The sequence below is a fragment of the Podarcis bocagei genome, assembly GCF_964188305.1.
Source record: "Podarcis bocagei genome assembly, chromosome: 4".
In the NCBI taxonomy this organism is placed as follows: domain Eukaryota; kingdom Metazoa; phylum Chordata; class Lepidosauria; order Squamata; family Lacertidae; genus Podarcis; species Podarcis bocagei.
In genome coordinates, this window is record NC_138128.1 from 16849081 (window position 1) to 16991242 (window position 142162).

At 42.7% G+C, this 142162-nt stretch overlaps 7 protein-coding genes across 21 annotated transcripts; 3 read left to right on the top strand and 4 right to left on the bottom strand.

Annotated features, from left to right (window-relative positions):
• Positions 1-5059: 5059 nt before the first annotated feature.
• On the bottom strand, positions 5060-29998 carry SEC62 (SEC62 homolog, preprotein translocation factor). Of its 2 annotated transcripts, none has more exons than XM_081190493.1 (8): positions 29824-29998; positions 21197-21305; positions 19107-19212; positions 18001-18217; positions 11098-11190; positions 9204-9264; positions 8765-8884; positions 5060-7035 (listed from the first exon to the last, which is right to left on the bottom strand). In XM_081190493.1, the coding sequence occupies exons 1-8, from the start codon at positions 29857-29859 to the stop codon at positions 6563-6565; spliced, it is 1215 nt and encodes a 404-aa protein (XP_081046619.1). In that variant the 5' UTR covers positions 29860-29998; the 3' UTR covers positions 5060-6562. The 2 variants fall into 2 exon arrangements, with proteins under 2 accessions (XP_081046619.1, XP_081046618.1); XM_081190492.1 differs by lacking the exon at positions 29824-29998 and adding an exon at positions 24383-24571.
• Positions 29999-30167: 169 nt separating this feature from the next.
• Positions 30168-84001, top strand: LRRC31 (leucine rich repeat containing 31; the record flags this gene model as incomplete). Of its 8 annotated transcripts, none has more annotated exons than XM_081190268.1 (12): positions 35083-35177; positions 47558-47646; positions 64227-64390; positions 69439-69678; positions 70170-70289; positions 71086-71253; positions 71914-72081; positions 75730-75897; positions 77853-78020; positions 79331-79498; positions 82068-82235; positions 83670-84001. In XM_081190268.1, the coding sequence occupies exons 3-12, from the start codon at positions 64228-64230 to the stop codon at positions 83999-84001; spliced, it is 1863 nt and encodes a 620-aa protein (XP_081046394.1). In that variant the 5' UTR covers positions 35083-35177; positions 47558-47646; position 64227. The 8 variants fall into 8 exon arrangements, 5 of the variants coding, with proteins under 5 accessions (XP_081046394.1, XP_081046393.1, XP_081046392.1 ...); XM_081190267.1 differs by lacking the exon at positions 35083-35177 and adding an exon at positions 43646-43738; XM_081190266.1 differs by lacking the exon at positions 35083-35177 and adding an exon at positions 46292-46386.
• SAMD7 (sterile alpha motif domain containing 7) lies at positions 34153-46338 on the bottom strand (the record flags this gene model as incomplete). The annotated part of the gene is made up of 8 exons (XM_081190738.1): positions 34153-35154; positions 36979-37089; positions 38541-38662; positions 40054-40736; positions 41788-41866; positions 43835-43971; positions 44976-45102; positions 46236-46338. The coding sequence occupies 8 exons, from the start codon at positions 46336-46338 to the stop codon at positions 34882-34884; spliced, it is 1635 nt and encodes a 544-aa protein (XP_081046864.1). The 3' UTR covers positions 34153-34881.
• A 348-nt stretch (positions 84002-84349) lies between the features above and the next one.
• On the bottom strand, positions 84350-95223 carry LRRIQ4 (leucine rich repeats and IQ motif containing 4). Its single transcript, XM_081190270.1, has 6 exons — positions 95123-95223; positions 92142-93310; positions 90435-90608; positions 88172-88310; positions 85805-86001; positions 84350-84542 (listed from the first exon to the last, which is right to left on the bottom strand). The coding sequence occupies exons 2-6, from the start codon at positions 93291-93293 to the stop codon at positions 84351-84353; spliced, it is 1854 nt and encodes a 617-aa protein (XP_081046396.1). The 5' UTR covers positions 93294-93310; positions 95123-95223; the 3' UTR covers position 84350.
• LRRC34 (leucine rich repeat containing 34) lies at positions 88530-112712 on the top strand. 4 transcript variants are annotated; one of them, XM_081190473.1, is made up of 11 exons: positions 88530-88551; positions 101747-101871; positions 103403-103524; positions 106630-106694; positions 107179-107262; positions 107692-107820; positions 108002-108097; positions 109439-109593; positions 110781-110936; positions 111719-111845; positions 112078-112712. In XM_081190473.1, exons 2-11 carry the CDS (start codon positions 101756-101758, stop codon positions 112279-112281), a joined length of 1254 nt encoding a protein of 417 aa, XP_081046599.1. In that variant the 5' UTR covers positions 88530-88551; positions 101747-101755; the 3' UTR covers positions 112282-112712. The 4 variants fall into 4 exon arrangements, with proteins under 4 accessions (XP_081046599.1, XP_081046596.1, XP_081046598.1 ...); XM_081190470.1 differs by lacking the exon at positions 88530-88551 and adding an exon at positions 95173-95314; XM_081190471.1 differs by lacking the exon at positions 88530-88551 and adding an exon at positions 99775-99876.
• A 1511-nt stretch (positions 112713-114223) lies between these two features.
• MYNN (myoneurin) lies at positions 114224-129324 on the bottom strand. 3 transcript variants are annotated; one of them, XM_081190271.1, is made up of 8 exons: positions 129226-129324; positions 126759-127058; positions 124238-125040; positions 122155-122314; positions 121470-121648; positions 120753-120836; positions 119973-120059; positions 114224-119311 (listed from the first exon to the last, which is right to left on the bottom strand). In XM_081190271.1, exons 2-8 carry the CDS (start codon positions 127022-127024, stop codon positions 119049-119051), a joined length of 1842 nt encoding a protein of 613 aa, XP_081046397.1. In that variant the 5' UTR covers positions 127025-127058; positions 129226-129324; the 3' UTR covers positions 114224-119048. The 3 variants fall into 3 exon arrangements, with proteins under 3 accessions (XP_081046397.1, XP_081046398.1, XP_081046399.1); XM_081190272.1 differs by having other exon boundaries at positions 129172-129251; XM_081190273.1 differs by having other exon boundaries at positions 126968-127058; positions 129226-129244.
• A 3299-nt stretch (positions 129325-132623) lies between these two features.
• ACTRT3 (actin related protein T3) lies at positions 132624-137043 on the top strand. Of its 2 annotated transcripts, none has more exons than XM_081190559.1 (2): positions 132624-132968; positions 135997-137043. In XM_081190559.1, the coding sequence occupies exons 1-2, from the start codon at positions 132766-132768 to the stop codon at positions 136913-136915; spliced, it is 1122 nt and encodes a 373-aa protein (XP_081046685.1). In that variant the 5' UTR covers positions 132624-132765; the 3' UTR covers positions 136916-137043. The 2 variants fall into 2 exon arrangements, with proteins under 2 accessions (XP_081046685.1, XP_081046686.1); XM_081190560.1 differs by having other exon boundaries at positions 132630-132769.
• Positions 137044-142162: the final 5119 nt, after the last annotated feature.

The window sequence follows — 142162 nt, forward strand, 5'->3', positions numbered from 1 at the left end:
GGACAGGGGTCAGCAAGGTTTACCTTGCCTGGGCCGGTTCACTCCAGCGGAGATCCCTCCATGGGCCGGATCAGGCATGCGTCTGCAATTTCCAACATCTGCGCAGACACGATTTCCGGTGCTGCGGAAGCGAGTCCCCGTGCCACACTGCGTCGGTTTAGCACAGCAGGCCCAGCAGGCAGCTTGGTTTGGGGGCAGCTCGTGAGTTGGTTAAACGACCCCCATGGGCCACTCGTGGCCCATGGGCCTTAGATTGCTGACCTCTGGCATAGGATAACAATCAAGCGGTGTGTGAATTTTATGAAATAAATAAATAAAATAATAAAGCTGTTATACTACCTAAAAGTGGCATACAAAAGAGGCAGTTAAAATGTTGATGAAAATCCCTCAAGAAAATAAAATACAACAAATGTCAAAAGACCAGCAGAAAACAGGAGCAAAACCCTCAAGGAAGGATGAGATTAGCTCCCTTAGGGAGGGACTTCCACAGCTTGGGGGCTAAAACCAGTAACGCCTTGTCCTGCATTCCTAACAACTGCACTCCTGACAGTGTTGAGATGTGAAGCAGGACAGTTCTATAGGTATCTACAGTGAGGCAGGGTGATGTAGAAGCAGACAGCCATTTAATAAATACCCTAGTCCCAAACCATTTAGGGCACAGTGGCTAGCCTGTGGTTGGGCAGAGGTGACTCAACCAGCACAGATTATCTGAGCATACAGTAACATATCACCACTAAGCTACAGTCCAGGTTAGCCACCCCTGGTTTAGGGCTTAAAAACTGACAAGTAGCACTTTGATTTGGACTATGGAACAAACCAAGAACCAACAGATATCAAATAATAGCAGGATAACACACTCTGATAAAGAGTCAGCTGTTATTCTGGCCATATCATTCTGCACCAGTTGCACTTTCACTTCAAAAGCAGTACTTTGATTTTTAAAAAATCTTTTGCAGATAATGTTGGTGTTAAGTTGCAATGATAACCATACTCATTAAGGTATCCTTTTTCAGCATTAGGCCCCCAGATGTTAAGCCTGCAAGAATGGCTTTGCAACAGTGTGAAGCTGGGGTGTGAAATGACAGAGAGACTGGAATGGAGTATCTTGAAATAAGGCATTGACTAGCTTGCAGACACACCAAACGGAAGCACCTCATCTGGCAACAGTATGTTTCTGTACCACCTTTCTGTTTTATGAATTATTTGTAAATATTATGTGCAACAAAATGAGTCATATACTAACAGCATTGCAAATCTATCCTGAAGGGTTGCTAAACCTTTGGGTGTAGGCTGTGTTGGAATGAAAAACTGTTAAAATACAAGGTAAAAGTTACCCCCAAAAAAATATGTGACTTGCTTTATGACACTATTTGAGCCAGCACCCTCTGCTGTCATCTGACACATTATACCTGTTTCATACAAAGGTGTCGTAGTAATTAGAATGCAGGAAATTGTTTTTCCCATGAGTGAAGTCTCTCAACAAAATCACGGCTTGTTGGCTGTATTCTCATGCATTTCATCTTCTCCTCTACAGTACGGTATTGTAAGTTGTGGAAGCTTTGCAGCCACTTTGCAAACCCTTTTAAAAATGCTAATAAACACATTTATCTCCTTTTGAGGCTAGTGCATTTAGCCTGTGCTTCAATTTTACTGCCCACCCCACTTCTGTTGCTGGAGAGTTATTTCCCTCAGCCACAGTCCAGCTTTGGAGGCAATTACCGGAGGGTACCTTCAGGGGTGGCCCAAGACATTCTGCTGCTAGAGACAAAGGCACTGGAGCTGCCCTCCAGCCCGTCACCGCCTGGCGGCCACTAAAGGTAAAGCAACCCCTGACCATTAGGTCCAGTCGTGACCAACTCTGGGGTTGCAGCGCTCATCTCGCTTTACTGGCCGAGGGAGCTGGCATACAGCTTCCGGGTCATGTGGCCAGCATGACTAAGCCGCTTCTGACGAACCAGAGCAGCACACGGAAATGCTGTTTACCTTCCCGCCGGAGCGGTATCTATTTATCTACTTGCACTTTGATGTGCTTTTGAACTGCTAGGTTGGCAGGAGCAGGGACCGAGCAACAGGAGCTCACCCCGTCGTGGGGATTCAAACCGCCGACCTTCTGATCGGCAAGTCCTCTACCAAGCATTTGCTGCTGCCTGATGCTCTGCTCCTCCACTGCTACAGCCACACACCCACCCACCCATGGCTATGTGCCCTTGACGCCAGCACACCAGGGCTTCCCCAAGCAACCTTCATGCGTCGAGGAAGCAATGCAGTGGAGGAGCAGCACCTGGCAGTGGAAAAGCAGGGGTGCACAGCAGTGATCAGCAGTTGGTGGCATGCGGCAGCAGCAATGCCACCCCTGGGAGCCTGCTTTCTTGAGGCCACAGCCTTACCGTGCCTCATGGACGAGCTGACCCCGGGTGCCTTCACACTTTGTCTCAGGTGCAAAGTTATAAGGCACCAGTGTGCCTGCAGCCTTTTTAGCAAATTGGGCTGGGGAGCTGTTTTGGGTAGGATATTTTGGGGAGTGTAATTGGCCATTTAGAGGTTTGTTTGTTTGTTTGTTTGTTTGTTTGTTTGTTTGTTTGTTTAAGGCTTTTTGCTCCCCCCTTTCCTCCTTTTGGTACTTTGGGAGTTTGGCAATTTTGGTAGCAGTTAGCTTGATAGGGTTTTTTGGACTTCTTGTTAGGCGGAATTTTTTTGTCATCAGGCACTTTTTGTTGTTGCTGGGCAGATATTTAGCATCTTCTGCCCTCTAGGTACTTTTACCTAGGTACTTTTACAGTTTGTTTCGGGCCTGTGGGTTTTCAGGTTTTCGACATCTGCTTTGTCATTGTGATCTTAACTGCCAGTTCATTTCCTCTGCAATTTTGAGTTTGGTCCTGCCATTCTTTTTATATTGTCTTAATGTTAATTTTTCTTTGCAGTTGTAATTGACCTTTTGCTTTGGCTCCTCAGACAAGAGGGCCAGCTCGAGTACAAGCAGCCTCATTTCCCTTTTGACTTTATCGTGGGCTCTATTAATCCCCAAAGGGTCAAAACTGTGACAGAATTTCTGACCAATTTTAACATCAGTCCAAATGAGCCTGAGTCTGGGTGGACAAACATACTATTGGGCACCAACATCTTTTAAAAGTAGTATTGAATACTAGCACTTACGTGTAGTCAAACTAGGCTCGTACACAGCCGATTCCACACAGTTCTTCCCACCCTTGTGGTACAACCACTCTCTGCCTAAGCCTGGTTGAACTGCTACAATTTTCAGAGTAAAACCAGCCCCCTTAGAAGTGCTACACATTAATCATGCGCCTTGCAGCAATCTGGATTCTAGAGGAATGCACAAGGTTGCTGAATGCTTTGCAAAGAATTGTAGGCACACCCATTTTCTTCTTAGTAATCATCCTGGTGTTTCTTTGAGTTTTCAACAAGATGATGATTTCAAATACGCCTTCTCCCCTCAACTAGATGAAATAATTTTTAGTGTTAGCAGTTAAACTGCAAGTAATTAGCTTTGTCATCTGTACTACTTCTTGTAGTTTTGTAATTACAATTCAACTACATGAAAAATTAAGTTTCACTGCTGCCCATCACTGGATAATCACTGCAAATTCATTTTTCCTTAGTTTTGATGACTGCACATATACAGCACTATGATGACTGATACAGCACTTCAAAAATAAAGGGCTTTCATCGTTGCTGTTCTTCCAATGCTATTTAAAATGTAGATACAACTTAAGAATCTAGTTTTACTTCCTTTTTCAGATATCCTAAACCAGAGGTGGGGAACCTATTCTGCTCCTGACATTACTGGACTGCAACTCACATCAGTTCTAACCATTAACCATGTTGGCTAGGACCAATGGGAGTTGGTTCACCAATGTCTGAGGGCCACAGGTCCCCTGCCTCTGCCCTAATTGACCAGAGATTGGCTGGCAACACTGGCTGGATGAACCCCAAACTGCACTACCACTGCTAACCTGCACTCCAAATCCAGCTGCAATAATATACCTTCATTGAACTCTGCATGACATTGTTGTTGAATGTTGTAGCACCATGCAGATAGAACATTAACTGGCTGGAAGAACCCAGCCAGATGGGTGGGGTATAAATAATAATAATTATTATTAATCAGAGACCTGCAGAAATCTGGACTGTATTCACCTAAATGCAGCATCATTGGTACTTAGTGAGGTGGTAAAGAAGAGTCCTCAAAGAAGGCCTAGTGAAACTACCATCTAAGCACATAGCAGCCACATTTCCCCCCACCAGGGATGCAATGGACTGAATTGTCTGTTAACAAAATATATTACACTAAGCAATGGTCAGGAGCTGGTATCCAACTGTCACAACTGAGTAGATTTGATTGATACTCAAAACACAAATAACCAACAAACGCAGTCCAAGTTAATACTGTCATAAGTTAGCATGAATAGATAGGGAAAGTGCAGCTGCTATGGGCTCAAATGGTCATCAGATTACATCCAGGTAAACTGGCTAAAGTAGTTGTGATTTACTCCACTGATGTGAAAAATCTGCCATCAACCTCCAAGAGCTCAGCCTAATTGTCTTATTGCACTAAACTGAAGAGCAGTCTTTCCAAGGCAGCATTCACTACTCAGAATTGAATACTTGGCAAGCTGCAAGTGATTCAGATGCCATTTCAGTTACTGTTCTCTACTGTAGTTCCACATCAAGCCTTGGTCACTGCACTGCCCATGAATGGCTCAGTGTAAAAAAAGGGTGTGCTGGCAGAGAGAAAGAAATTGTTTTAGCAAATCCATATTTAAACTGTGTTGTAAGACTCTAACACCTTTTGAATGAACACCATGAATTACTGAGAATTACTGCACAGCTGAATAAGAAGATTCTGAGCAAGTGCAGTGAGAAATAAAACACACACATTTAAAGCAATAGATGGTGGCGACAGGGCTCTTGAAAAGAGAAATAATTGAATGCTGCTAACTCAAAACTGCTATCAAGATGAACAGAAAAATGGAAACAACATACCATTTTACTTTCCCAGCTGTTAAATGAGAGGAACAGGTAATAAGCAAGTCAGACCACATTTGTGAATGGTTTTTATCAATGCACACATAAAATGCATATATTTGCACAATCAGAAAAAATTAACATCTTCAGTCAAAACACTGGTGATGGAAAAAGCAGTTCAAGGAAAAAAGGAGAGATCTGTTACGTCAGCTATCGAAAATGCAAGCAAGTAACTAGCATTATCTCTTCACAGTCACTTTGCTAAGAAAGAACTGAATCTGTATTCATAATTTCAGTTTTAGGCTGAAATTCAATGATTCAGAGGAATGATGTAAAGTCTTAACTTTAAAAATGTTTATAGAACTAAACACACAATGGTCTTCCAAGTCAGTCAAATGAGGGATGCATAAGAGAGAAAGTGAACAATCAGAACTCCTTCAAGATTTCAAGAAATTATTTGGTCTTGGTAATCTTTTTTTTATGAGCTTCTTTTAATGTTCAAGCCAAGCCTATCCTCTCTCATGGCAGTGTCTACTCATCAAATACAGTACTCCACTTTCTGAAGACAGAAAGAAATAAAAGACTAACATTAAGGCATACACAGAGCTACGCTGTCTGCTTTTGTTGAATTAGAATCAGTTTACTTGGACTTGAATACGTGGAATGTTGGCACAAAACTAAAGCAGTAGTGAACACAGCTGCCAATCTCACTGATTCGGTTAGGTCCTTGTGACTTGCATTTCCCTTACACACACACATTCTGAAATGGCTTTTAATTATACAAATTGAAAACTGGATAAATCCTCCAAATAATAAGTAACAGGTAAAATAAGGGGGTTGCTTTATTTGTATGTTATGTACAGAATACACTTCTTGTAGTATGATGGGGCAAGTCAAGACAAGAGCTATAACCTCCAAATTATGCTCTCCCCCCCCCCGCCACCTGTTGACGATGACTTTTTGCTCTGAACCAGATGGACAGAACAGTCTGGATTTCCTAAGTTGGTCACACACGGTTAAAAAGTTTAAAACCCTACAGCCAAGTCAGCATTAACTTATATGTCTTAAGAAAAAAAATATTCTTAAACAAAAAGTTCTAAGAAAAGTCTTACAGTTTTATGAAGATTAATAACAATATAAATAGAATGAACCGAAAAGTTCAGTTGTTGTAAGTATCAATCAAATTAAGCTATTAGGAATAAATGCAACAAGTGCCATTTTAAATTACTATTCTGGAAAAGTGTAGTTACTGAAAACATGCAATTTCCCAAAATATTATTAAAAGAACTACATTCCTCCGTATATTTGATGACTTAAGCAGACCAAAATATCTGACTGACAAGTTGTGAAACAGGTGGCTTTTGTAAGTGTATATTAGATTACTTACAACAACTATCGAGTTAAGTGGTTTTCTTCTGTTTGTAAAACAAATTAAGAACTATGTTATAAAGCTGTTTGGCTAAGCGGCATCTGTATATTTCAGCAAATAAGGAAGAAATGAATGCTGTCAAGATGGTATAGCAGCCAACATAGAAAATCCAACTGTCTGCACAAAATTTAGTCCCAAACTACAGCTGAATTAAGATTGTTCATGTAAAGGCCTAGTATCTTGCTCCTCCTCTTCCTCTTCCTCCTCTTCACAATCCTCTTCATCCGTTTGCTGGTCAAGTTCCTCTTTTGTGATCATTTCAAAATCATTTCCATTGCCACTACTGTGCTGGGACCGGTCATCCTCCCGCCTATCACTGTCTGTGTCCGAATTCCGCTCTCCGCCAGAAGCTTCTGATCCCAAACCTCCCAGTGGATCAGCTTTGCCGTCCTCATCTTCTTTTTTCTCACTATCAGATTTCTCCTCACTGTCGAATTTTGGTTGCTTTTTGGATTCGGACTTCTCATCTTTCTTTGAATCAGCTTTTGGTCCTTTGTACTCATGTGTATACAGGGGCCTGAAGGAGTCAATGAAGCCAACGTCAGCAGTCAGGTTTGGCAAGAACCAGAAGTGATGTCTTCCGCCAGTTATCAGCCAGATGATAAGGAAGAGGATGCAGCGGGCTACAAGAAGAAAACGTCCAAATGTGTTAAACAGAATATTTACAGAACACAGAGCTACATTTATGTTTGCAAATGACAAAATGCCTAAACTGGCAAAGCAGAAAATTCTGAGTGAGAGAAATTAGGTAAGCCACTGCAACCTTGGGGCCCACACTTAAGAGGCAGCTCAGGAATTTAAAGGGCTCCGGGTTTCCCCACCTCCAATTCTTTTCCAGAAATTGCTTTCCATATCTATTAATTACATTAAGATCAAGGGTTAAAATGCAAACTCAACTGCTGAGTTCCAATTAAGGCCCTAACATTCTTAAACTGCTTCACCACTTGTTGAAAATCTGTATGGTGTACATTCTCTACTGCCAGTTAATGACCAACTTTGGTTGCTGGCTAATAGTTCAAACTACAAGGTAAAGGTTGAAAACATTAAAATATAATAATATTGAGTAAGCATTCCCTTTCAATTCCACCAACAAGGAATACCTAAATGGTTAAGATGCTCATTTGTTTTTTGTTTACTTACATTTCTAGACCACACTAAACCTCACAGGGCAGATAACAAAACATGCATTACACATATACCATATAACAAAACATTTAAAATCAAATTGCATCATTACCAAACAATTTTAAGCCCTATTTTTGCTTGGCTGCGGATACTGCAATCTAGCTCCAATGATGTGGCTTAAGCACATTCAAAAGGAGACTGATTGGCAAGTCTCTAGAAGAATGAAATGTGTAAGCCCACAACCACTCTACATGCCCTTGAGGAATAGACATATGCAGCAGAACCAAGAGGGAATTCTGAACAATCACAATCAACACAACTGGAAATATAATAGTAATAATAATATATTAAGGTAAGCAGGGACCAAGACATTTTTAAAGTTTTAGAATCTGAGAGACCTCTATCTGAGAGACTGTAGGTATCTGGAGCAGATGCAGGAATATCTGGAATAAAACCTGATTCTAAAGAACCATTTCAGTTAATTGTATTTACTGCCCTGTCTATGCTCAGTAATTTAATTAATTTGCACACTACAATCTCAAGAATGTTAAAGGGATCTCATTCTGTCTCTTAACCTTTTCCCCTGCCTCGTTATACATATATATGTTTCCTTCTAGCTTCCTTTTACTACCAAAAATAGTTTCAGCAGTGAATGCTTTCACGTAAGTAAATGAACTACTTGTAGCCAGTGGCAGATAGTTAAGCATAAAGCTGTACAACCAGGTGCCGCCCCATATAAAACATGGTTCCATGAAGTGATCATATGTGCAGTAAAGCACAGAATACCGTTTTTATGCTGTAAATCAAGTCTCACAGCAAAGCATCACAGAATACCCCTCCTGTAGGTTTAGCACTTCTAATTGTCAGTAAGGAGACAAAAAGTCTCATTGAAGCAGTAAAGCTAGAGGGAAATGGTAAGCACAGTCCTAAAACAAGTTATTGCTGCAAGAGCAGTCAGAGGAAATGTAAGCAAGACTACTGTACAGGGACTGGTGCACTTAGCTTCTCCCATGAGACAGAAATGGCAACACAAACATCAGAACTGCTCCCACTGCGTGAAAGCAACCAGAATGAATGCACACTTGCAGTCAGCTTTATTACAAATGGCACAATGGTGACATATGGTGGCCACCTGGGAAACATTCACATGGTGCAAGGCAAGTCTATGAGATGCTTAAATCTGAACTGTGAGAGATGGAGAGGAAGAGAAGAGAAACACACACTTACCAACAGCCAGGAGGAGAATACTAGCCACAAAACACCCTGCACCTACGCTCAAATAATAAACGCCTACTCGCATCTCTGCAGGCCAGAGTGGGAAGAGAGTTGCAGCTATAACAGCAGTCACTGTTAAAAGAAAGACAGCACAAGCATAAGAAATACTGGGAGCTTTAGGACTGAAATAAATACAACAGCACCACTTTAATTGGGGGGGAATGTTTTGAGCCCTCACAATTGCCTTGTAAAAGTGGATGCTGTGTCTGTAATGCACTGCAGTGTTTGTCCTGCCCAAAACCAATTAACATCTATTGGAACTTAACAAGCCCCATTTATTTCAATGGGAAGGCGGGGGGGATTTGCCCCCGTGAAAGCCACAGATGTGCTAAGAGGCAGACCGTTTGTTGGGTGGGTTGCCAGTTTCACCCAACAGTGCTCACTTACTTACCAAGTATGAGTCCCATGGCAAATGTTTTAAAATGAACTGGGTCATAAATCCACACATATACCTGGAAGGAGAATGATTACGTAAAAATTAAACCAGGTTCAGAAAGCAAAGGTTTATGAGGAAGCTGATTGGAAATAATATATTCTGCTTGCAATAGTTCATCACTGTAGCATGTAAAGAAGTCTAAACATTTTCTCCGTGACCTGAGGCAGCTTATTAATGGGCTGAGCTAAAGTCTTGTTCTCTGTGCAACAATAAATCTATGTATTTTATCTAAGCATTGCAGGGGGTTGGAACAGATGAGCCTCAGGTCCCTTCCAACTCTACAATTCTATGATTCTATGTCTGGGGCTGTGTCACTTCAGACTGGAGATGGAAGTTTATATCCTTTAATGTTCCTCCATAGAAAAAGTTGCTGGCATGTAGAAAACTGTGCATCAGGAAGAAAACTGCAACCTTTCTCCATGACAGCTAGTGCTCTCCCTCCCTCCCTTCTCCTGTACTAGAGTACTGCAGTGTGAGGGAATGAAGCTCAGACACAGGTCTAGTTCCTCAAGGAGAACTAGGTCTAAGTATTTATGGTTATTATCATAGATCTGGGAACCTGATAAGCACTTCTCTGCAAAGTAGGCTGGGGATGGACGTATAGGGGAAAAGCAGGGCTGGGTGAGGATGCTTCTCCTCCCTGCCCATCACTGTTTCTGCACAACACCCATCTACCATTGCTTTCTGCAACAAGAGCAGCAAACATACATCTAGGATCAAAATGGAGGGGGGGGTAGCGTGTAGGGTAGAGAGGTGTCACGTGAAGAGCTACATCTCCCCTGCAAACTGCCTTTCCCTTTGCAGCAGAAAAACAGTGGTGTGGTTCCACCACCAAATGCTCAATTAGCCTTATAACAACATCTGAGATCCCATAAACCCACAATGCACCCGCAATTTGAAGGGCAGGCCTAGAGATGCAATCTATTGAATCCAGCCACAACAGGTAATTCTTGTCATGGCTATGAAGAACAATTGGAAAGTGCTGTTCCTTATTTCAAGCAAGACTAATGGTCCGTCTATGGCAGCAGCTTTTCAGGACTTTAAGGCAGAAGTAAACCTGTGCTTTTGAATAAGCGTACACATTTTGGGGAGCAATAACCAACAGTACCAGGACATAAGAATTGTCCTGTTAAATCAGACCAATCTAGCCTTGGTATGAAATTTATGCATGTTGTGATTATGTGATAAGTAAACTAAATATGAAATCTTAACAGAAAAAAGCCCTTAGATTATGACTCCTATTTTATTTAAAAGATTTATATCCTGTTCTTCACCTAATGGTCTCAGAGGAAATTACACTCAAGTAAACTACATCACTACAGTGTCTCCCAACTTAGTACTCTCTAGATGTTTTGGACTACAATTACCATCCGCCTCAGCCAGCATAGCCAATGGTCAGGGATTTTATTTATTTATTGCATTATTGCACCTTTCCTCCAAGAAGTTCAAGGTGACATATTGTAGTCTGAAACAGTTGGGGGCACCAGGTTAGAGAAGACTGCAGTAAAACAACAGAACAGAAAAATATATATTTTAAAAATAAAAAATCAAAACCAAGAATTCCCCTATTTTTATTTATTTAAAAGAATGTATAAGCTACGTGATTGTAAGAAAATCCCTAAGCAGTTTACAAAAATATATTTTTTAAAAATTACTGATAAAAACAGCTAAAACAGGTATTTTAAAACATTACCAAACATTCATAAAACCAGAGCCAGATGTCTCCAATTCTGACCAACTACATCAAGAAAAATCTAGTCAGACTAGTGGATTTCTCCACATTTTTATTACTGGTAAACATTATAGACAGGAAAACATTTCAGCAACAGAGATTATTCAGATACTGTACCTCATTTCCATCCAGAAAAACCTGATCTTCATGAGGCTCAAGTTTGAATTTTCTCTTTGTCTCCTTCTTCTTAGGTGTGCCAGGAGTCTCATCCTAATGACATATATTGGAAACAATTGCCAGTAAAATTGTGCTCATGAGAACACCTCATGTAGCTGGGATACAAGAGAGCCTTCCCTTCTGCCTTTGTTCCCACATACTGATTCGAAAGCAGCATTGAGGATAAAGACATGGTTCTACTTCAGACCATGGTCTTTGGACTGAGATATAAAGGTTTAACTAGGCATTTCCTTTTGGGGAACCTCCAGTCTGTGGGCCTTTCTGGCAGCATCATTTGCCCCACGGGGCCATGTTGGACAAGCTATGCCAACCTGCCGTTCAACCTGATGTCATATATGACATCAGATGGAGAGGCAGGTAAAGGTGGGGTTTGGCCAAATGAGGCTTTGCAGGCACCACCAATCCAAGGTGCCTGCAAAACCCTTTCTGCAGTAGCTCCTAAGCACCTGACAACCAGGAGGTTGTCAGACACTTTGCAAGCAGAGTTTGGAATGCCCCTTGTGCTACATTTCCCAAGCACTGGGCGCCGAGTACCTGGACAAAGGGGGCTATGAAACCTCCCCTAAAAGAAAGAAAAATTGTCCCATAAAGAATTACAACATGTTGACACTTACTCTCCTAGAGATAAATTTGACAGGTGGGTAGGCCTGCCAGGACTGGAGATACAAAGATCTTATCCACTGAACTGAACAGGTACCCCATACCCGCCTTAAGCCCATTAAAATTCTCCCACTGATTTCAGTTACATGCAAATCAAGGAATACAACATTGACAAAAAGCTAAACATTTTGTTAAAATTTACTATTTAGTATTACTGAGAACTCAGAAAGATACAGACACCAATTGTTCTGACTAATTCTCTTTTCTTCCTTAGAACACAAAGTTCTAGAACAGGCTATTTATACTTTAACCTCCTCTTTATTAGACCAATTCCTCCCAAAAATCTTAACTCAAACATGCCTCTATAATATAGGTTATTTAATGTGCATCTTTTCAAATAAATTCTTAAAACTTTCTTCCCTGCATGTCTGCCTAGCTTCTTACTCTCCCCCTTCTCACAGTCCTTGCCCTGGCACACCCCTCTGTGATTCCCCAGTAATGTTCCATCACTATGGACTGAAAAGACTGCCGGGGTGCCATGAATTCTTACCTGTGCTATGGAATCTCTCAAGTATGTGTGTTACAAAAATAAGTGCACAATGCAGCCAAAATTAAGCCCTTTTTATTTTCACCAATTTCAAAAGGAAAGATTTAAGCACCTGTTAAAGTATTTTATTAAAATCAAGGGACTTTTTATATGCTTAGCTATAGCTGAATGCTGTTAATTATAATTTACAGTTGGTAATCGCAGACAAAAAAAATGAAGAATGCTCAAAATAACGACAGTTAACTCACAACTTGCACTCATTTAACTTGTGCGCATTCAACTTTACGCGCTTGGCAAATTTTTAAAAATATAAATAAAAAGGGGCTGGAAGTGGGTGGGTTGCCTGGGGAAAAATTATTTTAGGCAATACCACCTGCCATTCCACCCAATGCATTTTGACTACACACAAGTTTGGCTTTATATGCTATCCCCAGAACATAACCCCCACATAAGTTGAACCTTGCTTGTACAGTATTACAATCTGGTTTCCAGCCTAGCTATAGCCCTGAAACTATCTTGATCATTCTAGCTAATGACCTTCATCAGGAGGGACAGGAGGAGCACAACCCTGTTGATTCTTGATTCTCCAATGTCTTCGATACTGCAGACCATGGCATCCCTCTGAACTGCCTTGTCTGAATGGGGCTTGGAGACACAATGTTACAGTGGCTCTGGTTCTTTCCGGAAGAGTGAGTCTAGAACATGGTGTTGGGAGACTAATCACTGGATGAGCTCTGCCAGAGTTTTGGGCTGGTGTGTCACCAAGATGCAGAGAACACACAGTTCTGCTTCTCGTTTCTGCTTCTCAGAAAGGCAGTAGAAACCTTTATCAGGTATCTTGGGGCAGCTATGGAACAAATGAGGTCAAACAAATGGAAACTTAATCATGATAAAATGGATATACAGTTTGGGCTCTGCATAGAGGTTTGCAAACAATTTTAGACAGGCTTACCCTGTCTCTAAAGAATCAGGTATGCAGTTTGAAAGTACTCATGGATCCAGTATTACCTATGAAAGTATAGATGGTAGACATGGAGGGGATGGGAGGAGAGGAGAGGGGGTTATTGGTTTATGGGTTGGTTTGTGGTTTTTTTGTTCTTGTTTTTATTATGCATTTGCTATGTTTATCTTGTATTTTTATGTTGAGAACTACCTTGAGATCAATTGATGAAGGGTGGTATACAAATTTAATATACAGTAATAATAATAATGCTTTTTACCAGCTGCAATGCTGTCTAGAGAAAGCGTCAGCTACACACACAACATACAGACTACACTACTGTAACTACATAGGGCTGCCTCTGGAGACAGTCCAGAAACTTCAGCTAGTGAAAAATTCAACCACCAGAATACTTGCCAAGGTGTGGGGTGGAGTAGGCAGCACGGCCACACCACACAAACTTTGCATCAGTTGCATTGGTCAGCCATTCGTTTCCTGGGTCAATTTAATGTGCTGCCATTAACATTCAAAGCATCAAAAGGGTTGGTACCAGATTATTTGACAAATACCCAAACTCACAGAAAGCTGCTCAGGCCCTAAAATCAACCTTAGAGGACCTGTTCTTGCCATTGAAGACAATCAGATTAGTCAGGAACAGGACCCTTTCAGGAATGATCCTACATCTGTGAAATATCCTGCCCTGAAAAGTCTGCTTTGGGGCCCTTTTGTATTAAATGGCCCCTAAAAGTGTCCTTATCCTGTCAAGTTTTCTATTGATTTTCCCGTGACACTCCTACCCCAGATACGATTTTATCTGTTGCTAGTTTATTATACTATTTGTTAGTTGGTTTTTTACACATTTTTATTGTAAGGGGCTGTATAACAATCTGCCCTAAAAGGGGTGGGGGGAATAAATAAGATGATGAAAATTAGGTGAATGGGTAATTATTGTACAGTAATTGTGGTTCTTAGGGACGCGGGTGGCGCTGTGGGTTAAACCACAGAGCCTAGGATTTGCCGATCAGAAGGTCGGCGGTTCAAATCCCTGCGGCGGGGTGAGCTCCCGTTGCTCGGTCTCAGCTCCTGCCCACCTAGCAGTTCGAAAGCACGTCAAAGTGCAAGTAGATAAATAGGTACCGCTCTGGCGGAAAGGTAAACGGCGTTTCCGTGCACTGCTCTGGTTCGCCAGAAGTAGCTTAGTCATGCTGGCCACATGACCTGGAAGCTGTACACTGGCTCCCTCGGCCAATAAAGCGAGATGAGCGCCGCAACCCCAGAGTTGGTCACGACTGGACCTAATGGTCAGGGGTCCCTTTACCTTTACTTAATTGTGGTTCTTATTGGGCCAAACGTTACTCTGGCAGAAGGTTGCTTGATTTCCCGTACCCGCCTCCTTACTGTGCCCCAAAAATGATTCTCTGTAAAATTAGAGAACACTCAAAATAGGGTTCACCCTGGATTGTTGTGCTGGGAGGGAAGACATAGCCAAAAGACAGAGGGAGCTCACAGAAGTGGAACTGCTTTTGTCCAATGTCTGATGATTTCCCCATCTGTAACCTTCCACATAACATCCTAATTCTGAGGGTTCCCTGTCCACAGGAGTAGCTTTTCCAGGACACAGAAAACAGCAGTGAGGAGAAAGGGTATAAAAAAGCTAGGCAGTGCAAAAGGTTTCTTACTCATGAAAATTTGGAGGCTGCTTGTTGTTCTAATACAAGACAAATGGAGTCCAGTTCTCTAAACCTATCTATCATGTGGTATACCTCTCTGGCTCAAATATAGGTTGTGAGATTCATAACTTGTTACTTTTAGTTGAATGGTATAAATCCTAAGATATGTTCTCTGAAAGACATTCACAAAATGACCGTCTCCTCTCCTCTCCCTTCCCTACCTTGCACCCCCTAAAAAGCTTATCTAGAGAGTTGGTGGGCCCTTCTAAACAATGTAGTTTGTGATGTCTGGGGGGGGGGTCTTCTGAGGGAAGGGGAGAATCTGTTGAATGGTCACTTTAAAATGTGAAGGTTCATTATTGTTTCACAAGTTGTGTATGTCTTTAAGGGCCAGGGCAAATAACGAGACCCAGTGTTACAGCTGTGAAACATAGCAGGTGCTGCTGAGTTGTGCTAATCAAGCTGTGTCAGCAATTGGGTATAGTATATAAGGAGCAGCACCTAGCTCTCTCATTACCCTGGGGGATGGGTTGGTGGTTGGGTCTGGTTTGTTGTTGATGTATTTAGTGTATAAGGAGTTTTTGTTTTTGTTATTAAAACCTTGTTTAAGTTATTTTTGAGTCCCTTTTTAATGCATGGTCTCCCCAGCAAGCTCTCTGCAGCGCTACTAAACTGCAAATAGCCAACAGAATTGCCCATAATCCATCTTAGATCCTAGAACAAGTTAACGAAGTTCATGGAAGGAAACCATTTCCAGTAGGATAGCCATGATAGTTGGTTGCAGCAAAAACAACAAAGCCTTAAGGCATTACATCTGCTCTGACCCATCACACAGACTCACAATTTAAGGATTTACATCAGGCATTTCTCAGATTACAATACAAATCCAATGGAGTGAAAGAGCAAATCAGCAAGGTCAGACCAATTTCCAGAAATAATCAACTACAGGACAGATGAGGAAGAGAAAGCAACAGACCACCATTTATAGCCACCTACAGCTCCCAGATATAGCCACTCAAGCATGAATAATCTACAGCCCATCTTGGACAATATTGCTTCCTTCTCACAGGTCTTGGGTAGAAGGACTGTTCTTGCTTACACACAACACCCATAACAACTACTCGCCAACAAGAGCTCATATAACAGAACACAAAAACAGGAACCAGGCCCTGCAACAAACCGAGATGCCAATTCTTTTCCCATACCTTCTCTGGCAACAGTATTACAGGACCTAAAATAACATCAATAGTTCATTCACCTGCTCATCTTCCAATGCATTATGTCATCTGCCAGCAATGCCCTTCTGCATTCTACATAGGACAAACAGGCCCATCCCTACACAAAAGAATCAATGAATACATATCTGACATAAGAAATGGCAATATTCATAGACCAGTAGGAGAATGCTTCAATCCACTAGGGCACTTTGCCAGTGATCTTAAAGTAGCCATACTTGAACAAAGGAATTTCCAAAGGAGGCCACAGCATGAAACAGCTACATTACAATTCGCATGATCCTCCAGACAGCTTGGAGGGGGTCTTCTGCACATAGCAGGATGAGCAACTCTCCTTCCTTCCACAAACCTCTTTAGCTGACTTAAGAGTCATGCTATCGATTTTAGGAGCTGAATTTTTTTTCAGCTGACAGTTGCATCTTTTGCAGAAATACAAAACAAGCAAAAAACTGTAGGGGGAAATTCTCAGGCCCAATAAGGACTAAGCATTCTCAGTTGCTACAGCACATTGTGTTGAGTGGTGGGGTGGTTGGAATGGGCAACTGGGAGTGGGGGGAGAACAGAGGAAGGACTAGATGAAATGTAGTGTCATAGAAAAGGGCATGGCTGACACCTGAACAGGAAAACTCCAGGACAGGAATATGTGTTTCAAACAAATTGTAAACTCAGTTATTTTATGCATCCTACCTGAGTATATTGTACAGTGGTGCCTCGCAAGACGAAATTAATCCGTTCCACGAGTCTCTTCGTCTAGCGGTTTTTTCGTCTTGCGAAGCAACCCTATTAGCGGCTTAGCGCTATTAGCGGTTTAGCGGCTATTAAAGGCTTAGCGGCTATTAAAGGATTAGCGGCTAAAAGGCTATTAGCGACTTAGAAAAAGGGGGGGAAAGCGAAAAAAAATCGGAACACTTGCAAGACGTTTTCGTCTTGCGAAGCAGCTCAAAAACGGAAAACCCTTTCATCTAGCGGGTTTTCCGTCTTGCGAGGCATTCGTCTTGCGGGGCACCACTGTATTTCTAAATAAGAGACCTTGTATTTTTAATGAAACTGATATTCATCTATGGTTAAATTCACCCCAAGGATTTCAGTTTTCCTTAAACTTAAATCTGGAACCAATACTAAAAGAGGTAGTTATCAAAACAGTAATTTTTTTAGAACTTGAAACTGTTTACAGTATGCATATGGTACAATCTTAAGCACATATATTAGTATTTATTCTTGAAATTTTAATATTGAACCTAATGATGAAAAAGAGAAGGAAATTATGTCTAACCATGTCTACTGCCTCTTCCCAAATTAGAGTGCCCCGACAGAAACACATTTATTCATACACAAATTGGGATGAAGATTACTGTACACTGCAGAAAATACTTCTCACAAATCTATTTCAGAAATAAGTAACAGAAAGGGCCACTGAAACCTACTAAACACCTTTTGAGCACCCCGAAAAAGTTCACAGAACTATCTCTGTAATACTAATCTTATTATATGTTTTATTAAGCATGTCTATTAATATGACAGCAAAAATGCTAAAACTCTCTTAAGTGTGTACCTTGCACTATGTATTCTTTAATTTCTTTTAGCTTTTTTCACTTCTTCCTGTAAAAACAAGTCCATACTGTTAATGTCCTCCACTGAACATGTACAGTTTTTCTCATGAGGAACTATATTACAAAGACCCCAAAGTATTATGAGAAAAGCTATGGTAAGTAAAGAAATCCAAACTAGAAGTTAATCTTTAATATTAGTTCTTTGCAGTTTTTAATTTTCTCTCACTCTGAATGGAATGCTATTCAATCCACTGTTTATATTATGGTTTCATCTCTGCTGGACTTGGGGATTAACACTGACCTTTTTGCCTTCTTCTTTCTCACCATCCTTCTTCTTTTCCTTCTCTTTCTCCTTCTTAGCTTTTTCCTCTTTTCCGCCATCTTTTTTGCTCTTTTTCTCATCTTCTTTTCCACTTTCAGTCTTTCCTTTCTCTTTTTCCTTTTCTTTCTTTGCATCCTTGTCTGGCTTCATCTTCATCACTTTTAGAGCTCGGTGGAAAAACTGCTTCTTTAAAAGTCTTAGAAGAAAAATTCAGTTCATGCTTAATCTGGGAGTCCACTGCTAAAGTGGAGTCATATGGTAAAGTAAACTCAAACTACTACTTTGATCAAATAAGCAATCCATTCTACAACTATGACCAAAGCAGGTCTACATCACATTTGGCAGGTTATTAAGAAAGATGGGGGGGGGGGAATCTCTTAAATAAAAATTGTATTTAAAAAATAGTCATCATTAAAATAGTGCCAGAGCTTGATTACTCCTTGAAATTTTTGTAAGCTGCTCAGGAAATAGGATTGAAGAGCAGTATAAAAATACTTGCCATACATAAACTTACTTTCTTATAAGCACGTAAAATATCAATCTTCCCTATCGGTTGCCATTTCACACTTAGATATATGCACATGCTATTAATTAAAAAACTGTGACAAATGGTAAAGGTAATAGATGACAGTGAAAATTAGACCACCATTTTGACAATATACCCTAACCCAAGGGAACTCTTCATAAAATACTGATAATAAAAACCAGCCAACTTTAACAATTATAGGCAGTTTCTTCTATTCCTACAAAGCATAAAACTATAATCTGACAAGATAATAAGGTCTTGTTGCTGAGCTTTTGGAGTTCTGCAACTGCAGAAACAAAGTAATTTTCAACTGAATGTTGTGATTCAACTAGAATAATCCTAGCTACATAGGCTGTTGGGATATGAGGAAAGCCATACAGTAGTAGCAAAGACCAAAGACAACTATGGAGGATCTATGGTTCCATGACTAGTCCCGATATAAAAATAATTTCTGATTACCTGGACATAACACAATGAAAATACATTTTAATTCATTCTGTAACATTATATTTAGGAGTATTCATAGTGTTTACAACAGCATTAAAACAACCAGGCCTACCTGTTGCAATAATCAACTACAGACTCTCGAGTGGTAAACAGGGCTTCTTCTCCTTTCTTGGCTTTTGCCCACTTAGAATCCAGAAGGCAATCCACAGCTTTGGAAGCTAAAAAGAAAAACACACCATACCTCTCACAAGAATGCTACACTGGAAAAATGTGACCAGTCCTAAAGAAAATGGAAATTTTGGAACAGTAATAATTTTGTTCCTCATTTGATGACGTGTCTGTCTAAAAAGCTCACCCACAGTAGAACCCAACAATTTTTGAGTCCAAACAAAACCTAGGAAATGATTTTGATTGATTAAGACATTTTCACTTTTCCTTTTTTCTGGCTTCAGCATGAATAAACCTTGTACACATAAATCCAATGTCTGGAAGTATTTGAAACCTTTTAGGTTTGTCCAAATTTCTATACTCTTGAAGGAATGGGAAGCTGAGGGCCTTTTATTTGAACCACACACTGTTATGTCTACTCAAAAGTAAGTTGCATTGAGTTCAGTGGAGCTTACTCCCAGGTAACGGAGCAAGTAGTGCAGCCCAAAGCTTCCATCTGCTGCAAGTGATTATGAAGATAAACTGCTTAGTGGATTAAGTAGGCCGAGGACATTTTGGCAGAAAGAAGAGTGCCTCCTCCATATCTTTTCTCCTTTTCTAAGATAAAAATGAATTGTTTTACAGACTTGCTGCCCTGTGGTAGTTAGATATTCAGGGTGCTACACAGTGCAGCAGTTCCACAGAAGTACAGCTAGGATATAAATTGTAGTATTAGATACAAGTTGTCACAGTTAATGAGATGGCATCAATGGTTAGTATGGGAGAAGGCAAAACTATCTTGTCAGTTATCACTGCTGTTGTCATAAGAGAACACCAACCATCAGCAATCCATTTTCCACTGGATTATTATGACTAATACCATAGGAATATTATGTTTGTTGTGTTATCATCGCCGTCACTCACTCAGGCTTTCAAATCTGAATAAAAATAAACACAGTCTGAACCAGAAACTTCTACACTCTGCAGAAGATAAAGATTCTACTCCTACCCTGGAATTCACTGAGGTGAAGTGCAGACCATAAAATGCTCTTATTAAAAAACAAAAAAATGGGGGAGGGGAATCAGGTTGTGATTAGTTTTAATCAATCAATCAATTTCTTTATTCGACCGATAGTCAGAATTAAAACATTACACAATAATTATAAACTATAACATCATGGGAGATACATAAGTAAGGTAGGGCCACAGAACTAGACCTCTCACAGATAACCCACATCAAAGCATTCAGTTATACGTTTCCGACACTTGAGTGCCAGGAAAAGAAATTTAGCCACCGACAAGGTTGTTTTCCCAGAAGACTTATTTAGCAGATATGCTGTCTGCTTTCCTCTTTGTCGGGAACTGAGCCGGGGTAAGTATGGAGTTATAAGATACTGTCTTAAATCGTTGTAGAAGGGACAGCTCAATAAAATGTGCTCTGTGGATTCTACCTCACCCAATGCACAGTGGCATAATCTCTGGTCATATGGAACTCCTCCATATCTTCCCTTCAGGACCGCCGAGTCAAGAACATTCAGCCTAGCCGCAGTAAATAGTCTGCGGTATTCCACGTAGTGGATATCCGCCAGGTAGCGAGCTGGAGCAGCCCGATACAACTGCTCCCCCAGAAACAACCCAGGTTTCACACGGGCTATGTCCTCCTGTCTGGCAATATCCCTTAATCTTTGCGCAATCACCGCCTTTGCGTGGCTATACGTCATGGACTCTATATAAAGGGAGGACAACCCACACTTCTGCACTTCCTCCACTATCTCCCCTTCCCATGGAGATTTAAAGTTATCCCTCAGAATCAAGGGGGCCAAACCCACCGGTCTGAAACAGAGCTTGAGCCATAGCCATAGCTTCGCTTTCAGGGCCACATACCTAAAGGCTTGGCAACCGGTTTCCAATCTCATGATCGTGCCTGCTAGTTTTAATCAGATTCTCATCCCCACTTATCTCCCAGGTAAAAGCAAGAATAAAAACATTTTCCTCCAAGTGCTACAAATATTGACAATCAGATTGCCACATGATTTGGATAATATTTAACCTTACCAATGAAGTAATCCACTCTGTGACCCATCATATTGGTAGACTTGGTTGGACAGTTGAAACGCAGGTATTTAGCAACAGCCTTTTCCTCCTTGAATGGCTCACCCACCTCCTTTAAGAGAAAACAGAGCAAATGCAAATTTAAAGCAGAAAGCTACAGTATTTTCATTTGTACTGAAATTTTACAAAGCTCCTCAACTCACTTTCATAGCATGTGAAACATGATGCCTTAGATAGTTACACGCTAATATTTTGTAAATACCTCATTATCAACAAAGACTCTTGTGAAATCTTAAAAGACTAACAAATTTATCATAGCATAATCTTTCATGGACTACAGTCCATCAGATGCATGATATAGGAAATATAGGAAATTTACCTCCCAAGACCAAATATAGTTTTTTTAAAATAAAATTTTTATTGGTTTTTCAGTTTTTATAAACACAAACAATACACAATACAAACAAACAAACAAACACACAAACATGTATAATTTCGTATCCCTTTTTCTTAAACCTTACTTCGCCGACTTCCCCATACCTCCCCTTTCTACATCCCATTTTCCAAAATTATTTCAGCAAATCCTAACAGAATGGGTAACCACATCAGTTGTAATTGGGACACTATTCTAGATTCTTTGCCTCTATCAGCAGGTCAGCATGCTAACACAGAAGCAACCACAAGGTGGGAACAGAGCTGGCAGAATATTTGAACACCACCATGCTTTCTTTTTTTTGACAGTGTTCCATTGTGCCAGAATCGTTTTAGTTATGTTGGCCACATGATCCGGAATGCTATCTGTGGACAAATGCCAGCTCTCTCAGCCTGAACCGAGATGAGGGCCCACCCCATAGTTGCCTTTGACTGGACTTAACTGTCCAGGGGTCCTTTACCTTTACCCTTACTGTTACCTTTTATACTCCCCCTTAATGACAAAGTACATAGTCTGGAAATGATCGTAGACTCTTTGGTATTGAGGGCTTCCCAGGTAGTAGTACTAATAACAGGAGGCCATTTTACCAGTTTAACACAGGAGAGCGTATTGAGGCCACTTCTGTCATATAATGCCAATTACAATGTGTTCTATGTGTTCTGGAAAACAGTTCAGAAGTTGCAGGTGGTTTGCAGTTTACCTGACAGGGACACGTTGCAAAAAGAATGTCACTCCTTTCATTGCTCATCTTTACTGGCTGCATTTTTGCTTTGGGCATGCTGGTGATTGTTTTTAAGGCCTTAATCTGTCTAGGTTAGGTCCTGCATCTCTTTGGGAGCATTTCCTGCCCTGCTTCTCCATGTTCACAGGGAAAGCTCAGTGTCCCCTCCATTTAGAGAACCAAAACTGTGAAGGTGCATAGCTTGATATTCTCTGTGGGGGAACACAACATGAACCGCTATTTGGTCCCTATAATGTTGGTCTTTTAGTAGTAAATGAAAACCCCAGCTCTTACAAAATGCTTCTGGTGTCAGCTAATTGGGTGTTTTAATTGCAGTTGCTTTTAGTCTGGTTATAAATTCTTTATTTTGCTGCACTGGAAACTCAGCCAGATGGGCAGGGTATAAATAATAAATTGTTGTTGTTGTTGTTGTTGTTGTTGTTGTTGTTGTTGTTGTTGTTGTTGTTGTTGTTTCTATTAACTGCTTCATTACTCCAGATGGGTGTTTTATTTAAATTATTTTATTTGATGATTGTAGCTTTAAATTGGTTTCATACTCTGCTTTGGTGTGTGATCTTTTGGAAGTAATGCAAGCCTATAAATGGCTAATAAATAAATAAAAACAGAAAGGGCTGTAGCTAAACATCTGTCAAAAAGTTGTGATTAGGGATTCTTAAAACTAACAAGATTTTAAAACAATGTATTTAGCTCTGTTTTCTACCTTTTAATGTTTCACCTATAACAAGGCAGCTAAGTAGTAAGAAGGAATGGAAAGAACATGCAAGCTGGTTAAAACACATACACACTTGCTAAATAATATAAAAAAGTTATAGTACTGGACAGTTCCTGTTTGGCTGAACAAACTATTAAAATGAAGCAACCACGCTGAAGCTACAGAACATTCTCCACCTGCTACAAGACAGAGAAATCATGTTGAGCCTGTGAAGCAAGTTTATTGATGACACAGGTGTTTCTTCCCTTTTTGCAAACAGGTTGGAGCGTCCAAAAACAGTCCTGCAAAAACTATACAATGTTAAGAGAGATAAATCCTGGAAATTTTTGCTAATCAAACTAATGGGTAAGAGGTGGGAAGGGTTAGTTTCTAAATTGCTTAATGTAATTTTTGGATCCATGGAACCCCTTAAAAAGATATGGCACACAAATTATCCCAAATGATTGGAATAAAACTTGGGAATCATTAACCTCAAAATCTGTTTCCAGTTTTCTTGGGGGAAATGCCTTAAAATTATTACACAGATGGTAATAGCACTCCTTTACAAATGTCTAAAATATTTCCTTCTCGATCACCTAATTGTTGGAAGGGTTGCAATAAACTTGGTACTTATTACCATTCATGGTGGGAATGTTAGTTGGTACTATTTTTGGAATGTAATTTTGACAGAAATGACAATTATTAATAAAAAACCCAACACTATTGCTTCTTGTCCAAAATTAATGTTACTGAATATTTTTGAAGATACCAATGTAACTATATTGTCAGAAGAATTGGTCTTATACAGTATATGATCTTGGCAGCATGAATAGTAACTGCAACTCAATGGAAAACAGTAAAAAATCTTAAACTGGACACTTCATACCAATCATTCTGGAATATAGTTATAATGGGGGGGGGGGGAATAATGCAGAAGTTGAGATTTGGCATTCCTTTGTGACATATACAGCGGAACCTTCATTTTCAAGACAACCCTTGTCACAAGCCTGGCAAATCTAGTACTATACTTGATGAGCTGATGAAGTTGATGGTCTTTACTTGCGCTTTGTTATTTTAACTTATTCTACGTGCCTATTTTATAGTTTTGTTTTTCATATTTTAATTTTTATCTGTTATAATTGTTTTCTCTGTTTTATATAATTATAAAATGAAATAATACAAACATAATAATAATAATAATAATAATAATAATAATAATAATAATAACTATTCTTAAAAGAATGTCTATTGGATAGAATTATATATGAACAGCTGCAGAAAGCCAATCCCTCCCAATCCCCATAAAATTACTAAAACCAGCACCTCAATTCCACATAGATCAGGAGGAAGCTGCGGGTAGAATGGGGCCGTGTCCTCTGGACTCTCATCTTCATATCCCCACATGAAATCTTTGTGCAGAAATGAACCAGTGGAACAAAGTATGTCCAGATGAAACCTTAATCACTACACTGAGCAAAGAAGGCACGTTTGCTCTGAAGTCGTAGCAAAGACAACAGCAGCAGCTGCTAGAAGCTACTTGGGAGCCTATTCTTTTCCCTATGCAAGCCACTGCGGGTAAGGAAGTAATGTTATGCAAATAAGGAAACAATGTCATCATATCTTAAATTCTTACACGTTCACCTTGGTATGTTAAAATCTCTTTTTGCAAGAGGGCTGTTTAGCAATGGTGCAATATGATAGGCTAACTAAAACAATAGTCGTTTCTGTAATTTGCTGTCTCAGACACTTAATTACACGTGCTTGGAAAATACTGTTTGTACGTCAAAGGTAGGCAACTTGTTATGCACAGAGGCTCACATTAGAAAAATACAATTAGCAGTTTTTTCAGCATATTCCAAGTTCGTGTAATTAACATGATAGACTACTAATTACCTACTTAGAGAGCCAGTGCAATGCAGTGCAGTGCAGTGCAGTAATTAGAGTGTCCAACTAGGACCTACAAGACCAGAGTTCAAAGTGGGGGTGGGCTGAAGCTCACTTGAGCATGAAGCTCACTGGGTGTTGGGCCAGTCACTATCTCTCAGCCTAGCCTAACTCACAGGGTTGTTGTGGGAGAAATGAGAAGGCGGAGGACCATGTACAACACCTTGAGCTCCTTAGAAAAAAAGGTAGGATAGAAATGCAATGAATAAACAAAAAATGAACAAACAAAAAAGAAATGGGTGGGATTCCCTGGATTTGGTATGGAATAGGTTCTAGTTAACAAGTTTAAGCTTGAACTGGTTTGGATCAGGCCCAGAGTAGATCACCACTGCTCATTTGAACATATAACCATATGTAATTAAATTTCATCTCTTGCATTACTCACTAAAGCCCCTATGCAAGCAATTTATTAGATTTCTAGGGTCCAATCAACAACCTATAAAGAATCAACAGAATACAATGTCTGTCCTATATATATATTTCCATATATATTGAATCACAAAGTTGCCTACCATACCACTGCACTAAAAACATACCGTATTTTTTGCACCATAACACTCACTTTTTTCCTCCTAAAAAGTAAGGGGAAATGTCTGTGCGTGTTATGGAGGGAATGCCTATGGGTGGCATGCCTACGGATTTTCCTCCTCTAAAAACTACGTGCGTGTTATGGTCGGGTGCGTGTTATAGAATGAAAAATACGGTAGTTCATCTCACAGAAACTGCATAGAAGGCTGCCTGCACATTTTGCTCCACAACTTAAGTCTAGAGACATTTTTTAAAAAATGAAAACTCAGCAACTGGAGGGCCTGCTGACTGAGGGTCCAGTACATCAGTACCTCTGTGCCTGCCTCTCAGCAGCACTGCATATAACAGATTTTGCTTGAATCGGAAAGTGACTTGCACACAAATAGCAGTGCTTATGGTAAGCAGCTGAATGTAGGTGATGGTTACAGGGGACATGGTCAACTGCACCAATGGCACCTGATCACATCTCTAAAAAGGAATGCAGACATAGGAAGAAGAGAATGTAGCTCCCTTCCTTGTCCAAGCAACCACTGCCTACTTTTCCAGGTGACAAGATTTTGGTTCTTTCAGACTAATAAGCACGTGATAACTGCAGAAGTGTTGTGAATTTGAGGCAGAGATCATGTTGCCTTGGCTTCTCCAGTCTCTTATCAACAGAAAATAGCTACCCAATACCAGTGTTGCCTTTGTTTGCCACAGCTGTTTTTACAGTTTCTTCAAAGAAACTTGAAGCAAAGGTCAGTTTAACATAGTTACCCATGCAAGAAGCTGGCACGCACAGTCTGTTCTTAAAGAGCATTTTTTGTACCAACTTCCCCACTTGTGAGATGAACTGCCCTCCAAGAACAAAATTAACTTAAATGACTTGAGATTTGAGTCCATCATGTTTGTAAATCATATATCCTGTTCTTTCAAGACAGAAATGAAAATGTCTGAAGTTTAAATCTTAAGTGAAGGTGCTCAATATATATGACTACAGTGGTACCTCAGGTTAAGTACTTAATTCGTTCCGGAGGTCTGTACTTAACCTGAAACTGTTCTTAACCTGAAGCACCACTTTAGCTAATGGGGCCTCCTGCTGCTGCCGTGCCGCCGGAGCCAGATTTCTGTTCTCATCCTGAAGCAAAGTTCTTAACCTGAAGCACTATTTCTGGGTTAGCAGAGTCTTTAACCTGAAGCGTATGTAACCTGAGGTACCACTGTAATTTTTGATGGGATGGATTTTTCTACTGTAGTATGTCAATTAATGGCAATGTGGCCACAAATGTGATACAGAGGATAACTTCAGTTTTCATTAACCAAGACTATCAGAAGTGTATTACGACACCAGTTTTAGTTATACAAATAATTATACTAATACAGAGATCTGTATTTGTTTTACTCCTATGATTCCAATACAGTACATCTCTCAGTCACTATCCCTCTGGTGCTATTGCTCCAGGTGTAGCTATTAAGAATTTATGATAGTATCATTCATCAGCCTGCTATTCATTATGACACCAAACAAAATATAAAATTGATATATATATATATTACAAACCTTGAACAGAGCAACGTGACAATCGGGGTGTTTAAACTGAAATACTGTATAGAAATATTAGAAAAGTGGCAAAAGGAAATGGCGTAATCAGGGGCAAAACTAGGTAGGCTTTATTTCACCCAGGTCAAAGACCTGGTTTGGAACCCGTCATGTGTATTTGTGTACACACATGCACAAACAGGCTGGGAGCCTCAATGGCACCCCTTGGGGGGAGAAACCCAGCTAGGCCCCCCCCCCATAGTTGTGGCACTGGTCATAATTCAAGAAATAGTGCTACTCTTGAAGAGAAATAATTGCTGTTACTATTTGATATGAACTTATTTGAACTAGTTTTTCCCTCATTAAAGAAATTTTAAACCATCCAGCCCCCAAACAAAATATATTTAGAAAGAGATGACTGCACAATGTATTGCACACTAAACTAGCATATTACTAAGAAAGCATATGCTAAGTATCCAAAGCTGTCAGTAAATGTTTTGCATGAGATCAACGTCCTGGCAATCAAAGATGCAATATACTAATACTGTGACACTCAAAAGCAAAGGTCCATAAACATTTGCAAGAGATTACTCCAGCTTTATCTAGGAACAGTTTGTGAAATGTTATCTCCGCTGGCATGTAAAAACAACAAACAATATTTTAAAGAATCTTTTCCAATACTGAAGAGCTCCTATAACCTAGATAACATACAAGATTATTTTTAGTATTAATTGTGAGTAACTCAGGCTTCAAACTGTCCTACAGTTTAAACCTTCTTTAGACTATATATTAATTGGGGAGGTGTTGAGAGAAGCCTCACATTTTGGAGGCAATGAGGGGGAGGGAATTTCAGAATTTTAAAAAAAAAAACAGGAGGAAGAGAGGTATATAGTGTGTGTCTGCAGCTCATTCACAATCTTTATGGTTTGGTGAATAGTTTTACCAAAGCCACAATGAGACAGGATGGTAGCTGTCAAGTTGGCCATGAATATTTTAGAACACATTTCTCAAATATTTGTTGGCATAATTATTACAATCAAATAAACATTATGCTTAGGCTGCACAAAATTATAACTGCTAATAATATCATATCTTGTTTTTGCCAAGCGTTGTTAACTGTAAAAACAATGGTCCACCTAGTGTTAATATTCTTTACAGACTTTGCATATTCTTACCCTGAACACAACATAAGTTAAACTTTTATCAATATTGTCACTATTTGGCCTTTCCACATTTGAACAAGTTTTGGAAGATATTGAATTAAATAACCTTAACAAACATAGCACAGCTTCATTGACACAGATACTTTTAAAGATGTATTTGTTCACTACAGAGCACATAACTATGTGGCATACCTAACATATGTCATCTATTGCAGAAGACTTTATAGCATAGCTTTGAAGTGAGAAAAACTTCCCTTCCCTTCCTCTCATAATGAGACTACCAAAAATAATTACTGCAGTTGACTGCAGAAAAAGTGACTCATTCATATGCTGTCACTACATCTGGAACATCCAAGAAGAAACACTCTTCTAGGTGTGTGTGAGGATGCCTGTGAACCTAAGGGCATCGCAGAAGATGATAATGAATACAGGTCGTGTAAATGAGCGAGCGTGCTAGAATTAGCAGGATTGAGCAGAAGTGAAAAACTGATATTGCAGTGCAACAGGGTGGCATCCACTAGCATGCAACAAGCAAACTCCACATGATGCAGAGGTGATTAAACAGCATTAAGTATAGTGCTCACCAAATAGGAAATTCTCACAGTTACAGGTTGTATGTGTGACAACCATGCATGCTAAGTCTATATTTTAGATGTATGTGAAGTAGATAGCCTACTATGCTGGTGTAAAGAGAAGACAGTTTATTGGGGAATTCCCTCAGGGTTTCACAGGTACATTCGGCAATGAAGTGGGTTTTTTTGGGGGGGGGTAGTTCCATGCCACAACATGGTGTGGGTGTGTAGATAATTAACAATGGAAAGATGATTGCAAACAGCTGTTGTGATGGTAGAAACGTTTACACTGTTTGTAGGGTGAGACTGGAAAAGAGTGCCGGGCTGCCATTTGGGGGAACACTAGGCTTCGAACCACATAGCCAAGAAGTGCGACGGGATGCCCCTCTGCGGAGGGAAAACCACCCGAACCGCAGAACAGAAATGGGGAAAGGATAAGTCGTGATGGGACTGTAGGTGGGGCACCGTCAAGACGCAACCAAAAAGAGCACGGCGGGGAGGCGCAGATGGGAGAGGGGCTCGCGAGTGATAACTCCCTCGGGGCACAGCGCCTGGAGAAGGAGCAGCTGTGTCCTGGCGTTTGGAGCTGGGGTGCCGCACAGTCCTGTGTCACCATCATAGGGACTGCTCTGTGGGGGGGGGGAGGTGTTTGGTGGGGTGAAAAGGGCAGATAGACATCCTGTGCTGAGGAGAGACATCTGCTCAGTATGGAGCTACTGGAGGGTGGGGTGGGAATGCGGGACTGGAGCGCCCATCGGTCTCCCACTCAGGAAAGAGGCGCGAGTGGAGGGTGGGGAGAGGGAGGGAGAGATGCCCTGAAGAGAAGGGGAGAGCAGTGACGTGGCTGGCCCTGTGGCGAAAGGAAGATGGGGGGGGCGAGAGAAGAGAGGGAATAAAAGAGGCCGAAAAGAAGGAAGGCGAAACTACCACAAGAGGCACTGAGGGGAGGGGGAGTCCGTGTGAAAGGCGGGGGGGACGGAGATAAAAAGGGAAGCGGTTCCCGCCGGCGGTTGGCGAGGAGAGGAGCGAGCGAGGTACCTGAATCCGCTTCCTGTGTCTCCTCCGCTCCGCCATGTTGTCCCCGTCTGGTCTCCCGGTGACGTGGGGCTGAGGCGAGCGCGGGGAGGGGGGCTGGGAGGAAGAGGAGAAGGGGGGGCAGATTTTGTCTGTGTGAGTGAGTGAGAAAGGGAAGCACAGACACAGGGACGGGAGGGAGGGACAGCCGGCCGGCAACCTCGCGAGAGGCCGCGCGAGCTATTATGTAACTCGAGGGGAGGGGAGGATAAAGGAGGGCGGCGAGGCGCGTGGCGTCTGCCGGGCTCTTTCCCGCCCTCTGGTTTTCCTCTCGCGCGGGAAGGGAGGGGCGCTGAGGGCAGGTGAGGGGCAGCGACGGGGTCGCTGAGGGAGAGGCTTGAAAGAAAACACTATGCGGCGCTTCAGAATAAATTGTGTGCGACTTATTTTCCCCTCACGCTTCTTATTTCATGTGCCGGGATGGCGTGGTGTTGAATATGCCTGAAGGTGTGTATGACCAAGAGGGCGTCTGTCCCTGAGGAGAAGCAGCTGCTCCCCACAGCAACTGCCGCTCGGGGACGCTGGGTCATCGCGTCGCCCTTCGCGGCGTTTTTACTTGTTTCGGTTATTAAACCAAATTTATATACCGCTGGCTACTGGAACAAAAGACTTCGAACAGTCAAAACAAATGCCAATCGAAGTGTCCGTAAAAGCAAACGAATTATATTGAAATATTAAAGCATAAGTGCTAAAACTAGGCCTCAGGGTTAAAGTTACCATTTGGTAGGCTTGCTGGTAGAAAAATCCCTGTACACAAGAAGCTGGAATAAAACAGGATGGTGCAATGTACACACCTGGTCCTAACTCCTGAAGGAGAGACTGCTGGTGGCTGAACCTTTAAAATAGCATTTGACTTGAACACCATCCTTTTCGCCAGATCTAAGGCAGGGCCTGCCCACCCATGAGGCAAGGTGAGGCAACCGCCTCGGGCAGCAGGATCCACAGGGACAGCAGATCCTGATGTAGGTGTTCGCTCACCCTTTCTTCCCTTGAAAGGAGGGGATGCCATTTTGTGGTTTGCCTCAGGTGCAAAAAATGTCTTTGGCCGGCCCTTTCAGCAAGATCTTATAGAACTTCTGCGAGATCTCGTCACTGCTGTGGCTTCTCAAGTCTCCCATGGTGCGGGACACTCTGTCCCCTGCTGCCAGAGCCAGGGAGATGTGGCTTCCAGGTTCCTGCAAGATCGCACCGACCTCTCGCAGGATCTCACCAAGAACCCACAAGTTGCAGCCATGTGACCCCAGTAGGCGAGGGGGGGCACCTTCCCATTTCGCCTCGGGAGGCAAATGGTATGTGCTGCCACTGACACCATAGTACCCAGGTCACATGAACTTCCCACTCTCTGTTCCCAGTCCCACTGAACCTCCAGGACACCTTCTTGCAGTGCTTATGGCAGCTTAAAATCAGCCAGGGCTTGACTCATCTGAGATGGGGAAAATATGTCAGTGTATCTCTGGCTGAGCAACAGTTAAGGAATTACACCAGCAGAGCCTGGCTACCCCAGAACCTACCAGCTCAGCCAGAGATCCACTAGATCCTAAACTCTATGTGTTGTAAATCTTCTTGGATTTTTAAAGAAAGGGTGGTAAAGAAAAAGTTACAAATATATTAATATTCATAGAGATGATAGGGTAGTTCTTCTGTTATCCTAGACATCAGGCTTTTGAACAAAAATATTGATTTCTCTGTAGAGGTTCTCTTACAGCAATAGAATATCTGTCCCATGTAAAAGCTTATTCCTAACCATTGCAGTTTATTGTAGGAATGTTCACATTCTAGAGATGTATTGTTGCTGGGCAGGAAGGAATACAATGCGATAAGAATTGCAGGTTTTTAACTGAAGCAACAGTTGTAACGGGAAGTGGTTACAAGAGCTTACTCAAGTAACTGATTAAAACCCAACCACCTTGTTGAAATATCTGTCTAGGTTAGACAGTGGAAATTTACGTTAAAAAGTACTTGCTCTTGGTAATTCCCGAGAGAATAGCAAACAATATATTGATATTTATTGTTCTCGACAAATATTCCACAACTGTTAAAAATGCACAACTGTGGTGTATATAAATAAAGTGTAGTTTGCAGCTTCTGTCTCTTGGTCTTTCTTGACCACTGTATATAATGCTTGCCTTGCTGTTAAAGACGTTAAGGACGGGGCTGTGGTATCTCCTTTAGGGTTATAGCTTTGTGGTAGAGTATCTGCTTTGTATGCAGAAGGTCCCATGTTCAGCCCCCAGCATCTCCAGGTAGGGTTGGGAATGCCCCTAGTCTGAAACGCTGGAGAGCTGCTGCCAGTTAGTGTAAACAAGCCAAGCTAGATGGACCAATAGCCTATCTCAGAATAAGGCAGTTTCCAGTGTTCCTAAGTAAGCCACTTGATGCCCATTCCGTTACTGCAAACTTAATACTTATGACGAATGGAACATGGTTCTTAGCTTTCCTGTATTCTTACTTTTCATGTAGACCTGACGGGCAGAAAATAATTGCATGTCCTTGCACACAACTCCCAAGATTTCTAAATGCAATTCCTCATGAAATGAAAACATTTGAAAAGAAGAATGGAAGATGGGCCTGTTTACACAGGCATTTCTTTGATCTATTGACCTAAGTCACCTGTTTTAATTGATGTATTGTTTCAACTGGATTGTTTTCTTGCATATGTTAAATATGGGTGTTTATATGTGAATGTATGTGTAATTGGCTTTATACTTGTAAACCACTTGAAAGCTATTTCCACATTAAGCAGCATACAAATGTAATAATAATAATCTTAAAACTCTTCTTCAGAGAGAAAGAAAAGGTTGTAAGTCAGAGGTGGGAATCCTGTGGCCCTTCAGATGTTGTTAGACTCTAACTCCCATTGGTTCCAGCCAGTATGGGCAGTGGTGATGAACGTTATAGTCCAAAAACATTTTGAGAGCCACAAGGTGTCTTATCCCTGCTGTAAGTAGATCTGTATTCAACCTCCCTTTCCTCATGATTTCATCATTATTTGGAAATAATGAACCAAAAACCTTTCATGAAGCCTTTCCAGATAAAAAAATGTTACTTCAAAAGCAAAGGCATAGGTACTGTTTTGCTCACTCTTCCATGAGGTCACTCTTCTATGAGCAGCACAATAATCAGGTAGCTTTTGTAGTGCCAATTTCCTTTGAAAGAGAGAGCCCATGTTCTGTTTAAAATCCTTGTAATAAAATCGTTTTGTTTATATCAGTTCAGAGGGGGAAATGATTATAGCAGGCCACAAAACAACATTCTTTGAGACTCTCAAGTCCAGCAAGTACAGAAAAGATAAGCCACTAACTGTAAGTAGCTCAGCCAGAAGCAAAGAAATAGCATGGTCATGATAGACTGGTAGGGGACTAGCAGAGTCTGAATTCACAACTGAATAAGTGTGTCCTGTTCCTGAACAAAAGCCTTGTGGTGAACAACTAAAGAATAATCCTTATTTACAGAGACAGAGATAAAAAAGGATGTACCACTTGAAATAACAGCATACAGTATATCCACAAACTAAATAAAATATTAGAATTGTCTGTTACAGTAACTTATTTACCCATTTTGAGTGAGCAAATGCTCTTACTAATTTGTGTTTAAAACCACAGTGATGTTACTGGCAGATGCAGTGATGTATCTACAAGGTGGTGGTAGACTGGATTGTTTAAAAGAACAAAGTCTTCATATGTTGTAACGTCTTTTGACAACTCTCTTCCAGCAGTTATTCTTAGGCAACAACAATAATAATAATAATAATAATAATAATAATAATAATAATAATAATTGGAAGATTTTTCTTTTTAGGAAAACAAAACATGTCTGGACTGCAGTTTAGCTTGCTTTCTCCTGATGGGTTTCTGTTCATTTTTCCAATGCCCTTATCCTTCTAAAGCTTGTGGGAAATGCTTGTAAAATACATATCATTTTATTGTTTTTATTTTTATCCTAATTTTTTTGCATAGATTCATAGAACTTTTGAATGGCCAGTGACAGGAGGAGGCTGAACCAATTGTTGACACACAGCAACTCTGAACGTGAGTCAAATATCCAGCGTAAAAATTGTGGGTTCACCAGACAGAATGTCAAAATAAAAAAATTCCTTCCTGTAGCACCTTAAAGACCAACTAAGTTAGTTCTTGGTATAAGCTTTCGTGTGCATGCACACTTCTTCAGATACATGGTGCATGCTCACGAAAGCTTATACTAAGAACTAACTTAGTTGGTCTTTAAGGTGCTACAGGAAGGAATTTTTTTATTTTGACTATGGCAGACCAACACGGCTACCTATCTGTAACCAGACAGAATGTGTCCTTGTTTGTATCCTTAGAAGGTCCCTTTTGTTTGTGAAAAAGGATGCAGTGTTGTGTAAGGTCCTGCTAATGGGAAGGAGGGAGGGATTTTTTGTCCATTCTTCTCTCTATATTCTTCCAAGCAATCTCCGGAAGGATTCCACATCCTTCTGGAGCAAACCGTCTATTCATTGCTTCAGATGCCTTGTGAAGACTTTTATTTGCCCAGGCTTTCCCTGACCCAGAAGACTGGATCTATCGCTTCAAAATTCCAGTTTTTACTTGTTCCTGTTTTTATAATGTTTTGTTTTCCCTGTTGGCAGTCCAACAAAATAGCTAGAGGACCGAGAAGAGAACAAGTATAATATCTGCAGAGCCTCCTGTCTTTTACAGTTGTAACCCACTTGATGGACTATCATCCTGGGAGAATCTATACCTCTTCTGACCTGCCTCCCACTTGCCCTTAGCACATACACCCCAGGAATACTAAGGGCAGTAGTGGAGCAGGAGGCCAGCAGTATACAAAGCTTCCCATACAAAGTCCCTATTGGGGACTTAGGAAAACTCCCTTGATGCATTCATGTTTACTAAATAAATTGCGCAGATTTCAGTTCTTTAAAAAAATAAATTTAATAAACTGTAGTGAACACAGGTTACTTCACATTTCCAAAGTTTAAACTTTTTTTTTTTACAAATCCACTGGCTTCATTATACTGCCTGTTCTACTGTGTCACTTGCTTCAAGTTTTCTGGTAGTTGATCAACTGGAAATCAGTCTGAGCTCCAACTACATCAGATGTATTTTCCCTGCTTTCTGCAACTATCTGTTCAACTGTTTTTGAAGTTTCAGGGTCCTGGGAGCAAGGACTGGTCAGAGCATCATGAGGACTGTTGCACTGAAGAGGCAATGGCATATCTGGAGTTGGTTCAGAAGTCTTGCTCGCAGCAGATGGAGTGGGCATGGACAAAGGAAGATTCATCATGTAGAATACATTGCCCAGACGCCGGGACACCTTTAGAGAGATAAGCAATTACAGTAATTACTTTTAAAAATAATGATTACATTTGATGCCCAGCTTAACTTTACACATACATTCTATAGCAAATTGTCCACAGGACTGATAAGGACATGACATTAGGGCCTTCTAGCTCTGGGTGATCCAGCCATTTCATGGCAGCAAATTGGACTAGTAAATTAATCAGGGATTTCTTCTATTGACTCTCCCTCTCCTCCAAATCTAGGCATGGCTGAAGTGCTTTGGCACAATTCATATTGAAAAAGGAAAAGTGGCACTTAATAGCAGCAGCGGAGCAAGCAGAACACTCCGTGGGGCCTCCGAGGAGTCTGCCTGCCTCCTCCCACTCAGCTGTCCTACAGCTGAAGGAGAGGTGGAGGGAAAACTGTTTGGGGCAGTGTGGAGCCTGCGGGTACCCAAGCCACCACGTCACTCCCAGGAGAGACGCGTGGCTCGGGCACTCTGCAGGCCCCATGGTGAGTGCCACCCGCCATTTTGTCACCCCCCTCATTGGTGACACCTGGGGCGGACCGTCCCCACCGCACCCCCTTCCTCTACCCCTGCTTAATAGTTCAGTGTTTTCTTCTCTGCAAGTACTGCCATTTATCATGCTCTGAGCCATCAATAGTGCAAGTAATGGATTTGATCAGATAAGGTTAAAGAGAGGAAGGGAGAGAGAAGCTGAGGAGACAATAAGAGCTGCGCAATGATTAAAATGAAAAACAACAGTATTTCAAGACCAATAAGGTTAATTCAAACTGACAGAAGATAGCTATGTAGGATGGACTTGCACCAAATCTTAATTGTTTGTATAGATAAATGGGAAGTGGATTTTTATTAACCTTTTTTCTTTAAAAGAACAGCCAGAGAATTAAGGCTAAAGTAAGCAATATTTTACTAGTCTGGGGAAGGAAGGAAAGGGGGAAGCTGCTTCTTTTAAAAACATTTACACGTCTCTTTTTTGGTTTTGGAAGTCAGTTTAATCATATGCGGGCTACCAAATGTGTGTGCTGCATAAAAGTTAGAGTGCAGTCTTAACACACATGCACACAGCCAGTGTTGATGACATTGGCATATACTGTACAACATGCACATTGTGTTGTATAGATGGGAGGCATATTGGATTTTCGCTCTAAATCCTGTACATCCTGTACCTTTCCCAGTTGTAATAATCTGTTAAACATAGGTTTTATTGTTAACCATGCTGTAAATGGGATTTTTGGTCAATTTTACTGGACTGGACTAATTTTAACTATTCCAACATTGGCTTTGCAATGCACACTCAGTGATGTTTCAGTCTCTAGGTTAAATGTTTCTAACTATGCTTGCTATTAAAATTCAGGGCAGTTTCAGCCTTATTTTGTGAGTCTTGGAATGCTACTGGATTCTGAACTTCATGTTGTGCTAGTGACTCTCTGGGTCTCTTGTTCCACTTTTGCACTTCCAGTTGGGTGTGGAAACAATGAACCAAGAGCATAGAAGCTGTTCTTTAATCATATCCTGAAAACCTATTGTGGGGATGCATGCATCTCAATGTCTGAGCCAGATGTGGATATCACTAAGATACCCTCTGTATTCTCAGTAATATCCCAGCTTTTTAAAGCAGACCTATCTAGTCTTCTGTCCAGTTACATTTTTAAAGAGCAGAGTATGTTGTGAATTTAAAATGTTACAGAAATAATTTCCTACCTATCATTTGGGGTCAGGCAGAGAGCTCAACACAAGCCACAACAAGAGAGTGAAAATGTTAGACATACACACATTTTCAAGGACACATCTTTTATTCAATATTTTGATTTTCACTATGTCTACTGGCTGTACCTGAGACCGAATCTTTAATGCAGGTCCAAGTTTTAATCCCATTGTTTCCAAAAGATGTTCTTCTGTGAGTAGTGGTAAGGTTTCTCCATCAATGGCATGATCTTTAAATATCTTTAACAAAAAAGGAAAATGTGGTTGGTGAAAACACTTTTCAATTTTTCCACATTGCGGCATTTACCAAAAGTATCAAACACATGCTCTGAGTAGAGGAAAATATATTTGTTTAATGAAAATCACAGTCACCAGGATAAATTTCATCAGTGTGCCAAATCCAGAGTTTTGGTATTGCAGAAAAGTATTCCAAATGCTGTCCCTATACCTACACTCAGAGATTCACCTGCGTAGAAATACTGTAGTGCCAGAACATTTCATTTTGACTGGGTTTTGATAGGTAAAGTTCCACTTTTAGATGTGGAAGATCTTAGACAGACAGCCAAAAAGTAACTTAATTTTACTGATTAGTTTATGTTTTGGATTTAAATTGTAACCTGTCCAAATCTCAACAATTAGTTTTCCTGGAGTGTCACTTTGAGAAGTGAGCGAATGGAGGTGGCTAGGCTATGCCACCACTCACAACATCTATTAGAATTGTAGAGTGGGAAGGGGCCACAAGGGTCCAACCCCCTGCAATACAAGCATCTTATTAGTAGTCAATCAGTACTGTGCATTTTCTTGCCACAGGCATTTCATTCTCTGTGCCTCTTGGTTGGTGTCCATTAGAGGTATCACTCAGAGAGGAATTTAGCCAATGGTTCCCTAGTTACCCCAGAGAGAGCCAATGTAATGCCTTCCAGATATTGTTGTACTGCAACTCCCATGGTCTCTGACCATTGACTATGCTGATGAGAGCCAGAGTCCAACAACATCTGGAGGGTACCAGATTGGCTACCCCAGCCTTTCAATGCTCTTCTTGCATGGAGTTCCCATTAGTCTCCCATCCAAGGTTTTGACCAGGTCTGGACCTGCTTAGCTTTACTAAGGATGCAGCTTCAGGTACTCTTTGACCATTTTCTGTGCCAGTGTAAACAATGCTTTAGCTCTTCTTCACACTATTGGAACATTTATTCCATGGCAAGTATTTCTAAGTATTTTAAGTATTTCTAAGTATTTTTTAAAAAAATATTTTTTAAAATTTAATTTTTAATCAAAATATACAAAAATGTAGGGGCACAACTCCACAAAACCTGGATTAAATTAAGACCCATAAATTTCAGAGGGCAACTTAAACATCTTTGTTTTTGGCTGAACCTTGGCCAACAATTTTATATTTTGAAACCATTGATAGATCCCTTTGTAGAAGATTAAACAAATATTTAATCTTTATGACTACCTGAATTGAACCTATATTATTCCTTTAAGGGGAATGGTTTGGGAAGGGAGAGGCCGAAAGGAAATATCTTTTTGTAACTCCAACTGGATTTTCCTATGCTTTTCTTCCTTTTCCTTACAGTTCTTACACCAAAGTTCTTTTTGTTGTTAGTGAAGTTTGTTGGTTAAATAAAAGAAGTCAAGCCTTCATGAACCATCATTCTCATTAAGAAAACCTCAGCTGTTGCAATAACCTGTGCATAGTCAGAACATCCTGGAAGGCTGATGATAAAACTGTATACGTCTTCAACAGTCCATTTGCGGATATCTTCAATGGCAGAAATGTCTTCTCCATTCAGAATCAGGCTGGAAGTGGCTATGGGAATGGAAGCAAAAAATAGTTTTTGCATTCAGTGAGTGGCAAGCAAATCAAATCTTAACGTGCAGGTTTTGAATTTATGTTGTATGCTAGGGGTTAAATTAGATATTACACTGAAGCTCTGTGTAAAGTAACCACAACAGCCATTTCTCCTCTTCAGAGAAATCCTGGAACAAGATGATTTGCAGCAGAGCATGATGACAGGGAGGGGGTCTCCTGACTTCTGTTTTTGACCCCCTCAGGGTTCCAGGATTCTGCCTCCCCTTTTCTGGTCATGCTTTGAATAAAATGGGTCACTGCACACAGTTTCGATGCAGCTTTTAGTTTATCCATGACAATACTCTGTATCACCATTGTTCCTTATTACGTACCTATGATTCCATGCATATGGATTTCACACACAACCTATATGTAACACAGAATTTAGATTTCCTGAAAAAAATAGATTACTTTTTTAAAAAGAAAGCTTCCTGTAGTTAGTATAAAAAGCTTAGTTCTTGAGGTGGCAGAATTGCACTGCATGTTGCTACCTGTCTTCCTCCTACACCTCCAGTCACGATGCCATTCCCTTCTACATCCCACACTCCAGAGATTATGAGCCTCTGGCCTGGAGGCCAAATGCTGCCCTCCAGGTCTCTCTGTCTGACCCTTGGGCCACCTGTTTCCGCTGCTGCCGCCACTTGCTTCTCCCTAGGTCATTCTCCTTGAGAGTTTATGCCTGGAATATGTCCTTAAATTAAGATAATACCCGCTGCTTGCCTGGAAGTGTGTGGGGGGGGACGACAGAGAGGAATGTGTGAGTGGGTGGGATCTAACCTACTGTAAAAGGTAAAATTTACATTTATTGCTCTGCCTACCTTTTGTCTCTGCTCTCATCCACCACTAGCACCCCCCCCCCATCAAAGTTGTTCAGAAGGGAATGCAGCCTATGGGTGGAAAAATGTTCCCCATCCTTCATTACCCATACTTCTACTGTCACCACTGTCCAAAAAAATAATTTCCTAAGGCTTTCACATTGAGCATAGCCGGGGGGTGGGGGTGGGGTGAGCAGCTGCTATTTGATCAAATAGATAAAAATACTTAACTAAAAGTAGAAATTGTAGAAAGATTTTGACAGGTATTTATGAGCACTTGAGGTCAAAAGAAAATTTAAAACAGCTGTTGTGGAGACATTTCATTCCGAATCTGCAAGACCGAGGAGGATGATAGGTGGGTGATCCTGCCCCGCCCAACTTAAATCCTGACTATGTCCATGGCTTTCAGGTGAGGTTTTGAAAAAGCAGGCCCATGTACAGCTCAGTGCTAAACACAGAAAACGGTTGCATTTTTGCCGTTTCACTTTTTAAAGAAGGTCTCCAAAGTGTGATATGCAGGTAGATTGAACTTACCTGACGGTAGCAGTGGGTTGCTGGGTACAGAGAAGCCATATGGCAGAGCAGAGAATGTGAACGCTGACGGATAAGTGTACTTCTCATCAAAGGCTGTGCAAGAACTGTTGTGATCTTTCTCATTTCCGTTGCTGCACCCATTTGCTTCGCTGGGCATTTCATGGCTGCCAGAGTGTTTTCTCAAGCCATGCTCGTATTCCTTGTCATTTTTGGTGGCTGCAGCAGAAGGCTCTGCTTGGACCTTGTTCTGTTCAGGCTTGCTCAGCATCTCCGCTTCTGTTTCTTTTTTGTCGTCTTTCTCTTCTTCAGCGGTTGCGGAGGAAGGGTCTATGCTCTTGTCCTCTGCTTGGCTCTTGATGCCATTGGTGTTACACTCGGTGGCTTTGTGATTCCCAGCTCTTCTGCCAGGCCGACGGCCTCGCTCTCTTTGCAGAGTGCTGACGGGTGGGTACGGGCTGGTGGCCATCACCATGGTGTTGCCGTGAAGTTCGTCAAGAGTAGTACGATGAACGTACAAGTCGTTAGGAAGATGGCCCTCGGGTACCCTGTGCCTCCCTCGGAAAGCAACTGGGCTAGCCGGCATGCCGTGATAAAGAAAGGGGCCTTCCAGCCCCAACAATCCCTTGCGGTGAGCTTTCTCTATTTCTTTTTGTTGGAAAATGGCATTCATTTCCATCTCCATCCTATGCAATGAACATGGTATAAGCAATGAGGAATGCATAAAAGGAGATGAACTATTTAGCCTTCTCTGCCTGAGGCCTTGAGGGAGCCACTTTATATAATGCAGCTGTTTGTGTGAGCTCAGCATATGGTTAGGCAATCACATGATCACTTCACCAAAGCAGGAAAACAAAGAGTAGCTCTCATGCTTGAACATTGACCCAACTTATATGCCTCCTTCCCAACTGAGCATAGTTCATTTCCCCACGGAGGAAGCTCAGTGTGCATAGGGCCCCCTTCAGATTAATGCAGACTCTGTTGGCCAGGGGGCATGGCTGATATATGCTTCAGCGTCTAGGGGGCAGGCTAGCTCAGTTGTGCCTGAGAGCACCTTCATGGATTCATACTGAATGCCTGAAGAGGAGTCATGTTGAAACTCTTAACCAGTTCCAGCCCACAAACCCAATAATACTGCTTAGCTGACTTCATACTGAGGATAGACTGCCACTACTTTTGTAGGAGGGATACAAGTCCATACTGGAACTTTAGGGTTGTGCAGTTAAAGTGTGCTGTCACTGTAAGAACAACAAATTCACTTAACAAAAAAAGGCCAGGAAAGTGTTGGGGAAATGCTCAGAAATGTGTGGGATGAACAAATGAGTAACAAGAAGGCATGTAAGCACCCAACAAGCAAATCAAGATGAATAACTGCCCCGTGAACAAATCAGAAGAAATATTCAGTAAAGACAAGACATAGACTAAATACCATGTAAACTTTGTGCAAGCAAACCAGGATAAATACTGAACAAACAGGTTACAAGGAGAACATAAGAAAGCCTGCTGGATCAGGCCAATGGCCCATTTAGTCCAGCATCCTGTTCTCACAGCGGCCAACCAGATGACCGTGGGAAACCTGCCAGGAGGCCCCAAGTGTGAAGCATGGGTAAGTGTCAAAATGTTATAGGTGCCCACTATCTTAATTCACTCTAGTAGGACAGTGAAGAAAACTAGCAGAAAAACTAAGAGGCCTGCCTTTCCCCGTTATTATTCCAAGTTCTATTGAAATTACTCTACCTGGCAATATTTTGTTTCTGAACCAATTCCTGCCGTCTGGTTACAGCTTCCATGGATTCTGGTTGGAGGAAACTATAGCCTAAAAAAAATAAATGGGTAGGGGGTTAAATATTATTAGTTGAATAGTTATGTCATGTAGATGCAGATTAATGCACGCAAAACAAACGAAGGGGCAGCTATTGGAGAGAAGAATAGCTACAACATGTAATCATGCAGTGATGTGCATTTTTTTAAAAAAAACCCTCAAGGGTTTCTGCAAAAGAAATAGGGCAAGTGAATTTCAGTTGCAGACTCGTTCACTATCTAGCAAACTTCCTGGCACCTTGCTGCCAAGGGCTGTGTCACACCACAGTTTCCCTAGCATTGCTGTTTAAGCCTGCACCTCATCTCATGCAGTGCCCTAGATGAGGGCTTCATTCCTGGGCTTCGCAATGGGGAAATCTTAAAACTTAAAAAAGTTAAAATTTAAAAAAGCTCTGCTGTCTTCCTTTCAAAGGCCTGACCCAGTCATTGGTGAGGAGCATTTTCCCTGGCCACTAAATACCAGTTGCTGGGAATCACAGGTGGGCAGAATGCTGTTGTGCTCATGTGTGGCTTGCAGGCTTCCCACAGGCATCTGGTTGGCCACTGTGAGAACGGGATGCTGGACTAGGTGTGCCACTAGCCTCACCCAGCAGGGCTCTTCTGATGTTCTTAAGTTCCTCACTTCCTGGAGAACCAGATCGACATTATTAACAGGCACCACAATCTGAAGTATATTTTACTTGTAAAGAAGTCCCACTGATTTCCAATAGAACTTGCTTCCAAGTGAAGTGCTTGTTTGGACTGTAGCATTTAAACACAAAAGTTAAGTGGTTTTCCCCACCCTTACCCCCACTGAATATTGTGAATTTTGCGGTGCATAAAATAATTTAGTGGAGCACACTGGCCACCATACTCCACAGCTGAGGTCTGCATGCATTGCCAGTTTTCAATCCAAATCTTGCAACAGATAACTATTTGAAAAATGTTACATGGCATAGAAATGTTTTGCTAAGAGGAAGAGTGAATGTATATTTTGTATTGCATCGAGGAAAAGTGAAAGATGCATATGTGTTCTGGAATCTGTCTGACAGTTGAAGAATTCCAAGCATGTGAATGGACTGTCTCAATGACCCAGATTCTGATTGCTTGTTAACATGGCACATCCTTTCCCCACAGCCTGTAATAAAGATCATGGTGTATTCAATATCTCTACCCATAGATGGCAGTCTAGCCTTTTCACATGGTCCAACCCCTCATGGTTCCTACCTCTCAGGGTGTATTTCTGGTTGTTAGACAGTGTGTTCTTAATATTTCATCGTATCTGCTAATGTTATTTACAAATGGGATCTGCAGCAAAATGTTGCACTATGGTGTGGTCCTGTTCAGTGTTCCAGCCAGCCTCCGCTATTCCATTCCATTCCTCCTCCCACCTCGGTTTCTGAACCCACCTCTGCAACTGTCAGTCAGTAGTCCATATCCACTGAGGATGCTCAGTCATTGGGCATACTACCTGCAGATGGCTGGACAAGCAACAACTGACTGGAGGGCTAGTGGTTTTTTTCTCTTTAAAAATTGTACTTCTGCAAATTATGGTGCTTTGCTGGGCCCACTGGCACCTCCCACTTGTGCATGGGAAGTACCATGTGGGGTACACAAGCTGATTAACTAACTGATGAGATGTGCATAGCTTTGCGGCTATGTATTAAACAGTAGCTCTGAATCACAGAATCATAGAGTTGAAGCAAGATGTAAGCTGCCTTCATTTTCATTTTTACATGTAGCAATAGCTGGTTTTCCTTACAAGTTTGTTTTTTCAGTCTTGATCCCCCAATGTAGAGGAAGATATGGGCAGGAAGGAACTGTTTCAGGGCTTGTGTCACCTTGCCATAGTCCTTGGATTCACAGCCAGCATGGCCAGTGACCAGAGGTAATTCAGCATCTGGAAGGCCACAAGTTCCCCAGCCAAGCACTATGACAACCGTTATTGATGGGTGAGAATGCTCCAGCCATCATTGTCTCTTACCTGCCCCTTGGTAAACACGGTTGGATAAAAGGTTTGGCATGGTGGCATGCTGTGGAACCGAAGGGCCAAGGTGGGAAGCTACGTGAATCTGCCTGGGATCAGCTGGTGCCAACATCTCAGTTGACGGTAACAAATCTCTAGGATGGTAGAGAAGTATCTGGTTAAGGCAGGGGCATCTTTGCAGCAGTTACTATAGAGGAAAGCTGTTCAGTTGATAAATTTATCTAACATTAATAAAAGTTGAATAAAAACAGGATGGCAAAATATTTTGCGGCCATATAAATGGCACACTAATTGGCAAAATAGACCAGACAGCCTATGGTTACTCATTCGGTATCCAGAGCCCTGGAATACAGCTATAATAAACACTTGGCAGAGCCACTCCCCCTACTGATGAGCAGATTGCCTGCCGATGGACAGAGCATGATAAGAGTAGAAAGAGACAGTGCCACAGCTTGCAAAGTGGGGGGAGTCGGGGGGGGAAGCTTTAAAGCATTTTTAGAACTGCCAATCAAATATATGCTATTTTATGCTTAGACATTATGCAACTAATACAATAACTTGTGGGTATCAAACAAGACTGTTCTTTTACCATCCAGTGCTTATACTCTGTAGAAAACCAATGCATATTTAAAGGCTAATTTATGTTAAGTATGTCAGACTCACATTTCTTACCCACCACCAATAAAGGGCGAGTTCAGTAACAATTACACAAAAACCACCACTAGCACTGAGTTGTTAGAATACCCCTGCTCCCTTCACAGAGCTTCCAATCCCAGCATTTCCTGGGAAGAGGGATTCACTGTTAAACAATTTTGAGAATTGTAGCTTTATAAGAGAAATTGTGGGGAGGAGGTTTCCTGACAACTCTTAGTAACAAACTACAGTTCCCATGATTTCTTGGATAAGTCAATGCTTTTTAAAGTAGTATGATACCACTGTAAATATATGGTGCAGTTTAGTCTTGAGGTCAGCTTTTTCCATCCAGGTGTTCTCCAGATGTTTTGGATGACAGTTCTCATAATCCATAACTAGTATAATCATTCGTTAAGCATTATGATAGCTGCAGGCAGAGGATGTGTTTTTTCCTTCATAATTAATAGTTTAGGCAAAGCCTCTTTAACAGTTGAAAGAGAAATACCTTTCCATGAACCGAGGCTCAAACTGTGCAGGAATGGCTTGGATTCTCTGCTGACCTGCTCCCATTAGTTGTGGATTTACTGCCATCATCTGGTTTCTCATTATAATCTCTTGTCGCTGTCGCAATTCTAACACAAATCAGACCATGTATCTTTGAGTAAATATACATCATAGATGCCAGAAATCAGAGTCCAAACAGAAAATTATCTGAAATAGTATCTTCACCCCCTTATTTCAAGGTTCTAAGAATTCCATTGCTAAATTCAGTTGATAAATTTATCTAACATTAATAAAAGTTGAAGAAAAACAGGAGAACAAAATATTTTGCTGCCATATAAATGGTATTTTATGGGATTAATTGCAATCAGTAAAATAATTTGCAATTTCCCCCGCTTTTCCACTTAGATATTGTTCTTGTGCAACAGATATCAGTGTGATACCACACATAAATTACACATATAATTTAAAAACAAAGTGAATTTATAATGAAATGTGGAGAAACTTTTAATTAGGTAGAGTAGTATGGTAGCCATTGCTCTCAATATCAACCTGCCAAAGTTCTCTCATTATATCACTATCTATTCTATTCTATTCTATTCTATTCTATTCTATTCTATTCTATTCTATCTAATCTCTCTCTCTCTCTCTCCCCCTTCTATTTTTTACCCACTCTTCACCATTAGGTCCCAGGACAATAGTTTGAACTTAAATATTGAAAACTGAAACAAGTCACAGAATTAGAGTGGGTCCTGAAAACATGTATCTCATGTGTTAAAAGCCAGGGTAAAGATGTTTGTCTTCAACATATGATAGCATACCCCTCAACCGTTCTGATTTGAGTGGGACATCCCAGAATTACAGAAGCCATCATCACTTCTGATTGGATCCTGGAATGTTCAGTTTTTTGGTCTCATGCTCTCGTACAAATCACCTGCCTCACACCAGAGTGCTGGACCAAATGGTGCTAATTTTTTGGTCTTCTAATGCGAATCAGCTGGCTCCCACAAGCGTCCCAGTGTTGACCAGTAGGATGTTGGAGGGTATGCAACAGAAATTACATAATGAGGGCACATCTTTGGGGAGGGAATTTCACAACCTAGGAGCTGCCCCTTCCCAGGCCACTGCCTCCCCTCACTTCTAGGGGTGGTAGAACTTCCAAAAGGGGCCCTTCTGCTGATCTTAACACACAAGAGGATTGCTAGAGAAATGGGTGGTCTTTGATATATTTTGGGCCGAAATGTTGGTCAGTATTCCATCTTACCGCCTGCTGCCATACCACTTGCTAACCGGTATAAATGCTTGTCTTCCAAGGTTCCCTGTTCTCCAAGGACTGACATTTTTCTCATGTGATCTCGAGGAGTCATGTTATGGAGGGATACAGATGGCTTTTCCACTAGTTATTGGTGAAACTGGTACGAGCTGAGAGAAAAATAAAGAGCATGATTTATAATAGAACAGATATGTTGTAAATATCAATGATACATGAGAGGAATATAAAACTGTACAGGTCCTGCTTATCTGAAGGATTACCTCCCAGGCCCTGCCAGAATGAAATCAGCTAAGAATACTGGAGGTACCATCTATATATGAAAAGTTATTTTCAGACCCAGTGTGCTTGTCATGGTAAGAGGAAGTATAACAGCTTGAACAAACAAGTAGCCTGGCATTGCACACTGGTCAAATTGCATGTATTAGACTGCTCCTTTTTCCAAAGCTGTGAAGAAACAAATGAGAGGCTGCCTAGTGTTACATGTGAACCAGCGCTTATGGTTTGTTCCTCTCCAAGCTTTGTACTTGCCATAGGCCTCAGGTTGGCAACTGTGGGAAACAGGATGCCGGACTATATGGTGCCAGTCCACTGGGCCATCTAGCCCAAGAGGCAGCAACTACCTAAGGTCTCAGGCATGGGTCTCTTGTAGACCTCCAGTTTTTGGAGGTCCTTTCCGGTACAGATGGTAGGTACTGAAAATGGAACCTTACGCATGCAGATGAGGGGATCTTCCCTGAGCTATGGCCCCTCCAGATAAGGACTGTGAAATAGCTAAGAACCTTGAAGCTGGGTTTGTGTAAAAGAATATGCACCAGCTGTCCAAGACTGCATTTGTGTAGGACTCTCTGCTGATCCTATTCCGTAAATCCGGACTGTACAGCACATTATAGGGATGAAGACAAGTTAATCTCTGCTTTTAGAGTTTTACCCTCAGCAAACCCTTCTTGGCAGCAGGCAGAACCACTCACCTAGTGCTAATTCTGTCTCGGTTTATTAGGCAAAGGGTGGAAGGGCAGAATCTTTATGGACTAAAAGCACTTCCATACAGTTAATCATGTTATGAGAGCCCAAAAGTGTGTGTGTGTGTGTGTCCATTCTGCGCAGAGGGTTGAAGAAACAGATTTTGAAAATAAACAAAAGTCTAAGCTCTTTATCTGGTGACATATGTTCTACTGTTGAAAATGCCTACTCTTTTCCCTTCAATTAACTTTCAGTTTTATATGTACAGCCAAGGTCCATCTCTGAAACCTTTTTGGAATCTTTAGCGCAAGAGAGCATATTTAAGTGCTAACTCATGCTTTGTATTTATATAGTTGTAGGTTCAATCTTTGTGGCTCTAGTTCAGCCAGCCTGATGCCCTCCAGTTGTTTTGGACTACAACTCCCATCAGCCCTGGTGTAATGTAAGTACAGTGGAGGCATTATTATTATTATTATTATTATTATTATTATTATTATTATTAGTTTTGGGAAAGGAACCTTGCTGTGAACAAGATAATGACTTTGGTGTGTTCCCAGAACAAAAGGGAGCTAATGCTGATCAAAGACAGGAAGTAGAAGATAAAGGGCAGAGGGACTTCCGGGTTGGCGCCATCGGTAATGGCAGACTCCCTCTGAGCTTCTGAGGGACCAGCTCCGTGGGATCGGGTCTGACCGCTGCGGCGAAGCGGGGACCCTTCAAAAATCACAGGCGGGTGAAGCCTGTGAACGTGGGGACTCGGCGGGCACCTTTTGCACCCCCCCAAATAGCGAAGGGACCCGTTTAAGGGCTCTGGAACGAGACGGGGTGAGTGGCGCGGTGCTGAGAGTCGACTGCTTCTTCCGCGGAGTGAAGCCGCACAGCCGTTACCGGAGAGCGCTGACTTTTTCCTGGGACAATCTGACCTCGAAAGTAACTACCCGTGAGTAGGATTAAATTGGATTTAAAGGGAAAAATAATTTAATTCGGCACCGAAGCGGGAAGGTATAAACAGGAAGTCCGCCTTCCTTTCTTGTAAACAGATCAAAGCAAAGAGACTGTAAGCGGAAACTCTGAAAGACATTTGAAAAAAGACTTAAATCTTAACATCAGGAAAGCGATCTCCCCTCCGGATTGCAGGAGAGGAGGGGGGAAAGGTTCGAACTGTATTTATCTGCAAAAAAAAGAGGGAAAGGAAGCTAAAATCCACTGCTTAGAGCCTGGGAACGGACTGCCCTGAGACAAGGAATGCCGCTCTGTGAAAAGCACTATCGGTAAGCAGAGGACTTTTGACAGCTAACTCTGCAAGAGAGATACAGTGTTTCTGGACTTCTCCTGGCTTTAAAGTAACTGATTAAAGTAACTGATTAAGTGCAACTGAAACTGTTGTTTTCCTGTGAATTGGGGGACTTATAAGGACTATTTTCTTTTCTTAAAATTGCAAGTTTCGGCTGCCACTGTGTCCCCCTAGAGGAGGTTTGACATTGCTACAATAACAACTGGGCTAGGGGAATTTTCCATTCCAAAACAAATTCCAGCCGTGGGATCGACCTTGGACTCCCATGAGAGTGTTATGGCAGATGGAAGAGGAAAGTTAGAATTGACTCAGGAAAAAACTACTAGGTCTGGCAGACCCTATCGGACAGATACTGCGTCGCAGCGAAGAGCTTCAACATCTGGCCCTTCTGGACCATCTGGATTACCAGGGGCTGCACCTCCACAAGTTAAATTAAAAGGAATGTCGTCTGAAGACGTTTTGGCTCAGGCACTAGGGAAAATTAATGAATCTTTGGAAAATTTAACTAAACAAGTAGCTGAAACAAATAAACAAGTAGCTGAAGCTTCAGTTAAAATTGACCAAAACACTACAAGCATTAATAATTTGGGACAGAAGGTGAATACCAACACAGAGTCTATTGAAAAATTGTTACAGGAATCTGCTTCGACCCGAAAGACAGCCGAAGAAGCAAAAGATATAGCAACTGCTATTCAAGAGAAGATACCACTGATTTATAAGCAACTCGAGGACCACGGTTTGACACTGTCTATGATTGAATTGAAGGAGAAACAAAGAAATTTAAGAATCAGGGCTGTACCAGAACTTGAGAAAGATAACTTGACTGAATTTCTTACACAGGAGTTTGCAGATTTTTGGCAACAGGATTTGGGGAAGGAAGAATTTAAGATAGTGAGTGCATTCAGACTTGGAAGAGGAGGAAGGAAGAACAAGGTGAGAGACTGTTTGATTACCCTTCGAACAAAAGAGGAGAGAGACAAAATCTTGAATCTGCATTACCAAAAGACTTTAGAAATTTACAACTCAAGTGTGGAGATATTTAAGGACATCCCAAAACATCTTTTGGACTTAAGGCTTAACTACGGAGATCTGGTTGCCCTGTTGAGAAGTAATAGAATCATCTTTAGGTGGGAATTCCCTCAAGGCCTGTCCTTTAAATATAAAGGAAGAAAGATAAAAATAAGATCAGTCAATGACAAAGATAGGTTTTTGAAGGATCACGGAGAAGATCTACAGAAAGAAGCAGAATCCGGAGAAGAGCCAAAAGCACTGGAAAAAGGAATACTAGATATAGCAAACTTATCTTTTGGATTGCATGGTCCAGAGAAAGTGACACCACCGACAGAACAAGAACAAACACTTGGCGCAGTTGGAGGTAAAGCGAAGTAACCCCATCATGGCTCTGCAACTGTTAAGTTGGAATTGTAATGGTCTCAACTCCCCTCAGAAGAGAAAAAGTGTATTTCATTTACTAAAAAAGGAACAATTGGACTTGATTTGCTTACAGGAAACACACGTGATAAGGCTACATAGGAAAGTATTGATTAACAAGAGATTGGGACAGGAGTTTATTTCATCTGATAAAGTTAAAAAAAGAGGAGTTGTGATTTATGCAAAGGAGAGACTATCACCGGAATTTATTTTTAAAGACGATCAAGGAAGATTTGTGGCATTTGAAATTCAAGTTCAAGGAGAGAAATTTTTGATAGTAGTAATTTATGCACCGAATGAGGGGAAATCTGAATTCTTTAAAAAGTTGCATGAGACCTTAATGGACTATTTGGATTATAATCTGATTTTGATGGGGGACATGAATGGAGTAGTATCTACAAATATGGATAAGGCACAAAGACAGGTAGTCACCAAGGATGGTAGACTACCGAAAACATTTTTCGAGATGATAGACAACTTGGACTTAGTCGATATTTGGAGAACAAAGAATCCCTTGGGAAGAGAGGGAACTTTCTTTTCTGAAGCCAAGATGACATGGACTAGAATTGACCAAATATGGGTAACTAGAGGAATGGCACCAAAGACAAGAAAAGTGGAAATCTGCCCAAAAACGTGCTCCGACCATAATGCTGTTAAGATGGAAATGAAACTAACACCAACTGGCTCCTTTAGATGGAGGATGAACGACACCTTATTTAGGGATGAAGAACTGCTTAAGAAGGCCCAAAAAACCTTGAGAGATTATTTTGAGATAAATATGAGCACCAATGTGGAAAAAAGAGTAATCTGGGACGCAAGCAAAGCTGTCATGAGAGGGTTCCTGATACAACAGAATGCAATAAAGAAGAGAAGCCAAAATGAGAAGAAAGATAAAATTTTGGGGGAAATAAAAGAAAGTGAGAAGAAATTGAGAGTAAAACCAAAGTCTCAGGAGATTTTGAGAGAAATAAAGTTATACCAAGTACAATATATGGAAATGATGAATCAGGAAATAGAATGTAAAATTAAACAAATGAGACAAAAAACATTTGAATCAGCTAATAAATGTGGGAAATTGCTGGCCTGGCAAATGAAAAAAAGACAAAAATTTAATACTATCACAAATTTAGAAGTGGAAGGAAAGAACATACATAACCCAACTGAGATTAGAAATTGTTTCCAGAGGTATTTTAAACAACTATACACACAAGGGCCACAGAAAGAAATGGACATAGACCGATTTCTGAAGACAAATGGATTACATGTTGAATTATAAAATAACTGAACAGGAAGTAGAAGGTGCCATCCAAAACATGCAATTGGGCAAATCTCCAGGACCGGATGGGCTGACTTCTAGATATTATAGATCCTTGAAAGAGTGGTTAATACAGCCTTTAAAGGAAGTCTGCAATGAAATATTGGAAGGAAAAAGGGCACCAGAGTCCTGGAAAGAGGCGTACATTACACTTATACTGAAAACAGAGACTGAAAAGACTCAGCTTAAGAACTACCGCCCCATATCATTACTCAATGTGGATTACAAAATTTTTGCAGACATTCTGGCCAAGAGATTGAAAAAAGTGTTGATGGAAGAGATTCATAAAGACCAAGCGGGCTTTCTCCCGGGAAGACACTTGTCTGACAATTTGAGGAATATAATTGATATTCTGGAAAAACTAGAAGTGAACATAAATACTAAAGCAGTTTTGATATTTGTGGACGCGGAGAAAGCTTTTGATAATATCTCTTGGAGTTTTATGAAGAAGAACCTACAGGGGATGGGGGTAGGCCAAGGTTTTGAAAACGGTATAAGTGCAATTTATTCAGAACAAAAGGCTAAACTAATTGTAAATAATGTGGTGGCGGAAGAATTTAAGATAGAAAAAGGGACAAGACAAGGTTGCCCAATTTCCCCATTGCTTTTTATATCGGTCCTGGAGGTTTTGCTGAACATGATTGGAAGGGACCAGTGGGTTAAAGGTATACAGGTCGGAGCTAAACAGTACAAATTGAGAGCATTCGCAGATGACTTAGTATTGACGTTACAGGAGCCAGAATCTAGTACTAAAAGGGTTTTAGAATTAATTCAAGAATTTGGTCAGGTGGCAGGATTTAAACTGAATAAGTTAGAAACCAAGGTTTTAGAGAAAAATTTAACACTGATTGAGAGAGAGAGGTTTCAGAATGAGACAGGCTTGACAGTGGTTAAGAAAGTGAAATACCTGGGGATTAATATGACAGCCAAAAATGGGAACTTATTTAAAGACAATTATGAAAAATGTTGGACGGATGTGAAAAAAGACTTAGAAATTTGGTCAAATTTGAAGCTTTCGCTGCTAGGCCGTATTGCTGCAATAAAAATGAATGTATTGCCTAGAATGTTGTTTTTGTTTCAAACATTGCAAATTGTGGACAAGATGGACTGCTTCAAGAAGTGGCAGAGAGATATTTCTAGATTTGTCTGGCAGGGCAAGAAGCCCAGAATAAAATTTAAAATATTAACCGATGCAAAGGAAAGGGGTGGATTTGCCCTGCCAGACTTTAAACTTTACTATGAATCAGCAGCTTTTTGCTGGTTGAAAGAATGGCTACTTCTTGAAAATACAGGCATTTTGGATTTAGAAGGTTTTAACAACGTATTTGGATGGCATGCATATCTGTGGTATGATAAGGTCAAAGCGCATAAAGCATTTAAAAATCATATTGTCAGGAAAGCACTGTTTAATGTTTGGATAAGATATAAGGACTTACTTGAAAATAAAACCCCAAGGTGGTTGTCACCGATGGAAGCTAAGGCTCAGAAAAAGCTCAATATGGAGGCCAAATGGCCGAAATATTGGGAAATTTTGGAACAAGGAGACAAATTGAAATTGCAGAGTTTTGAGAAATTAAAAGATAAAGTGCGAGACTGGCTTCATTATTACCAGATAATGGAGGCATACAATTTGGACAAGAAAATTGGCTTCCAGGTGGAAAAATCAAAATTGGAAACAGAACTGTTAGAACCTGTCAGGGAACTGACATCAGAGCAACAGGAGAAGGAGAGGCTCTCCGATTCTGCAGGGGAAGGTACCAGCACTAGGGGGAGACGTAGCTTGATAGAGGGGGAAGGAAATCAGCGTAACACCAAGGATCCAGGAGAGCAAATGGCAGAAGAGGTGGAAGGGCTCCGGGATTCTTCCTTGGAAGTCAGTGAGGAGAGCACTAGTCCTCCACTACCCACGCCCTCCCTGCGCAGGAGACTTCCGCGCAATGAGAGGCGGAGACGATTGGGTGTCAAACAGCTTTTATGCTGGCAAAGGTTTAAGAAACGCCCACAGACAGATTCTGCTAGCGACTGAGGCAGCCACGCTGAGATGGGCTGTGCAGTCAAAACGGTTTAAACTATGCAACCAAGCTTCCAAACGGGAAGGTTTACGCATGTTGGAAATGTAAAGAAACTGAAGGTACATTCTTTCACCTTTGGTGGACGTGCCCAAGGATTAAGGCTTTCTGGGAGATGATCTATAATGAATTGAAAAAGGTATTTAAATATACCTTCTTGAAGAAACCAGAGGCCTTTCTCCTGGGCATAGTTGGCCAATTGGTGCCAAAGAAGGACAGAACTTTTTTTATGTATGCCACAACAGCAGCAAGAATACTTATTGCAAAGTATTGGAAGACACAAGAGCTACCCACTCTGGACGAATGGCAGATGAAGGTGATGGACTATATGGAACTGGCGGAAATGACTGGCAGAATCCGAGACCAGAGAGAAGAGTCGGTGGAAGAAGATTGGAAGAAATTTAAAGACTATCTACAGAAATATTGTAAAATTGATGAATGTTAGAATGATGTTGGATAGAAACTAAGCGGTTTTCAGCTGTAATATTATAAGGGAATATGAAAAATGGATTATTTAGGTAAAAACTTAATGTCATAATATTTTAAAATTAAAGATTAGGATAAACAAAGAGGGTAGGGATTTGCTGAACCAACAAACTGAATTGGAATACAAAAAAGGGAGGCGTGAGGAGGTCCGGGAAACAAGCTAATGAAAAATAAGTGATGGAAAGATGGAGTTGATTTTAACCTTTTTTTTTATCCTGTATTTTTTCCCTTTTTTCCTTTTTATTTTGTAATACTTTGAAAATCTTAATAAATATCTTATATTAAAAAAAATGAAGATAAAGGGCAGATCCACACCATACATTTAAAGAACATGGCTCCTCCTCAAAGAATTCTTGAAACTGTAGTTTTCGCCTCCCAGAACTACAATTCACATATACTTACCAAGCCTCAGCTCCCAGGATTCTTTAAGGGAAGTCATGTGCTTTACATGTGTGTTGGATGTGCTTTAAATGTATGGTGTGGATCTGTCCAAAGACAGAAATTGAGTGAGTGAAGCCGAGAATCATAGCATGCTATAGTAGATTAGGTAAGAGAGGTTCAGAGTAATTTTTCTTGTGTTTAGATTGATGGGAAAGAGATTTTAAGTAGCTTCTTCAGCAAATTCCCTGTAAGATAATGGGGATCAACAGAGAATATGCTGCCTTTAACAAAAGCTCCAGAACTTACTTCTGCACCTATCCCAACCACATTCATGCCTTCTCTCAGAAAAATACTTGAATTATTATGTGGTGTATTTACATACAATCCTATAACAAAGTACTCAGGGTGGTTTACAATAAAAAGCAGGGGAAAATACAATTTATACAAATTGATCCTCAAGCCATAAGCTGGAGTTCTTGGTTTTAAATGGCTTCTGTAGTTAGTAAAGTTACATTGGTTTAAATTAATTGGGGTGAATCCAGACTTGAATAATGCTTACAGTAGACACATCACAATCAATGGGACGTAAATTTGTCATGATCCAGTCCAAGGATTCAAAATTAACTGACTTGTGGAAAGGTTGCTTGTTTTGTACCCCACTAATAGCATCACCTCCTGGCAAATAGAAGGGAAAGAAATGGAGGCAGTGAGAGATTTTACTTTCTTGGGCTCCATAATCACTGCAGATGGTGACAGCAGTCACAAAATTAAAAGACGCCTGCTTCTTGGAAGAAAAGCAATGACAAACCTAGACAGCATCTTAAAAAGCAGAGACATCACCTTGCCAACAAAGGTCTGTATAGTTAAAGCTATGGTTTTCCCAGTAGTGATGTATGGAAGTGAGAGCTGGACCATCAAGAAGGCTGATTGCCAAAGAATTGATGCTTTTGAATTCTGGTGCTGGAAGAGACTCTTGATTGTCCCATGGAATGCAAGAAGATCAAACGTATCCATTCTTAAGGAAATCAGCCCTGAGTGCTCACTGGAAGGACAGAACGTGAAGCTGAGGCTCCAATCCTTTGGCCACCTCATGAGAAGAGAAGACTCCCTGGAAAAGACCCTGATGTTGGGAAAGATGGAGGGCACAAGGAGAAGGGGACGACAGAGGACAAGATGGTTGGACAGTGTTCTCGAAGCTACCAGCATGAGTTTGACCAAACTGCGAGAGGCAGTGGAAGACAGGAGTGCCTGGTGTGCTCTGGTCCATGGGGTCACGACTAAACAACAACAACAATAGCATCACCATGTAGAGATAATTACAGTACAGCATTGCTAACAATTAGTACTATAAATTCAACAAGCTCTTATTTTGTTTATTTGTTTAAAACATCTGTGCCCTGCCTTTCCACATTTGGCCAATCCCATTTATAAGATTAAAAATAACTCAAACAATAAAAACAAATAACAATTTTAAATTAATGTCAATTATTCATAAATATTAGATAATAATCTGAACATTACTTCTGGTGCCAGGTTCCATATGTAAAACAACCACTTTCTCAACAGGCAACATTAAAACAACTGGCATTTTTATTACCCTGATGTTCCATATAAGTTAAGATCATTAACCAATGTATATACTTACAGCAATTGCCAAGACCTCAGTTTTGAAACTGGGAAAGATTGCATGAATATCCAAGAGCTTGTGACTTCGCTGTGGATCTTTTCTTCAGGCTGGTTGTGTCGCTTGGTTGGCTTTTAAGACACATTGGGATTAGCCCATCAAAAAACTCTTAACTAACGATGACTTTGCTTTAAATACAAACTCAATTTATCTTGATTAGCCTTCATCCCTGCCTTTAAGCCCTCCCCACTCTGACATCACAGGCCCTTCTCCCAGACCATCTCTCAGGAGGGCTGTAAAAAAACAACACATAATTACTTACAAGTAGCACATTCCACTGAGCTGATAAACCTATTTTAACATTTAACCTGTTAAGCTGGTGTTAGTCTTTAAGGCAATTGGTGCGTCCTCTGAAAATCTGAATCGTTCCTGAAATTATGCACTTGGCAACAGAAAAATGATCAGAATTGTTCTGACTGTTATCAGTCCACAATTGATTTTTTAAGAAGCTGTTTATTTCTGCCACATGACAGGTCTGTTGCCCCATAATTACTTATCCTGTTGGGCTGGAAAGATTAAAGTGCTGTTAAGCACACTGTGAGGCTAACAGACGGATCAGATGGTTATACTGCTGAAGCTCACAGTTTACTCTTTAATTCTCCCTGTCAGTTAGTTAACACCTCTCAGGCTAAACTGAGATGCTAAGGGCCTCTTCACAAGTTATCCATTTCTTAGTGAGATGTAGGGACAGGTCAAATTACCTGTTCCAGGTAGCCTGACACATTACAATTAGAACTGGAGTGATTAATACTGACAACACCCCCTTGTCTGGTTTCAGAGAAGCTCTCCCTTGCCAAGGACCTATAACTGGAGGCTGCAGTCAGTTGAAGACAACTTGGCCCAGCCCACGCAAGGCTAACTCTGCCCTGATCTCCCTTTTCTCAGTACAGTATTCACTAACTGAAGTCTGGCTTTGACCTTCCCCAGAAAAGACCTGCATACCTTGTTATATGCCACTTCCTACTATTACTGTACTTGCTCAAGCTTCTTTTGCGTGCACCAGATTTGCATGGGAATGATGCATACTGCTTCACTGTCTGTACCTTGGATTCGTAATCAAACATTCTGTAATAAGAAGATTAATCTGCTGGGTCACCTGTTATACCAGATGATGCTAAGCCTGCCCTCAATTTTTGACGTCATGTGCCCCAGACTCCCTAAAGCAGGGGAGGGAAATGTCAGGCCTGGAAGCCAGATTCAGCCCTCCAGACCTCTGCCTGGCAACGCCCCTCACTGGCTCTGCACCATGCCCTCTTCAGGAATTTTTACCTGGCTGGAAGTGCTGTTGAAATGTCATCATGTCTATTGCTTGGTCAGTTGGAGGATGGACAGGTGTTTGGGTGTAAAATGTAAATCACTGTATGCGTCTGTAAGAGTAACAACCATTGCTCAGCCTTCTTTTTCCTTTGGCCTCTCCCGCCAATGCCACGTGGCACTCAGAAGGTTGCCCACATGAGAATGTGGCCCTTGAGCTGATAATTGGTTCCCTGTCCTAAAAGGCCTCTATGCAAATTTGGGCCCCGTAGATTGATGCAGGAGAACGTAGCTGCTGGTATAATAATGCGGTCCTAAGTGTGCTCCATGCATACATGCCATCTTGGAATGCATCTAACTGAACCACAAGGTGGCATTCAATTAAATTTTGCCCTACATAGACCCATTGAAATCAATGGACCTACCGTAACTTAGTTGCATTCATTAATTTTAACAGGTATACCATGGGTAAAACTTAATGGGGTTGCCATATTTCAAAAACCTTTTTTTAAAATGAAAATGCCATAAGATCCAGGGCTAACTGTCACCTTCAGGAAATTCCCCCTGGTCGTCACTTATGTCTTTGAAATCCTGGTAGTGTCCAGGAAAATCTGGACATATGGCAGCCCTAGAATACTACCCATTGAGCTCAGGGACTGCGGTGGCATTTCTGGTATGGGTCTGACGTTTTGCACATCCTGAGGAGAGTGCAGGGATTGGGAGGGCAATGAGAGCGAGGAACTCATCACATCAGCAGGCACTGAGGCCTCCTAGCTCCAGCACAGATTGATGAAATCATTGCTGTGAGCCAAGGTCCAGTAGACTCTGGCCTGGTAAAACAGGGAACTTAGGCTGGTTCATGATAGAGACTCTCATGAAATTCAGCAAGAGGCATTACCCTTCCACTATCCTATATGTTTAGAATTAAAACAGGTTCCACACACATAATATTTGCTGCAATTGGGGGAACAGGGACTAAATAATAAATAATGAAGTGAAGTCAGTAGTTTTGCAAACCCACCACTATATACTGGCAGGCAGAGTGGAACCCAGAGCAGTTCTTTCAATACTAGGGAGATACACTTCCAATTGATCCCAGTCAACAGCCTGGGTCCGGCGTATGAAGCTTCTGGCCTTCCAGGCGTTCTTGGGCTCCAACTTCCAACTAGCTCAGCCAGCATGATCAAAAGTCAGGGGTGTTTGGAATTGTAACCCAGCAGGAGGGCCACAGATTAGCCACCCCTGGCCTAGTGGCCACTTTTTGAACAAACCAAAGTTTCTGAATGGTCTTCAAAGGCAGTCCCATGTACTGTACAACAAATTACAGCAGTCAATCCTAGATTATACTGGTGCATGTATGACTGTGGACAGGTTATCTCTACCCGGGAGAGGATGCAAGTGGTTCTTTGTTGCAGAGGCTACCAAGCTTACCTAGGCTTCCAGTGTCAAAGCTGGATCCAGGAGTACGCCCAGCCCTATTACCTGATACTTTAGGGAAAGTGCAGTCCCATCTAAGACATCTTGAACACCACCTTCCTGAACAAATAGCTACCAACAAAATCCTCATCTTCTTGGGACTGAGTTTCAGTTTACTGCCCTGCTTCCACCCCCATTACTGATTCCAGTCACCTTATTTAATTCTAGATGGTGCTTGGATCTGATACAATGGGTAAGCTTTGTCAAGCTGCTTGGCAACAGTGACCACAATGCTCTTAAGTTCAAACATACATGTGGGTGGGAATGTCAGACAGATGAGCTTTTCTGGAGACCTGAATTAATTGCTTCTTAACAGCCCAGCAGGACTTGCGTGCTTTTCTGTTTCTTTTTTACACTCCCGAGGTTAATTCTTGTCTGCCTTAATTATGGCATTCTGGTTGGCATGTGCAACAGAGTTGCTGCAAAAGAGCTTAAAATCCAGTTTTTATCATTCTTGGATCTTTCCTGTGGCTATTTTTTTTTAAAGGTCACTTTATTCAAACATCCTCTTCTGACTATCTGTACTGAGACACCAGCCTTTGTCCGAAGATCTGGTCATTGCACTTTATTGCTGTGCCAGACCTGCTTTCCATATACTGTATTTTTCGCTCTATAAGACACACTTCTTCCCTCCTAAAAAGTAAGGGGAAATGTGTGTGTGTCTTATGGAGCGAATGCAGGCTGCGTTGCTTTTGCTGAAGCCAGAACAGCAAGAGGGATTGCTGCGCAGCAATCCCTCTTGCTGTTCTGGCTTCAGCAAAAGCAACGCAAAGCCTCTTCAACAACATTTGGTTCAGATTATTTTTTGGTTTGTTTTCCTCCTCTAAAAACTAGGTGCGTCTTACGGTCGGGTGCGTCTTATAGAGCAAAAAATAGGGTGTTTGCATTTGCTTCCTTAACGTTTATCTTTCAAAAGTGCCAAGGCATTTTCTTAGTTTCTAGAGACACTTGGAGAAAACATTCACATTTCACTTGAAACTATGGAAAGAGACAGCATCTGATATCTGCTCAGCACAATCACTAAAACCTAGTTCAAATCACTAAACCTGCTTAAACCTTTCTCAAAAAGTTCAACAAAATCTTTAGCCTTCTGCTTCATTGGTGAAAAAGAAGGATCAGAATCTCTGCTCTACAATACTGCCCAGGGCACTTCCTGCTAAGGGAGCAAAAGAGGAATGTCAACTTCATGCTTGGCTTGTGTGCTCCCAGCTGCATCTGGCAGGCAGCTCTTGAGAAAAGGATGCTAAACTAGGTAGATCTGTGGGCCCACTCCAGCTGGGCTCCTTTTATGTCGGGTGGGGAACCTCAGGCCTGAGAGCAAAATATGGCCCTTCAAGCCTCAGGACTCTCCCTCATCCACAATGTGCATTGGGGGGGGGGGGAGACCAGGGGCGCAGCTAGTGGCTAAGGGCTAAAGCCCCCTAAACCCAATCAAAGGATTCAGATCTGGATAGGCCTTGCTGGACTATCTGTTTTGGGAGGGAAAGGATCATGCACTCAAGTCAAACCTTGTGATTCATGTCACATGCAGTCTGGTCCTTAAGAGCTTAAGTCACGGGCATCCAATATTTTAAAACAATTCAGTGTTAACACTACAAAGTTATAGTAATTCTCTAGTACTGTATTATCTCTGTGTATTTTTACTGTGATCTGTAAATCCATATATTAATTATATTTAATATTGCTCTATTTAGTTAATGATTCGTGAACTGGAAATAAAGTGATGCTGGCATTAATATTCATCATAAGTAATATTTAAAATGTGACCTATTAAACAGCCATGGCAGTGGAGTTCTCCTTAATCAAGCCAAACATCTGTATTCCAGATGGAAGCATCAGTGATCCTTAGTCATGATGATTTTAATTAGCCTCTGGCAATTAATGTAGTTTGCAGGCCTTAATTGAACTCATCAGATTACTTATTCATGCAAATGCTTCAGTGCAAGGGGATTACTTTTGATATATTAAGGGCTAATGTAGTGTAGGAACTAACAGGCTGAGCAATGAAGCTGGAAATAAGCTCTTTCAAAGCTTGCCTTGACTGTAAACTCAAGATATGAACCCCCAAAACACCCTCAATGGAGGTAATAATATTGACCTACTTTACATGGTCGTCGTAAGGATTAGTGAAATAATGACTCAGTTCAAATCATGGCATAGCACAAACACATATGAGAGCGCAGGTTCCTGGAGAGGAGATCGTGGGCACTGTGTTCCTTCTCTGGTTCTCCCACTACCTCACAAAATATGTTGTAGTTTGGCTTAGCATATCATCCAAACTCGTGGTTTGTCCCCTCCGGACAAATCATGAGCTTGTAAACCAAGAAGAAACCTTGGTTACAGCTTGTGGTTTGTTTGGCATGAGGCAAACCATGAGCCTGGGTTCAGATGGCCCATCAATCCAAACCATAGCTTAGCTTCAGTTAATGGAGCAGAAACAGGACTGATGAAGAGTACAGTGGTCTTGAGCTTCCCTTTGAGAACCCACACACTCACACTGAGCCATAGCTTGGCTTAGTGCAAACCAGGAAATTAATACTCTAGGAAATGCTATAGTAATTCCAAGCAGTTGTGTGGAAATCATGGTTTTGACCAACTAATAATAAAGATGATGATGATGATAATAATTTATTTTTATTTGTACCCCACCCTCCCTGGCCAGAGCCAGGCTCAGGGCAGCTAACATCATAAAACTAACACAGTATACAAAGAACATGAAAACAGGCAATCAATTAATTAAAATACATCTAAAAATTAGTTCAGAGCAAATTAAAATCTGGACAGATGGCAGTCCATGGGTAAAATTGAGAGTAATGTATTCTGTGGAAAATATTTTCTAGCCACCAATTTATTTATTTATCAGGTCTGTTTTAGATGTATTGCTTGGAAACAGTGTATGTACAGTGGGACACCATCCCCATGCTCACATTCTCCAGCACATTCTCCAGCACAGATTTGATGGCATGCAAGGTAAGACAAAGTACCATGTGCATAATGCCTTCATTTCCTCAGCCCTTTTATTCCTTAAGGCGAATGAAGGAGCACCTGTGGGCAACAAAATCTTCCTTGTTCTTTTCATGGTTGGCGAGACCCATAGGCACAAATCAATACATGACTGGAGCTGCTGTCTCCACATTGAGGTACCTTTGCACAGGAACTATATATGTGCATCAGATCAAACCCTTCAAGTTTCCCTATAGTCCCAGATTTACAGAAGCCATCCCAGTTTCTGATTTGATCCCAGAATGTCCTACTTTTCCTTACGACATCCCTATTTTCATCAGAGACATGTTGGAGGGTATGGAGTTATTCGACTCCCAAGCCATCTGAAGGCAGCCCTATATAAGAAAGTTTTTTAAAATGTTTAATGATTTTTTTTTAATATGTTGGAAGCCACCCGAAGTGGCTGGGACAACCCAGACAGATGGGCAGGGTATAAATAGTAAAATTATTATTATAGAATAGGACGTCCTTATTTTCCTCAGAGAAATGTTGGAGGGTATGTCTGATACTATAGAGGGCTCTTTGCCTTTGAGCTGTAAACTTTTATGTTGAGATGGCAGAATTGAGTGTCTTCTTGCGAAGTACCACCTAGGCTGGGCTAGACTCACTACTAAACTGAAAAGGAAATCCTCAAAATAATACTTCATGATTAAGTGCATGCAATATAGGATTTTGGTGTTTGCAAATCCTTTTTTTCAAATCAACTTGTGGCATTAATCCTCTAATGGCATTATTCCCTTAGACTATATGCCGGATTAAGGAGTCATGATGAGGCAAAGTACAAAAATCCACGCTAATCTTTCAAAGGAGGATGCTGCGTGGGATGCAGCTAACGAGGTTGTCCCCATTAAGGGTCGGTCCTACTTCTGTCCACCTAGTTCCTTCCCCTTCTGGCATATCATGGTGACGAAGTGGAAGGAATATATTTGTAGATGGTGTGTACACAAGAAACACCCAAGCAGTTCCGTGGCCTCCTTGAAATCAGTCATTAGTAACTTGATAACTTCCATTGTAAAGGCTTCTGTGCTTTGTACGATGTGAATGCAAGACAACTTATGAAACCTGTTTCCTTGTGCATTTGGAAGCTAGGTTTTCTTCTGAAAATCACACAAGAAAGCACAAGACCTTATCATAGTCGCAAAGTTCAGCACCTGAGTAAAACATTCTTTTGGAAAAGAATGTCCTGCATGTCTTTGAGAAAGGAAAATAGTCACTAGCATTCCCTTTCTGACTATATTATTCCTACAAAAGCATGGCCTGATAACCCAGATATACCCCCAGTCCTGTCCCTCTGTAGTGTAAGCAGAGGTGAGTGCTGCAATGCCTAGACCACTGTGCTATCTCTAGCTTGTAGAACACGCCTTATAGAGTCAGACCATTGTTCTATTGAACTCAGTGTCATCCACAGCTGATGGTTGGAGCTTCCAAGCACAGTACAATACTAGCCTCAATTTTTAGGTTTAGGGCAGGTGTGCTTGGCCCAAATGGTGTCATGGGCCAAGTGGGCAGGCATCAGTGCTTCTGAATACCAGCTGCTGGAAACCACAAGAGGGAAGAGTGGTATTGTGTGTGTGTCATGCTCTGTTCACTGGCTTCCCATGGGCATCTGGGTGGCCACTGTGAGAACAGGATGCTGGACCGGATGGGCCATTGGACTGATCCAGCAGGTTGTTCTTATGTCTGGCAGGCTTTCAGATGGGGTCCCCCCCCAGCCCCACTTGAAGATGCCAAGGATTGAACTCAGGACCTTCTGCATGCAAAGCAGAAGCTCTACCTGTGAGCTACAGCCCTTCCTCAACAACTACTCCAACAACCGCTGCTTTTTAAAGGTTCCATAATTATATGGGGAAACAGCTCCCTCACCATGATTTCATTTCTGGGGCTGGAGCATCTCCTCTTGGACAGCTCAATACTAAGTGAAGCCATGGGAAGGGGCAGTTAACTTCATTGCCTTCCCACCGCACCATTGCTGGAGCTACAGGCTAACCAGACAGTGCCTCCTCAACCAGAGATTAAAAGGTCTGGTGCTGCATGAACCTGGTGGCCAGGTAGCTCACTTCCAGTGATTAGGTACCCATTTTCACATGCGAGAGAGGAAGAGCCATAGCTCAGAACCGGTGCAAGCAAAAGGTCAATCCCTGGCATCTCCAGATAGGACTGGAAATGAAATTCCTGGTCTCAAACTCTGGGGAGACACTGCCAATCAGTGCAGACAATATTGTGCTGGCTGGACCAATGGTCCATTGTGTTTCTGGATTACTGCAATATCATATAAGGCTGCACATTTTAGTATTGCTGCACATCTCATCTTTCAAATGGTAAAGTTCTGGGGATTTTAACATCTAGTACATACTAGCAAAGTTGTGTGATCACCATATCTATGTGAAATGCAGAAGATTATACCAGCTGAATGAATACTGTATACGCCACAAAACTGGAGGCATCAGAAAATAAAGAAAATAAGTACATCATCTGTTAACCAGGCCTGTTTGGAAGGAATGGAGGTATCTTGGAGATTCTTGCAAGAGACTAAGCCAAGCTTGAGGTTCTGAAGACCAAATACAGCTACCCACTGCCTTCAGTATTTAGCTATTCCATGACTCTGTACACACCCTTTGTATATTTGCAGAATGGTGTATTTACCCAACATTACCCGTCTTTCAACCAGTGTGCTATGTACACACTCCTTCATCAATCCATCACCTCTTGGTTGCTCTGCACTGAAATCTCTCCAATACTTTGGTGTGTTCCTTGACTTTCTGGCACTTCATCTCATGGGTGTGCAGTGCAAAAGTAAGTATCCAATGAGTTCATCTGATGTGCTACTCCCATTTTTTCCTGAATCTTCAGCTAGTAATTCTTACTTTTTATTCTTAGATTCAAAGACAGATACATTTTTGCATTGCTATTATTAACAATTCAATTTATTAGGCATTTGCTGTGTAAAAAGTTTCTAAGCAGCTTACAAAGATTTAAAAACATAAAGCATAACATGAAATCAAAAAGAAATGAAGGGGGTACCCAATATATTACAATAAAACCATACAAAAATCCCTAGAACAGACCTGTTAAAACTGCAGCAAAAGCTTTGGCAACAAAAAATGTCATCCAACAAATCTGAAGAAGTGTGCATGCACACGAAAGCTCATACCAAGAACTAACTTAGTTGGTCTTTAAGGTGCTACTGGAAGGATTTTTTTTATCCAACAAATCATCTCTCAAATGCATGGGAGAAGAGATAAGTAAATACCTGGCACCAAAAGGATGTTTATCCTGGCACCAGGTGGATCTCACTGGGGAAAGCATTCCACTAGCAGAGAGCTACAACTGAAAAGGCCCTTGTCACCACCCTCCAAACCTTCCTCAGAGAGGGCGCCTAGAGAAGGGCCATAGATCAACATCTGTAGGTCTGGGAAGGTATATAACAGGACAGATGCTCCAACAGATTTTGCCTTCTAAAGCACCAGATGGGCAAGAATTGTGCCTTTGGGCTTCCGGGTTAGCGCGAACAGCAAATGGCGGATTCCCTCCGAGCTCCGGAGGGAATCGGCTCAGTGGAAGAGGGGTCCTGCCGCGGCGGTGACGCGGGGACCCTCAGAAACCACAGGCGCGGATGCCTGTGGACTTGGTGACTCAGCGGGCACCTTTTGCGCCCCCTCCGACCTGCAAAGAAGCCCTTTTTTTTCAAGGCTTCGGAGCGGGTGGCGGAGAGCGGCGTGGTGCTGTGAGTAGACCGCTTCTTCCACGGAGTGAAGCCGCAAGCCATAGCTGGAGAGCGCTGACTTCTTTCCTTGATTATTCGGACTCCAAAAGTGACAACCCGTGAGTAATACGGAATTTGGAATTAAAAATTTACTTTGAATTTGGTACGACCAGGGGAAGTGCCAAAAGGAAGTCCGCCTCCCCCCCCCTTGCAGACATCTTAAAGCAAGGATTAAAAAACTAAGATTGAGAGACTGTCTTTTTCTCTTCGGGATAAAACTCTTAATTTCACGACTTGGATCGATAAGTTTATTACTGGAGGATTAGAACTGATCGCTAGAAGGAAGTGTAACCCCCCCCCCCGGATCCGGGAGCGACCCGTGAGGGAGCCTGTGAAGATATCTACAGAGTTTGACAGCTGTCAACTGAGCTGTCAAAGTCAGGAAATTCTGTTTTTTGCTACTTGTGTCGGTTACTTATGTTACATTGGACTGTAAGCTTTTAAAATTAGAGAGGCAATAACAACAAAATAACCTGATTGTTGGAGAAAGAACACTTAGTAACCAAAATCCCTCTAGAGGGGACTTGGGACACTACAATGGCTGCAGATGGAAAATTACAAGCAGAGTTGGACAGGGTGTTTGAGTTCTTGGGAAAACTGCAAGAGCAGAGTGATGTTATGTCTATGAATCTCATATATTTGAGCTCTAAAATAAACACATCTGCCGAAGTAGTGGACTCGACTCAAGAAGAATCTACAGCTGGAAAGCAAGACATATGTGCTGTTTCGGAGGAATGTGAAGGAGGAGCAGAAATGATGCAACTGAAAAAGAACAACCAGAGGCCTGTTAAGCTAGCACACAAAGAAGATAAAATTTGGAAGTTAGAAATTTGGCTTGAGATGGAGAGTGAAGATTGGGGATTTCTCCCTATGGGGAGTCCGGAAGACTTATGGATTACAAATTTGATCAAGGTGAAGACTGGAAAGTTTGGGACATTTGGGAAACTTGGGCTGAGAAAGAACAAGAAGCAAGATCCGGACTCTTTCCTTAAATATGGAGGACTGGTTGGAAAAAATACAGACCCTATTGGGTCAAAGATGCTCCGAGATTTGATGTTCAACATAAAGGACTGTCAACAAAACCGGCTGAAAGGGACTGAGAGAGATTTAAGGGCCTCGGATGTGATAGATCCAGGCTGAGAACTGATAGATTGAAGGACAACTTTTGGGGATCGAAACCGGGGGAAGGGGGGGAAGAACTTTAGAATCTAAAGGGTTATAATTATATGTTTTTTATTTGTTAAGATTTTTTGTAATTATTTTACTAATTGGGAATTTCGTGAAAGGGAAGGTGGATCGATCTTAGAAAAAGGGGTTAAGGTTGAGTATTAAAATGAAACTGAGAAGTTTGAAATTGGCTAATTAAGACGAATTAAGTAAAATATTAACAAGGGTTTAATTGGGGTATAAAGAACTTGCTGGGCTAAACTTTGGAATGGGGATGCAAGAAGGGGAGGTGGGGGAAGTCCGGGAAAGTGGTTAAGAAAATAAGGTTTTAAAATTATATGTGTTTTTTGTGTGTAGTGTTGACATGTATGTTTATGTTTTGTGTGTTTGTCTTAAAAAAATGAGAAAATCCTAATAAAAATTTATTAAAAAGAAAAAAAGAAAAAAAAGAATTGTGCCTTTGTCTTTGAAAAAGTACTGAGTTTAGAAACCATGGGTCTTGGCCCTTGGACAAGTCACTAATTTCTCAGCCTCAATTCTGAATCTGTAAAATGGAATGATAGTGATCTGCTTAATAGGCATTTTGTCATTGCAGTGATATGGGAAGTCACAGAAGAATAAGAATGGTAACATATGATGTTCTTAAGATGTATTATGGGAAAACCTAATGAAAAATAATTTTTTTAAAAAAAATATGAATTTTGTCTGTGCAAACATAGTAGAAATAATAATAATAATAAATTTTTATTTATATCCCGCCCTCCCCAGCCGAAGCCAGGATGAAGACCTTTGTAAATTTAAAAATAAATAATGTGTTAAATTAATGGCAGAAGTATTGTGGCCAGAAGAAACAGAGCATTTTTCTGGCAGATCACTGTCTTCAAAAGATTTTGGCAGATTTCATTATGAATCCTACCCTAACCATGAGGACTAACTGTGAAGACTAAATCACAATAGGTATAAGATATTTTTGGGAAATGAACACACTGTAATAATATTGCTTCATAGCTTTATCTCCACAGAAGTATGCTAGCTATTTGATCTCTCGGCTTTTCCCAGACTCCATCAGTGTTACTTTTAAAAGGGAACACAACAATCCTTTTTTTCTTCAGGTAGTCTTGTAACTTGAGCTATAAAGTGACTCAGCCTTCCCAGCTGCCAGCAATCCGTCACATGTAAGAGGCTCCGGTATCAAAGTCTACACAACTACTTCCTCTTTTCTCTTCGAATGACCCTACCCCACTACACACAAAAAATGCTGACCAGACTGTTCAAATGAAGTGTTCAAGGAGGTAGTCAGGCAAAACCGTCAAAAGACGCATCAAAGAAAAAGTTACGGTAATGCTTTCCACCGGACCATCATCTCTCTTGAAAATACTTTTGAACTCTGCACAGTTCTTCTGAAGAGCATATGCCCCTGCTTCACCATCGCACCAAAGCAAGAATTTTGCATGAGAAAGCTAATATAAGAACAGAAAGTGTCTGAAGACAAGCAATAAAGCAACTGAATCAAGAGCAAACTCAAAGGATGATCAGCATCAAAGCTGATTTGTTTCATAAGCCATGAAAATACTTGGAAAGGTAAAACAACCTTTCGATTAAAAAAAATGGAAGCTGAAGGTAGGTTGTTTTACTGTATCTCTTAAAAACCTCTGGCAATGCTTATTCTGTATTATGTATTTTAAGCTTTAGCATGCTCTGTCCCAAGAACTCAGGAAGCAATGCTTAAAATCAGGTGCAACCAACAGATCAAAATGTTCAGTAGTTATCAAGCATAAATATTGTTTGACAGGGGTGGGGAACCTCTGGCTTTTATGCCAGATTTGGTCTCCAAACCATGCCCACCTCCCTCACACCTGATGCCATATGTGATTTCAGGTTTGCTGTGGGTATTGCAAAGGAAGAACCAGGAGCTTAAAGTGAGCTCTTGATTGTTCCTTTGCCAGAACAAGGTGTGCTCCCACCACCCTTCAGCTGGTTTTCAGAGCCTTAAAGAGCAGTGTGGGGCTGTTTGCAACAGGGCTTTCAATCAACCCTGCATTGCAATTTGTAGTCCCAACAACCCAGGCTTCAAAGCACAGTATCACACACACCACAAAGTAAAAATTTCCCAAACTTAAAGGTAAGTTTGCCTTTAAATACAAACTGGATTTCTCCCTGTCCTTGGTGCCCGTGTTTTTATTTTGGATATATTGATATGGTTTCCATGAATGTTTTGTTGTGATTAAATGTATTTTTGTTTGTGAATGGCCCAGAGGACCTTGATGATTGGACAGTGTGGAAATACAGAAAAATAAGAAGAAATAAAAAAATTCCTTCCAGTAGCACCTTAAAGACCAACTAAGTTAGTTCTTGGTATGAGCTTTCGTGTGCATGCACACTTCTTCAGATACACTAAAACAGAAGTTGCCAGATCCTTCTATATAGTGAGAAGGTGGGGAGGGGTATTACTCAGAAGGGTGGTGGGAATGGGAGATTGGCAGATAGCTGAGATGAGCCTGAGGCTCACCCTTCTGAGTAATACCCCTCCCCACCTTCTCACTATATAGAAGGATCTGGCAACTTCTGTTTCAGTGTATCTGAAGAAGTGTGCATGCACACGAAAGCTCATACCAAGAACTTAGTTGGTCTTTAAGGTGCTACAGGAAGGAATTTTTTTATTTTGACTATGGCAGACCAACACGGCTACCTATCTGTAAGAAAAATAAGAAGAGATTGTTAGGAAGTAATAACTATGTACATATCATGGCAGGAGTTGCAATACATTCTGAACTTTCTCTTACGATGAAATTGTGTGGGCGTACATAGTACACAGTGCATGGCCTTCTTTGCCTTGTTTTTAAGGCAGGCTCAAGAGCAAGCGCTATCCAAAACACAATTTCTGCCTCTCTTTCTCTCTCTCCTCGGAAAGGCGCAAAGTGGACAAGCACAGAAAAGGGTGCAGATGGCTTTTTTCAGAGATCCCCATTCAACTTCTTTAGAAGCCAGATCCAGAAGAAGAAACGCTCTGCTGAGAAAGGGGGATGTGAACAGTACCAGGGCTCAGACCACGAGGAATCCAAAGAGGAAAGTGGAAAAGGAAGCAGAGGACACAAAATGAACGATTCCTGTTTAGAAACTCAAATGGTGGAGCAGATTTTCCCTGCACCAGGTAATAGTGATAAGAAAGAGCACTTGAAGAACAGGGACTGTCTGCCCAGGGGGCCTGTGCTCCAAGAGTAGCTCTCTGTGAGTGAAGACAGATGTAGCATTTTCACCCACCATGTTGTCCCAATGTTTCGCAAACGGGATTGTGAGGAACTCCAAACTGGGTGAATGGGCAGTCAATTGGCAAATGCAATTCCATGTAAGCAAGTGTACAGTGGTGCACATTGGGGCAAAAAGTCATTTCACATATATACTAATAGAGTGTGAACTGGCAGTAACTGACCAGAACAAGATTTTGGAGTCATCAGGTGAAGATGTAGAACTGCTGCGCAGCAGCTGTGAAGGCATTTTGCATGTTAACGATGATTACGAGAAATATGTTCCAGGAGAGCGTCTCCTGCACGATCAGAAGCATGGTTTGGTTGGTTTTCAGCAAATGTTGGGATTGTTGAAAACCATTCAGGTCACTACATTTCCATTGTCTTGGTTCCACAGACTCAATGCTGTGTCCGCAAAGAGTCCAGAATTTCCTGGGGAAATTGGGCAAACAGCCCTCTAGCAAGGTTTTGGACTTAAATAATTGTGCATTAAGTACAACAGATATAATGGAGCTGGGTGAGTATACATTTTGATACGTATTTTTTCACTCTAGTAAAGGCTTCAGAGGCATTGTTAAATACTTGAGTGCACAGGCCTATGGCACAAATTTACATAAAATCTACATGTGATCATTTGTATGCATAGATGAAAATTTAGGCTCACTTGCAAAAGGGAAAGCAAGCTTCGGCAGTCAGGGATTTACTCTGAGCTGTGGTGTGCCAAAAGGATTTTCTGAGCTCAATGCACAGTTTATGGAGACGGCCCTCTGCCCTAATCACAATCTGTTGACAACAGCTATGGGTGTTTATTTATTTATTTAAAAATATAGCCCCTTAATATAATCAAAATATCTAAACAGTTACAAAAGTTGGTAGCCCCTGCAAAGCCTCTTTCAGCCAAGTCCTGGCCATATCTGCCCCCCACAACACACATGGCATTATATAAGAGTTAAGCTGGATGGGTGCGACTTGCCTCAGTTGACCTCACGGACCAAATGAGGAGGGCTGGTGGGTGAAGTTTGGTCTGCAGGCCGGAGGTTCTCTTCTTTGGTCACCTCTCTGCTGCCACCTGACTTCCCAGGCGCATGGAGGAGATGAATGGATTGGAGCCATCTTAGTCTTAAAATATCAACCCCCCACCCCCTTATTTGCAGATGTAGGAACAGAGCTACACAGAGTTACTTGTAGTACCAATAGTACCTTGCAGCTTTTTGTATCTGCCTCAATAAACCTTAATGTACACACGCAGTTCAGTCATGCCGCCTTCACTTATATCAGCAGTGGTTTATCTCTCACTCTGCTTTCTCCCCTAGTTGCCATAATACATTTGCTGCCAGGCCTGGAAGAGATTGATCTTTCCTGGAATGATTTAATAGGAGGGACATTAAAGTCTCTTACCCTTCCGTTCAAATGTCTGCAAGAGCTGAAAGTCCTCCGACTGAACAACTGCAGACTCACAGCCATGGATCTTTCGTTTTTAGGTATCATCCAGTAATTGCATAACTTACTCCGAGAGGTTATTACAGTGGGTTATTTCATTAGAGATCTAGGTAAATTCTAATCTGGATTGCGGGGACCTAGTCCTGCAATTCCATTTCAGACACAGGGCTTGTCTACACTTAGCTTTTGCCCCGCTCTTTCCAGGCACAGGTCCATGCTTAAAGCACCGTGTCCAGGCATGTTGATTTTTTTTGCCCTGGAGTTTTCCCAGCAAAACCCCTCTTCAGCCCTCAGTTGGAGTAAGTGGCAGTTCTGGTTAACTGTGGATTGACGCTTGTTCCTACTGAGTGTTAAAAGAGCGGGTTTTTGTGGGGAAAGCTCTGGAGCAAAAAGGGGGAGCACTCAAACACTTTAAAGTGCAGAGCTTTAAAGAGCTTTAATGTGCAGACTGTGCCTGGAAAGATCAGAGGAAAGGTAAATGTGGATAAGCCCTAAGGCTGCATCCAGACTATTCAAATATGAGCTTGCTGAAGTAGGGCTGTAATTGGATACACAAACCTGTGTATGTATGTTCCTGAAATTATTACATTCTTGCATGTTCTTAAACCAAAGTTTAAATAGTGAAAAAGTATGATGTGATCATTATTGTCTTCCGCTTCTTCAAATCAATGTATAAAATAGTATCAAATGCTTATTTACAGGGGAAGCGCTTGAAGTAATTCCTCACCTTGAAACACTAGATTTATCATGGAATACCAACATTGGTGGGAAGCTTTTTCTTCTAATCCAAAAAATCCCCAAAGACCATAAACTCAAAACACTAAAAGTGATGGATTGCAGTCTAACTTCTGAAGATGGTGAATCACTAGGTAAGAGCCCATGGCATAGTGATGTAGCAGCTTTGAATACTGTTTTAGCATTTTATTTAGCTATCAGACCAAATACCACTTTGTATGGAATCAAGATTTTAAACCTGCTGCACTTGAATGCGTTAAAGAATTTGTGTGAAAACTGGCAGGTTGTGCCCTGTGATTTATGAGTTAGGGGGCTTCAAATATGGTTTGTATTGTGCCTGCCCAAATTTTCCCATACGGTCATTATTGTGGCTTTCAGCAAGTAACTTATTTCATTGGTTTCTTGCACTAGTGATTGAGATGAAAGCATTGTTTATTTATTTGATAAAATCTACAAACTGCTTGATTATAGTATGGTGTAAAACCTCGAAGCACTTTGCAAGAAATATTAATATTATAAATAAGAACCTGTTAAAAACAATTTAAAATATTTTAATGTCATGAAAATGAATAGCACGATATAAACGACAAATGGCTAGGGAGGTGTATCAAAATATATAGTTAGTTCGATCAAATCAACATTTGAAAATTTTCCCCTTACTGGTTCAACATTTAAATGAGTTTAAGCTCCCTTTGTTCGGTCCCAGCTCCTGCCAACCTAGCAGTTCGAAAGCATGTCAAAGTGCAAGTAGATAAATAGGTACTGCTCTGGTGGGAAGGTAAACGGTGTTTCCGTGCGCAGCTCTGGTTTCGACAGAAGCGGCTTAGTAATGCTGGCCACATTACCTGGAAAAACTGTCTGCGGACAAATGCCGGCTCCCTTAGCCAGTAAAGCGAGATGAGCATTGCAACCCCAGAGTCGTTCGTGACTGGACTTAGCTGTCAGGGATCCTTTACCTTTACCTTTAAGGCAAATTAACATTCATTAGCATGAGGAAGGAAACTTCATAATTGGCATATGTTGTCTGATTGGCTTTTGAGAAGCATGGGCAGTCTCTCAAGATGTGTGAGGTATTGACTGGTTCATGTTTGTTACAGAAGGATAACCTTTTTCAAATCCTAAAGGGGTTAAATTTTAAAATGAGATATGTGTAGTATCTCTTCCTCCCTCCCTCCCTCCCTCCCTCTGCCCACCTCCCATTAAGAGAGATGCATACATAAAGGTTATGTGGTTATTCTGGGGAGTCCAGACAACATCCAGATAAAGCCACTCCCGACCTAAGGAGGGGGGGTTGCGGGCTCACGCCCCTGTCTACATTCTCGTGGGGCTGGCGGCAGCCCCGCGGGACTCAGGGATTCCCCAGTCTCATTAATATTCATCACCCTTGGGCCAGCCAATCAGGTGGCGGTAGGGGTGGGCTTACCTAGGTGCTCTTAAGGTCGGGACAGCCCTGGCTCGCCCCTTTTTCTTCTCTACAGCAGCAGGTGCTTAACCCTTCCCGGTTGGTGCTTAACCCTTCCTGGTTAGACCGGATAGTATGTTAGGGCCAATGCCTAAAGCCAATACCACTCTTACCTGTAATCAATAAAGTTGTGGCCATTTTCGCCCATTAACCTTAATTCTGGTGTCCGGTGTCTTTATTTACTCCATCTGTGGAGGGGGCGGGAATCACCACGCAACAACTACATCTTGTTTTTTTTAAAAAAAAATTTTATTAGGTTTTCTGCTTTTATAGAAACAAAACACACACAAAGAAAAAACACAAGACAAAAACATGTATAAAATCAGCAAATCCCCGTTTCATAACCTTGTTCCCTGACTTCCCCCCACCCCCCCTCGTGCATCCCAATTCCCAAGATTATATCAGCAAGTTGGTATTTCTCCTCTTAACCATCTTATCCATCTTATTGCCTCTTTTATAATAAAAAAATGATTTTCCTAAGTTGGACTTAAGTTCTCTTCCATCGATTTTTCATTTTATCTTAATTAATAGTCATATTAACCAAACCTAAAAATCTTAAGAGTTTTTAAGAATCTCCTCTTCCCTCCCTCCCATCCCCGGTTTTTGTCCCTTCCCAATAGAGATCCAAAGTCGAGATTCTCAGCCTGGGTTCCTCACGTCCGAGGCTTTCAAGTCCCTTTCAGTCCCTCTCCGCCTGTCTTGTTGGTAGTCCTTTATGTCAGTCGTCGAGTCTGGAAAAAGTTCTTTCACCATCAAAGTATATTCTCTTCCCACAAGGAGATTTGGAAGTAACTGCTGAAAAGTTTCCACAGAGCCTGTGTCTTCAGAATCAAAGTCCAAACGGAGGCCCCAATCGTATTTCTTTATTTTAAGTTCCTGTATTCCATATTGTCCCGGGACCTCCTCCTTCTTCTTCTGTGTCTTTCGCAGACTTGTGGTAGATATGTTCCCAGAGTCTCCTTGCTTGTGTTCCACAGATGTCAACTTTTGGTTGTTGCTTCCCAAGGTTACTTCCTCTTTTTCTTGTTGTTTAGTCTCTTCCACCTCTGTAGATATTGTTTCCCATTCAGCTGTGGATTCTTTCTCATTCAGGTCCTCAATACAGAGAGCAGAGTTGCCTGTTCCCAAGGTCATAGTCACAAGTTGTTTATTCATGGCCAAGCTCTGCTCTTGTAAGATTCCCACCAATTGAAACATCCTTTCGATTTCCACTAGTAACTTTCCTTCCACAGCCATTATATCCATTGTAGTTTCACAGAATTCCCCCTAGGGGGAATCTGGTTACTTATTAGTCTTTTCTCCAACAGTCCTTTAACTGATTATTATTACTTTGTTTCCAACAATTTTGGCTCAATTATAACTCGTCTTAGTCCAGAGGGATCTTAGATAGCTATTTTTCCTCTTTAAACCGCCCATTCGACAGCTTTGACAGCTGTCAAACTCCGCAGTTCTTACACAGGCACAAAGGCAGGACGTTCCCGAGCCCGGGAGGGGGGGTTGTTTAAAACAAAAAGAAGGTTTCCAAAACTCCACTCTCCAGCCCAAAATTTCCTTTAGCTAAATCTTGAAAGTTAGTGTCCTTTTTAACTCACCCCACCAAGGGTAGGCTCTCCAGCTTAGCTCTTATGTCGTTGCTTAGATCTTCTGCAAGGGGGGGGTGCGGACTTCCTTTTAGCACACCCCCCGGTCGTCTCCAATTCAGGGTAATTTTTTTTTAAAGTCCCAATCCGTCTTACTCACGGGTGATTCTTTCAGTCCAAATTTTCAAGGAAGGAAGTCAGCGCTCTCTGGTCATGGCTCGCGGCTTCGCTCCACCGAGGTAGCGATCGACTCTCAGTGCCACGCCACCCCCGTATCCTCTCCGCAGCCTTTAAAAAGGCTCTTCGTGGATCAGGGGGGGGCGCTTAAGGCACCCGCCGAGTCTTCAGTCCGCAGGCTTCCGCGCCTGCGGTTTTTAAGGGTCCCCGCGTCGCCGGCGCGGCAAAGACCCGTCCTCGGTAGAGCCGATTCCCTCCGCAGCTCGGAGGGAATCCGCCATTTCCAGATCGCGTCAACCCGGAAGTCCGCAACAACTACATCTTGGACATGACCTTAAAAAGAATATTTAGAAACTGGATAAATGAAATTATTGCCCATTTATTTATCATGAGGCAAATAATATTTCCTTTTTCGATTGGATTTAGAACTACCTTCTTGTTTTGTTTTAAATTCCAAGTGCCCTGATTTCCTAATAATAAACCTATTTTAAATTTATTACATTTCTCTTCCATTATCTGCTCTGAATATGTTGTGACCAGTTCATCCCTTGGCTTCTTTTCAGCTCGGCAGCTCTACAAAATCCACAGCCTTGAAGTACTGGATCTGTCAATTAACAAAAAGATAGGATATAGCCTGGAGAGCATTGCCCAGGAATTAAAGCACGTCTCAGGACTGAAAGTACTTAATCTGAACAGGTGTGGGTTAAAACTAGATGGATTCAAGTGTTTAGGTAAGTTGGTTGGCATCTGTCAAGGGTGTGTCTTCGGGGGTGAAGTGCAGGTGATGATTTGGTAGCTGGGACTTGTAATAATGATACTTAGCATGTGCACAGAATTTCTGACTGTTCAGATGCATTATCTTCTTGCAATCCTTACAGCAACCCTGTAAGGTACATGAATATTATTCTGCATTGCAGGGGGTTAGACTAGCTGACCCTTGAGTCCCTTCCAACTCTGAGGTTTTATGATTATACCTCTGTTGCAGATGGGAAACTGAAGCTGTGTTCACAGTAGACCTTTAAAGTACTTGAAGAACATTTCCGCCCTCAAAGAGTTCGCCCCTCACAGAGCTACAATTCCCTGCAACGCTTAACAAACTACAGTACTCAGAATTCTTTGAATGTGCTTTAAATATATTCTGCGTATGCATTTGTCAACATCTATAACTGAAATTTTGGAATAAATGTGAGTTAGAAATATATACACACCCACAAATCCAAATTAGGGCAAAAATGCTGGAAAATATTTTCCCAAATGTGCTTCAGGTCTACTTATCAATCAGATTTTGGCCAGTTTTATCTAAGTGTACAGTGGTGCCTCGCAAGACGAAATTAATTCGTTCCGCAAATCTCTTCGTCTTGCGGTTTTTTCGTCTTGCGATGCACGGTTTCCCATAGGAATGCATTGAAAATCAATTAATGCGTTCCTAGGGAAACCGCCTTCAGACCAGGTCCGGGGACAGTCTGTCCCCGGACCTCTTCTGAAGGCTGGGGGGGGGACAAGGGCTTTTCTTCCCACCCCCAGCATTTTAAAAAACCCCGGGACAGCGGAGGACTTCTCCGCTGTCCGGGCGATCTTAAAATGCTGGCGGGCGGCATTTTAAAATCGCCCCGGACAGCGGAGGACTTCTCCACTGTCTGGGGCGATTTAAAAGCCCCTGGGAAGGCAGGCAGGGGGGACAAAGACTTTTGCCCCCCGCCAGCCTTCAGAAGAGGTCCTGGACCTCTTCTGAAGGCGGGCGGGGGGCGAAAGTCTTTGCTCCCCCCCCCGCCTGCCTTCAAAAGGTGTCCCCGCGGCGGCGGGAGGTGTCCCCTGCCCCCCGCCCGGCTTCGGAGCACCGGGAGAAGCGATCTCCCCGCAGCCCCTTGCTGCAAAAGACGTCCGGGGGCAGCGGGGAAGAAGCGCTTCGCTTCCCCGCTTCCCCCGGACGTCTTTTGCAGCAAGGGGCTGCAGGGAGATCGCTATCTCCCCCCAGCCCCTTGCTTCAGAAGAGGTTCGGGGGCAGCGGGAAGCGAAGCGCTTCGCTTCCCCGCTTCCCCCGGACGTCTTTTGCAGCAAGGGGCTGCAGGGAGATCGCTATCTCCCCCCAGCCCCTTGCTTCAGAAGAGGTTCGGGGGCAGCGGGAAGCGAAGCGCTTCGCTTCCCCGCTTCCCCCGGACGTCTTTTGCAGCAAGGGGCTGCAGGGAGATCGCTATCTCCCCCCAGCCCCTTGCTTCAGAAGAGGTCCGGGGGCAGCGGGAAGCGAAGCGCTTCGCTTCCCCGCTTCCCCCGGACGTCTTTTGCAGCAAGGGGCTGCAGGGAGATCGCTATCTCCCCCCAGCCCCTTGCTTCAAAAGAGAAGACCCGCTGTCCCCGGGGCAAGCTTCGTTTTGCGAAGCAAGCCCATAGGGAAATTCGTCTTGCGAGGCAACTCGAAAACGAAAAAACCTTTCGTTTTGCGAGTTTTTCGTCTCGCGAGGCGTTCGTCTTGCGGGGTACCACTGTAATTTGAAAACATTTGGAATTAAAAATATCAAATCTGAATTTTCAAATTGCCAAATTTCAACATCATTTGATTTATTTTTTTGCCAGCCTCTGCCAACGAAGAGAAGGAATGTGCAAAAGGACTAAAGGAGGCTAACAACAGATTTCCTTGATGGCAAATTGATTATTGACAAGTTGTCTCCCTGTGCCTATTTTATTTCAGCTAGTGCCTTGCAGCACCTGCTGGAACTAAGAGAATTAGATCTGTCATGTAATAAAGAGATTGGAGGAGGTTTCAAGTACTTAGCATCCCATTTGGCCGAGCTAAGGAACCTAGAAGTCCTGAATCTTCATCAGTGTTGTATTACAGAAGAGGATATGACTGTTTTAAGTAAGATATTGCAGAATCATTTAATCGTAGAATCGTTTTTGCAAAATCATTATGTGGAATATTTAATTGGAAGATTATCTTATCTTCAATCAATCAATCATCTCTCCCACTAGCTCAGAAATACCTCTGGCCCTCCAGATGTTGCTGGACTACAAATCCCATAATATCAGAATGTTCATTAGCTATGTTTGCATGCGCTGATGTGAGCTGGAGTCCAACAATATCTAGAGGACCACATAAGGAGGACATCCTTGAGGATCCATTCTGTGGACATGACCAAACCAGCAATGTCTTTGATTAAAGTTACAGCAAGTTTAGCCAACAAGGTGCCCTCCAGCTGATGTTGGTTAACAACTCCCTTTGTCCCTGACTGTTGGCAATGCTACATGGGAGTGATGGCAGCTGAAGTCCCACAATATCTGGAAGGCTACTACTTGGCAAAATAATAGGTATTATAATAGGCAATATAAGCAGCCCAGCCCAGTATTGTCAGGCATCAGCTCCCCAGGTTCTCCAACATATTTTCTAACTTGCTGCTTATGTCTAGGTACAATTTTGTCTTCCCCTTCCCCACTGCATTTCAGGTCACATTTGCACTTGGGTGTGTTCACATTGCCACCTTGGATCACACTGACATTGGCTTTTTTGGTGCGTTCCACAGTGCTTCCCCCCTCCACCCCAGCTGTTTCCATCAACATGGCTTAATTAGTGTCAGGATTTCTGTTTTGTGTACAAACCAGGAGGCTACAATTCTCTAAGTTCCCTGAGGAGAGTTTGGGGGAAGCTGTGACTGTTTAAAGTGGTATGATGCTGCCTTAAATGTATAATGCCGACGGAGCCTAAGTGTATGTTTGGTGGTGAGAGCAGGGCTGGCCACTCGTGTGTGTATACACACAAGCACTTCTGCAAACTTCAGAGTTCACACAAACATTACGATATCCACTTCTTGCTTTTGGGTGGGACTGTTTTGCTACAAAGCTGTTGGCACAGTCTGATGAAGTTCATCATCCAATGGAATGTAAATAGTACTTCTAAAATACGGAGGCAGCAGATGGCATCTGTAAAGAAGTAGTGCCTGTTCTAAGCTTGTGGCTGCTGGAACATGTGTGGCATCACTGGATTTGATGAAATTTGATCATTCTTCCACTCTTCAGTTTTCAAATAACATAGTATATTAATATCCTAGAAAAGGGAGTGAGAGAGATGAGCGGAAGGAAGGGACATACTTGAATATTTTCAGCTCCTTTAGGTTGATTTTGGAGTTGATGTTTACTATGTTGCAGCTGTACTATCCTTTGATCTTTTTGCAGCCCATGTAATTCCCCTTTTGTCGAGTCTTCAGGACCTGGATTTATCATTAAATAAAAGCGTTGGGAAGTCTTCCGACCACCTTCTCAGCAGACTCCGTTTTTTACCAAAACTGAAATCTGTGCTTCTCAGCAATTGTTCTTTAAAGCATGATTCATTTGCATCTTTAGGTAAGAATATGCCTTAAAATGTTTCTAGCTTTCCTTATCTATGTCTCCATCTTACCAATCCACAGGGCTAGTATATCAATTGGGAATGAATGTCAAATGGAAAGAGACAGTAATTTGAATAAACATTCCTGGGAATATTTATCAGGAGGTGCATTACAGAGCCATCTACTTTCATTAGGTCTGATATAATCAAATGTATGGAAAGGGGAACAGAAGTTCAATTTCTATGCAGAGAATACATTTCATTGAAGGGCTTCTCGGTACTGAAATAACCACCTTTCATTAAAGATCTTTTGCTAGACATAGAGCAGTATAAGATAATACTTAATTGTAGTATTCTCATTCCCTCATTCTCGTTCTCTCTTTCCCAGATGGCTTTGCTATTTTTTTGTTTATTCATTATTCATACATTCACTCAAGAAATTATATCCAACTCTTCAAACAGGTTTCTAGTGGCAGCTCAGAGTACTAAATCAAAAGTACAATGAAAGCTTTTAAAAATGTAAAACACTACAAACCAAGAGCAGCATCATGCTTTGCCACTGTCCAAAGAATCTCTTTCAACCCCTTTCTTCTAGTCTCCAGACATCAAGAGCTATATTTTTTGTGATCTCAAGTCCTGCTGACAGTTAATTATAGAAGTTGGCAACTTCTTTTCTTTTTCTTCATTTAACTGTGTCCTGTAAAGCAATATGAGCTCGCTCTTAAGACATAATTGCATTGTTTATTGATTCCCAAATTAACAAAAACATTGCTCCATAGTCAGAAACTCCGTAGGCTTGTTCCTATCTTTGTTTTGCCTACAAGGCTGGTTCTGTTTGATCTTCCTATAACAAAGCTATAATAAAGTTCTTTTATCCAAATATCTGTACTGTGGAAAAGGAGCAACACAGAGTGAAAATTAGGCACATCCAAGTCGAATTAAAATCAGTGGAACTTTATGCACATAGGTAATGCTTATCTGTGATGCAGTTAACACATGCACACATAACTTCCTCTGGATTATGTCCATGATGTGCACTTCATATTGTTGGCTATTTGCAGTTTAGTAGCGCTGCAGAGAGCTTGTTGGGGAGATCATGCATTAAAAAGAGACTCAAAAATAACTTAAACAAGGTTTTAATAACAAAAACTCCTTATACACTAAATACATCAACAACAAACCAGACCCAACCCATCCCCCAGGGTAATGGGAGAGCTAGGTGTTGCTCCTTATATACTATACCCAATTGCTGACACAGCTTGATTAACACAACTCAGCAGCACCTGCTGTTTCACAGCTGTAAGACTGGGTCTTGTTACTTGCCCTGGCCCTTAAAGACATACACAACTTGTGAAACAATAATGAACCTTCACATTTTAAAGTGACCATTCAACACATATGGTGGTCACTTGAAACTGCACCCTTGGCAGCTATCTACAGAGAAGCTTGTCATGCAAACTGGGATATTTTCTCTGCATCCTTTTACATTTGATGCAACAAAGAGAAAATCCCTTGGTCTGTGTGACAACCTGCAGCTGGATGGAGACTGCTAATACAGATGCAGTCTTTACACTGACCTTTGACACCTGAGATGTGTGTTTTCAAGACCCTCCCTATTCTTTTGACTTTAATCTGATTTAACTGTTCTGAATTCTGAATTTTAAATTTTTGTAACCCTTGCTGGGACCTCCGCATTGTGGATGCTTCCATGTTTGTAGAAATCTTAATTTCAAGAAAAAATATATGCAGTTGTTTCTGTCAGAGAGATTTTAGCACACTTGTGGCCAAAACCCTGTGCACTCTTCCTTGAGGATAACTCCCATTGAGGGCACAGTGGGACAGTTCCATGCGCAAACATATATGGTTAGGTTGCACATCCCTCACTGAAAGTAATTGGAGGTTGAATGTACTCAACATTGGATGGATTGTATCCCATGTGTTTTTTCTCGATGTTTGAACATGATTCAGGGGAGGTCCCTCTTATAAAAGTATAGGAAAAGCACATTTCTCATTGCCAACATAGAGCCCAAATTGCCAGGGAGGTTTGCTGCAACAGCAGCTGTGCATAAGCAGTTGTGTTGCTGCTCAGCTCCCATTAATTTCAGATGAACTTTTGAAGGTAGGCCTCCTGGTTGTGAACAGAGAATGCTTGGAGGTACATTGTGCAGCTCCTCTTGGCACCCTTCCTGCATGATTTCTTTCAGGAAAAGCTCAGTCACATAGATTTGCTTTAACCACAACAATGCGCTCCAGTACAGCACTCTACTTTTCCACTGGAATAAATGACAACCATTTATATGCATGGGAGAATTGCATTCAACGATTCCAGGGGGGAAGGAGTCAAACCTGCCCTTTAGGGGGACTCCTAGCTGCTGAGACTCAAGTCACTTGAACTTCACAGACCCATTCTGGGTTTTGTTTCTTGGTAGCACTGAAGTGTGAGAGAATGTTGGGAGAAGGGGGGAGAGAATGTTGTATACAGTCGTTCTATTTCGAAGATACGCAGCTGGGTGCAGAGGGTTGAATGGCACTGGACCAGGCCTATTTATTTCAGTAAGCACAAGATGTTGTTGCTAATCTTTTCAGCTGATGCTGCCCTTCACCTTCCTGAACTGGAGATATTAGACCTTTCTTGGAATAAATGCGTTGGCGGGAACCTAAAGCTGATTTTGAAAGCGCTAAACCTTGGAGCTGAGATCAAAGTGTTAAGACTAAGCAGCTGCAGCTTGGTGGATGAGGACCTAGGTGGCCTTGGTTGGTATAAAATTGCATTTCCCTTCTCCTTAGTACTCCTTGTTTTCAGACCACACGTCAGAGCTGATTTGTTCATTGGACATGAGAGACTTTTCCACAAATGGAAGGAAATCTGGCCAGTAGTATATTTTCAAATGGGATATTTCACCATGCCTATTTGCTTTATAGTGGACTCAACTCAGTGGACTATTGATCATGGACCAAGGTGGGAGATAGGAAATAAATGTATTTTACCAATACTTATGCAGAGCAAATAATGCCAGGTGATGCTCACTATAGGCTTATTTGTTAAATTTTTAAGTCTCTTTATTTTGCCCAAGGCATCCCAAAGCAACTTACAACCAAACAACCCCATATAGGTACGTACATTAAAACCAAGTGGTGGAAGAAATACATTAAAAACATCCCACCTACTTCTAAAAGGCCAGAGATAGTTACAGAGGCAAGTTTTTGCCTGGCACCTAAAGATATACAGTCATTCCTTGGCACTCAAACAGCTTGGTTCCCGAACAAATCAGCTCCCAAACGCCGCAAACCCGGAAGTAAGTGTTCCAGTTTGCGAACGTTTTTCAGAAGCCGAACTTCCGACGCGGCTTCTGCTTGAGTGCAGGAAGCTCCTACGCCCAATCGGAAGCTGCGCCTTGGTTTTTGAACGGTTTCAGGAGTCGAACGGACTCCCGAAACTGATGAAGTTCGAGAACCAAGGTACCACTGTATAACAATGGCGCCAGGCCAGGCAAGCGTCCCTGGGGAGAGCATTTCACAAGCTGGGAGCCACTGCGGAAAATCCAGTTCTTGTGCTGTCACCCTCAGGACCCTCTGGCTTGTCCACACAATGCACTGAACATATATACAAGCTGTCTATGCATGAACAAATGTTTATGTGATAATGTGTACACTTGTTAATTTGTACTGCTGTAACTTTGTACATACGTACACAGACTCTACACCCATTGAACATTTCGTGTGAATTAGTACAGTGGTAAATCAGGTTACATACGCTTCAGGTTACAGACTCCGCTAACACAGAAATAGTGCTTCAGGTTAAGAACTTTGCTTCAGGATGAGAACAGAGATCATGCTCCGGTGGCGCAGCAGCAGCAGGAGGCCCCATTAGCTAAAGTGGTGCTTCAGGTTAAGAACAGTTTCAGGTTAAGTACGGACCTCCGGAACGAATTAAGTACTTAACCTGAGGTACCACTGTATGAGTGTTTTCTTTGGTTCACTTACCTTTGGTGAACACAGGTACACAGGCTTTACACTCATCCAATGTAATGCATGAACACCCCAATCTCATTTTTCTCTATGATTTTTCTCCTTCCAAAGTACGACTTCCTTTTTTCCTGATACAGAAGTCCCTTCACCACTTGAAAGCATGTACAGTATATTTTGAAAACCAGTGTTACCTACTGATGAACTGGTTGTTTCTTTCAGGCCTGGTCATCCAAGCTGGGCATCTGGCTCAACTACAAGAACTGGACCTTAGTTATAACAACCAGATCTCTGACCAAGGATGGACAATGTTCTATCAAGACATAGTTGGCCTTGAGCAGCTTTCTGAACTGGATGTCAGCCGTCGTCCGTCATCGCGTGGCAACTGTGGTGAATGGTTGGGCAAACTTTTGGCAGCACTGCTGAAGCTGCCCCAGTTCACGGAGCTAGGGCTGCAAGGCTGGGTTCTTTCCGAAGTTCAGCAAAAGCAACTGGAACATTTTAATCGGGACAATGAACGAAATGTTCGCTTTGATATTTGGTATGGAGCATGATGTCTTGTGCCAGTGTAACAATCTATAGCTGGTGGCCCAGAAGCTCAGCACGCAGTTCCTATAGCCTTACCTGACAGAATGCAGTGGGGTAGAGAGAGAAGAGCACCAGAATTGAGAAACTGAAGCTCTGATCTCAGTGAAAATCCTACTCAGCCCCGCCTTGTGAGTAATTTTTCGCCAGACAGGATGCAAGACTTGCCTTGCTGGACCATTTCTTCCCACCAAGAGGAATTTGTATCTTGAGCAATAGAAAATACTATCTTGATCTGAGAAAATGACTTTCTATGAGTCCTTTTCTTTTCTTGCTTGTATTTATTCCCCTGGCCCTTTGAGGTACCACAGAATGCAGTTATTTCTTCTTGCCCTTGCCTTTGTCCTTTTCTTTGCCCTTGTCTTTTCCTTTTCCTTTGTCTTTTCCCTTTTTGTCTTTCTCCTTCTTCTTCTCTTTCTTCTCTTTCTTGCCTCTCCTGATCATTTTCAGGATCTCGCCAAAGGCTCCAATCCCTCTGCGCACCATCAAGCCACGCCACCAAGCCTGGACCTTTGAGGGGAGGGAGAAACAACCACATAAGCATTAAAATGAAGGGGGGGAAAGCAGCTGTTTGTAGGGATGGGAGAAGAATTAGTTCATTTTGTTCTTACAGCAGACAGACCAATTTGATGGCTGCAAACTTGCTACCAGATTGGAGCACAACTCTGCTTCTCTGGATTTTACAATGCAGTTTTGGTGTGCAAAAAAAGTGCACACAGAAATAGGTATTTTACTGCCAAAATGCATGTTATAGAGACATGCATTAAAAAAAAATATATATATTTTAGGGGAAAGACATACAATAAGGCATACAATTTAAACTGAACTAAATGCACAATATGGGATGGAAGAGACCCAGGGCTTTTTTTCAGCTGGAGCTCACCAGAGCTCAGCTCAGGCACCTCTCAGGTGGGCACCATGGCTGCTCTAAGAAAACAAGGGAGAAGTTCATGGTGAACAGACCTACGATTAAATAATGAAACTGAAATGGGACAGACCTAGGCTATTTGTTTTTCAGATTTCAAATGTTGGCACATAAAATGGATGCTGTGTTCCCACTTTCCTGCCAAGGCTCAGTCATGTGGACAAAAAATCCCTTGCAGGAATTCTTCTGGCACCACTCCCCCTTTTGCTACTCCCTCATACAGTACCCCAATAGGACTCCTGAATTAGGAGCTCTCCGGAGTCAGTAACCTCTGTGCTTGTCCTCTCCAAAGAACTGTCCTCAACATCATGGACCCTACACATCACTATGTTGGGCCATCAGCAGAGCCCTGAGGGAATTAACCAAGAGGAGGAGGTATGCTGGCTTATATGCCAGGGGGCTGCCCCTTTAAATGTGGTCCTAGAGTTTGTAGGAGCCAGTAGGTGGTGTTTGCCAGCCTCGTGCCCTCCATGCTTTGGGCTAGAACTCCCATCAGGTTGTCCAAAACACCAGATTAGCAAAAGCTGCCATGTTCACTTGGAGCTCTCAAAGGTTCTGCTACTGACTGCCTGCCTTGTCCCACCAGCTTCTTCTCAAAGTCAGGAGGAAAATACTCTCCTACCTGACCAGACCTGCTCCTTTTCCCCTTGTTCTTTTCTCTGTTCTCTAATACCAAGTCACACCAATGTACCGGGAGATAATGCACCCTAATCAGAATATTTTCCGGTGGAGGTATCTGCTACTTTGCTTCCACTATTTAAAATCCTGTGGCCCACCCACAGTTCCAATGGATTGTCACTACAACATGCTGCAGACCCATGTGGCTTTTTGTGTGTGTTCTCTGTACCGTTATGGTCAAGGCCTTTTCGTATCTTTCATCTCGCAAGTACTGCATGGTGACTTGCAACCCTTGGCTAAAGATTTCCACCGCTGGGAACATCAGAGGGTTTCCTTCAAGTGTCAGAACTTGCAGCTTCTCTAGCTTATCCAGATTCTCCGGGACTTGAAATAACTGATTGGAATGAAGAAATAGCTTTTGCAACTCTAAACACAAGAGAATGATAAAGGTGAATATGATGCATAAGCGACATCCATTTCATGTTTATTTGCAAGCTGAACATTTGAGTATTATTATTATTATTACTACTATTACTATTATTAATATTACAAGTGCCAACCTACCAAGGTTTTTCTTTTTTTCTTTGGTTGACAATAAAAATAGGCTCAACTGAAGTAAGGACTCTAGATTCCTTATGTACCAAGTAGCTTAGAGGACAGCTAGGGAACCTGTGTTCCCTCCAGGTGTTGCTGGACTTCAACTCCCATCAGCTCTAACCAACAAAGCCAATGCTTAGGGATGATGGTGGTTCTACAGCAACATCTGGAGTGCCAAAGATTGCATAGGACGGTAATCCCTGTTGTGAAGAGGGGCAGAAACAGAGGAGCATGATAGCCCATGAACACCATGCATTAAATGAGACACAGTCAGCAGGGCTGAGAGAAACAGTTGGCTCAGGATCAAACTACAAAAGGGCCAAAGCTAAGTGGTAGAACATCTGCTTTGGATGCAGAAGGTCCCAGGTTCAATCCTCTGCATCTCCAGATTGGATAGGGGGGGAACCCTTGTCTGAAAATCCAGGAGAACCACTGCCAGTCAGTGCAGACAATACTGAGTTAGATGGATCAGTGGTCTGATGGTATAAGATGGTGACCTGTGCTTCCTATGGCTTGTAACTCCCAATATCTTTTGATTTTACAAAAAGGAGGTTCAGGAACTGCCAACCAAGTTTGGGAGAGTTAACATTGGGGGGGAGGGGTTAATCTTTCCCCCAAAACAATTTCCTTGTTGATAATCAACTCCTGACCTGAAGCTGTCATTTGCCCTGATTGGAAAAATGCAAACACAATTGTGTGTCTGTAAGGCCCACCACCCTATTCCCAGTTGTGGCAAATAGTAGGTTTTTTGGGGGGGGCAGGGGCACTGATTTCCAGCAGAAAAATTCAACAATAAATGGTTCACCCACGTGCTGTGATCCTAGTCTGGACTGAACCTGCTTTTTGTAAAAGAAAAAGATGGTGGGAGTCACTGAGTTTGGCCTTCATATAGACTGCATCTTGCCTTGGGGAAAAGCACTCTGGTCTGTGTTCCCTCTGGGCACCTCCAAACTGTCAGTATTTTGTAGGAGGGATTCAGGTGCATCCCGAGAAATCAAGGTTTGCACAGTTAAAGGTGATTAAAGTCATCCTGGCACAACAAACCCACTTTTTACAAAGTGCAGTGCCATCCTAGCACAACAAACCCACTTTTTTTACCAGGCTAGTGACAGGGAAATGCACTGAATAGTGTGAGATGAATTTATGATGAACTAGAAGACGTATAAAAACAGTCCAAGCAAATTGGAAGGAATGCTCAATAAAGACCTACAGAGATCTCTTCCTGCATGTACACAACATTGGGATGGGTTGTGTTCTGTCCACATGGGAATGGACCTTTCTCCTTATGGTACAGAAGACTGGCTAGCAAGTGTGTGTGCAATGCCTGGAGGGATTTCAGGATGCAGAGGTGAGGGGAGCAAGGGGTGAACAAAACCCCAGTGGTCAAGGAGCTTCAGTGGTCTGTATAGGTCCTACACAAGTAGTCCGGCAGAGGAATCCTAGCCCCAGGCAAAGAGGGGTGTGACAGGGCAGCTTATTCACCACCCAGACACATGCCAGCTAGGAGAGAAGGTGTTTGATGGGAGGCAAAACCTTGCTGTTTTATGCCAGCCTGGAGCTGATGGAGCTATCAGAATCAGATTGGGTTTGGTGTCAAGTGACAGCTGTGGTGTTCTCCCCTGGAACGTACATTTTTGAGGCTTTCTGTAGGCCTACCCCCAGAGGAATCCTATGAAGGGTACTTCTTCTTGCCCACACTTTTGGCAGGTGGAACAGGGAGTTGTGCACTGGAGGGGTGACCCCAACTGAGCTGTTTTGGGCTGGCGGAGGGAGGTCTCTGCCCCACTGAAACCTCACCCTCCATCCGCAGCAAGGCAGATCATGAGTATGAATTGCAGCCTAAATTATGCAAAGCAAGAATGTATTTTAAATTTAGCTTTGGAGGAAAATGGGACTTGAAAGACATTATAAGGGGTTGACAAGAGGCACCCTTGGCAAAGGAAGCTATGGCTGTGAATTCTGCCTTTGTGCAGAGCCTGCTTTGATCTATCCTTTTTACCTTGTAGTTCGCATATGTGATCAGGTAGCTCTATGAGATAGTTGTTGTGAAGGTCGAGTACTTCCAACTTAAGTAGCGAGCCTATGCTTGGGGGAAGATACTCCAAATCGTTGTTCTCAAGGTACAATTCTTTCAGGTTCTGAGGGAGGAAAATACCCATAATTTGCATTTTGAATATATATTTGTGTAGAGACTCACCTGTGTTCTCTGTAAGGTACCTTACAATTTATGGAATATAACCTACCACTCTGTTAGACGGAGAAGGCATCTCCAATCTTTTTTTCTTCTCCATTATTTTTGCAGGGGAAGGGGCTGTAGCTCAGTGGTAGAGAATCTGCTTTGCATGCAAAGGCTCCAGAATCCATTGCCAGCAACTCCAGGTATGGTTAACTATTTCCCCTGCCTGAAACCCTGGAAAGCCTCTGGTGGTCACTGTAGACAATACTGAAATACTAGTAGATGGACCAATGGGTCTGATTCAGTATAAAGCAAATTCTGGTGTTCCTGAAGAGTCTCACCAAAAGCACAACAGGATCAAAAATTAAGCAAATGTTCCTTTTAAGGTGCTGGCCCCACTGCTTAAAATTTTTGGCCCTCACCGGTTTATTACTTATTGTGATGATTTTAAATACCATTAACCATAATAAACACCGGTTTACCATTATTCTAACAATTTAAACTTGCAACCATGAACAGTGCATACACTATACCTTTAAAGAACATTCAAAGCAGTTTCTTTCCCTCAAAGAATTCTGGGCACTGTAGTTAAAGCATCACTGTGAATTTCAAATATGCATTCTAGTGTATACAGAGCATCTCTACTAGAAAATGCAGTTTGTGTTTCAAGCATAGATCCAAACAGACTATTGGACAAATCCTCTCCAATCCAACAGCCCAGCCCCCTACTTATGTTTTCATAGAATCATAGAGTTAGAAGAGACCCTGAGAATCATCTAGGCCAACCCCCTACAATGCTGGAATATACTTTTGGCTTGACTTGGTAAGTTCTGCAGTGCTGGCCTCTATTAAGTGGCAAAAATTTGCATCCCATATTTTGACAGCTAGCTGTACCAGTGCCCCAATTTTTAAAGACCTTGCAAATAGGCAGTGATGTGGGCAGGGCCAGCATGAGGACTGCCTGGCTCGCTGCTGCCATGCCTCCGCCATGGGCACACCCTACCTCTTCTGCTACCATGGGTGCCCCTGCCGACTCAGGGGCTCCTCTGCTGCCTCTGCCTCAGGTTTGCCCCACCCTCAGCTCCTCTGCCATGGAGGAGGCAGCCAGGGTGTGGCAGTGGTGAGCTGCATCAAATGGCGAAGCGTCCCAGGCCGGCCCTATTTGTGAGATATGTGTGTACCAGATTGCAGGTTTCTGCATGGCATAGAAGTCTTTCTAATCTTTCTGGCTTCAGCAAGACAAAGTGAGGCGGCTGCCTCAGGCAGCAAATTCTGAGGGGCAGAAAGTGGTTGCAAAGGCATGTCATGTGTTCTACCCTGCAGCTCCTAAGCTAACTTGCTGCCCTGGGGTGAAGTGGGGGACTCTGCTCCATCATCAGTGCTGAAGTAAGACTCAACTACCAGTCTAGTCAGTTTTTGTGGGGAATGTGCCACTTTGTTCTTCGCCTCAGGCAGCAAATAGGCTTTGGCTGCTCTTGTCCTGGAGGAATGCTTTATATCCCGTTTCTAACATCTCTGGGCCAATCTAGACATAATACCATCAATAACAATTGCACAAATTGCTTTTTAAAAAGTAAATTGCAGATAAAGTAGGACTGGGTGCTGATCTGGATCAGAAACCTGACGTGGGGTAGGTGGAACTCCTACTTCCAATGTGATTCGCTGTCTAAACTTCCAAGCTGCAAATCATAACTCAGAGTTTAAGGGCCAATGGCAGAGGCCCAAATCCTGAAATGTTCTGTGATTAGATATCATGTATTGAACCAGAACATAGGAGCTCAGAATCCTTAGTCCAGACTCAAGCTCAGGCAAACACAGACCACTGAATACATAACACTATGGAAGTGCCATTAACCAATTTTGCATTACGCCACACCCCCACAGCAGCCCTTTTCTGTTATATCACACATCCCATGGCAACCATTTTGTGACTCACTCCCACAGTGCATTCTTGAAATCTCAAATGCGCCCACTGCTCTGAAAAGGTTTTACATTATATGTTGTCTGTGTATTCACATACATACATGTTTCTTTGGGCGACAAGGGAGGGCTACTTTTGAGATCCAAACCTTGCTCATTTTCTTACCTCTAACTTACTGATGCCTTCTGGTATTACTGTAAGCTTGGTTCCCTCGTCTTGCCCCATGTACAGTTTCTCCAGCGATCCAATTGCAAATATTTCTTCCGGGAACGAGGTGAACCTGTTGCCAGTCAGACTGAGGCATTTCAGCTTACAAAGCCTGAACACTGCTGGAGATAGCTTCACACACAATTTATTGAAACATATAAATATATAGATTTCTCAAACTGCAACACTCCACTACAAGTCAAAGAAATGAGCGTTGTTATCCTCCCATAGCAGGGTACAGAAAGCTGGGTGCAAATCTTCCTGTGACAAAACCCAAACTCCTTTTAGGACAAGAAGTGGGAGTTCTGCTGTTTGGGATTCCACCTGCAAAACTCCACACACACCCAACTGTCAGTATATTCCATGCCCACTGGGCTGGTTTTGCAGGGATGAGTGTCTCCCCAGATGACTTCTCCACCACCACAAGAAATTTGATTGCAGTTGGGCAAGCCTTGAGTTTCCCCACATTTCCCTAATTCTTATTGTTTTATTACCTGCATAATTTATTTTTATGTACACCGCTAATCATAAAGCGATCAATATATAAATAAGAATGGCTGCTGATAGCGGGACCAGCAATGGGGGAACTTAGATCACTATTAGTATGCTGAAGTAGGACATGTTACAAAATGGACTGCTCCTGTACAGAATTCCAGTTAGCCAGCTGTCTCCCTTTCCCCCCATTATTGGCTCCCCCTGAACTTATACACATGCACGCAGGCAAGGAGTGCCAGCTTGGCCCTGCCACTGTGCGTGCCCAGGGCCATGGGTACCATGCAGAATGCATGGCCCTCGCACAGAAATTTGTGGGTGCCAAACCCCTTCAGGGAGTTGGTACCTATGATGCACACACACAACCAACTGTCAAGTCCAGGGGTCGGCAACCTAAGGCCCATAGGCCACAAGCGGCCCATGTGGGTCATTTAACCAGCCCATGAGCCGCCACCAAACCGAGCCGCCCACTCAACAAGTCCCCGTGCGCTGCGCTAAACTGGCACAGCGTGGCACCAGAAATCGCGTCTGCAAAGATGCAGACATCAGAAATCGCGGGCACATGTGCTCACACGCTCTGGTCCCCGGAGGGATCTCTGCTGGAGTGAACCGGCCCAGGCAAGGTAAACCTTGCCAACCCCTGGTCAAGTCAGTATCTCCTACCCACAGAGCATGCTTTTTGAGTTCTCCCCACACCCACCTACCCCTTAAGACCCCACTCCTCAAATATTGGGTTTGCCCAAGCCTGCAGATCCTTAACTCTGTGAAGATGAAGGTTGGGAAGGGCTCACCTGAATCTCTATGAGGAGCCCCTCCCACATAGATGGTGCGGTAATAATAGGGCATCTCAGAGTCTAATTGCCTGCTTAGAGAAGCCAAAACTGACAGAAGTTCAGGAAGTGGATTACCTGGATTCAGGCAATCCGGAAAATAAACAAGCATGCAAACATTAAAGAGAGATTTCTAAAAGCAGTTTACAATTTTTAAATTCTAAACTCCTTGGTCTAAGGCTTTTTCTTCTTCTTTTTGCTTGTATCACTCTGCAACGCTGCTCCAGAGATGCTAGCATAATGGCTCCACCCACCCCAGTGAGTGACATCTGCTGCTAACATGTGTTGTTTTGCCCTGGTACCCCTGCTTTTTAAAATAAGGTTTTAACTGAATTTCAATTACCTCACATAGTAAATTGTCATCTAGTAACAACACTTCCAGACTTTCCAACGAACAAATCTCTATTGGAAACACCTCTAGGAGATTTTCACTTAGATCTAGTATTATTAAGCTGGTTAGCTTGGCGAAAGAAGGATGCAGCGCTTCCAGGGCACAATTTTTCAAGTAAACCACAATGAGCGACCTCCAGCGGCGAATCTGGCGCGGAAAAGTTGCCAGGCTATTCCGAGACATTGAAAATTCCTTCATCTCTGTCAGTTCCTTAAAAGATCGTGGAAGTTTGCGCAGGAGGTTACTGGACAAATCAAGCACAGATAGGTTCGGGCATTTACTCATTGTATCAGGTAAAGATGCTAGGCTGTTAACTGCAACAAAGAACTGGGATAATTTTTGCAGGGAGGAAATCTCTTCTGGAATGAGGCTCAGACTATTTTCTTCTAGATCTACTATTTCTAAATTAGAGAGTTGAAAAAGTTCTGGTGGGAAATTTTCAAATTTGTTCTTCTTTAGATAAATCTCTTTCAGTTTGGTCAAATTGACAATTTCCTTGGGAAGGCAATTCAGATTGTTACTAGAGAGTCCCAGCAATTCTAGATGATGGAGGTGTTTGCAGATTTCCACTGGAAATTGCTCCAGGTTGACATCATATAATCTGAGCTGGCAAAGTGCCCTCAATTTACTAATGATATTCAGTGAACTCAGAGGGAGTGGATTACTGCTTAAATCCAAGCTCTGAAGACTTTTCAGTTCTCCAAGTTCCTCACATAGGTCTTGTATGTTGTTCTTATTCAAATAAAGGACTTTCACATTTCTAAGCCGATTTATACTTTCTGGGATACTATTGATTATATTTCTCTCCAGATGCAATTCCTCCAAGTCTTCCAGTTCAAAAACCTGCCATGGGATGGTTTCCAGTTTTTTGTTGGCCAAATCAAGAAAAAAGATGCGGTCTGTGATCTGCACTGGCACAAACACCTCCTCTTTGGGTTCTTCATCTGCCAACCTTTCCTCTATTACCTCTTCAACACCAACATCAGCACCAACAACCTCTTCTTGTGTCTCTTCCGCGTCATCCTCTTCCGGAATGGTGGCCCATTTTTCAGAGAGTTGGGACACTATTTCAGCGGTAACTAAACTCTTGGAGGTAGCAATCATTGTAAACCTAGTTTTGGCTGCAAAAAAAAAAAAAAAAGGCAGAATGAACTTGGAGACATTCCTTTACACCACGTTTTATGAAGAATAAACAAAATATGTTGTTTTCATTCATAAATCCCAACTATTTCTTGATTAAGGAGCAGTGTAAATGATGTTTAGGATAAGGCTCCAGGAAGATTCAGGTAGGATTTGAATCTCTTCCCAAATTTTGGGGATGTTGTGCTTGAACTAGTGTTGTTGTGGAGAAATGGTTCTGCGAGAAATGTAGGAGGAATTTTTGGCACTTAACCTACTCTTGAGTAAAAGAATCTAATCATGTGAACTTAACCAAATCAAGATTTTTGGGTTATATTATTACATGCTCCCTACTTTGCTGAGCAGTGAAAAGTTCCAAACTCCCTGAGTTTTGGTTTCCTTGGGAAAGGAGCATTTTTGTAACACTGGGTGCTCCTCCAGGTGTCCTGTTTATAGTGCACTCATGATAATTTGTGGTCATGAAGGCATGGAGGTAGTTATATGCAATCCTACTTTCAATATCGTCTGTCCCTACAAGAGTTTCAGGGTGGATATATTCTGCTTTATTTCCAGTCAGTGCAGGTCCTATAGCTTCCTGCTGAAATTCTGTAAACATTTCATACCACAAATGTGTGTGTTTTGTCTTGCTTTTGTTGCATAATAGTGCAAGAGTTCCCCTCCAGACAGCAATAATCCAGTAACATTGGGGATCCCGAAAGAGAGATGTGTACACCCCACAATGCCTCAACTTTCAGCTAATCTCCAAATATCTCCTAACCATTCGTTCACTCTCACTGAGGAAATGTCAGCCAACCATTCTGAACCATTAACTAACAAAGGAAGGCGAACAGTAATATTTAGTAGGTTTGTTCCACATTGTGACTAGCAGAAGAGGATAAATTGTAAAGTATATCCAAACAAACGAACAAATAAATAAATATTTTTTCTTTACTGATATTGTGAATGATGAGAACTTGAATCAAGAAAAAAGAAAGTGGCTTCTGAAGCAGTATACCTACTTTTGAGCCACCCTACTGTATAAACATAGGGCTTGCCGATCAGAAGGTTGGCAGTTCGAATCCCCGTGATGGGGTGAGCTCCCATTGTTCGGTCCCAGCTCCTGCCAACCTAGCAGTTCGAAAGCACTTCAAAGTGCAAGCAGATAGATAGACACCTCTCCGGCGGGAAGGTAAACGGCGTTTCCGTGCACTGCTCTGGTTCACCAGAAGCGACTTAGTCATGCTGGCCACATGACCCAGAAGCTGTGGACAAATGCCGGCTCCCTCGGCCTATAGAGCGAGATGAGTGCTGCAACCCCAGAGTCATCCACAACTGGACCTAACGGTCAGGGGTACCTTTACCTTTACTGTATAAAACAGCAAACAATGGCAAGGAGGAGGAGGAGGAGGGAGCATGGCTGACTGCAATCTTGGAATGATCTTCAATAAATTTTGCTCGGAGTAGACCCCACTGAAATTAATGACCCTGACTGTGGGATCCATTAATGTTAATAGGTCTTCTCTGAGTAAAACGTAAGTTGAATGCCACCCTTTTTGTATTGGGAACTGTAGTTTGTTAAGGGTGCTGGGAACTGTAGCTCTGTGAGGGTTAAACTAGAGTTCCCAGGATTCTTTTGGGTAGTGGTGGGGAGCCATGTGTTTTAAATGTCTGTTATGGATGCGACGCTGGGAATCGCTGGCAGTAGCATCCAGAGGTTGTCTTCCACCCCAGTTTCCCCTAACCGCAGAGTTTCTTCCTGAATTCTGACCCAACTGTCAAAATTCAAACGGAGTGAATGTGATTCGTTCACGTACCTCTGATGTCATAAAAGTACTTGGGATGGATGGCTCTGTCTAATCTTCAATAGGCAGGCTCCGATATGAGAGGAAAGGAAAGCTGTGAGGAGGAGAGACTGATGAGCTCACATTTACCTCAGATATCGTAATAATACCACCACCACCACCACCATGGATAGCTTCCTCTTGGAGTTGGCCTCAACCTCCCAGGTAACAGTAAAAGCAGGGGTGGGGTGGGGTGGGGAGCTGTAGGGTCAGAGAAAATTTAATATATAGCAACCAAATTACATCCTGGCGGTGGTATAATGACTGGCAGTATGGTGCAGTAGGTAGAGCCTTGGCCCACGGAGACGTTGTCTAGATTCTGAAACTCACTGTGGCATTATGTAAAGTTGTGTTCTCCTAGCCTAATCTACTTCACGGGTTGGTTTTGAGGTATATGTACCACATTCATTTCCTGGGAGGAATGGGAGAATAACCCTCCATAATGAGAAGGCGTAATCTTGTTGTTGTTTTTGCCTGGCTTCCTTGCTTGTACGAAGCCTCCAAGCAGCCTTGCCTCTGGCACCTTGAAAACAGGTCCAGTTATTACAAACAGGAAAGAAAGCCTTACATAATTTAATGTGATCTTTTAACAGCTGCCAATGTATTACACAACTTTTGTTGGCTATTTTATACCTCTTGTCCAGGTTGTCTCAAGGGCAGGTTCCTCTGTTTACCCAAACCTAATTATACTACTGAACACAAATAATTAATTAGCATATGGTTTAATGCCAAGACAGGTCCATGTTGAAGGCACAAACGGATCTGCAGCAGATCCTCTCCATACATTTAAAGCATATCCAATTCACATTTTAAATACATGGCTTCCCCCAAAGAATCCTGTGAACTGTACCTTTCTGCTCACAGAGCTTCAAGCCCCAGCACCCTTAACAAACCAGAGCCCCCAGGAATCTTTGAAGGAAGTTGTGTGATTTAAATGTGTGTTGGAATCTGTGCCCTGGTGATTGGCTTTCATAGCTTTGCAGAGGAAGAGTTCCCAATCAGGAAGAGACATCCTGTGTCCAAAGTTTTGCTGTTTACCAGCTTCATAGTATGTCTTTAGATTCATACTACCTTGCAAGCATCTCCTGCTGTTTTGCCTGGAATTTTTTATTAACAGCTACAAGCTAGGGCAAGGGAAAGAGGAAAAATTATTCAGTGGCCAAGAATAAGTGGCTGTAGTGGCTTGCACATCATTTCACTGCTGCTTCCCAACAAACAGAAGCATCATTAATAGTGCCAAATAAAGAAATATGGACAAAAGTGTTAAATTGGCATAACTTACAAGGGGTTCAGCATTCAGCTTTGGACTTGAAAGCACAGCCTGTAACCATCCTCGGTTGTCTTTGCACAGCAGACCCCCATCTAAAACAGGGCAACAGTCTGCAACAGTGGGTTTCAAACTTTTCCAGAAAACTGACTTCTTTGGATGTTTATCATAGAATCATAGAATTGGAAGGGGTCCCAAGAGTCACCTGATCCAACCTCCTGCAATGCAAAATTCCTGCCCACAGCCACCCAGGGTGGGCTCAAACCGCCAACCTTCCGGTTAAGAGCCAGGCATACTAGCCCACTGCGCAACCCAAGATCTCTGTTGTTGTTTAGTCATGTCCGACTCTTCGTGACCCCATGGACCAGAGCACACTAGGCACTCCTGTCTTCCACTGCCTCCTGCAGTTTGGTCAAACTCATGCTGGTAGCTTCAAGAACACCGTCCAACCATCTTGTCGTCCCCTTCTCCTTGTGCCCTCCATCTTTCCCAACATCAGGGTCTTTTCCAGGGAGTCTTCTCTTCTCATGAGGTGGCCAAACTATTGGAGCCTCAGCTTCATGATCTGTCCTTTCAGTGAGCATTCAGGGCTGATTTCCTTCAGAATGGAGAGGTTTGATCTTCTTGCAGTTCATGGGACTCTCAAGAGTCTCCTCCAGCACCATAATTCAAAAGCATCAATTCTTCAGCGATCAGCCTTCTTTATGGTCCAGCTCTCACTTCCATACATCACTACGGGGAAAACCATGGCTTTAACTATACGGACCTTTGTTGGTAAGATCTCTATGGTTCCTCAATTTGAAAATAAGTACCGTATTTTTCGCTCTATAACACGCACCAGACCATAACATGCACGTAGTTTTTAGAGGAGGAAAACAAGAAAGAAAAAAATCTAAACGAAACAGTGGATGTATGATTTTTGTGGTTCATGCTGTGGCCACAGACATGTGATCTGACAGTGAGTTTGGAGTAGCCCAATGCAAAAATCCTGAGGATCCATGTGGATACATGCTTTATAACCACGTTTTTGCACCACTGCGACCCCAGGCAACAGTGGGTGCGTGATTTTTTTGGTGCAAGATGTAGCCATGGACATGCTATGTGATCTGATGGTGAATTTGGGGTGACCCAGTGCAAAAATCCTGAGGATCCATGTGGATCCGTGCTTTGTAACCACGTTTTAAGTGGGGAGGGAAGGAAAAGCACTCAAGGGACAAGGAGCACGCATGGGGTGTGTGGAGAAGGATGCTGCTAATAATGCTATTTAGCGAGCTGAGTGGGGAGGAGAGAGGGACAGAGAGCCTGCTTGCTTTAAAGGAGCCAACCGGACAGGAGTGTAAGCGGACACGAGTGTAAGCGGCTCCTCTCCTCTCCCGCTTTGCTCCTTTAAAGCAAGCAGGCTCTCTGTCCCTCTCTCCTCCCCACTCAGCGGGTCTTCTCCTGCTTTGCTATTTCAAAGCAAGCCACGGAAGAGGGAAGGAAGGGGAACCATGGATCCTCTGCTCACGACTGCAGCAGATCCCCCCCGCCACCCGTAGGCATTCCCTCCATAACACGCACAGACATTTCCCCTTACTTTCTAGGAGGAAAAAAGTGAGTGTTACGGTGCAAAAAATATGGTAACTGTGGACAAACTTCATGATGGGCACCTCATCTGTCGTTACTGATATTCCCTTGCAAGTGATGCTTAGCCCCAGTGCATGAACTCAATGTGCTCTGTGGGAATAGTTCACAGAACCTTCTGAAACACGTAGGGCAGACAGAGGTTGTTGTACTTCAACTTCCCTCAGCCCCAGCTGGCATGGCCAATGGTCAGAGGGATAAGGAGAGCTGTAGCCATACTGGTGCCAAATGTATTGCTTTGATTTCCTTTGGGCCACGTCAGCCAGGCTGGGGGCGGTGGTTTTGTTGTCTAGGGCTAGGCAACCCAGGGCCTCCATACACACTGCCCAGGCTGGCACTCCACACAGGTCACTTCAGGCGCTGCGATTCTTCCGCAGTTCGACTTCCCTCCCATGGTTTCCAGAGACAGACGGATGCCAACACAGCATCTGGAGGGCAACAGGGTACCGGTCCCCGGTGCTGGGGCTCAAAATCCAGCCCTTTCAGCCTCACTATCGGGTCCTTGAGGTTCTACCCATTCTACACTCCCTCCTGAGCCACACCGCTCACCTGCCCTGCTTTGCACAATCAAGTATATTTGACTGCTTGGAATATTTATTTAGGGGATAGAGAAGGGCATGCAAGCTTGAAGAAACTAGCCTACTGGGTAAAAAATCACATTTGCTGCTTTGCCCACTTTTCCATCTCATCCTACCCCATACACCCCCGCCATGTGCCTACCCCACCCCGGAGGGAATAGGGTACCCAGAGAGAAAAAGTCTAGTCACCCCTGCCCTTGAAAGTCTTAAGGGCATGGACACAGCCCTTTATGCGTTTTATAGCATGAGTAGTTTGGAGGTCATCCTCTCTCTCAACCTCACATGAGCACTTCTTGCTAACCTCATCTGCGTGGGCACTAGCTGTAAGGTAAAGGTAAAGGGACCCCTGACCATTAGGTCCAGTTGTGGCCGACTCTGGGATTGCGGCGCTCATCTCACTTTATTGGCCAAGGGAGCCGGCATACAGCTTCCGGGTCATGTGGCCAGCATGACTAAGCCGCTTCTGGTGAACCAGAGCAGCACACGAAAACGCCATTTACCTTCCCGCCGGAGTGGTACCTATTGATCTACTTGCACTATGACGTGCTTTCAAACTGCTAGGTTGATAGGAGGGGCACTAGCTGTAGTAACTCACTAATAAAGGAAAGGCGCCCTTGTTCAGGGACACCATTTAGCTTTGCTTTCCATGTGCCACCAACCTTCGCCAAAGGAAATGCATTATGAAGGAAAGACGTCTCGGATCAATGAACATAAGAAGCTGCCTTGTAGTGAAACAAATGGTAGATCTGCCCCAGTATTGCTTGCCTTGGCTGGCAGCAGCTCTACCATGTTCCATACAACGAACATTTCCAAGCCCTACCTGCAGATGCTCGGGATTGAACCTGGGATCTCCTGCATGCAAAGCAGATGCTCTACCCACTGAGCTATGCCGCTTTCTCATTATTTTGCTAATAATTTGCATGCTTTGCAAAGGAGACCCAGGGTGTAGGCTATGGTGCTTTACTGAGTTCCAACAGAGCCCGAAATCAGGCGGTCGCCAGGCCCTCTTGCTAGTTGCCTTTGTAGGGAAAGGCGGGTGGCGCGAGGTCCCTTCTTACCCGGGATCTTGTACGCCGAAACTGTAGGGGCGCAGGCGCACTCAGGAATCCCCGGGACGCAGGCGAAAAAAGAAGCGCGTGCCCAGACACTATGGCAACCGCGATCGGGGGCGGAGTTGGTTGTCTTGGCGCGCGCGCTCTGCAAAAAATAAGAAAATAAAAAATAAATAAAAAGCGTCTCGGTGGCAACAGCAGCAGGAGGTAAGTGGCGCAATTGGAGAGGGTTGCGGTCTTAATCCTGGGGTTTCACGGATCCCCAAAGGCGCGATGGGTACAAGGCTCTAAGCAGCGGTGCCCTCACTTTTTGCCCTGCGATCGACAAAGCGGAATTAGATTTACAAAAGGGATTATTTTCCTTCAAGCAGTGTCGGTGTGCAAAATCTGTGCGCGCTTACTCAGAAGTACTGCTTTTAGTGGGGTTTGCTCACAAGCAACTGTGCAAAGGATTGGCTCCTGCGGGATTAATCTGAAAATCGTTGCCACGCGAAATTCCAGTGAAGTACTGTATTAGAACGGAGGGCAATATTTTTAGTTGGGAGCTGCTAGAAATTTATTTTCAGGTTTTGGGTGGGGATTAAGGAGAGGAGATGATGGGGGTGTCTGTCATCCTGTGGGTGGCATCAGCTGACAGAGTAGAACGTGACCTGCTCCTCCCTCCCTCCCTGACATTTAAACGAAGGGGTGCATGGGGAAAGGGTATTCCCACAGCTTCTGTGTACAGATAGGGCAAATCCTGATTGAATGGGGAAGGATACAAGCTGGTATCCTGATGCTGAAGACATTATTGTGTGGATGCTGGGAGAAAACTTGTGTGCGTGAGCAGCACCTGTACCACAATAAACATTTGTCTGGAAAAACCCTTTGTCCACAGGGTATATACTCCAATTGAGCCCAGGGCAGGCAGGCAGCCTGAGCCTTTTGCTTGCCAATTTAGAAGCAAGGACTACTCAGCTCAAAGGGATTAACTGGGATCATATGACACCCCCCCCAGTAGTGTTCCCCTAGTAGTGTTCCTCCCGCTCCTTCTCCTTCCATTCTCTAGGTGTAACCCTGAACAAAGCTACTTAGGAAAAAATTCCACTGGAACCAGCTTATGTGCTTCCAAACAATTGTGTTTAGAATTGGTCTGTTAGGGTTTTGTTTAGATGGATAAAGAAGCAGGAGTGCTAACTTGAATAAAATACGGGGGGGGGGGCAAGTAAGCCCCGTGCCACATAATTGATCCCATGACACAGCAGACACACACTGTTTGAATGGCAATACCCATCAACTTTGATGGGGGGGCAGCCCCTTAAAATATTTTATGGAGGGGGGAGGAAGGGACCTTGGCTCCTGTGTGAAGAAGAACTGGAAGCAGCATTTGCCCGGTCAGCTTCAGGGTTACCCAACACGGTGCCCTCCAGGTGTTGGTGACTACAACTCCCATCATCCCTGGTTATTGACCAAGCTAGCTGGGTCCCACAGCGTATGAATGGCACCATCTTGGCTACCCTATGCTTACTTCCTCTGGGGTTATTATGTCCCTGGGTGAAGCAGTGGGCGTGCACACAAAATAACTGCCGCCAGGACTTTAATGCCCAGTTTGTATGGGAGAGATGGCACTAATTGGGCTGCATAGAAAAGCAACTCCCTTGTTGTTATGTCTTACGGAAGGGAGGGAAATTGCATTCTCTGTTGGAGGCCGCATGTTGACATGGGCAGGGCCACTGCATTCTCTCTCTCTCTCTCTCTCTCTCTCTCTGAAAGCGCCTCCTAATTTGTCTTTCTCTCAGCCACTCACCAGCCTCATTTGCCTGGCTGGAATGTAGCCTTGAACTGTGATAATACCTCTTGCTCCCCTGGATGTAGAACAGAGAGGGATGTGTGAGCATGTGTAAAAATTAGCCTACAGTACAAAGGTAAAATGTACATTCATTGGTCCACCTACTTTTGCTGCCACATGTGACATTTGGAAACTTGTGCAGAAGGAAATGAGGCCCTGAGGCTGACAGACGTTTTCTCCTGCTGCTGTATGCATTGTTATTATTCTCTTCATACATGATATGTAGTCAGTTGTCTTTCCCCCCCTCAGGTAGATACTATGCCAAAATACATAAGCCTTGACCAGCAATATTCTCTAGCATGTGAAGAACTAAAACACCCTGAGAACCCCTTCATAGTCCGCATTCTCCAAGAAGTGAAGCAGGACGAAGAAACGTAAGCGAATAGTTACGTTGTGGAGACTAAACCAATACGATTTTGAACTGTTAAGTTGGGCTTTTATATGCTGTGCTTTAAAATGCAAACATTATATGCTGAGATAAAACCAAATTCTGCAGCAATTAAGCTGGCTTCTGCAATCAGTAAGTTGTTATTATTATTATTATTATTATTTAATTTATTGGTTGCTTTATGTTGCCCAAGGCAACCCAAAGCGACTTACTACCAACCAACCAAGCAAAACAAAAAAACCCATATAGATACATTATAGAATATGCAAATTATGCAGACTTGCCTATACTTTATTATTTTGTACACTACTAGGTATGAGGGAAGACAGGAAACTTTGCATCTTTCTGAAGCCATCACCCCCCCCCCCCCACACACACATTTGCTCTTCACACAACCACCAGCTTCTGAGATTTCACCAGGTATTACCACAGCAGTCATGATAACTAGAAACCTCGCTTCAGCCTCCTCCCCATCTGTAACATAAGAATAAAATTCTGCTGAGATTCATTACTCGGCTGTTGTAAAATTATTGAGATATTTTTACCATTATTGAGATGTGAAGCACTTAGTTTTCCTAGAATGTACAATAAAAATGCAAAAGAAAGGGAGGCAGATTGCATCATGGTCTCATTCCCCTTGAAGCAGCTAAATTAAGGTTACAAGATGTCCCCATTTCCTGGTGACAGTCCCCGGATTTACAAATCAGCCCCCTGACAAAACCCATCTACCGTATTTTTCGCCCTATAGGACGCACTTTTCCCCCTCCAAAAATGAAGGGGGAATATGTGTGCGTCCTATGGGGCGAATGCAGGCTTTCGCTGAAGCCTGGAGAGCGAGAGGGGTCAGTGGGCACCGACCCCTCTCGCTCTCCAGGCTTCAAGAAGCTATCCGCTTTGCGGAGAGCTGCCTGGACCCAGAAGCCTGGGGGGGCACTGAGCTCCGCGCCCCCAGGCTTCGGGCTTCGCGCAGCTCTCCGCAAGCAGTGGGAGAGCTGCGCGAAGCTCTCCCACTGCTTGCGGAGAGCTGCCTGGACCCGGAAGCCTGGGGGGCGCTGAGCTCCGCGCCCCCCAGGGTTCGGGCTTCACGCAGCTCTCCCACCGCTTGCGGAGAGCTGCGTGTTCTGGGGGCTGGGGTCGGGGGAAGCTTGGGCTTCCCCCACCCCAGCCCCGCGCCTGGGGGGGGGAAAAAAATCCCCCCTTATTCCCCCCCCCCCGAAAAAACTAGGTGCGTCCTATGGGCCGGTGTGCCCTATGGGACGAAAAATACGGTATTTAGTAGGAAGTTGAAAAGTGTCCCCAAATTCATTGAAAAAAATCTGGTAACCTTACGCTAAATTGATAATTCTGTATATAATTTTCCTTTTAAACTGCCATCCACATTGTGATTATATAAATTGATCACTTTCTACTAAAAGTTTTATTGAAGAGGAGCTTCTATGAGTCCAGAAGTAATTTTTGAAGCACTAAGAGAAACCAAACCACGACAACAATCAACTTTCCCATTTACATCGTAACAGGTTGAAAAAGAAAATCACTATAAAAATTGCTGGAAATAACCGCTTGATACCTGTGCAGAAGGTGACAGATGACGATTTTCAAATCCTGGCTACAATTTTTACAAATAATATGTTTCTTACAGGTATGTCTTGTTTTTATTTAAGCCTTTGAAAAGCAGACCAATTGATAGCTTTAGTTCCATTCTCTGCCCACTTCCTTTGTCTGTCTTTTCATATGTGCATATTGAGAAATATTCAGCATTCCAGGGGGTAAGCTACTAACTACCTTAAGCTACTAATGTTGGCAATTTTTCTCTGTTGCTTATTCTGTGCTGTGGGTGAGCACTGAAAACATTCCTTATCACACCCATGCCTGCACTTAGCCCAGGGTGGAGGACTGAGCAAACAAAGAACCATCAAGAATCTTTATTTTGGATTTGCAACCTGATCCACGGAGCAGTTTTTGTGCACAAGATCCACTATAGAAACTGCCTTTCAGACTCACATAACCCCCTTTCTCTAAGCCAGAGATAGGGAACCTTTTTCTTTTCCCCCCTCATTTTTTTAAATTGATTTTCCAAAAAGAATTTTAACAAACAAACAGACAGACATAAATCTCAGCTGTATTTGAACCAATCTTAGTGACATTGTTAAGTGACTTCCTCGAATCCCCCTAGTTGAATTTCAGTGTATATCATTTTAACAGTTTTCCAAAACCAATTTTCTCATATACCATATTTTTTGCCCTATAGGACGCACCGGCCCATAGGACGCACCTAGGTTTTTTTTTGGGGGGGGGGAATAAAGGGGAAAAAAATTATTCCCCCCCCCCAGCCGCGGCTTCAGCGCGCCCCACGCTCCGGGCAGCAGGCTGCTATCCGCAGCCTAGGGAGCCCTGCAGGAACTCCCACGGGCTCCCCAGGCTTGCGGATATCTGCCCGAAGCGCAGGGCACTCTGCTTCAGCGCGCCCCGCGCTCCGGGCAGCAGGCTGCTATCCGCAGCCTGGGGAGACCTTGCTGATAGCTTCCTGAAGCCTGGAGAGCGAGAGGGGTCGGTGCGCACCGACCCCTCTCGCTCTCCAAGCTTCAGCAAAAGCCTGCATTCGCCCCATAGGACGCACAGAGATTTCACCTTCATTTTTGGAGAGGAAAAAGTGCGTCCTATAGGGTGAAAAATACAGTAATTAACTTAATCACTTAACATCTTTCTATTTTAGCTTTAAACATATTAATTCCTAACATTACATATTTAAAGCCTAAGCCTATCTGATAATTGCAAGCTTTTCCAATTAAGTTATCTTAACATATTTAACTAAATAGTCTTTAAATTTCATCTATTCCTCCTGGTACTCCTCCTCCTTCTGGTCGCGGACTCTTCCAGTCAGGTTGGCTAGCTCCAAAAAGTTCATCATTTTCATCTGCCATTCTTCCACTGTTGGAACTTCTTGTGTTTTCCAGTTCTTAGCTAACAAAATTCTTGCTGCAGTTGTGGCATACAAAAACAATTTGACATCTTTCTTGGGCAATTCCAGACCTGTTATTCCAAGAAGAAAGGCCTCTGGTTTCTTAATAAATGTATATTTCAACATTTTTTTCAATACGTTATAAATCTTCTCCCAGAAGTCTTTTACCAGGATAGGGAACCTTTTTCAGCACAAAGGCAACATCACCTACTGAGGGCCACTTTCCAAGCCTCTGTTTTTAGTGCTAATGGATCTTCCAAGCCACACCACTTACTGGCCTTGCTTTGCATCCTCCTTGAGTGATTTTGCCTGGCTGGAATATGCCCTTGAATTCTGATAATGCCTCACGCTTCCCTGGGTGGAGGGTAGAGGAGGCCATGCAAGCGTGTGGAGCATGTGGGTGGAGCAATGAGCATAAATGTTACCGTTGAACATTTATATTCCTTGCTCCTCCCACTGTTGCTTCTGGGCATGCAGCCCCTGGAAAATTTCCCAGAAGTATATGTGGCGCTCAGGTGAGAAATGGTTCCTTACCCCCTGCCCAAAAAACGAAAAAAAGAGTATTACCTATTGTGTAATCGGGGCTTTTTTCAGCCGGAAATTGCTGGAACTCAGTTCCGGCACCTCTCGGGTGGGCGCCATTACCATTTTAAGAGAAGAAGAGAGGTGTTCATGGTGAGCTCTGCCGCCTCTTTTTCTAGGAAAATAGCACTGGATGCAATTAATACTGAAATGAAACGTGATGCAGGCACAACCTAAGCGGCAACTTTCATTATGAAATAGCTCATTGCATGGTATCCAGAGCCTTGGATACTGAGAGTTGGTTTTCTTCCTATGAATTCTCTACAGAACAAACCCAGGGCTGGAGCAAAAGCCAGCTCTTGTGCAAACAGGACGTGGGGCATTTTGCCAAGGGAGGCTTAAATCACCTTTGAGTCTTTCCCATAGTTACTTATATTGGCTGCAGGCATTATTTCATGCTGAATAGACAAAGAGAGAAGAGCCACTTGCCGCACGAATGAGTGTTCTTCCCTGGAGAAGGTTTTGCCTTCAGTTGACAAGCCCAACTGAAGCAGGAAGGTTGGACTTTTTTGGCATTAACTTGTGACCTCGATTTTCTGTGTCAATTGCTCCGTTTGTGGGTGGCACAAAACGCAGGGTTTGCGGCACAAAATGGCACTAAACGAGCACTAAACTTTGGCATCAGGTTTTTTGGGGGGCAATCCAGAATTTCAGGGTCACACGATAATGAAGCTCTGTTTTTTTGTCCTCCAGTGAAAGTGTCCAACCTATGAGGGTTGCATAAGTGGAAGCAAAAGAGAGGCTAGGTTTTATATTCACGTTAGAAAACTAAAGGAAGCAAGAGCCACTTTAAGGGCACTTACAGACCGTCACTATTTTCGGGTGGGATTCAGTTGCGTCACGCCAAATTCAGCGCATGCAATTGCAGTTGGTTTGGAGGTATTGTGCAACAAACCTGCTTCTTTGAAAGACGGCTTTTGTACTCACAATGCATTTAAAGCATATCCCCCCCCCCAAAAAAAAAGAATATCGGAAAGTGTAGTTTATTAAAGGTGCTGGTAATTGTAGCTCTTTGAAAGGTAAACTACGGTTCCCAGGATTCTTACCTTTGACAGTTATCCTAAGTCTCATGTATGGAAATGCAATTACAGTAGATGAAAAGGTGCAGAGAATTTGATGGCTAAGATAAAAGGACTGGGCGAAAAGTGATCCATTAAGTTTAACATGGAGCCTGCTTATTTCTGTATTCCTCGGCTCTTTCAGGACTTGACCTGAGATATAACCTTTTGAGTGATGCTGGCGCAGTACACATTGCAGCTTTCCTTCAGGTACTTTTTGCGGGGGGGCAGGGCTAAATGATATTTGTGAATTTTGTAGCTGCAATTTGTTAAGGTGACCTTCTTCCAAAAGTGAGCTTTATACATGTAACTTTCTCCTTCGTTCCTTCCAGGACATCGTTTTGGAGGGGTTTTGTAAATCGTTTTTAAAAAATTTATTTTAAATAAGAAAAGCGAGAGAAATACAAACCGTTCAGGTATTATAAAGAACTTAACAGAGTTTAGCGAAATGCAGGGCGACTTAATCAATGTCATTGGTACGGCATTGCTATGCGCATCTCAGACTCAGAGCACAGAGAGGTTTCTGGGGTCCCGGTACCTGCCTGGAGTTTGGTGTCCTTGGAATGAAGTGTACATCCACTTGGGAAGGGCATGGCTTTGCAGTTTTCAGATGACAAGGCTTTGGGTAGAATGGGAAGGAAGGGTCTGGCGGAACCCACACATTGACAGCAAGGTGAATTTCCTTGTATTCTAGGATAATCATACTCTGCTGTACCTGAACCTGATGTTTAATGACATTGGTACCATGGGAGCAGAATTCATAGCTAAATCATTGCATGTAAGTATTGTTTAGCTGGATAAGAAAGAACACTACACGAGTTTCCCCTTTGAAGCAAAATACTTTGGAACTCAGAAATCAGCTTGCAGAACTACCGGCAAATTGTTTAATGCTTAAAGCTGCAGTCAGAAGCATATTTATTTATAATTGCCACTGAGAGCAGTGCTTCGGGTGTAGGCTGTCTTGGTTTAAGAAAATGGGGATCAATTAGGTAAACCACAGACTCCCTCCCAGCTGTGGGATTATTTAACACTAGTACTCCCCCCCCACTCCGCCCCTGCTGCCCAGATATGTTTCTTAAGCATGTTACAGGATTGTAGCAGTAGCAGGTTATTTTTTTCATAGCAATAAACAGTATTCTAGGAGATAACCTATTTCTGTGAGTTTAGATTACGGTTATATTGGAAATAATTGACTTTTCACACCTAGAGGAATGAAACACTGCTTCACCTAAGAATGACTGGCAACAAAATTGACAACAAGGGAGGAATGTATTTTGCAGCAATGTTGCAAGTTAACAACACTTTACAGAAGTTAGATTTGGGAGACACAGATCTGGTGAGTAAAATTGCCATTTTAGGACACGTCTACATGCACAGAAATGTAAGCCTGTTTCAAACATATCATTGTGAGTTTGGGGGGACAAAATGTAATCTTGCTTGTAGATGGAGGGTTTACTCAGTGGGAGCTAAATGCACCTGCCTTACTCTGGATTGTGTCTTTTGTCTTTTATTTCCAGCGCACACAGAGTCTCATAGCATTAGCAACAGTTTTGAATTACAATAGTGCAATCAAAGCCATAAATCTAAATCGGCCAATACTCTACAGTGAAGAGGTAAGCAACATTTTGCATTGTTTCCCTTGAAATGGGGAGCCAGGAGCCAGGAATGATGCATCGAAAACAAGCCTAGGGAATAAGAATAAGCACTGACAAAGCTTTTCAACAGTTTTAACAATAACAGCTAAAATTCCCTTTCTCTCTGTGGCTGCTGAAATGAAGAGAACTTGGCAGGGATGGGAACAAGGAATAGATTTTTGTGTGAGATGGCTGAGAACTCAGTTGATATTAAAGACAAATTCTCAGAGGTATCCTTTATCCTTCTGTTTGAAGTGTATATCTGCCCCGCTGTGCAAACTCTTGGCTCTAGTGGGTGGATCTTAGAGATCTAGAAACAAACAAACACACACACACACACACACACACACACACACACACACACACACACACACACACACCCCACTAGCCTGACATCCACACACCCTTACTGTAAGGTAAATGGCAGAAAGCACATCTCCAAAAGATTAAACTAGGCAGCAGAATTTTCAAACCCTATTGTCTGTAAGTAGTCTCCAGTTCTACTTTTCCCCATTCCTTAATATTCCCCATTCCCCCATTCCTCTCAGCAAGAGTTGTGTTGTATGCTCAGGTGCAGTGCAAGGGGATGCTTTCACGTTCAATTAAATTAGCCTTGGTTCAGCATAAAGCAGGACCCTAGAGTTAAGCGTATTTGAATTTAAACACAGGGCAACTCCACCTCCAAACACCTTCATGTTGTGGGTAGCTAGTTATATACAGAGCTGGTTTGCACATACTGTAATGCTATGCCAAACTGGCTTAGTGGAGATGTGCAACCATGCGGGCTCCTGGAAAGGAGATTTCAGATGCTTGGCTTCTTCTCTGGCCCTACTGATGCTATTCTGCTTTGAACTAAGCCATGGTTTGTCTAAGTGTGCCCTCTGAACCCAGGTTCATGGTTTGTCTCACGGGCCATCATCAAGGTTTGTTCTATTATCATGGTTTATCTGGAGCAACAGAATACATGAGCCCTGGTTCAGATGACGCCCTAAGCCAAACCATGGCTTAGCTCAGAACAGTGTGGGAGCACAAGGACTGGGGAAGGGGCACAGCTGCCACAAGCTCCTCTCTGGGAATCTTCACACATTCAAGCTAAGCAATGGTTTGGCTTAGCAATACATGCTACATGTTCGCACAATAGAATTTGGTGGATGGAACATACCTGTCCTGTGGAGTAAAGCAAATGATAATGTGCATCACATCTGCATTTATCCCCATAGAAGTGACCAGATGTACTTTGTAATGTGAGCAGGGTACACATCCCCACTGGCTCTAGAACATCTTATGTTCAAGTTGTAATTCAATAATACGGAACTTTAGGAAGAGACCACGGTCCACACAGCCCTCATGTTGAAAGTCAACTGCACTCTTGTTGAACTGCATTTGTGTAAACACGAAATGAAGAACTTTGGCATGGAACGACTGTGTGATGCATTGTATGAAAACAGCACCCTGCGATATCTTGATCTCAGCTGGTAAGAGAAGCTTGAGTTATAAAGATAGCATTTTAGCTATTAGAATGATATGCAGTGTATGAAAACTGATGCACTTGATACCTACTTCTCAAAATAAGCTAAGATCAATTTTTAACTGAGTGTTTCAAACAAATGTACTTGTATATGCAGTCATACCTCAGAAGTTGAATGGAATCCGTTCCGGAAGTCTGTTCGACTTCCAAAACATTCGGAAACCAAGGCGCAGCTTCCGATTGGCTGCATGATGCTCCTGCAGCCAACTGGAAGCCGTGTAAGCCATGTCAGACGTTCGGGTTCCAAAGAACATTCGCAAACCAGAACACTCACTTCCAGATTTGTGATGTTTGGGAGCCAAAACGTTCGACCCGCAAGGCGTTTGTCAACCTAGGTACGACTGTACGATGTTTAATAATAATGCTTAAGATTTAGATCATGCAGTTTAAATATGCAAAGTGCTTCACATACATTATTCTGGTATTTATTGCAGCGGGCCTTTTTGCAGAATGGAGGGAGCAGGGTAAGGCTGAGAGAATAATGGATTGCCTAATGCAGGGATGGGGTACCTTTGGCTCTCCATATGTCTCTAAATTACAATTCCATCAGCCCTAGCAAGCGAGGCCAATGGCCAGGGATGATGGGAGCTTGTAGTTCAGCAACATCTGGAGGACCAAAGGTTTTCCACACCTGGTCTAAGGCCACCTCATGTATTCATGACAGTAACAGGACTGAACTGGCAGCTCTCCAGTACACGCTCTTAATTACAATATCCACTGCACTAGCTCCTGAGATCTGGTTTTAAGTCCCTGTGATGTGGTTGGTGGTTTTATTGTAAATATTTGATGACTGTTCTTGCTCAGTGCTACACATACATAGTATTTTATTTTGCAGATTTTGCATTTGGGTTTTTATGCCAGTTGTCCCTTAAGTTTATTGTCGCTTTAGTATGCTTTTATTGTCATGTTTTTATTCACATTATTTGTACAATGACTTCAGCATTTATTTTACAAGGCGACTGATAAATATAATAAAAAGTAATGCCCCTTAACAGTTAAAAGAAACAAGAGTTTTGTGGCATGGCGAAGACTAGCTCACTTATAGCAACCTAAGTTTTTACAGAACAAAGTCCACTTTGTCCTCTGAACGATGTTTCTGAACAAAAACAAATGTGTACGCTTGTCTCTTTTCAGCAACAAAATTACTCGGGATGGTATTAAATTTTTGGGAAAGCTGTTAAAACACAACACCACCCTGGAAATCCTGGACCTTAATTTTAACAGGATAGAGGACGATGGTGCTTTCTATCTGAGTGAGGCCCTTACTACACATAATCGGACTCTTCAAGCGTTAGTATACAGAACTCTTAACTCCCATAATGCATTACTGTGAGCGCAGGCATTTGGATAAGGCAGCACAGAATTTTCGAAGCAAAATGGCCCATACTTCAGACCAAAATGTGTCTGCAGTAAACACAACAGTGACCCATGGGCCTAGCTCCAGAAAACTGTTGAGGTGATGGTGACATCACTGAGGAAGCAGTTTCCAATCCAAAAGGCCCACCACAGCAACTTCTGTTACACTGCACCTTTCAGATCACCTGCTGCTTGCAACTACCATAAAAGTATTACTCTCCCCAAGTAAGTTCTTGGGTCACTTGTGCAATCAGAGCCTGCGTGGGGGGGGGGGGGCTGTCTTAGGAATTTTGGGCAGTTGTCAATTATTGAGTCCCATCAGTGCAAGGATTTCTGCTTGTACATTTAAGTTTGCCTTGAGATTCAAACTGAATCACTCTTCTTCCTCATCCCTGCTGTGAACCCAGTAAACAGATATGACGGTAGATCAGGAAAAGTTGAAAACAGAAGAGAACAACTGCTTCAGATCTCAAAAACTAGCAGGGTTTTCTAGTCACAAAGAATAGGACATCCTTCCTCTCTTGTGTTCACTAGTGGGCAGGAAGAAGCAGAGGCTGTTAAGGGAGGAACTGGGTGGACTTCATGGCTGGTAGCTGCTGGGAGAAAAGAATAGAGTGGCTCACATATATGGATTTATATGATTTATATGATTGCTTGGCTATCTGCAGCTTCTCAATGACCTTGGTTTTTTTTGCTTATATCCTTCTGCTCTCTAGGCTGGCAGTGACAAACAACAACATATCTGGGAAAGGACTGGTGGCCCTTGCAGAGTCAATGAAAACAAACCTAGTTCTTTCCTATATCTACATATGGGGGAACAAATTTGATGAAGACTGCTGTGTGGTACGTCTGTTGTCTTCTTATGAAATGAAATAGCTGACATCCTTCTAACCCTGTAAAAAAATAGATAGAGGAAGAGGGATTTGGATTAGAAAAACAATGCTGGGGTGGGGGTGGGGGTGGGGGGAGGGTTTGATCTCCCTCTCCCAGTGTTGCAGCCACCCACGGCTGCATTTCCCCTTAAAAGAACAAGGATCTCTTACCAAGAGATATCTATCTACCCTGTGTGTTTCAGGCATTTGCAGAGTTAATTAAAAGCGGTCGCCTGAAACCAACTGGCACAGATGTCGATCCGTATGAAGTGGATGGGAACACATACTTTGCCGAAGTCTCCCATGGCCTTAAGAGGCACTATTACTGGACACCGAGTTACGGACAGCCTGATAACCACGATGAGAATGCCTCTCTGGCAATAACTCCTGTTGCAGAAAACTTGTAAATGCCAACATATTTTTTCTTAAGCCTTTGCATCTTGGGGGTGTTTTTTTTAAAACAATGTGTGCTTCAAACCTGCAACCAATTACATGTAGTTACTTGGAGAACTGATTTTAAAAGGTTTTGAACCATAAATACTATATTAAACTGAACTGGGAAAGTGCTGGATCCCAGTCTAGCGACAGCTAATTTCAGGTCCCGTTGAAAGCAGAACTTAAACTACTGGTGACTCCCTTGTTCCAGAGCTTTCAGTGAGTTCCATAGGTTCTTAACTGCATTGGGACCGTCATGAGCAACACTTACTGTGATAATACAAAGCAGCCTGTAGAAGTGATTTCATACAATTCAAAGGCTACTAAGGAATGTTCAATAGCTTGAAAGTAAGGCTCCTATGCTAGGCATGGTTCTTTGGAAATAAAACACCATATAAATCAACATGATGCCAATGTAAGTGTTTTTAGGATGTTTATTATTTATATTAACATTTGTCTATGCAAATGAATTCATTGAAGCCGACTGTGGGGGGGGGGAGCATGGGCAAGAAGGAAGTCGTGACAATGCAGCAGTGCAAGGCTTATGGCTCATGACTTAGACTGAGACACAACATTATTTTCAAAGAATATGTTTTCCAGGTATTATGAATGATTAATTTTGTTTAAAAATGAGCTACATTGGGGGCGTGGCGGGGTAATCTAAATGATGTTCAGTAAAGTTTGTTCTGATCTGTTAAGTCTGAACTGCACTGAATTTTATACATTCATCGACACTGGCTTTCAGTGAATGCATCATGCTCCTGTTAATCCTATTTTGCAAGCTATTAGAATTGTACAAAGATAGACTTCATGGCTAGAGACAAGATCTTAACTGACGAGCCCATCATTCACAGTGCATGGGGGGGGGCGCGGACCTGTGACTCACTCGATGTTGCTGCACTACAGCTCCAATCATCCTTGACCATTGCCTATGCTGGCTGGGACTGATGGCAGTTGGGAGTCCAACAACATCCAGAAGACAGCAAGTTTCCTACGCCTGCTATACAGGCTCCAAGAGACCAGGAAGGGTCTGATTAGTACAATCAGACGCGCTTGCAGCATCCTCTCCTTCTTTGTAGTCCCTGCCCTTTTACTCCAAACTATTAGCCATCTATGGACTGGTACAAAGGCATCATTTGATTTCTCAAGCCTTGGTGTACTGAATGTGCCATCTTCATTGGCAAGCATTATGTTTCGGTCACTGTTAGCGATGTAGCTGTGGTGCTGGAACATTTGTGGTTCTTTCAACACTCGCAGTTGCATATTTAGATGTGTGAACCAGACCTCTGGCAGTGTCGCAGGCACCCTTCTCATTAAGCATCAGGGCCAAATGTAGTCCTCTAGGCCTCTCTAATCTGGCCACTCCCCACCCCCACTCCCCAGGTCCTTTCAGGGTTTTTGGGTGCCTGAAATGTGCTCTTGGCCACAGGTATAGGGAAGCTTTGCCCCTACAGATGTTGCTGAGCTACAAGTTCCATCGGCCCCAGCAAGCATGGCGAGTGGCCAGAGGTTCCCCATACCTACTTGTACTCTTTGATAATGCTTCTTCCTTGCCTGGCTGTGTATGTGCAGAAACCAGCCGACCGCACAATGGTAATGTTTATATAAGTCTCTATAAACCAATGTTCCCCAATAACTCACTTTCAAAACACGAGACCAAAATGCCAGAGTTTCTTTGATTTACTTTAGCTGCTGTCCACAATGGTATTAAATGGGATTGAGGAAAAAGCCTGTTACAGTCAAAGCAATAAGAGAATGTACTTTACCACTGTAAGACATTATTCTACTTTCCTGTCAAATTATTGTTGTGCTTTTGCTTAGGACTCACTCATAGATCATTCTGGGACGAAGCTCTTTCAAACCACTTGTTTCCTTCAGTTATTTATAGCTAAATGAGCAACAAGAGGAACAAAGAAGGGTTACAAAACAAAGTTTTATTCAGGTCTAAACATTAAAATGTTGCAAATTTATGTACATAATCTCTCAGAAGGGAGTATAAAAGCAGGAGGTGAGCTACATACACACAAACACCCATGACAAAGTACTTTGGAAATAATTTAAACCAGAGAGGATTCACAACAGCTCCTCAGAATGTCCAGTCTTGGAATTGTTAGGGTGCCAGAACTAGTAGTAACATTCCAAGAACCAAAAAAAGCTTTAAGTATTCCCTTCTCTTAAACATGTCTCCATGCTGAGCGACTCATGACTGCAGGAAAGCTTGAAACTCCCAAACAAAACTTAGGAGCAATAAACGACAGAAAGAATGTGTGTAACATACCCCTATATTGCTTACTAAGATGCAACTTTCATAGAACCAAGCTGATCACACTCTTTAACTACTGTATTTTATTATCAGTAGGTCAGGATTTAATGAATAAGTATTTTTAAGAGGTCACTCTAGCTTAACAGCCCAGGATTTCTTGATATAACAGGTAAACACTTCAGTTTAGAAAGAAAAAGCGCTGTTTATTCAATTATTGCTGCAATAGATTCTAGCTCTCCCAGAGCCTGTGTAGTGTTATAAGAGGGGTCAAACAATGGTTTCTTAAAAAATATATTCATGTACAAAAGACAAATGAGTTCTACAAAGTAAAACATCTTTATAAATATTAAATAACTAAGTAAGGTCTACTATAAATCTAAGAACAGGTTTTTTAAAAGTCCAAAACCATGACACCAAAAAAATTGCGAAAACATTCATATCAAATATGCATACACTACAGTATGCTTTTTTTCAAGAAGATGGTTAGCTGTTGCAGTCATATTGTGAAGAAATAGGTCCGGAATATTTTGCAGAAGACACAGCCCATTTGTGCTAACAGCAACTTAGTACTATCAGGTCTTAACAAAATTTAGGGTTTTGATGTGTGTTTTTTAATTTCTCTCATCAAAAAAGCAAGTGGCTGGAGAAAATGGTGTGGAAAAGAAGATACAACCATAACTAACCCCCATGGAGTCACATGCATAATACTCCAACACTATACAAAGAAGATCAGCTCCAGCAGCTGATCACCTGTTTGGGGGAAACTGGTGTCAAACTCATAGATGCAACCCGCTTTCTCTTCCCCCAACCGTGTCAAAAGAGTTGCTAAGTGCTTTAATTAGAGCAGAGGTTAAGAGTATCCCCAAAAGCAGATACAGGTGAACAGCCTGCTGCTGTGCTGAAGTCTTTGCATTGTGGCCTAAGAGGACAGAACTTGGGCTGCTACAAGATGGTCTTATCTGACATGCGCTGCTACCTCTCTTGAAGCTGTGGAAGCAAGGGTCAGAGGCTATTGAGGATTCTGAATACCTTGTGGATTTACTAGGCAAGCATGCATATCAGGCATGGGGTATGGTTTCTGAAGCATCATAGGGGGAAAGGGGATTTCTAGCTCGAATAGGAACATAGGAAGTTGGCTAATATCATTGGTCCATCTAGCTCAGTATTGTCTACACTGACTGGCAGTAGCTCTAAAGGATTTTGGACAGTTCTTTCCCAGCCCTCTCTGGAGATGCTAGGGATTGAACCTGGGGCCTTTTGCATGCAAAACATGGGCTCCACCACTAAGCTACAGCCTTTCTCTCCAAATATAACACCCCCCCTCCAACTACAGAGAAATGCTTGCAGACAGCTTCAAACCATTCCCCCATTTATCTCGGTTTCACTCATGCCAAAAAGTCACCAAATATCTTGAAAACATTGGCAAGACAATCAGATGGCAAAGAGTATGTTTTGCATATTAAACCAGGTTCAATAGCTGGCATGCAGTTAAGAGAGACAGAAGCTGCAGCGATGATTAAGGGCTCTTGCTACTTGCTTGCCAGGCTAGAGGAACCACTGGGAAGATGTTGGGTGAAATAGCTCCTTGTATTCCGATGTTGGAATTTGGTGACCTTTCTACAGAAATGCGTTTAATTTGGGCAGCATACATGCGGCCCTATTCCAGGGGACACCACTAACCCGTCCCAAACAGATCTTGGAATTTATCTCTTTCCTAGCTGGTTGCTTCAAGACTCTTCAGTGCCAAACTGGCTCCATAACAGGCAACTCATTATTTATATTCTACACTGAACTTGCATTTGTTGCACTGGATAAGCTCTACAACTGCACCCTACAAGGGTATTTTTCTATCCCATCAGGCCACCTGGCTTGTTGCTTCCTAAACACCCAACAGACTAGGAAGCAGAGCCTATGAAGCAGCACAGTAAATAGTAACTGGCTGAGCTACATGATAAAATTGCTTTTTCGACTTAAAAAAAAATCTTGTGGGAGATCAAAAAGTTTTTTTGGGTGTTCAGAGTGTATAACTTGGAACTTTTAAGTGATCTCGTATGGATGCCGATGAACCACTAAAAATAACCATCCATTTATTCCGACACTTCCACTTTGCATACTTAATTCAGAGCACCTCCAGGGAAATTGAGTGAGAATAGGACCATCAATATCTATTAGATACAACAGCTGATAATGCAACCTCTGTACTCAGAAGCAGTATACCTCCAATTATCAAAAGCTAGGAACAAACAAGGGATAGCCATCTTCATCAGGCCCTGCTGCGGCGCTTAAGAACGTAAAAGCCTGCTGGACCCTTTTCTCAGTGGTCAACCAAATACCTGTGGAAAACCCACAAACAGGACCCAAACACAAGAGTAATTCCCACTCCTGCAGTTTTCTAGCAACTGGCATTTAGAAATGTTTCTGCCTCTGCTCATGGATACAGAGCGTAGCCATCAAATAGCCTTATCCGTAAATTTCTCCAATCCTCTTTGAAAGCCATTTAAGCTGGTAGCCATCATTGCCTCCTATGGGAGTGAGGTCCATAGTGTAACTATGCGCTATGCTCTCTTTTATCTGTCCTGAATCTTCCAACATTCAGCTCCACCGGATATCCACAAACTCTGTTATGAGAGAAGCAAAACTTTTCTCCATCCTCTTTCTCCATGCCATGCACCATCTTATAAACTTCTATCATGCCATCTCTTACTTGCCTTTGCACTAAACTAAAAAAAAAAAATCCAAATGCTGCAACTTTTCTTCATAGAAGAGTCGCTCTATTCAGCCCTTCCACATTTTCTGAACCTCTTCCAACTCTACAATATCATTTTGGCAGCGAGGAGACCAGAACTATACACGGTATGCCAAATTTCTTGGAAAGCATCTTACTAGCCAAAACTGGGAACAGAATCCTAGACTTGTCGGGATAGTAACTTGCTAGAGCCATCAGACTTCCTCTAAAATATGGATCCAACAAATGTTTTCTGTAGTGCTGTGCAAAAACCTGTCCTCCAGCTTCTCAAAATGTTTCTTACTTGCAAACGAGGCTTCCGTTTTTCTGTCCCTTTTTGCAGGGCACATTAGAATTTATAACGGGCAGGGGCTTGATTTATCATAGCCAAGTGTGTTTGTTTTCTTCCCATGAACCATTTTTGCCAACACTCTACCACTGCCTGCACTCTCCTTAAGCTGCTTTGATCTTCCTGATCTGAAACAGGCCCCCCTTTCATTGGGGAGGGAGCCTTCTGAAGGAAGATTTCCCACTGACACTGCAACAAAACTGACCGTTCTTTCTAATCCCAGAACTTCAGAAGGCGAGAAATATGAAACCTTGAACGACAAGGTGCTGTTACATAATAGAAAAAGAAGGTATTTGCACTGTAAAATGATGAGACAACATGGACATTTCCATGTCCTACAATACTGAACTTGAAGGCCAAGAACCACTTCATAAGTGTTTCCTAAAAATCACTCAACAGAAAACTAATCCAACATTGATCGTAACTACAAGAATCTGAATCCCTGTATAAAACAGCTGCATATTCGGAAGGTTGTGCGTTTGCTGCAGATCTGCTGAGGAGTGTGAGAAAGGGTCGAAATATGGTGCTGGGTACAGAATCTAGCTTCCTGAGAATCTCAACTTTCATTTCTTCTTGTAAATAAAAAGTTTAAAATCCTTATAGCTATTAAAATACATTCAAAACTGTGTAGGGGGCAACAGCTACAAAAATATCCAAAGTTAGGGAATTTACTAAAGATTTCCAGGCATTGGGACACAGTTTTAATGCTCACATATAGTTTCTGGCCCTTCCTCATCACTAACCAAAATCTACACAAAATAGAGAAATCATGCACATCTGCAATCTTCACTTTGAAGAAAGCCAATGTGGTGGAGGGGGGACGACACGGATCAAACATCTTGGCTACATAGAATTAGCTTCTGCATGAACAATGAAGGAGACCTCCAGCATGAACTGATAATTCTTAAGGCATGTGTTACTAAAGAAAAAAAGGAAGTATCTATCTTCTAGAAATACAATACAGTGGTACCTCGGGTTAAGTACTTAATTTGTTCCGGAGGTCCGTTGTTAACCTGAAACTGTTCTTAACCTGAAGCAACACTTTAGCTAATGGGGCTTCCTGCTGCTGCTGCTGCGCCGCTGCACGATTTCTGTTCTCATCCTGAAGCAAAGTTCTTAACCCGAGGTAATATTTCTGGGTTAGCAGAGTCTGTAACCTGAAGCGTATGTAACCCAAGGTACCACTGTAATTCTATCCTGATTTTGCTACATGACAAAAAGAATGGCAACCATTGTTCTAGAGTAACAAAATAAACGGAAGAAAAACAGGTGCATTTTCAAATGTCCCTATTTGAAACCCATATGAAGTCCAGCTCAGTAACAGCTTGCATGATTACGTTCCCTTTACCAAAGAAGCTCTCGTGGCCAAAGTTTTTTGCGAGTTTTCATCATGTGCAGGATGTCAATACAACTGCTGGAGGAAAATAAACTGAGGTTCTGAATAGCCAGTGATGGTAGACCTCAGAAGTGTGTCTGACTGGGGTGACTGGCTATCTGTGACAGGCAACAGAACTTGATGGTCCTCTGTTCCAAAGGGGAGAGGTAATGCTATATCTGAAGGCTTCACATCAGCAGATTCCAGCAAAGGGCTTTTCTCATTTGGAATGGAGTCTTGATCATTGAAGGAATGGTCAAGTGTGATGGGATCCAGGGGGTTCTCAGAACCTGTGAAAGCAAACAGAACTAAAATTGCGTTCATTGCTAAAAGTTGTGCACAGGAAGACACAGGAAGAGATGATTTCCCCCTGCAAACGATTCAAGGACACTCACTACTATTTACTAGTCTTCAAGCCTTCATAGAGGTTTACTGTAAACCTGAAAACAAAACAGTTGGGCTACAAGAATTATCAGCAAAATTTGATAACTGAATGGCTGATGGCCCTGACCTCAAGGACTAATCTCATTACAGATTTGGGTGGAGGGAGGGAGAATCTCAGAACCACCACCTCAAAACCAGTATTTTCATTATGACAGAATTTGGTACTAGATTAGCTCATTTCAGGTATCTGCCCTCTAAAGCCAAGTGCATCTTCATACATGACAGCTAGTAGGGTAACTAAACATGTACCTAGGCAGGTTCAGCAATGCCATTCCTTCATCACTTTACTAACGTACACAGTTGGCACTCTTGACAAAGGGTAGCGGGTCTCCCATTGGCAGCACTTAGGAGCCTAGGTTAACCACAGAGCATACTGAGGCACAGTCCAAAGAATCCACCATTTTAGTGTGGCTAAGTTTGTCTTTGGATAGCACTGCTGAACAGCTAACCTTTTTACCTATGATTCTAGGAGTAGTAGATATTAGTTCTTAAATAACCAGCACTTACCCGCATGAACCTTTGCTTTGTGTTTCTTTAGGTTTTTTATATCTGTGTAGGAGTTTCCACACAGCTCACAGATAAATGGTCTTTCACCTTCAACAAAAATTGTCAATTAGACTTCACAGATGTGCAGTGCAATCCTAGGATCTGAACCAGGGCTTCCCACAACCAAAAACAAGTTTCTATAGCCACTGCATCTCAAACTCCACCCAGGTTTTTATGGCAAAGTTGCTTAAGGCTGTTCTACATGTTTGGGAAATAACAAGTCACAAAGTGACTTTGATCCTCAGGCATAAAGCTTTTCGGTTCCTTCAAAATTGGTGTCCAATATCAGAGGACAAGAGCACATTTAATGTGGAAATGCTATCATTTCACAATTCTTTATTAGAGAATTACATATAAAGATCATAATCCCCAGTTCACATACATATAGGAAGCTCCCTTATACAAAGTCAGACTGTTGGTCCATCTAGCTCAGAATTGTCTACACTGACTGGCAGAAGCTCCAGGATTTCAGGCAGAAGTTTCTCCCAACCCTGCCTGGAGATGCCAGGAATTGAACCTAGGACCTCCTCCTTGCAAGGCAGATGCTCTACCTCTAAGTTATGGCCCTTCTAATACAGACAGGCAATTAGAAAGGTAGGTAGGAGGATCATGCTAATTGAAACTAGATTATGTGTAGTATACTATCGTTTAACTATTTGATATTAAATGACTTTGAGTATGCACATACCTGCATACAAGGCATGGAAAAGGTAAGAGGGAGGAGCACGTCTGAAAACTAACCTGTATGGGACCGAAAATGCTTGCTGAGCTCTCCTGAAGAAATGAAGCTTTTGCTACAAATTCCACATATATAAGGTTTCTCTCCTATAGAGAAAAAGAAGTGGATGAACTCAGTACACGACCTAGCAACAATGCATGTGAAGACATCATGAAATCTCAAGTGTATGGATGCACTTCAGTCTCCCCTATTAGTAGGCACGGATGCGGGTAGCGCTGTGGTCTAAACCACTGAGCCCCTTGGGCTCACCAGTTGGAAGGTCTGATTCATATACATCACACATACATCCACCCAGACTAGCAGCAATTCTAAAGCATCTCTGAGATTTTGCCTAAGCTTCATTCATGGGAGATTTCTAGGAAATCATGCATGCAAAGCATGCGTTCTTTTGCTGAGCTCTGCTGTTGACCTCAAGCACCTCATTTAACATTTAAAGCATCTGGTATTCTCAAACAGTCTAACTATCTCCACCCCGCCTTAGCTTTTAATATCAGGTGTGTTCAAAGTGGCATGGTTGCCAACTGAAAGCTGGGCTTATCATGGTGTTCTGCTCAGCAGGCAATAAAGCAGGCAAGAACAGGTCAACTCATTTACAATTTGCAGATTTTCTTGCCTGTTGCACTGCCCTACAAAGCCATACTCTTCCTATTCCATATCTATAGCACTCCATGCAAACTTGGTTGCGACATCTATCTCATGTCTTCCACTCTGGATCTCACCTGTATGCTTTCTTGAATGAGTGATGAGTGAACTCGAGACTGCAAAGGCTTTCCCACAGGTGTCACAGACATACGGCTTTTCTCCTGTATGTCGCCGCACATGATATGTCAGTGTGCTTGCCTGTGCAAATCGCTGCCCACATCTATCGCAGACATATGGCTTTTCTCCACTGTGCTTCCTTAAAGGAAAGGAGCTGGTTAGATTCTATTGGTGCACCAATCAGTTTCCCTGGACAACAGCCTTATTAAAACCGTCAAAGAACACATGCAGGCATAAATAGCAAAAGGGATGTCAGGCTACGCTCCAATGTTCCATGTTCCAGTTGGCTCTACCCCCAACTTTCCTGCATTGACCAGGAAGGTCCGAAGGGGGATTGTGTGCTCAGGTGAATGTACTTAAGAGTCCTCCCCTTGAATGGGAACCCTTGCATTATCAGGATTTGTGACCATGGGAAGGATTATCCACACACTCAGCTGAAAGCAGGAAGTATCCGCCTTCAGACTTTCCCATTCAATGTGTGAAGGTCAGAGAGGGGACAAGGAAACTACGGGTACAGATGGTGTGCATGCACACAGCCTGTGCCCCCTTCACATTGTATACCCATATGCATTCTCGGAATGCATGGGGGGAGAACTAATCTCCCTAACTTAAGCGGTCAGTTTCAGATGAGGTCCTTTTACTCACCTGGCATGAATCTTCAGATTGCTAGAGGTTGCAAACTGCAGGTTGCAGGCATCACACTTGTACGGTTTCTCCTCCCCGTGATGCATGCGGCTGTGGAAAACCAGCTGGCATTTTTGAGCAAAACCTTTGTCGCAGAGTTCACATTTGTATGGCTTTTCACCTGTGTAGAGAATTGAGCTGCTTGCTTTAGCAGGGTCTTGTGAAGGATGAGGTTTTTCAGATGAGAAGTGACAGCAAACCAGAGGATGGGGGCAAAGTTCGGAATAAAGGGAAAGTATGTCAAAGACTACTCGACCGTGTCTAAATTTAAGCTGGTAGGGCCCTAAATAACTATTCCAAACCAGCCAACATTAATGTTAGCTAGTGTGGCACAGCAGCTGGCATCTCAGGATGTCCTTGGTTCAAGACTCACCTCAGCCATGAACTTACTAAGTAGCCTTTTTTCAATGTTTAGCAAACAATTGGAAATCGACATCTATCACTGGTGACAGATGAAATGCTGGTATTACTCTGAATGGCTGAAAAAATAATGTAGATGCTAGGAGACTTCTTCACACACACACACACACACACACACACACACACGAAAAACAAACAATGGCAAATGTTCAGGAGCTCTAGGTACTGTCTTTTTAAGTTAGAATCCTTCCCATTTTGACCATTTTCAGATAACACATTTACCCCATGGTGTCTCAGAGTCACCATCAATGTATATATGGCAGCTATCTAAGTGTTCCTTTAATTTCATAAGCAGTTGTTTCCCCAATTAAATGGCATATAAATATAGCCTTTGGGAGAATCAGCAAGATATAAATTTAATAAATAATCACTGCCACATTTGAATTACTAAAATGCACCATGTTCTCCCAAGACTAAAAAGAAACAAAGAAAGAGTCTGCTTTGATGGGCTTATTAGCTTATTGATAATTCCATCAGAAATACCTGTTCAAAAGCAAATGTCATCATTGGTTCCCACAGGATGAAAGGAAATGTAGGAAGTTCACATTATTATTTTTATTCTAAGTGTATATGAGAAAAGTATGGAAGTAGAGACTACATATTCTCGGTAGGGTCTTCTCAGTAGTGGTGCCCACCCTGTGGAACGCCCTCCCATCAGATGTCAAGGAAATAAGACAACTATTTGACTTTTAGAAGACATCTGAAGGCAGCCCTGTTTTTAATGTTTGATGTTGTTGCTTTTATTATTAATAATGATATTCTGTTGGGAGCCACCCAGAGTAGCTGGGGAAACCCAGCCAGATGGGCAGGGTATAAATGATGATGATGATGATGATGCAGCTCCCACAACAAACAGTTTAAAGAGACTACCAAAATGGTAAACACAAAAAACCGATTGTCTCTTAAATTCTTTTGTGGCAAATGGTAAACTTAATGCTTAAACCAGAGCCTGCCAACATAACTTGTGTGTCACCAAGCCGAGCACATCAACATACCGCCTGGCAGAGGTATGTTAACACTGCTGCCTTTGTAGTTGCAGCTGGGCACCAAGAAATGGGTGTTTATCAAGCCAGCAGCAGTAACGTGCCACACATGGCTGCTTGGTCACAAGTCTGCAGGCTTGTACTATAGGCAAAAGAAAATGAATATGGTTTATGGTGTACAACCACACAATCCATGCCTAATATGGTTAATGAACATATGAAACTGACCTATACTGAGCACTGTTTCATCTGTTACTGTACCCTGATAGACCCTGGCTCACCTAGGTTTCAGACCGGAGTATTCCATAGCCCTGCTTAGATATGTCAGGAATCGACCTTATGCAGGCAGAGCATGTGCTCTATCACACAGATATGGCTCTTTATGGTTTGAATAAATGAGCAAGCTATGGGTATTTGTAACTTGATGTGGAAGAAAGTAGTCCCCTGCAATGCCAGTGTAGAAAAAAAAAATCTTAAAAAATGGTAATTGTACAAATTTGATAACAGCTAAAAATAAAACACTGGCAGTAAAGAATATTCCACTCACAATATTGCCATAATCATTCAAAAGTAACTATCAACCCACAATACTGAAGAAGGGAAAGCAAGAGGCAACTCCCAACACAAAGCAAGGAGCCTACCTGTATGGGTTCTTACATGTGTTTTCAGCTGGTTGCACTGCGTAAAGGCCTTCCCACAGAGCTGGCACACGTACGGTTTGACTCCTTTGTGGATCCTCATATGCCGTCTCAGACTGCTAGCTTCGGAAAACACCTTGCCACAGGTGTTACACACTGGCTTGGCCTTGGGGTATTTCGGATCCAGTTCCTCTCCCGAGCTTTCCAGCTGGTAAGAGTTCTTGTCACTGGCGATGTTGGACAAGCAGTGCTCCTTCAAAGCACAATCCTGCTGCGCTTTACCCCGTTTGGACTTCATAGTCATCGTCTGGACAAGGATCTCCTGCGCAGCAAAGGTTTCACTCTCCACCACAGGTGTAAGCTGCAGCTCAGAATTATCCCCACCTTGGGCAGCTTGCTCCGTGATCTCTGTGGCGAGCTTATTTGCATCTAAAAACATCTCCACTGCAGAGTTCTCTGCAGCATCACTTGGATATTGTGCTGGCTTGTTTGGCAGGTTTTTGGGAGAGCTGAAGGCCTTCTTTCGCTTTTTGGTTTGAACAGATTTTTTCCCTGCGGTTGCTATTAAGACTGGGGACTGCACCGTGTCCACTGAAGGGGCATCCAATCTCTCTTGGCTGTTATAGTCACGAAGGGTTAGCAGGCAAGTCTGCTGGTTCAATGCAATATTCCCAGTGATACTAGAGATTTCTGTAGAAGAGGGATTAGCAATAAAAGCAAAGTCTTCCATCTTTATTTTACATTTAGTGACCACCTCCTCCACTTTGAGATAGTCGGCAGCCTGATGTATTTCTTTAACATTCCAGCTGCAAGGGAAAAAGGTTAAATGGGAATGTACCAACTGAAGAAAACAAGCTGTCTTATAGAATTAGTATAAATACTAAGTGGATAGAAACTGATGAAGCTTGCAATTAGATTTTTATAATTTAGACTGGAATTTTTTCATATTTTTAAATAATTCAAATGTATTACATATTCCTTTAAAAAATAATCTAGTTTAAAAGCTGAATTTAATAGAGTTCATCAACCACTGCTCTTTTCCAGTGTGGTGCTGTGATTGAACATCTAATTTGCACAACAGAGACTCAGGTTCAGATCCCACTATTCAAAAGGTGCCCTTCAGATGCAGTTTATAACCAGGTTATTAGAAACATAAGATTTCCATAATAAAACATGAGAACTAAAGAACTTGATTTAAATAAATATATTAAATCCTAGGAAAGGTGTTAGGTATGAGCCACCACATCTCAAGACCAGTCAGTAATGCTAATATTTTGAAAATGATCAAGTGTTTGTATTTTGAAACTGGTCAAAACCAAAGGACAAGTAACACTGGTCTCACCCACAGGTTCGTTGCTGCTGCACAAAAGTCCCCTTAAGCCCATTTCCTTCACAACCAGGACATCTACTGAAATTCACGAAAAGCCCCACCCCTCCTTTCACAATTTCCCTGTGTCTTGACTCAGGCAAGAATAGTCTTTGCAAAAGCCTCTAATTCTGCTTACCTTTTCTGTCACCTCAGTGACCCCTTACTTCTTATAACTTTTGCCTTTGCCTCAGGATGCATGGAAGAAAATGGCTGATATGCATAGTGGAGGGAGGGTAATAAAAAAGGTAAGGTCAATGACCCCTGGATGGTTAAGTCCGGTCAAAGGCGACTATGGGGTGCAGCATCCATCTCGCTTCAGGCTGAGGGTGCCGGCATTCCAAATCATGTGGCCAGCATGACTAAACTGCTTCTGAGGCAACAGAACACCGTGAAAGAAGCCAGAGTGCATGGAAACGCCGTTTACCTGCCTGCCACAGTGTGGATTCAAACTGCCAACCTTCTGATCAGCAGGCCCAAGAGGCTCAGTGGTTTAGACCACAGTGCCACCTGTGTCCCTAGGGAGGGAGGGTGTGGAAATAGGGAACGTCTTTAAGCAGCTGCTTGCAATGCAACAACTGAGGCTGCAGTATAATACTAAAACAGAGGCAGTGCAGGCCCGAAATGATCACAGTCCAATGAGAACTGTATTCTGTGTAAATTGCAGGCACAAGGAATAAAGAGCTGAAGCCCCCTAAACCAGGGTCATGATCTGGATCTGGTGGATCATGCTGGTCATTTCTGAAAGTAAAATAATGCACTCAAGGGCATCACTTATAGTTTAGCCCTCAGTTCCCTTCCATTTGCTATTTATACCCCTCTGGGGGGGCAAGGAAACGCTAGGGTGAGAAACTGTTCCCATAAATAATCTCTGGCAAAACTAGAATTAGTGTTTGCCTCTTTTTATGTTATAATATTGGCCTATGAAACAGTTACTCCCTTGAATGAGGAGCCTGAAACCACAGCGACATCAACTATCAGGTGGGTGGTATTATCCTAGCATATCCTAGTTGTATTTTCTGACCTCTTTGTCCTTGCTCCATTTGTGACATGTCTACTTAAATTGCAAGCCATCAGGCAGCAACCTGTCTTTTTAGTTCTCTGTGAATGTCTTATTTTGAATACTCTGCAGACAAATGCCCAGCCTTATTGTATTACCTGTCAAGGTTTAAATCTCCTGTATATATGAACTCCAGAAGTTTCTGAAATCCATCAGCCTTCACTTGATTCTGATCCAAAAATATGTTACTCTCCGAAGTATCCCTGTAAAAAGCCCCAAAGTACTCGCTAAAGGAAGCCAGAACATTTCGGTGAGCTTTAAATTGGCATTCACCAATAACGATGGTGCAGTCACAAAGGAAGCCCACCTCTCGCTGTTTGTTCAGTCTCTCCAGTAGGTGCTCACAGTGATGGGAATACTGCATTTTGGGTATTGAGACACAGCTTCCTTGCTTTGGTCTGAGAAGGCAAAGGAACATATTTAGTATCAGTATGCCAGGCCCAGAATAGAATATAGATGTACTATAGTTCCCACTCAACGATCTTAAACTTTTAAGCAATCCTGCACTTAAGGACAAATTATATGAATAGCATCACATGCAGTAACATCCTGTTACTTGTCACTAAAACCAGATTATTAAATTTTACAGACTGGTTTGGGTCACAACTATCATTTTTATATGATAGCTTATTGAAAATTTGATGTCCCTCATTTCAGTGGGGGTTTTTTTGTCCCAGACTGCATCATGTAGGCCTTGTATACTCTGACAAGAATGAAAGATTAGTATCTCATAGCTATTTTTCCATATTAAAAATTTCCTTCCAGTAGCACCTCAAGAGTTATTGGTTATGAGCTTTTGTGTGCATGCACATGAAAGCTCATACCAATAAGAAACTTAGTTGGTCTCTAAGGTGCTACTGGAAGGATTTTTTTAATTTTGTTTTGACTACAGCAGACCAACACAGCTACCTACCTGTAACTAGAACTATTATCTATAGTTATTACTCATATAGTGTGTAGTTCCTACAAAGAAGGCACATCCATAAAGAAAATAATATGGCATCCAAATATAAATTGCTAGGATAAAGCTCCAATCGGATGCAAATCTGCATGGATATGCTGCATATAGAACACACATATTTACAGGTGTGTTAGATGTAGTTTCCAGTCCAGAATAACTGACTGTAGGTAAGCTACTCTGGGAGCCTTTTCAGCTGAACAGTGGGGTACAAATGCTCAAAATAAACAATCTTAAGTACTTCCTAAATAGAACCATTGTAAAATATGAATTGGGCTCCAATTCAACAATCCCCAAAGACAAAAAGAAATCCAGTATGTAACTATTCTGGAGTGTTCACAGACCACTGCCTTTGTCTGAAACTACACACTCAAACCACCACAGATAATTTAACTCTCCTTCAGTATACACAATCACTTATATCAATGGGGGGGGGGAGAAGAATCCCTATAAATCGCTCTCCCTTTACCCAATTATCTATATACAGTACATATATCATGATCACCAACCTTCCAGCCTTCAGTCCAACCAAGCGCAAGTCTGTCAAGGATGGTTACCGACACCCCCCAATAACCTCAGCCAGCCTACTCCTGAAAACTTATATCAATTCTACCACCCATTTAGCACATCATTTTGCTCCCATACTGTAGAGTGGAGAGCAACATGGCCCAATCCAGTTACCATCACAACTGAACTGTAAATTTCAGCCTGCTCAGCTAGCAGGTAAATTCCTCCCAGCTTGCTTAGATGACCCCAAGCCATAGCTGTCAATTTTTCCCTTTTTTAAAGGGAAATTCCCTTATTCCGAATAGGATTCCTCGCAAGAAAAGGGGAAAGTTGGCGGCTATACCCTAAGCGTGTACACAACTGCACTTGCATGTTGTAATCTTACACCAAATATGCCTCTTCCCAACAAGCTCACTCAGCGCTTTGGGGGCAACAGTCACCATTGTGTTCAGTGGCTCCGGTTCCTTATTAATTCTTTTTGCAAATCACTCGGAGGGGTTTGGCGGGTTTGTCTGTATGACCAGTCCTCCGGTTATAAATTGGATGAAATAAATAGATATAATCGTGCTTAGGATGGCAGCTCTACTTCCTAGAATCACAGAGCTGAAAGGGACCCCGACGGTCACCTAGTCCAACCCCCTCCAAATGGAGGCAGGAATCTTTTTGTCCAACATGGGGTTCAAAACATAACCCTGAGATAAAGAGCGTCACGCTCTACCGACTGATCTACCCCAGGCTCGGGACAGACGCTTGCCAACGAATTGACTGCGGGCGAGGAGCGCCCCTTTCCACCCGCCCCCCAGATTTGACTGTCTGAGGACCACTCCGCACATTTACTGGCCCAGCCCTGCCCCCCCCCGCCCTCTGCGCTGCCCCATTCCTCCTGCACTTCGTCGAGGCAGCCCTTCCTATACACCTCCTGTATATCTTTCCTCACATAAAAAACACCCTTTCTCTCCACTACCCGAACCCCCCCCCCGCGCCAGATTGGTCCCGCCCAACTGCCCATTCTTCCCTCCCCTCAGAACTACTAGGGGGAAACACACCTGGAAAGGGGCAGGGGTGGGGTGGGGGGATGGGGGACGCGGAACCTTGTTCACCTCAGTCCGCCATTTTATGATGACGCGACCCGCACCGGCGGCCGAAATCTCACTTCCGTTCTCAAATGAACTCCGGCAACTAAAGAGTGGCGGCGGGAGGGGAGGGGGGGGAATAAGGTGGAAATGGAGGGAGGGGCCGAATTAGGTTCCGGCCGGGAACTTCTTCCCTCCCACCTCCCCTGACAAAACTACCTTTCCCATGATGCCTAGCACCAAAAATGAACTCTGCCAGCGGTCGAGTTTTTCCTCAGCGTGAGGGGAAATGTAGTTCCTAAGTGCCTCGCCGAGGTTAACTGCTTGGGTGCCAAGGACAGAATGAAATGAGAACGGATCGGAATAGGCTTTGTTAGGAAGTAGGTGGTATCAGCAGAGCACGCAAAGGAATGTCCCCTCACCCGCAAAGCTGCATAAGATAATTTTTCTCAACATTTATTGCGGTTTTTATGCTGAAGGCACTGCAATGCTGGGCAGAAGAGGGAAATAAATAAATGAAAATCCCGAGACTGGACTGCCATCAAGATACATAACGGCCACTTAAATGCTGTTTTGCAGGAAATGTGATTCCAATGTGGCCCTAATGGCTGCAGATATAAAGTGATATGTTGAAAGTTCGGTTACAAATGCACACTCGGGTTAATCTGAAATAGATTTACCAGCCAGTTCTGCCCCCTCCCTCCACAATCCAGTATTAGGCAATTTCATATTGAACTAAATAAAACACGTTTTGGCAGCGAATAAAGTGTAATCCCAAATCCGTAATATAAACGGGTCAAAATAAATAAATTCAAGAAAAAGAAACTTGCGTGTTTCCGCCCGGTTTCGAACCGGGGACCTTTCGCGTGTTAGGCGAACGTGATAACCACTACACTACGGAAACCTCTATATGAAAACGTTTGAAATTATTCTATATATATGCCTGTGGCTCAACGGGCGAATGAATAGAAACATCAGCACAATACATGGTACTTAATACTGAATTCCAAAAGTATATTTATAATCCTAAATAGTCAAGCCCAAAGACAGATATGCGCGGAACTCCGAAACATATGGAGAGCAAGCCCCACACAGAACGCAATGAGATTACAACTCCCTAGGAAACATGCCAAAGACTGAGCTGTCAGATCTTCCTTGTGTGGACATATGCTGATGTCCAATAGTGTATACATATTTTTTTTTTAAAAAATTCTGTTTCCGCCCGGTTTCGAACCGGGGACCTTTCGCGTGTTAGGCGAACGTGATAACCACTACACTACGGAAACTTGCATACAGCTCACCACGCCTCCTCTTTCCCTAGTAAGTACCATTGCTGTAATCTCAGGTGTGCGTTCTAAATGAAAAGAGCAGATCATTGCAATGGCAGCTTTTGAGGTTTTTTTCCTTCTACTTATGATTGCATATATTTCTAAAGGGCTTACTACAACTCCTGTCTGTGCCGGCCAGCATGCCGGGAGTGGGGGGGAGGCTGGGTTACAGTTAAAACTAAGGTTGCTCTTGTCTCTTTTCTAGCTTTAACGACCAATGCATTTGTCAGGGGATTGCTGCGACAGACCCCACCACCCAGCGGTTGCCTGATGTATGCTAATTTATACGTATATATCTCCACAAGCCGAATAAGAAGGTAAAACCTTGCCAGGGATCTTAATTGTGGAAATTGTGCTTATTAGCTCTCCCATAACAAAACCCCCCACTTTAATTAAATTAAATCTGCTCTATTTGTTTAGGACGCACATCTGAAATTAACAGCAATTGTACTTACTGGAGGAAGAGGAAGCAGATGTCCTCGTATTCAGGTTTCCGTAGTGTAGTGGTTATCACGTTCGCCTAACACGCGAAAGGTCCCCGGTTCGAAACCGGGCGGAAACATAAACTTTTTAAAAAAGAACTTCTTCCTTTAAATCATTGGAGATCAATCACCCATGTCCATGCAGGAAGATTTGACAGCTCAATCTTCGGTATGTTTCCTCGTGAGTTATACTCTCAGATGCATTCTGTGTTGGGCTTGCTCCCAGTTAAGTGTGCATAGACAGTAGCCTGAATTGACCTTGATCTCCAAAACTGCATTGTTCTTAAAAAATATACTGTACCAAATTCACGGTTTTGAAAAACGTTATTGAAATTCTCCTGCGGTGCCTCTCTTCTCTGAGGACTTGGAAAGCAGCTAATAAATTATTTTAAGAACTACTGCATAAATCACAAACATTCAAAGAAATTAAGGCACTGTGACCAGGAAGGAGGTGATCCTCCAGAATAGAGGAATTTGTGAAGTTTTGGGCAGCCGTGAAGAACACATTCACAAGGTGATTTTATCCAACTACAGGTAGCTAGGCATAACCTACTGCAAGCCCCTTAAGAAATTAGCAGGTGAACATTGCAGTGGACCAAGGTAGAGGCTTGCACCCAGAAGCCTGACAAGCACTCAGCAAATTTCGAGACTACAGAGCTTCTAATTGAACTCACTGGAACTTAATTCTGACTATGTAAATTTAGGGTTATTCTGTGCGGAACTGTTGGTTGGTTGTCCGTCCTTCATCATGTCACACCTTGTTCATTTCTTTTCTCCTTTGTGGGTCATGAAAATCTGCATTATATGCTGAGCATGTTAGTCAGCAGATGAACCTTCCCCTAACACCTTTACAGCTCTCTCATTCATAGAAAAATCTACAAATAAGTAAACAGATGCATAAAACAAAACGCAAATCTGGATCACTGTAACTTTATTTCTGCCCCAAGAATAGCTGAATTATGGAGACAGGACGTGTTGTTCAAATAACACGAAGTATGCTCATGCTGCCTCCTAGTGGTGCAGCAATAAAACTGCTAGCACATTTGCAAAGCTAAACAGGGCCTGATACGATTTCAAATGTACCGGTATTTGTTACTCTCTAAGTAGTCCCAGGCATAGGAATCCCTTTTGTCCCAGAAGCTTCATGCTTGACACTACTGAACTACGTATAGCAGTTTGCAACAAAAAATCATTAACAGTTAAGAACATAGTCTTGTTTTTGCTTATATTGCATAATGGGGGCTGGCTGAAGGTAGCAGCCCAGAGTGGCTGGGGAAACCCAGGCAGATAGGTGGGGTATAAATAATAAATAAAAAAATATTATTATTATTATTATTATTATTATTATTATTATTATTATTATTATTATTATTATTATTGACAACTTGGTGGGGCAGTGCGCTGTTCACCCTTATTCCCTTATTGTATGTATCAGCTCCCACTGGGTTCTTGAGGCTTGGAATAATGATTCACGGTATGTGCACAGAAAGCAAAACAAAACAAAAATCCTTCCCCATTTCCTAGTCATATAGATATTCACAGCCTTACAAAGCTTCAGGAGAGGGTATCATAGCAACATCTAAGTCACAATAGAGCCAGCCACACATGCCTGGGAAGATTGTTAGCCTTACTCTTCCCCCAAAATAAGACAAGCCCACTGAGAGTCAAGTGCCCTGAGCAGAAACAGGCAGCAGCAGAACCATCACTCAGGGAACCACCGCTCAGGAACTAGGCAGAAGCAGAACCAACTCTCAGGGATGGGTGAGCTGCCACCAGCTGTGGTGATAGACAATGGCTCAGGTCTGCTCAAGGCTGGCGTGGCTGGGGACAAGGAACCGCGTGTCATCTTCACCAACCTAATAGGCCGCCCCAAGGCCAAGTCTGTGATGTTGGGCGCTGGCCAGAAGGACTTCTACATTGGAGATGAAGCGCAAGCCAAGAGAGGGATCCTCTCCCTCAGGTGCTTGGAAGACGTGGGGGATTTTGAACCGTAGGGAAGCAATACATATTGGCTACGCTAGTTTCTTAGGAGTGGAGGTGTCTAGGGAAACAAGTGGCCTGGGATGGTACACAGAAGGGGAGTGGCGAGTTCATGCCAAAAGTGATTCAGGCTCATGAAGGCTATAGGGTCACAATAGGGTAGAACGGTGGTGGTGATTTCAGGCTTGGGGGCCAAATGCAGCCCTCCAAGTCTCTATTATCTGGCCCCTGGGACTTTGCCCAGAACACCCCCCTCACTGGCCCTGCTGCACACAGGCATTGAGTGTTTTTGCCTGGCTGGAATGTGCCCTTTAACTCTGATAATGCCTCTTGCTTTCCTGAGAGAAGGTGTGTCAATGTGTGCAGAAACTAGCTAAAGGCAAATGTTTGCATTTATTGCTCCACCCACTTTTGCCTTTTCTTCCAGTCACAAATAGCATGTGGCCCATGGAAGGTTACAAAAAAAAAGGATAGGAGCAGCCCATGGAGGAGGACAGTGGCATCAGGGGAAATGGCCAGGAGGAGGGGTTTAAGAGCAATGAGAGAGGGGCTGCGCCCACCAGCTGAAACAGCTGCATCCCTTTATCTGCAGCTGTGAGTCACTCTTGAAAACGAACAAATTAGAGGTCAAAATGGATCAGTGATTATTACATCAGGATATCTGCTCAATTGTAAATACTTAGCCTCCCAATACAACTGAAATTTACATTTCCCTTTTTGACAAAGACTACATTTCGTAAAATCTTAAGGTTATTCACTGATTGCTACTTTCTTATTTTTATTTTTTACATATAATTGAAATTGAAATTTAAATACTTTATTGTCACTTGTACAACTTGTATGCAGTGAGATTACACGAGCACCCCCCACTCAGCTCTTTTAGTCTTAATTCCCCTCATTTACTGACGCACACCCACCAAACCCGAAAGTCAGTTGCCCTGTTGTTATCTTTTCATTCAGCAGCCTAACAGCCCACGGATAGAAGCTGTTCTTTACCCTGTTGGTGCAACTAATCATGTTTCTATATCTTCTATATCCTATACAGGAGCAGTGTGAAATCTTTTTCCAAATTAACAAAGCCAAAATAGTCTTATTCGGATAAACAGGTTTTGGGAGGGTTTCATAATAAGAAACACAATGGTCCAGATCCAAAGAGTTGTCCTGAAATTTTATTCAAGTGCATGAGTCTGGTAAATTATGAAAAGTCCCACTGCTATAGGCTTAACCAAATTTTGTAGGCTGAAGCCAGTGTGTGGAAGCCCTACATCAACATGGCTTCTGTTAATGTGTTTAGGATTCAAAATTTAGGCTGTCATCTAACTGCACTAATTAGCAAATTAGGTCAACATAAATGAATAGGACTAGTTCACAGGTAAAAGCACCTGACATTCAAATTGACTTATTTGCAGAAGATTCATAGTCAAATTCAAAATGGCCAGACTCAGGGGGGAAAGAGCCAATTTTGCAATCTACAGTCCGGGTGCAATTTGTTCTGGAAATGTCATGGTCCCATCAATGCAATGCCTAGTAACAGGGTAGAGTGAGTTTCAAAGCTTATAATGGATTGATGGTTATCTGGAGCATTCCTCTATGGTTTGCAGTGTATCCAGTTTCACACTGAACTTTTCACCTCAACTCCACCACACATACGAGATAGACATAAGGTAGCTAAAATCAGTTAGGCTTTGTTTTCTCATACTGTGTTTAAAATGGTGGTAGAAGGGCTGGCACTTTAAAGACTTTGGTACACATCTATATTACAAATGAAATTGGCTTAACAGTCATGGATACCTCACCCCATCGAGAAGCACCCTGGCACAGGTACAGTTCCCAAGGTTTATTAGCTAGGGCCCATGAGGGATGGGTGAATCTATCAATGTTGGTTTTGCTCAGTTTTTAGTTTTTCCAATCTTAAATTCAGTTCCCCACATTTCTACATCAGTTGGCATTTTTTTAAAAAATGAAGTTCTCATGTATGGTAAATGCATTCAGCATTTTAGTGCATTGCTGCTGTCAGTCTCCTCTGGAGTAAGGATATGGGATTCAGCTATATGTCATCTGACCTGGTCAGAGGACTCTTCCCTACTGAACAGCATTTATGGCAGGCTGCTGATGTGTACATTGAAGTTCAATAAGACCTGCAACTGCAGTTGGCACTTCCAGGAGGCTGGAGAAGAGACTTGCCACCATTGCTCTGCCTGACAATAGCCTTTTGGTGCTGCCAGCCTCCTCTGCAGGAGATGTGGGAGCCCTGCTTGTATGTCATCTATATCAGAAATTTTATTGTTGGTTAACTTTTGTGTTTGCTTTGAGCCTAAATTAGGGTATTGGGGGGGAATGCTGAATTTATTCTGTGTTTGCTAAATTGATTTTTGTATTTTGAATTAACTGACATGTTCCATATGTTGTGTATTTAATGTTTTGAATGTTTGTTGTAAGCTGCTTTGAGCATAGTTTGTTGTGAGAAAGTGGCGTATAAGTAAAATCAATCAATCTAGAAATGAATCCTTAAATCCATGACAGTAAAATAAAAAGTTTGAAACTGCTTCTGATTCAGGCATGGAGCCACATTCTTCATGAGGGGTTTATTTTCATTTACTACAGTTATCCTCAAGGCAGCATATATGGTTCCTCCTTCCCTTCCATTTCATCCACACAACAACCCTAAGAGGTAGTTTAGGTGGAGAGTTAGTGACTGGCCCAAGGTCACCCAATGAACTCCATAGCTGATAAAGAATTTGAAACCTGATGTTCCAGATTCAAGTGCAACACTAGACACACTTAGCACTTTGGTTGTTTTCTGATTCAATGTGTTTTTACATACACTTGCACATGAAATACATAGAGAGTACATAAGATGCTGGCAAATTTAGTAGTACAAGAAGTTTGCTATGTGCTTTCACAAGGGTACATAGGCATGCTGCATTTTAAAGCTGGGAATGCTAAAGGTTTTGGGCATGACAGATTATGATAATATAATACCACCATCTTATTTTATTCTTCTATAGATATCCAGTGGAACATGGAATTGTCACTTCCTGGCCTGACATGGAGAAAATATGGAAGCACGTTTATGATAATGAATTAAGGTTAAACTCCTGCACAAGACCAGCTCTGATAACAGAGGCACCACTCAACCCACTGGCCAACCGTGAACAAATGACAAAGCTGCTCTTTGAAAAATTTGAGGCACCAGCTCTCTACGTGGCCATCCAGGCTGTCTTGGCACTCTACGCAGCAGGCCTCACAACAGGTTGTGTGATGGATTCTGGCGACGGCGTCACCCACACTGTCCCGATATTTGAGGGCTACTGCTTGCCTCATGCTGTTCTTCGGCTTGACCTGGCAGGCCGGGATCTTACAGAATATCTCATGAGGATCCTGAGGGAAAGCGGCATTGCGTTGGTGAGCACAGCTGAGAGGGAAATTGTGCGAATCATCAAGGAGGCTCTGTGTTACGTGTGCTTGAACCCTGAGGAAGAGATGGCTAAGAAACCTACTTCAATTGAGAAAACCTGGAAATTGCCTGATGGGCAAATCATTAAAATCCACAACCAATTGTTCCGCTGCCCTGAAACCCTCTTTCGCCCATCTAACATTGGCATGGAAGCCCCAGGTATTGATAAACTGCTGTTCAACACTATAATGAAATGTGATATCGATTTGAGGACCACTTTGTATGCCAACATACTGCTTTCTGGTGGTTCAAGTCTCTTTCCTGGCATTTCTGATCGCCTCACAAAGGAGTTGATTCGTATGGCTCCCAAGGACACAGAGGTGATGGTCCAAGCACCTTCTGACAGGAAGATCTCTGTCTGGATGGGAGGATCTATCCTTGCTTCTCTCTCTGCCTTCCAGGAGATGTGGATATCCAAGGAAGAATATGCTGAAGTTGGGGCCAATATAGTACACAGGAAGTGCTTCTAGATTCCTGTTGTATTGAAACATTTTTATTTAAAAAGCTGTGGGGAAGAAACACAAATTCATGGCATCCTTGGTGAGGCTTTTAGCCTCACAGCTTTCTGAAAGATGAATAAAGGTAACACTTCCATGCATACTTGTTGAGGGTACAAATTTGGGATTGTCTGTAGAATAGACTACTTGTTTATTGATGAAAAATGACATGCTTGCAATCTATAAGGAAAAAAATGACTTGGAGTAAGGTTGTAAAAAGCAAACTAAGGCACTAGTTTTTTTGTTTCAAGTATAGGTTTAATTAAATGTTTCTTTCATATAGTTCACCAGGTCCTTTCTTACAACCTCATTCAGCATAAGATCCCAGTTTGGCATGTTTTACCATTAAGCCAGAATGGATTTACCATGAAGCACTGCAAAGCAAAATACTTTCGGCAACAACAGTGGCTTTTTATGTTTGCTGTTGTTGAACGAAAAGAACCATCCACATGGCTTTTAAATGAGGGGAGGGGATAAATCAATACAGCAAGAGGGCAGACGAAGCCTTCAACGATGTGTATATATACCTAAAAATCAAGGTTAACATTAAAGTATCAGATGAACTAGCCTTGTGTCCGGAAAGCTTATACTGCGATACATTTGTTAGACTTTAAATTGTGTTCACAAAACCCATGCCTGCTTGTGAAGAAAATGGGAGAACAATGGTATAAAGACGGGCGTGCTGCAACATGCCTCCGTGCATGTCTGAACAGTTCGAATAAGGGCCCCAAAGGCAAAGCCTACGAAAACGGGGGGGGGGGCGGGCGGGCGGGCCGGGACCTGTAAAATTGGAGCAACTCCACACAGTAAACTAGCGGGCAAGCATGTCCTGGCATGCTGCTACAAGGCAGAGCGACCTCACCATGAACTTCCGCCAGATGATGTTCCCGCCCACGACCCGCAGCCAATGAGAGGCAGCGCACGCTCCGCCTGCTAACCAATCAAGCGCCGCGGAGGCCGCGCAAGCGCCGGAGAAGCCAATCAAACGCCGGGAAGGCGGGGCAAGCGCCTGAAGCGGACCGACTATATAAAACCGCATGTCGGCAACATTCACTCCGCAGGCGGCCGAAAGGTTCTCTCCCCCGGGTGGGGCTCCTCCCCCCCGCTGTTCTAACCCTAAATAGCCGTTAACGGCTCTCGCTCACATTCGCTGTTTTGACCGTTGACTTTCAGCGATTCGAATTCTTTTTTCAAAAAACGTCATCCGTGTAATGGGGAGGTGCCTTCTCCTCCGCCTGCCGCGCCTTCTCGCCCAACTCCTTTCTCCTGAAGCGGCCAGAGCCCGACCCCCGGTGAAGAGGCCGCGGTCAGCCTGGCCCTGGGCCGCTGCTGCCGCGAAGGGTTCGGCCCTGTCAGCCTTGGGGAGCGGCGCGGCCGGCTGAAGGGCGGTTGAGGAGCTTGGGGGCGGGGACCGGCGCGAGAGCAAAACAAACCAACCGGGCGGTGCTGCGGTTCCCCGCGAGGCGGTGCCGCGCGCTCCTGAGCAGTGGGGCGCGCGGCCGACGCCGCCCGGACACACAAAAACTGTTGCTATTGCTATTATCTGCCCTCTTTCCCCCACCCCACCTCACTTACTCGAAAGGGGAGGAGGGAAGGAGCTGATGGTGGAGGCGAGCGCGGAATAAATGCGCCTTAAGAAGCAATGCGGGGAGAAAGTTGTGTCCTTGGCCCCTCAAGTTTGGCTTAAAAGAAGCCCCACGCCCACCATGGGGGGGACTATAGAGTTTAAGGGAGGGAGGCTCTGTTGGTGCACGATGGTAAGAAGACAAGTTTGGTACAGGTGCAGCTCTCTGCTGGTAGCTTTTCTCTTCCCTCCTCCTCCTTTCCTTTTGTATCTTTGTCAGCAAGTCTATGGGCAAGGGAGTGCCTTGCTGGTTCTGCTCACCCAAGATCTTGTTCTCGAGAGCAAGTTTTTCACTAAAAGTTGCCAAAGTGACAAATTTCAATGTAGGTGGTAGCAATTGGCTGGGTTCCCACGCATGCTGACTGCAGGGTAAGCTTCCTTGAAATTTCATATTTTACCCGGTTGGACTTTTGTATAGCTGGGCCTGCCCTAAAGGTAAAGGTACCCCTGATCATTAGGTCCAGTTGCAGATGACTGGGGGTTGCACGCTCATCTTGCTCTATAGGCCGAGGCAGTCAGCGTTTGTCCGTAGACAGCTTCCGGGTCATGTGGCCAGCATGATTAAGCCGCTTCTGGCAAACCAGAGCAGCACATGGAAACGCCGTTTATCTTCCCGCTGGAGCAGTACGTATTTATCTACTTGCACTTGATGTGCTTTCAAACTGCTAGGTGGTCAGGAGCTGGGACCGAACAACGGGAGCTCACCCCGTTGCAGGGATTCGAACTGCTGACCTTCTGATCCTTCCTAAATGCTGGTGGGTTTAAATCTGCAAAGAGAGAAAAAAGCATTATAACATAATTGGGAGTCATCAAGCCCCTGAGAGTTATTCTCATTTTCTTGCCATTCTTCCGCCTGTGTTCTGTATGTTTTAGGCACGTTTTAACAGATTCTGCCTATGTCAGGCTTCCTCAACCTCGGCCCTCAGATGTTCCCATCATCCCTGACCACTGGTCCTGCTAGCTGGGATCATGGGAGTTGTAGGCCAAAAACATGTGGAGGGCCGAGATTGAGGAAGCCTGGCCTATGTGGTGTTTTGCCTTAATTCCAGTAAGTCTTCTCTTTTGTGCATTGTTATTATTTCATTATTTCTGTGTTTTGTTATTTGCTCATAACTGCTGCCTCCTGTGTTGCCACCTCTCCGGAGTGTAAGCCTGGGCAATGTGTATAGAGGTCCTGACTCCTGAGCAGCCCAAAACACAAGACCCACCCCCCTCTTGGCCTTGCTCATGTGGTCTAAGGAAATACATCTGGCAGCAGCATGGCTGCAGGAGTTGCTGGAAGGAGGCATACAATATGCCATCCAACTCCCTTAGGGGCTTCACTCTGGATTTGTGTAGGGTTTGCTCCTGAGCCTTTTCTTTTCCCAAAGATGTCCCACATAGCAGAAGGTATTGATTGTTATTGGGGTTTGTTCCCAAAGCCTTTCTCAAGAATGAATATAGCCTGAAGGCAGTGGAAGGACTGGTTTTCCTTTTTCAATTTCTGTATTCTTAACATATACTGTAAACCACCCGTTTTATACTGTAAACCATACTTGATCTTAAGATGAAAAGCAGTATATAAATTTAATTAAGAATAATACTTACCATATTTTTTGCTCTATAAGACACACTTTTTCCCTCCTAAAAAGTAAGGGGAAATGTGTATGCGTCTTATGGAGCAAATGCAAGCTGCACAGCCCGTGATCAGGTATAGCCGCGTGAAGCCTCTTCAGCACAGCGGGAACATTCTCCCGCTTCCCTGAAGAGGCTTTGCGTTGCTTTCGCTGAGGCCAGAACAGCAAGAGGGATTGCTGCGCAGCAATTCCTCTTGCTGTTCTGGCTTCAGGGATAGTTGCGCAAAGCCTCTTCAATAACATTTGATTCAGAATATTTTTTTTCTTGTTCTCTAAAAACTAGGTGCGTCTTATGGTCAGGTGCGTCTTATGGAGCGAAAAATACAGTACCTGGTACCATCTTGTAAAGATTGAAATGTATATAAATAGGTTTTTTTAAAGAACTGTTTGTTTATTATTTGGTTCCTTACCTAAGATTTTAAGGCTGCAGTCCTATTCACACTTACCTGGGAGTAAGTCCGTTTGAATTCAGTAGGACTTCTGAGTAGCTATGGATAGGATTGTATTGTTGGTGATTTTTAAACGGTATTTCTCAGTTTTCAGGAATGCATGCCGCCCTACATCTACATAGACAAGAGAGTGTTTATATGACCTTTTGGCATAAATACTGTCTGAAAACTTACTATTCCAACGTTTTGCTGCCACTGTCAGGCTCCAATTGTTGAACACATCCAGTAATGTAGGACTCCTCAGTGGGATTTTTGACTTTGATCACAGCATGCCTTCCAAAATTACTTTTACAAATCTACTCAGTTTCAAACATATTTTTCCAGGCAAGCATGGTTGGTACTAGTCACATAGTTATCCAGATCTTACTGTCTTTAGGATTGTTGAATAATTATTTTGCTAATTGTTTATGGTTTATTAATTATGCTTTTATTTAAGATCTGAGGAGCTTCTGAGAGAGGAGAAGACAGCTACTAATGAGATTAATTCATTGGAGAGAAAAATTGAGCTCTGGCCATTAAGTACTTCAGCAACAGGAAATACGCTTTATCAAGGCATGCTTGTAGTGGATAAAAAGACACGAAATCACCTGCCTCCTGGAGTAGTTGAGCTTGATAAATTCCTTCAACAGGCAGGGGGGAAGCAAGGGGGTTGGGATGTATATGATCACCAAGAATTTTTGAAACTGTGGACAAAGCATAAAGGAAAACCATCATACATTGATGAAGTCCTTGATCATCTTCCTGCCAGAACAAGGGAGGATATTCTGTAGCATGAGAAATGGTATCAAGAATTTCTGATTTTAGAAGCACAAAAAAAGGAGGTGAGATAATGTTGCTAATTAGCGTTTGCCATTTTAACAACTTTGTGTCAAAAGCGATGAGATAGTTCACCCTCTTTTCTTCATCTCTAGCTTTGCTGCTATGGCTTTCTTTTCCTTTGCTGGTAAGCAGGACATGCTAAAGGTAAAGGGACCCCCGACCATTAGGTCCAGTCGTGGCCGACTCTGGGGTTGCAGCGCTCATCTCGCTTTATTGGCCGAGGGAGCCAGCGTACAGCTTTCGGGTCATGTGGCCAGCGTGACTAAGATGCTTCTGGCGAACCAGAGCAGTGCACAGAAACGCCGTTTACCTTCCCGCCCAAGTGGTACCTATTTATCTATTTGAAATTTCACAAACTCAGAGCACACCAGAACTTTCACGCACATATGCGAACAAGGCCCATAAGCTGGGCGGTTGCGGATCCCCCGCCTTCCAAGGGTCCTGATCCCCACTACACCATGGCTGAGCCAGTCCTGATGGTACCGGATCCCTTTATTTGCGGGAATAATAGACACGTTAATCAAGGCCCAGGTGGCATAGCGAGCAACGGTGGTAGTTTTCAGACACGTGTATTAAACCAGCGAAGTCCCATGTAACCCTCGGTCTCCAACTTTCCTCCCGCGGCCACAAGCAGAACCTCACGCAGAGACGAAGCTCAATATAGTTTGAGGGTAATGGGGAGTATTTACCTGGTTGCTCCTGGTTACCGCCC

What these genes read in the sequence shown, in the direction of transcription:
- SEC62 (XM_081190492.1), bottom strand. Translation starts at nt 24,463, where the DNA reads ATGTGGGGATATGAAGATGAGAGTCCAGAGGACACGGCCCCATTCTAC. An exon ending in GTAGTTGATTATTGCAACAG is followed by an intron (nt 18,218 to 19,106) that starts GTAGGCCTGGTT and finishes TTTTCTTCTAAG; the next exon opens with ACTTTTAAAGAAGCAGTTTT. An exon ending in TATTCTCCTCCTGGCTGTTG is followed by an intron (nt 7,036 to 8,764) that starts GTAAGTGTGTGT and finishes TTCTTCTTGTAG; the next exon opens with CCCGCTGCATCCTCTTCCTT.
- LRRIQ4 (XM_081190270.1), bottom strand. Translation starts at nt 93,293, where the DNA reads ATGATTGCTACCTCCAAGAGTTTAGTTACCGCTGAAATAGTGTCCCAA. An exon ending in AAGGCATCAGTAAGTTAGAG is followed by an intron (nt 88,311 to 90,434) that starts GTAAGAAAATGA and finishes TTCCTCCCTCAG; the next exon opens with AACCTGAAAGAATTGTACCT. An exon ending in AAAAGGCCTTGACCATAACG is followed by an intron (nt 84,543 to 85,804) that starts GTACAGAGAACA and finishes CTCCCCTCAAAG; the next exon opens with GTCCAGGCTTGGTGGCGTGG.
- MYNN (XM_081190271.1), bottom strand. Translation starts at nt 127,024, where the DNA reads ATGCAGTATTCCCATCACTGTGAGCACCTACTGGAGAGACTGAACAAA. An exon ending in GGAGATTTAAACCTTGACAG is followed by an intron (nt 125,041 to 126,758) that starts GTAATACAATAA and finishes TTTCCCTTGCAG; the next exon opens with CTGGAATGTTAAAGAAATAC. An exon ending in CAAAGCAAAGGTTCATGCGG is followed by an intron (nt 119,312 to 119,972) that starts GTAAGTGCTGGT and finishes TTGCTTTCACAG; the next exon opens with GTTCTGAGAACCCCCTGGAT.
- LRRC34 (XM_081190470.1), top strand. Translation starts at nt 95,276, where the DNA reads ATGGATAGCTTCCTCTTGGAGTTGGCCTCAACCTCCCAG. An exon ending in AAATAATATGTTTCTTACAG is followed by an intron (nt 103,525 to 106,629) that starts GTATGTCTTGTT and finishes CGGCTCTTTCAG; the next exon opens with GACTTGACCTGAGATATAAC. An exon ending in ACATTGCAGCTTTCCTTCAG is followed by an intron (nt 106,695 to 107,178) that starts GTACTTTTTGCG and finishes CTTGTATTCTAG; the next exon opens with GATAATCATACTCTGCTGTA.
- ACTRT3 (XM_081190559.1), top strand. Translation starts at nt 132,766, where the DNA reads ATGGGTGAGCTGCCACCAGCTGTGGTGATAGACAATGGCTCAGGTCTG. An exon ending in AGAGGGATCCTCTCCCTCAG is followed by an intron (nt 132,969 to 135,996) that starts GTGCTTGGAAGA and finishes ATTCTTCTATAG; the next exon opens with ATATCCAGTGGAACATGGAA.